Here is a 144,179-nt window from a genome sequence, read left to right as displayed (position 1 = left end):
CTACCTAACGTGATGGATATTAGAATGTTTTTTTCATCAAAGCAGGCGCCACGAACTGATGAAACGGATGATGTTTCAGGTTTGTGAATCTTATATTTGAAACTGAAAGGAAGGTGACTGCCGTTACTCTACTGGTTTGCTGCTGCTAATGTTAGCTTAACTTAGCTATGCTATCCATAACATTATGTTACAATAAAAACGAAAGATTACAATGTAATGTTACCTTCCGGTTTGACGACAGTATGTGACAGTCGCATCTGTCACAAGCTCCGCTCCAGTTTTTGTTAATTTCGCTTAAAAAGCTACTTTATACAACACTAATGTGTTTAAACCTCGACGTATAAATTAACTAACTATATCAACAGTGAAACGCAGCATGCCAGCAAAGAAAGATAACTAAAAAAGTCGTGAAGCAGATTCTCCAACGGTAGACGGTGCGGTGACACGTTCCACAGTGAAGGGAAAGGCAGACGCTATTGAGAATAAAAAGCCCGACAATCGCATGGATTCCAACATTCCTACGACCTCAGCCGAGACAGTCATGGAGAGTATTTCACCCGACTTCAAAACGCTGATGACAGCTATGATGAAGATCTTAACCGACAAGGTTAATGATATTGCTAGAGCTGTGGATAGAGCCGAGGCTAATGCTAGCGCATTTAAGATAGCCATAGAGGCTAAACTTGAAGATATCAAGACACAGGTTGTAGCACAATCCGATCGCATAACGGCGGTTGCAAATACTGGGATCGAATACTCACGGAAACAAGAATAGAAGAATAAGGAACTATTTGAAACTATCGCTGAAGTATCGAAGGAAATGCAACTGGAAAACAAACAGCTCCGGCAGATGATCCATGACAACAAGGAGGAAAACTTGATCCATCTGCTAGAAATAGAACGGCACGCCCGCAGATTTAACCTCTGTATAGTGGGTTTGGATGAATCAGTCAACTGCACAGATGACAAGTTTGCTGCAGTGCTAGTCGAAATCCTAGGTTCTGAAATCCTATCCACAGAACCGATAGTGGACAAACGCTACAGAATTGGCACCGCAAACTACAACAACAACAACAAGGAAAGAGTGTTCATTGCTAGTCTACGGGAAACTGCAACAAGAGACGCGATTATCAGGGAATCACGCAAGAAATGGGGAAAACTGATGTACAAAGGGAAAAAAGTGTGGTTCTATGAAGACATGTGCAAGGCAGCCATAACTCTGCGGGCCCACTACAAGGGTGTAGTACACCGGCTATTTGAGAAAGGTCTCCACCCCGTCTTATGGTATCCAGCTATTCTTTCCATAGTGGAGGGAGAAGGAAAGAGATTCGTGCTACGTTCGCTTGAGGCGGCAGAAGATTACATGAAGAATATAAAAAGTGGATGACAAGATTCATCTTTCATGGATAAATCTACAATTGCATGGACATCAAAAACGGCATCATACAAGCTTTTGACAACATTGAGGAATAAGTAATTTGATATAAAACGCTAAACACCATATATATATATAGATTCATGGTAATATGCAGGTCATGATTTGATACCGACCATTTTGGAACATTCTAGAATTTTCTATTCTATTTTTCTTACTTTTGAAGGCTATGAGTCATATCGGAATATTCTGGAATACACTGGATTGTTATTGTTCTATGGCACAAGGAATGTACTGGAACATTAAAACAACAATTTGCAAGTCACGAGCGGCTGATAGCACTCTGGAATACAATACCTTTTTCAATGATGGCCCCGGGAAATAACAACGATATGAGACTTGGTCATGAAATAGATGTGAAGAACAACGACCACCATAGCAGATTAATGATCACGCATGACGGGGGACGATCTGCATACAAGTATTTAAAAATTTCCTTGTCGTTTAGATGTGTAAACATGTGTGACGGATCATACTGGTCTGCGTTGTGTTTAATGTTAAATGTTAATGTCCAGAGGGGGAGTCAAACAGGGGGCTCCCGCGTCCGCGGGCGACGACACAGGCCGCTGCACTAAGAAGTGAATTCACTCCTAACTACCGTGCCTATGCGTCTGTTAACCCTGTTATGGGGAAGTGAGTTTAATTTACCAGCCCGCACTGCCACAGTCACTCGTCAACACACCTGTTTCCGTGACTGTGGACATACCCACGGGCTTCCCCGTTACACTCACCTCCCTAAACTCACGCCCCTCAGGACATCCGGGTCACTGGGCACCACTGTGACGGATCATAGTGGTCTGCGTTGTGTTTGATGTTAAATGAGAATGTTCCGAGGGGGAGTCGAACAGGGGGCTCCCGCGTCCGCGGGCGATGACACAGGCCGCTGCACTAAGAAGTGAATTCACTCCTAACTACCGTACCTATGCGTCTGTTAACCCTGTTATGGGGAAGTGAGTTTCATTTACCAGCCCGCACTGCCACAGTCACTCGTCAACACACCTGTTTCCGTGACTGTGGACATACCCACAGGCTTCCCCGTTACACATGCAAAGGTATTTAAAAAAAATAATAAAAAATTAAGTAGATATTCCCGGATTATATGGGTTTTCGATATCTAATTCTAAACATCATTATTTCTTATTCTTTATTTCTTTATTCTGAAATGTTCTAACCAATAAATGTTAGTAGAAGGTTTAAAAAAAAAAAAAAAAAATTTAAATGAGTATACTAATTAAGGTATATTTTTCATTTTGTTTAATTACATTAACGGGAGAGAGGCTTGGTCACAGGTGACATTCTATTAAATTAGAATTAAAAGTATAGATTCTATGGTATACATAGGAAAGCTTAGGATAAATTGCTGATTCTGGGCAGACCGGAGGTGCAGGAAAGGAAGAAGTTGTAAACGAAGGAGGTATCAAATAGGTACCTTGTACGACTCTGTAAGGGAGGGGGGATTAGGGGTTTATTTGTATATATGTATGTTTTTGTGCTCGGCTCTCAACGGGACCTCAACAGTGGGATGTAAATCCATTGTGAATTCGCACTCCAGAAATATTACCAACAAATACAAATCAATGTGTATAGATTATGGCTAGTTTGAATATAATGATCTGGAACACTGGGGGAATAAATAATCAACATAAACGCAAAAGCGTGCTCACATTGATGAAAAACAAACAGGTTGATGTGGCTCTCTTAAGGGGAAACGCACATTTTAGTGGGAGACAAAGCTACGTTAGCGGACAACACATACCATAACATTAGTCACTCTTCCTTTGGAACGAGAACCCGTGGAGTTGCTATAGTCGTGAAACGGAAATTGAATATTGAATTGAAGGGAGTATGGTCTGATGCAGATGGTCGGATAACCATAGCTAAGATTATACACAAGAATAGGAAAATAGCGTTGGTAGCGGTATATGCCCCAAATCTATACGAAACTAATTTCTACACTGCACTCACTAGGAAAATGATAGACCTTCCAGAATACTCATTTATAATTGGTGCGGATTTTAATGCCATTTGGGACCCTGGGTTGGATAAATCTTATCCCAACTTTTCCAACGAACAAAAAAAGTCATCTAAAGCGTTAAAGGATTGGTCAAAGAATACAGGTGTAAATGATCTATGGCGATCACTCAACCCCACGACCCGGAAGTACTCTTGTCGATCAGCAAGACATAAAACACTCTCCAGAATAGATTATGTTTTCGCAACCCAGAGACTATTTGATAACTATGAAGTGGAGATGGTACCCAATGCATTATCAGATCACTGTTATTTACTCCTAAAAGGATAATTTGGTGTACTATCATCCCGAGCCCCAAGATGGCGTTTTAACACGACACTGCTGAATAACAAGGAATTCATTACACAACTCAAAGAAGCTCTTTCAGTATTCCTACTAGAGAATGTGAAATCGGTGCCGGACCCTAGAATATTATGGATGTCGGTAAAGGGAATGATCAAGGATTTCACTGATAGCTTTTCATCTAAAATATGAATAAGAATCAATGCTCAAAACTGGCGGAACTAGAAACGCTTTACTCTACGTTATTTACTTCTTTACAATACAACGACTCTGTTCGACTGGAATCTCAAGTTAATTTACTAAAAATAGAGATTAACGCCATTTATAAACAACAATCTGAAGTACAAATACGTAGCACAAGACAACAGCATTACTCTCAAGGTTCCAAACCAAGTCACCTACTAGCTACGCGATTAAGAGTTAACGCAAAATTTGCAGATATAACTTCCATTAAAGCACAACAAGGACTTGTAACAGACACCAAAGAAATAAACGCGACATTCAAAGAATTCTACTCCAACTTGTATAAATCAGAAACGACCTTCGATCAAAACAAAATAGACACATATCTTAATCAAATTAACCTCCCCAAACTTTCAGAGGATGATGCTAAACAGTTAGAAACACCAATCACACTAGAGGAACTCAGAAAGGCCATATCCGAAATGCAAAGTGGTAGGGCTCCTGGAAGAGACGGTATCCCACCAGAAATGTACCTCTCATGTTGGGACATAATTGGACCCCTATTACTTAATATGATTTTATACTCAGTCAAGGAGGGGAACTTTCATAAGAACGACAATATTGCACTCATAACAGTCCTCCTTAAAAAAGACAAAGACCCCACCGAGTGCAGTAGTTATAGACCCTTAAGCCTCCTCGGAACCGATATCAAACTGTTCTCTAAGCAAGGTATTAGCCATCAGACTTCAAAAGCATATGACGTCTTTAGTTCATCCGGATCAAACTGGCTTCATAAGAAACCGCTTGATCACTGACAACATAAGACGATTACTATACGTACTAGATGCCGGCAAGGACGATACCACACCTAAGGCGATGCTGTCCCTGGATGCAATGAAAGCTTTTGATAGGTTGGAATGGTCGTATCTATGGGCAGTATTAGAAAGGATGGGGTTAGGAAAAGGATTCATTGATATGATTAAAGTATTATACAAAGACCCATCGGCCATGATTACAACAGGTATAATCACCTCCGAAATCTTTCCGGTATCACGCTCTTCTAGACAGGGTTGTCCTCTTAGTCCCGGACTATTTTATATATCACTAGAACCTTTAGCACAATATATAAGACAATCCCAACTCATAGAACCAATCGTAATCAAGGGCACACAACACAAAATGAGTTTATATGCGGACGACGTAATACTGTTCATGCAAAACCCTAACACCACAATGCCTCATCTTCTCAAGTTGATTGATGACTTTGGCGACCTATCGGGATTTAAGATAAACTGGCCAAAGTCGGCTTTCCTTCCACTGAACGCCCCTGCAAAAAATCCAGAAGAAATACCAATGGTTAAACACTTTAGATGTTTGGGAATTGAAGTATTCCCTACCATAAGCCAAACGGTGAAACACAATTACATAGAAATCCAAAATAAAATAAAATACGACTTTGACAGGTGGTCAAAACTTAAAAACTCAGTACAGGCACGGGTTTCAATAGTTAATATGGATGTCTTACCTAGAATCAACTTCATCAGCTCAATGCTACCGTTACCCCCTCCAGATGGTTACTGGAAAAAATTACACTCTTCCGCATACAAATTTATTTGGAATAACAAACCACCATGTATAAAAAGATCCACCGCACAGAGAAACAAAGCCGACGGAGGTATGGCATTTCCAATTTTCTTCCACTATTTTAAGGCGTACACTTTAAGACCACTGACAACCTGGTTTGAACCCCAAGCATCAGTATCCTGGAGAAATTTTGAAGTAAATATAGTAGCACCACATAGACTACAGGACATAGTATACACCAAAGTATCAATTAAGCAATGCGAACTGAAATATGGCCCCATAATTACTCATGCGATCCGGATATGGCGTGAAACACAAAAAAAATATTCTAACCCACATAAATGGCATAATCATACTCCCTTATTCAATAACAATGCACTCCTGATTGGAAAACGACCTATAAGATTCCCTAGATGGGAAAAGCAAGGCATACATACATTAGGAGATGTTTTCAACAAACAGGGTATTTGTAGTTATGATGAAATAGAAAAAAAAATGTATCTCACCAGTTCCACATATTATTTTTACGCACAATTATTGTTATGTTTGAAGGCCCACGGTGTTCCATTAAGGATACCAATTGTACACCACAGATACCACAAATTATTCTATGAAAGAGAGACATCGAGAGGTTTTGTATCAGATTTTTATCATCAATTACTAACGGCCTCGTATGAAACCCTCCACCTAGACTCTGTCTGGAGGAGGGATATACCAGACCTGGAAAAAGATTTTGATTGGCAAGAAGCCTGGGCAAATGTTCGACTTGCATCAAGGAACCCGGACCATCAACAAATCAATCTTAACTTTATTCATAGGACATACTTGACTCCTATAAGACTGAACAGAATGGGTCTTAAACAAGACTCCAAATGCTCCTTATGTACAAATGGGGACGAGGGGACATTTATGCACATGTACTGGGACTGCCCACCAGTTAAGATATTCTGGAAAGAAGTGACCCAGCAATTATCAAATCTCTTAATTCTGAATATACCTGTACACCCCTCTGTATTACTGCTGAATGATGTTTTTGAGTATGCAGTACCTATACAGTTAAAGAGATTGGTTTTATCTGGTATTACAGTGGCTAAAAAACTGATAGCATCACGATGGTTTCAACCGGAAAAAACGTGCCGAAAGGTCTGGATTCTTACATATCTCGATGTGATTTATCTAGAAATATCTACAGCAAGAATTTTGGGTCTCAATGAATCCAAATTGACAATGTGGTTAGAAGTGGTGGAGAGAATAAAAGCTAGCATATAATGCTAGTGTCTGGTTAGGAGCGAATGATAATGGATGGATTATCCATTGGGGGGCCCAGGGTGGGGGGTGCGAGCAAGAGCATATGTGTGTAGGGTATTAGATAGCAGGTATTAGGGGTATATCTTGTATAAGACATTTATCTAAACAGTGATTTAATTGGATGTGCACTGTTAACAATGCTTGTATATCTAATCGTGTGTTGTCATGTTTGTTTATGTGTTTGTTTAAAAAATTATAAAAAAATAAAATACAAAAATGTAATGTTACCTTACACGGTAAGAATCCAAACAAGCCAGACATTTGAATAATAATTGTACTACCTACTTCAGTGTATCTGTAGAGCTGCTTGTATGTATTATGGGCATGTCAGTAATTTATGAGTGAATGTTCCTTGTGTGTGTGTGTGTGTGTGTGTGTGTGTGTGTGTGTGTGTGTCAGTGTGTGTGTGTGTGTGTGTGTGTGTGTGTGTGTGCGCGTGTGTGTGACTGTGTGTGTGTGTGTATGTATGGGGGAGGATGTATGTTTCAAACGTATTCAAGTATTAACATCACTAACATGTCACAACAGCATGTAGAATGTATATTATCATCAATACTTTAGTTTAGCAATAGGTTAAAAGTGTCATTAGATAGGGGCGGCTACGTGGCGTAGTGGGCAAGGCGCTCGCCACGAATGACGGAGACGTTGGGCTTGCCTGTTCGAGCCCAGCGCTCCACATTGCTTTCAGTTTAGCTGGTCGTTCATACTAATACACATTGGCCGTATTAGGGGGTGGGAAACTGATGGGTGGGGATCGGGCGTTGTGGACAGCGACTCCTACAGGTCGGTTGGTGCGCCTGCGCAGTAGAATCAGGAAGTGTCGGGGGCAGTGTGAGCCTCCCACGCATTACTCCTCGCCACTGAGAGATCGAGCTGCGCAGGTGAAAAGATGCGACTGCTGTTACCTCAAGTACCGGAGGGGACTTGTGCTATGTATGACTTAGTCCACATTGCAGCCGGCTTGTGGGAGGCAAGAAACAGCGTTCGTGACAGGGGAGGGTTGAATTGGATGATACGAAATTGGGATGGGAGAAAATGTAGAAAATGGGAGAAAAAGTTGATAAAAAAAAAAAGTGTCATTAGATAGATTTAACTTTTCGATTTGGACAAGTTTAGTCGCGAGGGCGACCATTTTGGACATTTTTAACCATGGGAATTGTAGTCTTTTTGTGGCCATTTTGTGAAGGACATCACTAGCTGCGTTGGAATTTTTCAGAACTACACTTCCTGGAAGATTCTATAGGGGTTCAAGGTTCAGAGTTCTGTATGAATTATTTCAATAACTATTATTATTTGGAATAATAAGCCACAAAAGGTAAAGTTTTTGACAAATTTGAAAACACAGTTAGTTTCTCTTCCCTATTGTTAGCATTCAGCAACAATTAGATTAGAAAATAGTTTCAAAATGGTGCCACCCTGATAAAAAAAAAAGCTACTGTACATTACAGTAGATTTCATTATCTGTTCTCATGCACGCCTGGTGATACTAAATCCAAATTGAACTCGGCATTTGAAAGATAATTATGTATATATATATTAGAGGTGGGCATAGATAATTTTTTTTAATCTAGATTAATCTATCTGCAATCCTGGATTTAATCTAGATTAATCTAGATTAAAATGGCTAAAAAAAATAAAAAAAAACCTGCCGAAGGCATTCAAAATATGTGTGTTCTACCCAAATAATGACCAGAAGTAAGTCCTTACTTTTTCTTTCCTCCTTATGTTTCTCAGGCCAGGTGGCCCATTACACCATGAGCCCATCTCCCGTTTCCAAAATGCATTACAGACTGTTTGAAAAAGCTGTTTTGCTATGATAATTGGTAATGAAATATCAAAATAATGTTCAATAAGATGTACTTGTGTTTAATAAGTTGTTTTATTCAGAAGTTAACACAAATAAATAATATTACCAGTACAGTACAGTATCTAGCACACTCTCAGGAGCAAAACAGAAAGAATCATTTCAAACTTGAACTATGTGACATGGCTTGAATCAACTGCTCCAGTGGAGTTGCTCAGTGGTCAATGGTGTCAACTGTGGTTGTACTGCAGCTCCCAGGTGTGAATGGAACTGTGTGAATGTGAAGCAGGGCGTTCCTGAAAAAGAGCATCTGTGCTCAGCGAACCTACCCTGGGTAAATAAGAGGTAAAAAAAAAAAATGTAAATTATTATTTATTTTTTTTAGATTAATGCGTTAATTATATTATCGCGCGATACTAGTATAGCGTTAACGCAGCACGTTAACGCCGTTAACGGCCCAGCTCTAATATATATATAAATGTGCGAATTGTCTATAATAAGGTAATACGCCTCCTATTTTCTATTCTATAATAATATTTCAAATTGCATTGGTCCGGATGTGAGAATTCAGTACTGTATCTACAGAACCTTCTGTTTAATCATCTTCCCTTTATTAATTTCCTTCGATTTGTTTGTACACATGATCTCAAGAAGGTACTGAACGAGATCAGTGGCAGTTTTTAATGTTTGGTCATTATTAGCATGGTGTTATTCACTGTCAAATATGCAAAGAAAAATCATAATTCATATTCTCCTTTGTTTAATCACAATTTAAGCAAACCTAGTAATAGATACAATATTTATGACACTGTGAATACATTCCCTGAGGTCCATAGATGTCCCTAGATACCAAGAATATGCAAATGGCCCTTGTAGAAGTGGAGCAATATTCCATTTACCTTTAGGCGGATTTTCACCACGGGTGGAAGAGGTTAAATAGTGATATAGGCAAAAAGGTGAGCAGTCTGCGTTGATCTATATATATATATATATATATATATATATATATATATATATATATATATATATATATATATATATATATATATATATATATATATATATAACTAAAAGGAGAAAACCTTCAAGGGAAAGAAGGGACCGCACACTCCACAGGACTCGTTTTTGTTTATTTATTGTTTGCACAACGCGTTTCGCTGTCGCTTCCTCAGGTGCTATGCAGCAGGTGTCATCAATGATCATCATTATGTATAGCATACTCCACCCCACATCGTAATACATCAAGCCCATTGGCTACTCAATTATCACATTTAATCTGATGATTTTGCAGGATGTAATGCATATAACTCTTAGTATAAAAATGATGCATAGAGACCACATATATACATACTCATTTTTGAAAATTATATAATACAAAATGAGAGAAGTGACAAATCTTAACATATCAAGCCCATTGGCTACTCAATTATCACATTTAATTTGATCATTTTGTAGGATACATATCACTTTTATGTATAGAAATGCCTAGAGACCACATACATACACAGACTCATTTTTGAAAATTATATATAATAAAGCAATATGAGAGAAGTGACAAATACCTAGGTCATTAGACCTGATAAATAGTTTAAAACAGACTTAAAACCACACCCATATAGGTTACACAGAACGGATAGTGGTTACAAAAATGGATTCAGCTCGAGGGATTCATTTAGACCATGGGGTTCTACAGAATTCAAAGTAAAAATCCAGTACGCTTCCCTTTGTAAGAGAAGCTTTACTATATTACCGCCCCTCGGTGGTAGGGTGACTCTTTCGATTCCAATGAACCTTAGAGAGGCTGTGGAACCATGATCTCTCTCCTTATAGTGTCTCGCAATGGCATAATCCATATTGTTGTTCCTAATGGCTGCCTTGTGTTCTGCTATTCGCACCTTCAAATTTCGTTTTGTTTGTCCAACATAGACCTTACCACAGGGGCATTTCAGCATGTATATCACATGAGTGGTGTTGCAATTAATAAGGTCCCTTATTTTATATTCCTGCCCAGACTGTGGATGGTAGAAAACTTTTGTTTTCATAGTGTTTGAACAATGGGTACATCGACCACATGGATGGTTACCACACAGCTCTGTTAGCCAGTTAGAGTGACTTACTACAGGGGATTTATACATAGAATTGACTACAGCGTCCCTTATGTTTTTTCCTCTTTTAAAACAAAATCTTGGTGGTAATGAAGAAATGTTTTTTAAAAGAGGGTCACATTTGAGTATGTTCCAGTGTTTGTCAATAATGTTTTTAACAACTTGGGATGAAGTACTATATTCTGAAACGAATGTGACTCTGTTACCAGGGGTGTCGCTTTTGTCAGATTCCAAAATAGTTTCCCTCTGTACATGTTTTGTCTTATTTCTGGCTGTATGCACCACTGATGCCTTGTATCCCCTCTGTTCAAATCTGTTACTCATTTCATCTGCCTTCCTTTCTAGGTCTGTGGGATCACTACAGATACGTTTAAGGCGCAGGAATTGTCCGTATGGGATATTCTCTACCATACGTCTCGGGTGATGACTCTGTGCATGTAAAATAGTATTACGGTCTGTTGGTTTACGGAAGATAGTAGTGTTCAGGTTTCCCTCATTGTCTGCTGATATCCGTAAGTCTAGGAAATCAATATGTTCTCTGCTGTGTACCATCGTGAATTTTAAAGTGTGATGTGTACCATTGATATACTCCCTGAACTGGAATAACTCATCTTCCGAGCCAACAAACACCATGAGAATGTCATCTATGTACCTTTTCCAAAAAATTACATTTTTCAAGAGGGGCGAGGCATCTTGGTTGTGGATAAACTGGGATTCCCAGTGGCCCATAAATAGGTTGGCGTAATTAGGTGCGAATGCAGAACCCATGGCAGTACCCTGGATTTGAATGTACCATTTATCATCAAGCATGAAGTAATTAGATTTCAAAATAAAATTCGTCAAGCTGAGTAAAAAATCAGAGGAGACTTCATCATTTGTACCCAGAAAAAATGACATGGCCGCCAGGCCGTCCTCATGTGGAATATTAGTATAAAGACTCTCTACATCAAAGGATACTAGATATGCATTGCCACTGATATATATATATATCAGTGGCGGCTGCTGACCAAATTTTTTGGTGAAGCACAAATTATTATATTATATTATATATTAAATTATATTTTTAAAACATCCCCAAGGCTGCAACACCCCCATTCCTCCCAGGTGTCAGGCTCCTCATTCGCACATCACCACCACCCCTCCTGCTCCACTGCCATCACCACCTACACCACCTACCCATTCGCACATTCTCATGTTGACCACAAAGTCAACGAACCACACTTCGACCTCCCCGGGCCGAACCGACCACTTTCCCTGAAATTGGATTGAAAAACAAACTTTTCATCCAAAAAAATATTTTTATGGAAAAATAAATATATATAAAAAAAAATTATTAAAGACGTTTTTCTGACTTTTTACATTTTTCGGGACCTCCATGTTTTGGGGGTCTTCATCATCAAAATCGGATCCGGGATTCAGCTCCCAACAGTCTGGCAAGAACTGCGGGCTCAACAAGCTGGTGAGGAAGGCTAGCTCCGTGGTGGGAGTCGAGCTACCTAGACTTGAGGTGATGGTAGAGAGGGGGATGATAAGGAAGCTGGATGCCATCATGGAGAACCCCTACCACCCCCTCTACGACGAGCTAGTCAAGATGAGAAGCTCGTTCAGCCACAGACTCATCCCCCCCCGACACTCAACTAACCGCCTCGGACAGTCCTTCATACCAGCGGCCATCAGGCTCCACAACAGTGGGCAGCGACTAGCAGCCTCCAGGCCCCACAACAGGGGGCAGCGACAGCGACTGCTACCAGACATTGACCTGGGACTTATAGGAACCCAAGGGGGACAAAGTAGACTACCCTGGTACTTTGATTAATGTATACTCAGTAGATAGTAAATTATTATAACACTACCTCTTGCATACTGCACCTCATGTGACACTGTGAATAATGTGAATATTCCTCAGCTAGTCAGATAGTAAATTATATTGACCATATTGATCAAATTGTTTACACTGCCTGTGTTGTCTTTTACTACCTGTATACTGTGTTGTTTTACTACCTGTACCCCTCCCCCCCTCCCCCCCATGCTGCTATGATGCCTGAATTTCCCCAAGGGGATCAATAAAGGAATATCTTATCTTATCTTATCTTATCTTTTCAGCCTCTCTCCAGGCTCCTGGACAGAACTAGACGCGTGATTTTTTTCCATAGCCTATGTTTGCGAAGAGGCTACGGAAAAAATCACGCCGCTGTGCGTCTCTGATTGGATCTTAAGTTTGTCTGGCACGGCGTGAACGCCAATCAGTCTTGTGCGCAAAGTCTCACTAGACCGCCTACCCTACCCTATTTTGATTGGATAATTACATTCTTAAGCCCAACCCAGTGCAGTTATTTTGCACTGAGTGATTGACAGCTGGCCATTACTGCAGTTATGATCAGGCCTGATCAGAGAGCTCAGAGCTGTCACTTGGCCAGTTTTGAAGAAAACAAATATTTCACTGGCATTGTTTTTACAGAGGAAAACATTTATAATAATAATAATAATAATAATAATAATAATAATAATAATAATAATAATAATAATAATAATAATAATAATAATAATAATAATAATAATAATAATTTAAAATATATATATATATATTTTATTTATTATTATAATTTTTCTAATTTTTTTATTATGTAAATTAATAATAATATATATATATATATATATATATTTCTAGTGAAGTACTGCCTCACTAGTTGTCATGCAATAACCTCCACTGATATATATATATATATATACACACACAACATGACTAGCCTCAGCCCATCAATTATGTCGTTTTATACAAATATAAATTATGGTGAATGACGTGTGTGTGTGTGTGTGTTTACTGTCTATTTTGTAATACAGGTCAGCTGCTGCGAACCAATACAGCTGCATCAGCCTGTCCACCAACAAAAGATGTTTCAGGTTTGTGAATCTACAGGTGTAATTTTCTTTTATATTAGTATGGTAACTTATAGGTGGAGATGCAGTATGGTAACTTGTAGGTGGAGATGCAGTATGGTAACTTGTAGGTGGAGATGCAGTATGGTAACTTATAGGTGGAGATGCAGTATGGCAGGGGTGGCCAACCGGGTGGCCAACCCGCGGCTCGCGAGCCGCATGCGGCTCTTTGCCCGTCAATGTGCGGCTCTTCCATCCAATTTTTTTTTTTTTTTTTTAACTTTTTTTTTTTTTTTTTGTCACTCATTCCATAAGGACGTAGAATAAACATTTACAATTTTTTTTTAAATGGTCCATTTGCATGTTCTTGGTATCTGAATCTAGGGACATATATGGATCAGTGTCAGAAATAGTGTGTCTGTTACTAGGCTTGAGTAAATTGTAATGAACCAAAGGAGAATATCAATTCTATTTAAAAAAGATTTTATCTTTGACTGTAAATAACACCATGCTAAAATTGACCAGACCTGAAAAATCTAAGCAAATGAATAAAGGGAAGATGATTAAACAGAAGGTTTTGTAGATACAGTACTGAATTCTGCCATCTTTTTTATAATGTAAATTTCTCCACCATTTTTCATCATATTGCAACACCGTTTTTTGCAAGACGTTCACAGAAAGGTAGAGAAACTAACTGCGTTCTGTTTTATGGCAATAACATTCAGGTTTGTGGGAGATAATCCCAAAAAATAAGAGAAATTAAAAAGTAAATCCAGAAGTCAGATGATTGACAGGGGCTGGTGTGAGCTGGGTAGGGTAGTTTTTCGAAATTTGAAAGCCCTGAGTCTCTTCCTTCAAAAGACTACACTCACTTTTGGCTGTTCCACTTCCTCCTGTCAATATGCGCCGGTTTCCGACTCAATGCCCTGAGATTTCTATAATCTTATATTTCACTAATAACAGTTAAAATAATTAGTAAACAAACATAATGCTGAAAATATACACTTTTACTGTATATCTCGGGCTTAAGAGGTTAACCCTGTGAAGCCCAAATTAAAAAGAAATTAGCAACTTCAGAGGCCAGAGGGTGGGACATATAAACACATTTACTATCAAATAGCATTGTGAGGCTGAACAACAGGACCAATTGACTATACATGTGCTTAAAGGGGAACTATCTTATAAATGGCTTTTTTCAGTGTTTACCATTGTTTCTTAGCTATGTGGACTTATATTAATAGGATATACAGGTATGTCTCTAATTCTCATATTGGCGAATTCTTCCAATTCTCCTCTCACAATATTCACCCTCACTGAACTGAGTCATCTGAAAATGTGCATATCTGTGATGTCAGAGATTTCTCAGCTGCATAATAATGTGGCAGTTGATGTGGCAGTTGGCACCAGGCCACACAGTGGTTGGAGCCCAGCCTCAAAACGGCTTAAGATCTTGAGGTAGAAAAATGCGGTTTTTAGTACTTGATTAGAAATACAAAACAATGCATTTTTTTTGAAAAAAACCTAGGTGTTCCATAGACTCACAGGAATTGTGTAAAAGTGCCCAAATAGTGAAAGAAATAGTAAAATAGTTCCCCTTTAACATTTTTTAAATAAACATTATTGTTTTAAATGGCTAAAAGTGATTTTGTAATTTTGCAACCGTGGGTCTCACAGGGTACTTTTAACCCTGTGAGGCCCAAATAAAAAAGACATTGGCAACTTCAGAGGCCAGAGGGTGAGACCTATAAACACATGAAGGGCGCCGTGACTGAAAAAAAAGGTTGAGAAACGCTGGTATATGGTGTGGCTCTTTGTGGTACCACAGTCATTTTTTTGTGGCTCTTAGTCTCTGACTGGTTGGCCACCCCTGCAGTATGGTAACTTATAGGTGGAGATGCAGTATGGTAACTTATAGGTGGAGATGCAGTATGGTAACTTGTAGGTGGAGATGCAGCAGTGGAGGTTTCTCTATGACAACACGTGAAACACAAATTCACTCATAATTCATAATTATTATTAATTTACATATACCTATATATATATATATATATATATATATATATATAAAAATATATATATATATATATATATATATATTTTTTTTTAATTATTATTATTATAATTTTTTTATTATAAATGTTTTCCTCTGTAAAAAAATGCCAGTGAATTTTTTTTTTTTTTTTTTAATGGCCAAAATTGACAGCTCTGAGCAGGCCTGCACTGCAGTATTGCCTGCAGTAATTATTCGTGAAGAAAACTTCACAGGTGTGACCCATTGTTAAATAAATAATAAATAACAGCGAATCAAAATAGGCTATTAACTTCATCTAAGCACGGTCTGTGCAGTTAAACTCTTGCCATTGAATGGAGGGTTGATTGATTGACAGCCCTTGACATCCAATACACGGAGGTTGAATATGATTGGCAGCCTTGCAAATCCAATCAGAGATTGCTGCATTGCAAAGTCAAAACGGGTCCAGCTGCATGTCCGGAGGATAGGTTTAGCTCGGGCCAATCTCAAGTTTCTCAAGTTTCTTTATTAGTTGTCATACAGAAGTACAGAATACTTTTATACAAAATGTAACATAAAGAAGCATTTTGTATAAAAGTATTCTGTACTTCTGTATGACAACTAATAAAGAAACTTGAGAAACTTGAGATTGGCCCGAGCTAAACCTATCCTCCAGACATGCAGCTGGACCCGTTTTGACTATGTGAAAGTTGAGACTATGAGAAAGTTGTTGTTTAGTAGTTAGTAAGATGTACAGCTATAACAAGTCAAGTCAGGCTAAATTAAACTTTGCGCCAACATTAGGACCGAAGTATAAACCAGCAACTGAGCAACATGAAGAAGTGGACTTATGCATCTGGATCAGAAAAAACGTTGTGGATGAAAAAGTAAGTAGGCTACAGTGCTTGTATGCTAACAGTAGCTAGCCAGCTTAGCCTACATCACAATGATAATCACCAAGCTAACTTACTGTACACTCTGTAGGGCTGGGCAATTAATCGAAACAGAATCGCGATATCGATTCATAGACCTATGCAATCTCATTTCTAAGTGATGACTATTTTCTTTTATTAATCTTTTATATATATATTTTTTTTTTAACTTTTTAAATTATTTTATCTGGGTTGAACATGATTTGTGGAACTCCCTCTGGTGTTGTGGTCGTGGTATTCACTGACCTTTGGGAAGTATTTCGACATCCACATGGGTATCTTAGTGGTGTAGTGTATCTTGTAGACCAGGCCCATTGCAAGGTGCTGTACTCTGTCGTCTACTCTAAGCCATCCTAGGTTGTCAAAGTGGACAGGGGTGAGGTGGGTTTTAGGAGTAAGGTCAAGCAGTAGTCTGACCAGTTTGTTTTGTGATGTTTGTAATCTTGTTTTTAGTGCCTTTGAGGTGCTTTGGTACCATGAGGTGCAAGCATAGTCGTAGTACCCATGAATGAGTGCTCCTGTTAGAGTCTTCAAGGTATTCTTGTTTACCAGAGAGGAGATCCGGTACAGGAATCTAGTTCGTTGGTTGACTTAGTTTTATTACATTGGATCCCATTTTGTCACAGGAAAGATTTGCCTCTATAGGATGGAACCCAGGTAGGTAATTTCATCTTTCCTTTTAAGATAAGATAAGATATTCCTTTATTGATCCCCTTGGGGAAATTCAGGCATCATAGCAGCATGGGGGAGGGGGGGGGGGGGGGGGGGGGGTACAGGTAGTGAAAACAACACAAGCAGTGTAAACAAATAGGTCAATATAATTTACTATCTAACTAACTGAAATATACATTATTCATTATTCACAGTATCACAGTATCCACATAAGGTGCAGTATGCATAAGGTAGTGTTATTGTCCTACTTGGGTTCCTATTAGTTCTAGGTCGATGTCTGGCAGCAGTCGCTGCCCACTGTTGTGGAGCCTGATGGCCACTGGTATGAAGGACTGTCCGAGGCGGTTAGTTGAGTGTCGGGGGGGTATGAGTCTGTGGCTTCCTTGTCACCTTCACCTAATATGTTTTGATCTGGTCAGGTGCGCTGTCACCTAAAATGTTTTGATCTGATCAGGTGCGCTGTCAACTAATATGTTTTGATCTGGTCAGGTCAAGTCAAGTCAAGTCAAGAGTTTTAATTGTCACGGCATACAGGTATACAATGAAATGTGGGTGGTCTTGCCCGCAACGATGTGCAATACAGTGGTACAACATATAATAGAATCAAAAAATGAAAAAACAACATGTGCAGTAAACAGGTAACAGGTAACATGGAGTGACATCTCGGTATCTGTACATAGTTATTTACAGAGCATATGGGACATGCTAGTTAGCTTTGGTAGTGCAATACACTGTTCCTGTTATTCTAATTTAAAGTGTCCTTTCCTTTGGCCATAAGTGTGCGTGTGTGCGACATGAGTGTGTGCCCGCTCATGTTAAAGTGTTAAGTGGCTGCTCGTGTGTGAGCGTGCACAGCGTGCGTGTCGTGTGTGTGTTCATGTGTGTTTGTGTGTGGATAGTTCAATGTTCTGAGCACTCAATGTTCATTGTTCATGGCTCTGATGGCCTGGGGGAAGAAGCTGAGCCTAAGCCGCTCTGTCCTAGTAGCTGGGGTTCGCAGGCGTCTGCCTGACCTCAGCAGCTGAAACAGGCTGTTATTGGGGTGGTGAGGGTCTTTCATTATCCTGCAGGCTCTGGATTTGCACCTCTTGTTGTATAGAACCTGCAGGGGGGGTAGTGCAATACCCGTGGTACGCTCGGCTGAGCGCACCACTCTCTGTAGGGCCTTCTTGTCCTGTGCCGTGCTGTTTCCATACCAGGCAGTGATGTTTCCGGTCAGGATGCTCTCTACAGCTCCTGAGTAGAAGGACTGGAGTATCTTCCCCGATACTCTGAACTTCCTTAACTGTCTCAGGTGGTAGAGGCGCTGTTTCGCCTTCTTTACTACTGTGTCTATGTGTGTTGACCATGTCAGGTCCTCTGAGATGTGGACCCCCAGGTACTTAAAGCTGCTCACCCTGTCCACGGTAGCCCCGTTAATCATCAGTGGTGTGTGCGTCTCCTGCTGTCCTCTCCTATAATCCACGATCAGCTCCTTGGTTTTACCAATGTTCAGGAGCAGGCTGTTGTCCTGGCACCAGCGTTCCAGTACCTCAACCTCCTCCCGGTAGGCCTTCTCGTCGTTGTCCGAGATCAGCCCCACCACCACCGTGTCGTCTGCGAACTTCACTATGGAGTTGGAGCTGAACTTGGCCACACAGTCGTGTGTGTAGAGTGAGTACAGCAGGGGGCTCAGAACACAGCCCTGGGGGGACCCGATGCTCAGGGTGATGGTGTTGGAGGTCTGACCCCCCACCCTGACCGCCTGGGGTCTTTCGCTCAGAAAGTCCAGTACCCAGGCGCTCAGGGCGGAGCTCAGACCTAGCTCGATCAGCTTGTCCACCAGTCTGGTGGGGACTATGGTGTTGAACGCTGAGCTGTAGTCAATGAACAACAGTCTCACATAGCCCCCCTTCTGACGGTCAAGGTGCGAGAGGGTGCTGTGCAGTACCTGGGAGACCGCGTCGTCGGTGGACCTGTTTGTCCTGTATGCAAATTGCATAGGGTCCATATCACTGGGGAGGGAGGCACAAATGTGGTCCTTGACCAGCCTCTCGAAACATTTCATGACCACAGAGGTGAGTGCCACCGGTCTGTAGTCATTTGGACATGTTGGGGAGGGTTTCTTCGGTACATGGATGATGGTAGACATTTTGAAGCAGGCAGGGACCACTGACTCCGCCAGGGATTGATTAAATATGGCGGTGAACACTGGGGCCAGCTGGTTGGCACAGGACTTGAGTATGCGTCCTGTTATGCCATCTGGGCCAGCTGCCTTCCTGGTGTTCACCTGCATAAATGCTCTTTTCACACTGTGTTCCGACAACGAGAGAGCGTCCCCCCCCCCCTCCACAACAGCCGGCGCGCCAGTGACGTCACTAGCCGGAGAGCCAGCAGCGCCACTGTCTACACCAAATCGAGCGTAGAAGATGTTGAGCTTGTCCGCGAGGGAGGCGTCGTCGCTCCCCATTGAGGGGGCGCTGACTTTATAGTCAGTTATTGTCTTCAGTCCCTGCCATAATCCTCTTGTGTCGTTTTGTGCCATTTGTGTCTCCAGTTTGTCAGCATATGTCCTCTTAGCAAGTTTGACAGCCTTGCGTAGAGTATAGACTGAAGCCTTATACTCCTCCATGTTTCCTGACTCTCTACCCAGGTTGTAGGCGGTGGTACGAGAGTTCAGAGCTGCTCTAATAGTGCTATCCACCCACGGTTTCTGGTTTGGGAAAATCTGCACCGTTTTTCTGGGGACAATACCATCGGCTATTGTTGTAATGTAGCTCACCACTGTGTCTGCGAGCTCGCTGACGTCACTGGCGCTTCCTTTGAACATATCCCAATCCGTTTCTGTAAACACGTCCTGGAGCGTGGCCTCTGATTCGTCTGTCCACTTCTTTGTCTCACGTGACATGACGGCGTCACGTGATCTCTGTTGATATGCCGGAAATAGCAAGATGGAGTCGTGGTCGCTCGAGCTTGTGGACCCCGTTAATGGCGGAGCGGCTACTGCCTTGTAGCCGGCTCTGAACGGGGAATAACAGTGGTCGAGTGTGTTTTTCCCTCTGGTGGAGCAAGCGATGTGCTGAAAAAAGGACGGCATCACTTTCTTCAGGTTGGCCTGGTTGAAATCGCCGGCCACTACCATCGCTGCGTCTGGATGTTTGATCTGGTGTCTGTTGAGGTAATCGTGTAGTTCTCCCAGCGCTTTGCCCGTATTCGCGTGTGGGGGAATATATACGGCGGTCATGACGACCGCGGTGAACTCCCTCGGGAGGTGAAACGGACGACACAGGATAGAAATATGTTCCATGTCCGGGGAACACGAGTTTGAGAGAAATTGCACCCCCTCGGGATTAACCCAGGAATTGTTCGTGATGAGGCAGACTCCTCTTTCCTGAGGCAGCGGTACGATCTGCACGTAATACTGTGAAGGCATCCGAGGGAGATACGCTTTTGTCCGGAGTCGCCGACGTGAGCCATGTCTCCGTGAGACACATGATGTTGATGTCTCTCATCTCCCGTTGGAACCGGACCCTCGCCCTTAGGTCATCCATCCTACCCTCCAACGAACGGGCATTCGCCAGAAAGATGGATGGAATTGCTGGGCGGTAAGCAGCTCTTTTTAGTCTCAGTCTGATACCTCCACGTCTCCCTCTGTGTCTCCTCCTGCCGTAGCCTTTGTTCTTTTCCTTGCCGCCATTCTCCCGTCTGATTTCTGCTGGCCATTCTAGGTCAAAAGTGTCTCCAAACTCCTCTTTGAGCCCGGGGTTCAGGTCCATAAGTGTCTGACGGTCGTATGACGTACCCGCCAGTGTTGCTTTAAATAAAAAAGTAGAAAAAACAAACATAATAGCTAAAAGTGTGTACATCGTTGCGGAGCTAAAACCAGAGGCGTCTGACCGGGGTCGCGTCCTCAAGTCCTCAAGATGTGCGCTGTCACCTAATATGATTTCATCTGGTCAGGTGCGCTGTCACCTAATATGATTTCATCTGGTCAGGTGCGCTGTCACCTAATATGTTTTCATCTGGTCAGGTCCGCTGTCACCTAATGTTAATATGTTTTCATCTGTGTCCACTGACCACTGACACACAGTGGGGGATGTTTTAAAAATATTATTTAATATATAATATAATATAATAATTTGTGCTTCACCTAAAAATTTGGTCAGCAGCCTCCACTGAGATGCAGTATGGTAACTTATAGGTGGAGATGCAGTATAATCCCTCACCAGCCACACCCAGGATTTCACCCTAAATATTGATGGTACCATTGTCACCCCCTCCACTCACGTCCGTAACCTTGGCATCATCCTGGACTCCACCCTTTCTTTCCTCCCCCATGTGAACCACATAACCAAATCTGCCTTCTATCACCTCCGGAACATTGCTCGTCTTCGCCCCTCCCTATCACTCTCCGCTGCTGAAACACTGGTTCATGCATTCATATCATCAAGACTAGATTACTGCAACAGCATCCTCTACGGCTCACCAAACACTATTCTCAATAAACTCCAATATGTCCAAAACTCTGCTGCCCGCATGCTCACCTCCACCCGTCGCTCTGATCACATCACCCCTGTCCTCCACGACCTCCACTGGCTTCCAATCAAATACAGGATACATTTTAAAATACTACTCATCACATTTAAAGCCCTCAACAACCTTGCCCCTCCCTACCTGTCCGACCTCCTCCACCGTCACACGCCCACCCGTCGCCTTAGGTCTGCAGATGCCAACCTCCTAACACCTCCCACGACCAAGCTCCGGACCTGGGGCGACAGGGCCTTTGCTGCTGCTGCCCCCTCCCTCTGGAATGCCCTCCCCAGCCATATCCGTGATGCAAACACCCTGACATCTTTTAAATCAGCCCTCAAAACCCACCTTTTCAATCTTGCTTTTGACCTCTAATTCTGTCGGTTTTATTTTATTTTGTCATGTATTATTTTTGTTCTGTTTTGTTCTGTTTTTTTTTTGTTTTGCCATAGTTTGTCTCTCCTGCCCATGTGAAGCGTCTTTGAGCACCTGGAAAAGCGCTATATAAAATAGATGTATTATTATTATTATTATTATTATTATGGTAACTTATTGATGTTGAGATGCAGTATGGTAACTTATAGGTGGAGATGCAGTATGGTAACTTGTAGATGTGGAGATGCAGTATGGTAACTTATAGGTGGAGATGCAGTATGGTAACTTGTAGATGTGGAGATGCAGTATGGTAACTTATAGGTGGAGATGCATTATGGTAACTTGTAGGTGGAGATGCAGTATGGTAACTTGTAGATGTGGAGATGCAGTATGGTAACTTATTGATGTGGAGATGCAGTATGGTAACTTATTGATGTGGAGATGCAGTATGGTAACTTGTAGATGTGGAGATGCAGTATGGTAACTTATTGATGTGGAGATGCAGTATGGTAACTTGTAGATGTGGAGATGCAGTATGGTAACTTATTGATGTGGAGATGCAGTATGGTAACTTGTAGATGTGGAGATGCAGTATGGTAACTTGTAGATGTGGAGATGCAGTATGGTAACTTGTAGATGTGGAGATGCAGTATGGTAACTTGTAGGAGGAAAAGGTAACTTGCAATGAGGAAAAAAACTAGGAACAAGGAGTGAATTGTGAAGAAGAAAGGAGAACAGGAGTGGAATGGATATAATGTTGATGTTTAATTGTTTTACATGTATATAGTTATTTTAATTCATTCATTACATTTCTGAAATTTTAAGTTTGTCAATTTTCAGTGGGAGAGGGATACAAATAAATGGGAATAGAGGTGTCCTGATTAATTTATTATAAAAAGAATCGTTAGGGACAGCCCTGAAGGGGAATAAAGGAGAATGTGAAGAAAATTTAGGAGGATCAAGAAAAAATATGTGAAAACAAGACATGATAAGAAGTTATGAGAAGGAGAGAGAAGAACAATGTATGAGAAGTCAGGAGGAGCATTGGTGGACAGAAGAGAATGTCTGTATAAGAAGTGAGGAAGAGAGAACAAAGTGAGGAAAATAATGGAGAGAATTGGAAATTAGTCATAAAACTTGTGCAGAAAAGCAGAGGAAGAGAGTGACACAAGAGATGAAAACAGGGTGTAGACAAGAGCTGTAAAGATAGCACCACATAAGAGAATAAGATGCATTTCATGTTTGTTTGTTTTTTACACATGTACAGCACATCACATGTACTATAAGAGAATAAGATGCTTTTTATTTGATTGTTTTACATATTAATTATATGGTCAATCTTACCACTTTTGTTTTATATTTTCTTTTCAGTGGATGCGAGGCATGTTCCCTGGATCATCTGAAGTGACTTCAACTAGATGCTGACTTTTGTATTTGTTAAGTTATTTAAGTTTTGTATTTGAGTGAGTTAAGTTATTAGTTTGCTTCATTAATTTAAGTGTTCTCTAGTGCCTTTTGTCCGCTTTAAGGTGGTGGTTACGTTAAAGGTTGTGGTGTCAAAGCAAAAAAAATTCGTGCCCGCTAACTCGGGCACCTTTGTGGGCTAAGCCCCGGATCTCCTACAATCCTAAATCCGCCCCTGCACAGGGTGCTACAATAATCCTTTGACATTTGCTGATTGTTATTTTTCGTATAGCTTTGCGCTCTGCTCTATTGGAACTGTCCCTTTAATCATATGCTATCATGAAAACTTTCAACCACATGCACGCTCCTCACCTGCCTGGCCACGCCCACATCCGCTCACACATCAGCGGGGCCATGGCCATTTTACCAGCTCCTTCCCTACTTTCACCACGTGAAGTCCGTGTATAGCACCTCTTCAAGTTCAGTGCTTTAAAGTAGTTAGTTTAGTTATAGGAGCTGTGTTGGCATCGTCTTTTGTTTCTCCCTCTCTCACTAATTTACGGGAGAAAGAAAGGATAATGTTGTCACCATGTTGTGCCCCACCCTCCAGAACATTTACTACAAGCGTTGCAAGGGCAAGGCTAAGAGAATCATTAAAGACTCCAGTCACCCGAACAACTGCCTCTTTGAACTGCTGCGGTCAGGCAAGCGATACCGGAGTCCCAAGGCGAGCACAGAAAGACTCAGAAGAAGCTTCTATCCCCAGGCCATCAGGCTGCTAAACGAACAATGAATGAACACTACACAACAACAACAACCACCAAACGCACATAGCACACACATCCACACGCACACACCCACTTTAAACAAACACACTGTAGCACCCACTCCACACACTTTATAGCACACACCCACTTTAAACAAACACACTGTAGCACCCACTCCCCACACTTTATATTTATGGATGAAGGATTGCACTACAACTCGTACACCTTACTGTAAATTGTACCTAAAATTGTACCTCATCCCATTTCTGCTTTGCACTAGATAGTACTGTACATTAGTACACTGCATAGTATTGTGTATTGTATATTATATGGTAACTCAGAACATTGTACATATGTCTATACCGAACACTGTGACCTCATTTTCTTCTTCTAAATTCATGCTATATTATGTTATTATGTTATTTGATACTATCTTGTCTAGCACAGTCTCTGGAGCGTAACAGTAAGAAGCATTTTGTATGAAAGTATTCTGTACTTCTGTATGACAACTATTAAAGAACTTGAACTTGAACTTGGAGAGTCTAGAGGATTATTCTGACCTCCACCAGCGCTTCACATTTGGGCTTCCTCGGGCCGTAGTGGGGCTTGCCTGCTCCACTGTTGTGGCAGGCAGGTGAGCCTCAGAGGCGCCCGGGGTGGAGTGCGCGTCGCTGGGCAGTTCCCCCGCCAGCGTTGCTCTCCAGCTGTGCAGCTGGATACTATTGCCGCGAGAGGCTGGCCGACGGTCTCTCTGGGTGGGTGGTGTCTTGCGACGCGGGCTCTCCGCCTCTGTTCGATCACGTCAATTGGCGGTGAGCGGCGGGGGCGGACGGTCTAAACAGATGTGTCAGTTGTGCAGGGTCGGCTGCTCAAGCATACGGCCCCGCAGAACAGCCGGCTCCAAGCGAGGATTCCTCCGTTACCTCTCCATCACGTCCAAGATACAGGCCTGGCCGTTAGCTTGTAGCTAGCCGTTAACCGGTAACGTCCTATGGACAATTGGGATTGCGTGGATGGAACAGGGGGTTCTTGTATGACGGCCCACGAAAACAGAGGCTTTGTTTTCCTGGGAGCCCCGATTCCGAGTCTGGGTTAGAGTCCCAAGTCTCTGAGGAGGGATGCCCTCTGCCATCCGCACTGGACGTTGGCCCCCGCCTTTCAAAAAGAAAGTGGGTTGTGCTTCCCGGCGCGAGGGGTGTGAGCTTGCATGTTTTTTAGCCCGAGTTCAAGGCGGCAGCAGGCCGCATAAAATGGAGCTTCGCTGCCGACGCCACTGTATCTCTGACAACGCCGTCCTGTGAGGGAGGCGGATGTTGTCTGCCCTTTTTTTCTTTGGGCTAAAGAAGAGGCAGTCGGCTGTCTGAAGTGATCAGGCCTGCATCGCTATTCCTCACATTACACAGCTTCAGTAGTAGCCGGTAGCTAACAGTGGGCCTGTGAGAGATAGCCGTTAGCTTGCTGCTGCGTTAGCCGGTAGCTAACGGTGGGCCGGTAAGAGCTAGCCGTTAGCCGGTAGCTGGCCGTTGGTCGGTAGCTAAACGGTGGGCCTGTGAAGGCTAGCCTGGTGCTAACCGTCAGCCTGGAGTTAGCCGTTAGCTTGTTGCTAACCGTTGGCGTTAGCTGTGGGGAGGTAACGGGCCCTGAACACTCTGATTTGGCGTCATCTCTGGCAGAAGATGTCGTCAGCCTGCACCATGGTCGGCCGCAGGATGTGGGCGAAACGCCGGAGCGGGACTCCAGCCGTCACCACTTCTGGCCCCGCCAGCAAGAGGCCTCGTCAACGAGGTGGACCAGCCATTGTTGCTGCCATTCGTCCTGCGTCCGGGGGTCAGGTAGGACACATTACCGCTATGCCCCACTCTCCGGGATGTGGCCTGGGGCTGGGACCTCCTCCTCGCCCCGCTGCTACGGCCTTGCCACGGCATTGGGGCTTTGTGACCCCGACACTGCGATGTTGGGGGCTGTGACGTTTTTTTTTTGCTTCACGTCCATTCCCTGGTGGCGTCCGAGTAGTCGCGGGCCCTTCTATACGAAGGTAAGTCCCACGGTCTGCTCACCCTGTGCGTTTGAGGTACTGTTCCCTCTTCGCACAGTTCGGGTCCGGTCTCCCTCCCGCCCCTCGTTAGGGGGGGCCCGTATCCTCATGGTTGTAGGGGACCTCAGCGGGTACATCTGTCGGGCTTTCCGCTCTGATCCACTCTTGTGTTCCAATAGAGCAGAGCGCAAAGCTATACGATAAATGTCGACCCCCATACTTCCACACAGTAAGATATGTAAGGAAGTATAAGTGAGCAGTAAATGATGTGCAAGGCTTTGTAGTTTAATATATCCTTACATTTATACAATATTGCTACCGACTTAGCTATTTTTCCTTGTGTAGACACGTGAATGTGTCTGACTGTCATTCTAACTGTTGTGTAATTATTGTGACCCGTTTTGCTCTGGGACTCAGTCGTTTTGCTCTGGGACTCAGTGAGACCTGGTGGAGGACTATCGCCAGGGGGAGCTGGTGGGCGTTGGTCTGGCAACAGGTAGAGGTGACGAAGAGGCTGGGATCAAGGAGGAGCCTGACAGGCGGAGCTGTCTCTTCGCCGTTTTTCCCAGATGAGAGAGGACGTGTTGGCGGAGAGCCACCTACCTGCAGAACACGCGGAATGCCCGTTGTACATCGGAGCGAGTGAAAGTAGCGTTGTGCGCCGTGAGCTTAGTTCCCAAGTATAGTGAGTAGGGCGAAAGACGAAGAGGACGTTCGACAGACGGGCGGGGACGACGACCATCGAAGCGCTGCGTGGTAGAATGTATAGTCGGAGAGTTAGCCTGCCGCACTTTAGCTCAGCCCGTCGCCTCGCCTCGGCTGCAGCTTCCCTGGACGTCCAAGGCATCACCACCTTCTACCTACTCACCGCCAGACCAGCCCTGCCTTTGAGTCTCACAGGTGACGGTATCTCAGGACCTTTCACGGCCGAACTATCACCCGTTTCATTTTGGTAGCATGCTCGCTAAGAGTGAAGGGGCTGTCACGTTTTGAGCCACCACATTCCCGAGCCGCGACTGGGCGCTCCAACTTTTATTATTTTGGGTAATGCCGGCTTAGCTCTAGAGACTATTATTTCTAAAAGTGTGGGCCCCACTTATTTTTGGTGTTGTACGTGTACAAGTGGTGCTATTGTATAGTCAGTTTAGGGTAAAGCATGCCCGTTCATAATTACTGTATTGTCACCTGAGGGTGAAAGTCACTTGTGTTGTTGCTACTAATTGCCGCCTTGAGAGCGAAGGGTACTAGTAACATGTGCGTTATTCCCTGTGTTGTTGCTACTAATTGCCGCCTTGAGAGCGAAGGGTACTAGTAACATGTGTGTTATTCCCTGTGTTGTTGCTACTAATTGCCGCCTTGAGAGCGAAGGGTACTAGTAACATGTGTGTTATTCCCTGTGTTGTTGCTACTAATTGCCGCCTTGAGAGCGAAGGGTACTAGTAACATGTGTGTTATCCCCTGTTGTGACCTGACAGCTTTTCAGTAAAGGGAGATAATGCTAATTCGATCCACGGTGTTGTGTGTGTGTTTCAGTGAATAACCAGTGTCTTCTAACGTTAGCGGGGCGGTGCACTGATTTCAGGTCTTCACCAGGCACAAAGGTATGATACTGCTTTGGGGGAAAAACCATATTAACCACTACTTCCACTCTTTCTATTTTTACATCACATATTTTTAACTCGATATCCCCCTCTATTTCTTTTCGATTACCAAAAACCATAAGTTTATTTTTCTTAATATTGAGAGACAATTTATTAACATCAAACCAAGTTTTTAATATATCCACAGAGCTTTTATAAAAGGTGTGGAATAAAAATATTGCTTTCTCCCAAAAAAGATTATCGATTAATGAATGTATCATTTAAAACATGTGCAGGTCCAAAATGAATAATGTTGTTTACTGTACATGTTGCATGCATGTACAGCAGGGCCGTTTCTAGCTTTTTGGGGGCCCTATGCGAAATGTTGTTTGGGGGCCCCTATTTTGTGAAACTATGGTGGGGGGATTCCAAACGCTCTAACCTATTAAGCCTGAGCGGTCCGGTACCGGTACGAGATTGATATCACGCCATAAATCCATCTCTACAGAGTATGAATTAATGTTGCGTTTCTTTTTCAAAGGTAATAATAATAATAATAATAACTTAATTTTATATAGCGCCTTTCAGGAGACCCAAGGACGCTTTACATAGCCAAGAGTAAAGACCCTAACCCTGTCAAAACAGCAGTCAAAGGCCAGAGGAGCCTTTCTCCAACTGAAACCTTACTTCACACTGTGTGTTACATTATATATGGTCGGGCGGAGAATTTAGACCAAGCCAAGTGAATCGCTTCATCTGAGCACTTTGGAACGCGTTCAGCACACTTCATGCATATTTTGTGCCAGTTCATGTCAGGGACCCGATGGACATCAATACTGGAAATCTCGAACAGACAATTGGAATATTCTTTTTGGGATACCTCCTAGTAAAGGTAAGGACTATATGACATCAATCCTACTTTGATCCAACACTGATTTCACATCGATCGCAACGATCATATGTAACGTACTCAAACGTATGCCGTTGCTGATGATCAGAGCATAAAAAAATTACGAGCAACGCGAATGACTTTAGCAAAATTCACATTGCGCTCCATAACTCAGCTTTTCAGGAATTAGCCCAGATCACTCTGAAACGATACAATATTCACCACAGGATAACACGCGAACGTATACATGAAAACATTTACTATTTTTTACATGTTGGATGCACAGTGAAAATAGACAATGGAAAGCTGGCACATTGACTACAGGGGTGAGGATTAATAGCTGGCGCTGAATGAGTTAATGTAAAAAATACAATTACCCAATAATACTATGCTAGAAGAACACCACCAAGAAGCTGTCAGGAAAGTTTAGTAAACCAGAAAGACCAGTTAAGGACAAAGATGGACAACCAATCATCGGAGAGGAAAGACAAAAGGAAAGATGGGTAGAACATTTCGAGGAACTGCTAAACAGACCAGCACCACAGGACCCACCAGACATCCACCAAGCTGACAGGGATCTGCTGATAGACTGCAGCGTGCCAACAAAGGAAGAGATCCACAAAGCCATCAAGAAGGTGAGGAACGGCAAGACTGCAAGACCCGACGGTATTCCGGCAGAAGCACTGAAGTCTGATATAGAGACTATGGAAGAGATGCTCCATCCTCTCTTCAGGAAAATATGTGAAGAACACATGCCATCAGAATGGAAGGATGGCTACCTCATCAAAATACCAAAGAAAGGAGATATGAGCCAATGTGCAAACTATAGAGGGATCACACTACTCTCCATCCCAGGAAAAGTATTCAACAGGATTATACTGGACAGGATGGACGCTGTCGACCCACAGCTACGAGACCACCAGGCGGACTTCCACAAAAACAGATCCTGCACAGACCAGATTGCAACACTGCGGATAATACTGGAGCAGTCATTAGAGTGAAATTCACCCCTATTCATTCATTGCATTGACTACGAAAAGGCTTTGGACAGCATGAATAGAGAGACCCTCTGGAAGCAACTCAGACACTACGGAGTGCCAGAGAAGTACAGAAACATCATCAGGAACTCCTATGAGGGGATGACCTGCAGCTGCAGGGTGATGGCGGTCAACCCATCGACACCTTCCAGGTCAAAGCTGGGGTGGTTTGTTGTCACCATTTCTGTTCCTGCTGGCAATAGACTGGGTCATGAAGCAATCCACGGCAGATAAACGAAATGGCATACAATAGACATTATGGACGCAGTTAGAAGACCTCAACTTTGCAGATGACCTGGCCCTTCTCTCTCACATCCAGCAGCAGATGCAGGAAGACCAGTATCATCGCGGAAAACTCTACTCGGCTTGGGCTTAACATCCAGAGGGAAGAGCAAGGTCATGAAAATCAATACTGACAACACATCACCCATCATTCTGGAAGGAGAAGCGTTGGAAGAGGTAGACAACTACTACCTGGGCAGCATGGTTAACAAGCAAGGTGGAACAGATGCTGATGTGAGAGCCAGGATTGGCAAGGCCAGAGGAGCCTTTCTCCAACTAAAAAACATCTGGAGCTCAAGAGCCCTTTCTATCAGAACCAGGATCAGGATCTTTAACACCAACGTGAAGTCAGTCCTACTCTATGATGCTGAGACCTGGAGGACCACTGTCACTACAACCAATAAACTACACGTTTTCTTAAACACCTGTCTACGCCGAATCCTCCAGATTCGCTGGCCTAACACCATCAGCAACAAAGACCTGTGGCAATGAACACAACAACAGCCAGCAGAGAAAGAGATTCTCCAACAGTGTTGGAGATGGATTGGCCATACACTCCGTAAACCATCCCTGAGCATCACAAGACAATCTCTCAGGTGGAACTCCCAAGGGAAAAGAAAGAGAGGCCGACCACGAAACACCTGGCGCAGATACTTGGAAGATGATGCCAAGAAGATGGGACAGACCTGGGGCCAGCTGGAGAGGTTGGTTCAGGATCTGGATGCTTGGAGAAGCCTTGTAGACGGCCTATGCCCCAAACGGGGTAAAAGGTGCAAGTAAGTAAGTAACTATGCTAGAAGTCCTCCATTCAAAATTATAATCAAGTCAAAGTATACAAGTATTTTGATATTGTATGTATCATAGAAGTATGGGTTCTAAGGCGGCTGGGTGGCGCAGCGGACATTGCACTCGTCACCAACGCAAGAGACACCGGTATGGAATCCGGCTGTCGGCGTTGCCTCCGGCTTGGGCCGGCCGTCATACTAACTCAATTGGCAGAGTTAGCGGGTGGGAAGTCGATGGGTGGTAATCTGGACGTTGTAAACAGCGACTCCTACAGGTCAGTTGGGGCGCCTGCACAGCACACAGGAAAAATGGCGGGGGCAGTGTGAGCCTCCTACACGTTACTCCTCGCCAAATGAGAGTCCGCGTTGGCAGGTGAAAAGATGTGACTGGCTGCCTCCACATGTATCGGAGGGGACATGTGATGGGCTTCTATCCTCCCTACAACCGGCCAGTGGGGCCGGGGGGCACATGCGAGCAACGTTCAAGACAGGGGAGGGGAAAATTGTCATGGCTAAATTGGGATGGGAGAAAAATAGAAAAAGGAGAAAAAGTGGATAAAAAAAAAGAAGTATGGGTTCTACAGTATATGATATTATTGTATTTCAGTGTTTGGGAGCATTCAAAAAAAATTTGTGACCAACTTTTTATTTTATCTTTTTTTTTTTTAAACAAGTTCAGAGGAAAGAGACATTCACATCACATCAGCATTTCGTATTAATCCCCACAGTGGCATAAAAAAGTGTCTTTTCAGTATATAGATTGTCCGTCAGTATAGTCATACTGTGTAGCCTGCCTGTTTGCAGTTGTGACAGTCTTTTCCTCTGTTCTGGCGCTGTGAGACAGCCCAGGTTGCTTCTTAACCCCCGGGTTCGCATAGACATTTTAGGGGAAGGGGGAAACCATGATGCATACATATAGGATACAATTAAATACACATAAATCATAATTGTGTTTGTTAGATAACCTCTAATCCTGTTACAAAGTAATAGGGAAAAATACAATTAAAAAAAAAAGCTACAAAAAATACAACCGTAAACAGAAAAAAAAACATGCTTTTTGTTCATTCTCTGGTCCCAAGGTACACGTGTTCAACCTAGTGGAGTACTGATTTTACCTTCTGGGCCGCAGTAAGTAATATTTGGATCGATTCTGTCCTTGCACCCTGTGCTCTAGCACTGGATGCCTCTAATCTCAATACTTCGTAGAAGGACAGTTTCCAACGGTAAATATTGAGACTATGAGGTGGTTTCCATCTCATTACGAGCATTTTCTTTTGCTGCCGTTAAACCGGCCAGAAACACTCTTTTTGTGAGGTGTTAATTTTAGAGATGAATCATCGTTTAATAATAAAATGTGTGGCAAACAAGGTATGTTGATCTCCGATATATTAGTGAGAAATAATGCAACCTTGGCCCAAAAAGGTAGTACTCCTGGACATTCCCACATCATATGTATATATGTTCCTATGACTTTTTGCAGACATAAAGAACATAGGGGACTTTGTAAAATCTTTGTATCAGTTTGTAATGAGTTAATTGATTATTATAATTACGAGAGTTTTTTTTTTATCCACTTTTTCTCCCATTTTTCTATATTTTTCTCCCATCCCAATTTCGTATCATCCAATTCAACCCTCCCCTGTCACGGACGCTGTTTCTTGCCTCCCACAAGCCGGCTGCAATGTGGACTAAGTCATACATAGCACAAGTCCCCTCCGGTACTTGAGGTAACAGCAGTCGCATCTTTTCACCTGCGCAGCTCGATCTCTCAGTGGCGAGGAGTAACGCGTGGGAGGCTCACGCTGCCCCCGACACTTCCTGATTCTACTGTGCAGGCGCACCAACCGACCTGTAGGAGTCGCTGTCCACAACGCCCGATCCCCACCCATCAGTTTCCCACCCCCTAATACGGCCAATGTGTATTAGTACGGACGACCAGCTAAACTGAAAGCAAATGTGGAGCGCTGGGCTCGAACTGACGAGCCCAGCGTCTCCAGCATTTCGTGGCGAGCGCCTTGCCCACTACGCCACGTAGCCGCCCCATAATTACGAGAGGTTAACGGAATATTATCCCATACATTCTGCCAATTTATGCAGGCGTTGTAATCCTTTAAATCTATGTTCCAGACAGCGGTATTACCTGTAGTTCTGTTTAGTTTTCCTTGTATTTTATTATATAACCCAGAAACAAAACCATTTTTAACATTTATGCCACTCACTATAATCATTAAAGGATGAACTGGTAAAGGCTGATTCCATGGGACACCATAAGTGCGCATTGCAGTGCGCAACTGTAAATAAAAAAAGAAGGATGTACTAGGGACATTATAGATTTGTTTGAGCTCTTGAAAGGATCCGAGACCGTATTCACTGTATATGTCAGATTTTTTTGTGAATTTGTTTGTGAATACCTTGTCCTTGCCAATTGGGAAATGTAGCTGGTTTCCCTCCCAACAGTAAAAAATAGGGGTATCTAGGTGCCATTTTGTGTCCCACTATCCCATTTCGGCAATATATTTCCAAACGTAAATTGAATGTGCTATAATTGGGCTGAATTTAGTACGGCAAAAGCTTTGGGATAAACCAGAAAATAGGATATCTTTGAGTGTATATGGAGATACAATGTGCTTCTCCATATTCACCCATGGTATGTCAGAATCATTATTGAACCATCTTAGCAACGGCCTGAGTATAAAAGAGAAATAGTACTGTTCGAAATTAGGAACCGATAGCACTCCTGCTTTCCTACTGTTTTGGAGTGTGGAATTGCTGATTCGTGGATGTTGTTCACGCTATATAAATTTGAAGCATTCAATTATTGATGCATTGACCTTTTATGACATAACAAAAACACTCAAGAGTCGGTGGGTTTGTTTAAGGAGCAACGGTTTTATTTCAGCTGCGATGAAATACAGTCGCCTCCTCAGATTCTAAATGATCATGTTCAGGATTAAAGTGCAGAATTGTTTTCACAGCTTGTGTAACAAAACAAAAAAAAATCCTAAAATAAAATAAAGAAATTAAATAAGACAAAAGAAATTAAATAAAATATCCAAACTGACAATGGATCTCTGGAAAATATAAATATCATACAGAACAAGAGGAAAATCTCATAAAACACAGTATATCAGCAATGATATTCAATCCATTTGATTCAGGCTTTGCACTTAACTGTATATGATACAAAAAAACCAGGAGGAAAGAAAGTTCAAATGAACATGTTTTGTTCTTTTTCTCTCGAGTCGTTGGCAAGGCTAGCTTAAAACAAAGGCACAGCATTATTGATCAGAGGTAACAATCCTTTGCAAAGAAGTGCTGCGGCAACATTCTCAATCATCGATCGATCGTCGACACACGTCACATCCATACGGACGAGTCAACATGCTCAATGTGGCTCGGACACAGGAATGGAGAGACAGTAACGTACACACGCCCACCATCAGACACGTGGTTCAGGTACGGGCTTCATGGTGGGAGAGGGGTGGTTGTATCTACATTGACAGGTGGAGGTCTGCATGCTGTAGTCTTGACTGCGATAGTGGAATACTGCTTTTCTAGTGTCACAGCGTTAACTGAATTGCACAAGTAGCTCCGGAAAAAAGTACGGCCCTGAGCCAAGAAGGTAGCTATGATGATGAGGCTGAGGAGGAAGGTGCCGCAGAGACGGGCCTGTATTCTGTATTAAGTGCTCTATGTATGAAGATTAGAAGATGGCTCAACCCTTTTTAGACAACACACAGTGGAACCAAGCAGTCAGATACAACACAGAACATCATTGACAAAGGAGCGATCTGTTAGGCAGCAGGTGGGACTGAGACACACATCCTCTTGGTGGCAAAATAACCAGGTTTTGGGTCTAAAGATTATTTGGTGGAACACGATGCCTCTCATAATTCAGACAAGAACCGTTTCTTCGGATTAAAAGGGCAACTCAGTGAGATATGTGGTCGTTTGGAACGAGAGCCGCGTAGATTCAAACCGCGTTCAGTTACAGTACGTGGAACTAGCACGTGATTCACCATTCACTAAGTCCCGCCATCCTTAGTTATCGTTGCTACAAGTCCGTCAAATGTTCAGAGTCCCTGAAGAAATACAGTATAATTCTTTGGAAATGTGGATTGTTGGTTTCAAAGAGAAGCAGGCAAACATGTCTACAATTTGCATTTGAAGGCTACATACCGTCACATCGATCAGCAGCTAAATAACGTTAGAAACTAGTGAATATGAAAAACGACTTTACCTGGCAGTCGTGGTAGAAGACGCAGAAATAAAGGTGCAACATTGTTATAATCCTGTACCGTGGGGTGGGTTTTTGTTCATTCAACAATAATTTTAAAGCAAAAACAGGTATATTGTATACATTCAGTAACGACATGCTCCATTCTTCTAGCTCTACAGGCTTCTGTTAGTTGGCTAGCAGTATATCTATATCAACGGTAGTTAATGTTAGTCTACCAACAATGTTGCAAGCCGATTGTCTTCAACAAGGTTGCAAGCAGATTGTCTTCAACAATGTTGCAAGCCGATTGTCTTAGCAAACAACTTTTAACAGTGTTCACCACCGGTAACTAGGTGAATTACTACGAGGCTGAGTGCTGTCGGACGTCCAAATACGGTTTCCAAGCTATCATTGGACAATCGCAGCTCAAGGGTGGTGCTTTAACGAAGGGTGAAGTCAATGGTTGAGTTTAAACAGTCCCCGCTATTACAGACGGTTATATGACAACAGTTTAGACTCAGCCGTGAAATAACATGCTTATCGAGTCTACACAGTTCTCATTCCAAACGATCGAATATCTTACTAAGAGGCTGAGGCTTGAAAATGAAAACAGTTGCAATATATCTGTATTAAACTCTGTAATTTGTAGTCTATACAGTTTGTTATACAGTAGACTGCAAGGAGTTGTGGTGGTACTGTACAGTATTTCCACAAACTGTATTTGCCATGTTTAAAAAAACTAAAAAGTGCATTCAAACAGTCACCAAAATATCCAGTTTGCTATCAAGAGGATGAATTTCCCAGGACCCATTTATTATTAATTATTATTATATTTTACAATTGAAAGGCTCTATCCGTGACTTGCATTCATATATTCTCAACCTGAACCAATGTCATTTTAACTATTGTATCACAAGTAGCCCAAAATTAAATCATGGCTTTAACCAGCCACTGGGTATAATATAGTGCAAATTAAAGTACTCATCTGTACAAAAAGATTTAAGTGGTTCTATATAAAAAAAGATGCTGTGAATTTATTTTTTAAATGTTTCCCCTTTTAGCCTGCCTTCCTCTATTCACATGGTCTGGTCTTTCATTCATTTTCTAATTCCAAATCACATTTAAAAACAAAAAATAATATCTTTGTTTAGTAGCAGAGGTACATGACTATAGCTAGTAGACCATGCAGCTCGTTAAAATATTTTAGAGGAGTTTTAGTTGAAGAGGCCAAAAAATGAACACGAGAAGATGTGAGAGAGATTTGACAGTGAAAAGAAACTTTGATGGAGCGATAGAGGGCCTGTAATTATATGAAATGCACAAAGACAGATATATATATAAATATACAGACAGACATATATACAGATATATTTACAGCCAGCATTTATGTGTAAACAGACAGCGGGGCATTCTCCATAAGGAAGCTCCACAACAGGAGACATACAGAGACGTGATCAACACAGCAGACACCATAAGGAGGCTGCTCATCTTCCTCACTTCACACAACTCTACATTAGGAAAGACTGATGGGAATACTCAAACTCAGTAGCATCATTTTGACCTTCAGGGGCACGCTCGCTTCAGTACATACAGTTAAGCCAACAATTTATTCAGATCCATGGGTTGTCTTTTGAATAGTCATGATTACATCTAAAGTACAACCATTATCTACTCTTAAATAAATAAAAAAAAATCTTTGAAAAATTTATTTTGGTGTCTATAATCTCATGATCTGGGTGTGTTTTTCCCCCCCTCAAATATGTTTTCACTAATCAAATAATCACAGTTTCTTTTCCTTCAAAAGTCTGATACGATTTGAAAGTAATCATTTTCTATCAAACCTATATATTTTGTATGAAGTTGCATCAATGAACCTACAGTACAGTATGATGCCAAAATACAGTACAAACTCATTTTAGCTACGTTTACTTAGTTGATTCTGTGTTATGAATGATTGCATTTTGAATTGCACCTCCAAGACAGAGGTCTAATCAGATGTCGCTCGCAAACAAACACGATGGACGCAGGGGATGCGACAAAATGTAAGACATGTGCGAGAGCTTAATGAAGACAGGGAGGTAACAATGTCTATTTCGTCTCAAATACTTAAAGCCTCTTAATGCTGCCTCTGCAACAGTCAACCTGCTTGTATTCTCCTCTCTCCTTAAATTTCAACTGGTAGCCCAATAAAAATATGGCAATGTAGCATACGTATATAAAATATGTCTGTACATTTTACAATATTTAAAAACATTTACAACGTTCATCAGATATATTTACATCGGTATGAGGTTGTTGTTTTAAATCTTTTTTTTGTATGCGATTTTATTCTCAGACAGTGTGATTTTTGTTCACTCATAGGACTTGAGAGAAAATGTACCAACAAGGTTTATGAGAAAGGATGGTGTACCTCAGGAAGTAGTTCAGCGCTACACGAAGTGAAGAGGAGGGAGAGGACAGGCGGCCACGTATTCAACATACTGTGTGGCCCAATGAAGTCGCTGCATTAACGGTGGGGAGTCAAGGGGGACATACAACTGACAAGGATACAACCTGACTTTGTATTATTTACAGACATGCACTTTTCTGATTAAGCGGTTTTTTAAGCTTTTTCGAAAGCTCGGCTCAATTATATTCTACAAACCCACAGACCCTCCACCCACAGCGAGTGGATCAACTCCCCGGACAGGGAGCGAGTGGATGAGCCCCCCAGACAGAGAGCCAGTGGATCAACTCCCCGGACAGGGAGCGAGTGGATGAGCCCCCCGGACAGAGAGCCAGTGGATCAACTCCCCGGACAGGGAGCGAGTGGATGAGCCCCCCAGACAGAGAGCCAGTGGATCAACTCCCCGGACAGGGAGAGAGTGGATCAACTCCCCAGACAGAGAGCCAGTGGATCAACTCCCCAGACAGGGAGCGAGTGGATGAGCCCCCCAGACAGAGAGCCAGTGGATCAACTCCCCAGACAGGGAGCGAGTGGATCAACTCCCCAGACAGAGAGCCAGTGGATCAACTCCCCGGACAGGGAGCGAGTGGATGAGCCCCCCAGACAGAGAGCCAGTGGATCAACTCCCCGGACAGGGAGAGAGTGGATCAACTCCCCGGACAGGGAGCGAGTGGATCAACTCCCCAGACAGAGAGCCAGTGGATCAACTCCCCGGACAGGGAGCGAGTGGATCAACTCCCCAGACAGAGAGCCAGTGGATCAACTCCCCGGACAGGGAGCGAGTGGATGAGCCCCCCAGACAGAGAGCCAGTGGATCAACTCCCCAGACAGGGAGCGAGTGGATCAACTCCCCAGACAGAGAGCCAGTGGATCAACTCCCCGGACAGGGAGCGAGTGGATGAGCCCCCCAGACAGAGAGCGAGTGGATCAACTCCCCGGACAGGGAGAGAGTGGATCAACTCCCCGGACAGGGAGCGAGTGGATCAACTCCCCAGACAGAGAGCCAGTGGATCAACTCCCCAGACAGAGAGCCAGTGGATCAACTTCCCAGACAGAGAGCCAGTGGATCAACTCCCCAGACAGAGAGCCAGTGGATCAACTCCCCGGACAGGGAGCGTGTGGATCAATCCCCCGGACAGGGAGCGAGTGGATCAATCCCCCAGACAGGGAGCGAGTGGATCAACTCCCCAGACAGGGAGCGAGTGGATGAGCCCCCGGATAGGGAGTGTGTTTTTCACATTAAAATAAAATAAAAATAAGAATAAGGAATAAAAGGCCCCTTTCCTTTGCATATTAAAAGAAAGCTGCTGAGTTTCAATATCCAAACCGATAAAGAGAAAAAACCAAACTGAAGTCACACACAAATAGGAACACTTGCAACACACACATTGTACAAAGTACTCAGTGGGATGAGGTTATGAAGCATGTTTTAAGAACATTTTGTTCTCCTTGAATATCCAGTCCACCATACCCTGAAACGGTATAACGGGTGGAAACCTCTTGGTCTACAACAGACACCATTTACTTGATTGATTCATGATTTGGAGAGTTGGGTGTGATGGTTGTGGGTGATCTGCTCCTGTTAAGCTCATAGGGAACAGCAGAATCAAGCTGTGGTCGTGTAGTAGTAGAAATGTCTCTTGGTGTGACTGGTGCTCCAGGTTAGTTTTTTTTTGTTGACTTTTGTCTTTTCCTTTTGGATAACCCCCTGAGTCTAACTCGTTAAGCCCCAATGCCAGCCTGATGCCAGCCTGGGCATGCATGGAAGGGTATTTACAGCCCCCCCGCCCAGAGGTAGGCGATTAGCCGCCGTTACTACTCTCTCGAAAGACCAGCATAATGCTCTCTTCCACCCTCGCTGGGGTGGGGGGGGGGGTCCTGGAATGCAGCTTCCCTGATTCTCCCTCCCGTCCCGCCAGGCCTCTACTCGGGCTGCTCCGGGTGGGGATGCAGGCCATTCTCTGAGGGGCGCGCGGCGGCGCTGTGGTTCACCCAGAAGGCCTTGTGCAGCTGGTCCAGCTCAGACACTATGGGCAGGCCCATTTCCAGGTGCATCTTCAGGTTCTCCAGCCAACTCTCCAGCTTGGTGAAGGCGGGCCTGAGGGGGGACAGAGCAGGACAGAGCGGGCCGGGTCAGGATCTTAGGGCACTTCTAGATTAGATAGCATCTAGATAGCATCAAGCTAAACCTAATCATGAGGTCAATGCATGGATAATATGAATGTGGACACTGAACTGCATAGAACTTCAAAATGAATGTGGTTATTATTGATTTATGAACGTATTGATGTGAATTAATAAACTTGGCGTAAGATGTCGACTGTAAATGAAATTACTGCTATTACTGAATCAGTCATGTCACAGTGGTAAACAAAATGGAATATTTCATGATTGTCCCATGAGTCCAATCAACTCGTTGCTGGATTAATTGTTACATCCCCACCAATGGGGTATGATAATCATGGTATGAAACTGACTACTAAATGGACCAACATTTGATTGGTGGCTAGTACTAATTTCAAGCTCTCAGATCATAATAAATATTGTTGATTGATCCAGGATATTGACACTCGGGGGAAACAGCATACACAACTGTACTACAGACATATTTTAAATGTAAAAAATAAAATAAAATGAACTAGTGAATTGTCTCCTCACCGCTTATCGGCATCCAGGTTACAGCACAGGGCGGCCAGCGGGAAGAAGGCTTGGGGGCAGTCGCGGGGACAGTAGTGCTCCAGGAAGCCCGACACGTTGAGCCCAAAGTCTGCTGCCCTGGGCAGGTAGTCTGGGTCTGCATTCACCCTGCCGATGATCTGGAGAGAGAGAGAGAGACGGAGAGAGAGAGAGAGATAAAGAGGGAGGGAGAGAAAGAGAGGGAGGGAGGGAGAGAGAGAAAGAAAGAGGGAGGGAGATAGAGTGTGAGAGAGAGGGAGGGAGAGATATATAGAGGGAGAGAGACCGAGAGGGATGGAGGGAGAGAGAAATATAGAGGAAGAGACACAGAGAGAGAGATAAAGAAAGAAAGTGTGAGACAAGTGGAAAAGCCTTAGCTAACTGTATGTCATAATAGCATAAGCATTCTGCAACAGTGTTATCGTTTTTGAGACTGAGCTCAGTATCAAGACTGATCAAAAGTCATGTTCTTAGTCTCTTTTCTGTCTCAGACCATGTATGTGTATATGCATTAATTTTTTTTTATCCACTTTTTCTCCCATTTTTCTATATTTTCTCCCATCCCAATTTCGTATCATCCAATTCAACCCTCCCCTGTCACGAACGCTGTTTCTTGCCTCCCACAAGCCGGCTGCAATGTGGACTAAGTCATACATAGCACAAGTCCCCTCCGGTACTTGAGGTAACAGCAGTCGCATCTTTTCACCTGCGCAGCTCGATCTCTCAGTGGCGAGGAGTAACGCGTGGGAGGCTCACGCTGCCCCCGACACTTCCTGATTCTACTGCGCAGGCGCACCAACCGACCTGTAGGAGTCGCTGTCCACAACGCCCGATCCCCACCCATCAGTTTCCCACCCCCTAATACGGCCAATGTGTATTAGTATGAACGACCAGCTAAACTGAAAGCAATGTGGAGCGCTGGGATCGAACAGGCAAGCCCAGCGTCTCAGTCATTCGTGGCGAGCGCCTTGCCCACTACGCCACGTAGCCGCCCGTGTATATGCACATTCATTTTGTGTTATATATATATATATATATATATATATATATATATATATATATATTAGAGGTGGGCATAGATCATTTTTTTTTATCTAGATTAATCTATCTGCAACCCTAGATTTAATCTAGATTAATCTAGATTAAAATGGCTAAAAAAAATAAAAAATAAAAAACCTGCCGAAGGCATTCAAAATATGTGTGTTCTACCCAAATAATGACCAGAAGTAAGTCCTTACTTTTTCTTTCCTCCTTATGTTTCTCAGGCCAGGTGGCCCATTACACCATGAGCCCATCTCCCGTTTCCAAAATGCATTACAGACTGTTTGAAAAAGCTGTTTTGCTATGATAATTGGTAATGAAATATCAAAATAATGTTCAATAAGATGTACTTGTGTTTAATAAGTTGTTTTATTCAGAAGTTAACACAAATAAATAATATTACCAGTACAGTACAGTATCTAGCACACTCTCAGGAGCAAAACAGAAAGAAGCATTTCAAACGTGAACTATGTGACATGGCTTGACTCAATCAGTCCAATCTCTATTTCTCCTTCTTCCACCAGTCACTCAGGCAGACCAGCTTGTTTTATGTAGCGGTGTCTACTTATAGTGCCTATAATATTTTTCCCGTTGGGTGCTAGACAGGGCCAAACCCTGCCAATGCAAATCAACTGCTCCAGTGGAGTTGCTCAGTGGCCAATGGTGTCAACTGTGGTTGTACTGGGCAGCTCCCAGGTGTGAATGGAACTGTGTGAATGTGAAGCAGGGCGTTCCTGAAAAAGAGCATCTGTGCTCAGCGAACCTACCCTGGGTAAATAAAGGTTACAAAAAAAAATGTACTGCGTCAATTATATTATCGCGTGATACTAGTATCGCGTTAACGCATACATATATATATATATATATATATATTAGAGCTGGGCCGTTAACGTGCTGCGTTAACGCGAGACTAGTATCGCGCGATAATATAATTGACGCCGTTAATCTTTTTCTCAACGTTGGGTCTGTATTGTCCTTAAATACTTGCCGTAGTTCCCAGCTGTGGTACCCGGAAGTGATTGCACAAGTATGTACCGGAGATGTAGTCAGAATAATGTGTCAAACTAAAGTAGTGGTCCGGTAATCATTGTTATACAGGTGAGGTTAAGAAGTCCTCAGGATATAACACAATTCGGCGATGAGGACGTCTGAATCTGCGCAATGCAAGAAAGAAGAAGTCCATCGGGAGCTTTGTTTACATTATTAACGTTTGCTTAGCGAGTTAGCATGTTAGCTCACGTTGCTCGGGCGGCACTTGGAAACATCTACAAGAGGAGGAAATCCACTTTACACACTAAAGGAAGGATCGACTGGACTATCGTGAGTGTTTACAACAGAAATGGCTTGGGTTATTGGAAATATTGGACCGTTTGATGACAATGTTGAGCAATATGAAATGAAAATGGGGGACCCTGATGTAAACAAGACAAACGTCTTTCTCTGGTCTGCATCCCCTTAACAATTGTGTGTATTGAGCCGTACTGCATTGTACCCATTCTGCAATATGTTAAATAAAGTTTGCATTCATTCATTCATGGAGCTTGCACTGAATTTGTTGAGAAACCTGCTTCTGCAGCAGTCTGTGTGTGAGCAACCAGTCAGCAGCATTGTGAATTTAGAGATTCACTAAAAGACACATTGAGAGACAGGTTTGTGTGTGGATTAAGAAATGAAGGTGCACAGAAGAAACTACTGACAGAGAGTGATTTGACACTGGAGAGAGCTGTCAATATCAGTGTAACAATGTTAATGGCATCAAAGGAAGGGCACAGAAAATTACGATAAATCTGGTTTTAAAAGAAACACTGGAAATTACAAAAAGAAGAGACATGTTCACGCTGTTGAACAAGGAGATAAAACAGCTAGTGACTCCTCAGATGAAGAGGAGAGGATAAATCTCCTCCTCTGGTCATTATTTGGGTAGAACACTCATATTTTGAATGCCTTCGGCAGATTTTTTTTGAGCCATTTTAATCTAGATTAATTCCAGGATTGCAGGTAGATTAATCTAGATTAAAGAATTTAATCTATGCCCAGCTCTAATATATATATATATTGTGTGTACGTATAGCTTTGTAATACATCATTTATATATCTTGGAACTAGCTAGCTAGATTCATCGCCATTCAAGAAACAAAATAGTTCCAAGATATCCCGTCAGTCTGAGAGAATAATCAAGCATGGGAAATACACAAGGACTGTTGTTTTCTGTTGTGGATGGTTAAAACCTTTGCATGTTGTGGTGTGGATTTAAATAATTTGTGTTACCGGACCCAGTGTGCTGCCTGTCTGAAGCTGTCTGTCTGAAGCTGTCTGTCTGAAGCTGTCTGTCTGAAGCTGTCTGTCTGAAGCTGTCTGTCTGAAGCTGTCTGTCTGAAGCTGCCTGTCTGAAGCTGCCTGTCTGAAGCTGTCTGTCTGAAGCTGCCTGTCTGAAGCTGCCTGTCTGAAGCTGTCTGTCTGAAGCTGTCTGTCTGAAGCTGTCTGTCTGAAGCTGCCTGTCTGAAGCTGTCTGTCTGAAGCTGCCTGTCTGAAGCTGTCTGTCTGAAGCTGTCTGTCTGAAGCTGCCTGTCTGAAGCTGCCTGTCTGAAGCTGTCTGTCTGAAGCTGCCTGTCTGAAGCTGCCTGTCTGAAGCTGCCTGTCTGAAGCTGCCTGTCTGAAGCTGCCTGTCTGAAGCTGCCTGTCTGAAGCTGCCTGTCTGAAGCTGTCTGTCTGAAGCTGTCTGTCTGAAGCTGCCTGTCTGAAGCTGCCTGTCTGAAGCTGCCTGTCTGAAGCTGCCTGTCTGAAGCTGCCTGTCTGAAGGCGTCTGTCTGAAGCTGCCTGTCTGAAGCTGTCTGTCTCGTACAGAGTTTCTACTACAGGACTCGCTAAGTCAGCTGATGGCTCTGCATCGTTTACTCTCCTGGTAAGTATTTCATACCAATTAATGTAAAAAAAACGTTCCTAGTAGAACCGCTAGCAGCCACATGAAGCAGCGGTCCTCCACCGCAGCCCTCTAATCGCTGCCCCGCTTTGAGGAGTCTACGGGCCCTAATGGCGTCCATGTGGAGACTTTTATGTTGCAAGTGATTGAACAAAGTTGTGTTGAGCTCCCAAATCCTGCCTGAGGGCAGCTGAGGCAGAGCCCTACTGCTTTACCACCGCACGCTGAAATGAAGAGCGCTCAGATTGGGATTTCACTTGGAGTTATATATTTTTTTCTTTAATGTTTACACTATTACAGGGGTTTTGTCTTAGCTCACATTAGCTGGTGATGTCAGCAGTGTGGGAGATTTGGTGTAGGAGGTTGAAGATTCAACCACTATGAGGCTTTTGGAATCGTGCTTAGTCCTATAGGCAAATAGAAAGGCTCTGTTGAATCTCATTCAGAATGAAGAAATGCATGAAAGAGACCAAATATTGTATTCTTTGTTGATGGAATGAGGAAAGAACAAAGGCACTTATCTTATAGTTTAAAAAGTTGAATCATTGGCATGTTCTTAAATACAAAACATGGTTAAAATATTAACTCTGACGCAACTCTCAGAAGAAGGCTGACCGCTGAAACGCAAGTTCATATTTTAACCATGTTCTGTATAAAAAAAGTTTTCACTACAAGTCGAGTGCCTTGGTTTTTTCATCCCTTCAAGAAATATGCATCCCCTCTACCAAAGAGCAGCTCCTTTTGTGTTAAAACTGTTCCATGGTCTTTTAGTATTTTTAGCTTTTTCATTTAGTTGGGTCATAAAATATTGACATGTAGGTGGACCTCTTAGTTTCATAGACATGGAAACAGCTATTTTATACTGTCTGGAGCCGTCAGGCCATATACGATTTTGTCACTGAGATTATTTTCGCAAAATGAACAGATCTCAGAGCCAAAAAAAAAGACATCAAAGGTTTTAGTTTAGTTTTAACAAATCTCATTATTTTTTTCATCATATCCTACACAAGAAAACAAAAATATATATTTTCATAAAGCAATATTTGTGAGGGCTGGCCCAGTACTGCACGCTTCCAGGTACCAATTACCATCACGCACCTGAAAGGAGTTTCAAATCAGCTCGAAGGGAGCCCTTATATACACAGGGTTTCTGAACGTTCAGTGTCGGGTCGTTTTGCTCACCACCACCTGCTGCTTGTTCCTCTTGTGTTGTTTCTCCGTTGTTTTCTCCAGTACGTCCCTGGAAGTCGCTGCTGTTACCCCTCTCTGCCTCCGTGGACCCGTGCCTCGTTTTCTCCCTTTGCCCTTGGTGAGTTTTTGGAAGTATATTTTTGATGCTCTGTTTTCCTAATTTTTTTCCTGGACTCAAGACCTGCATTCTGTTTTTTGTGTGTTCCGTAAACACTGAAGAGGTGTCGCTTGTTTTAGTTACTGGACTCTGCTTGTTACTGGACTGCCTCATATTCCCTACGTTGGATTAATGACACTCTTTTTTTCTCTGTTCCGCCCCGGGTGGATATTGAATAAGCTGCAGCGCCACAGAGCCAACTCTGCTCTGGGCCGAGCTGCAGAGCCGCAGAGCCTACTCTGCTCAAGGACATTCCCCCTGAATGCTTTGTTGTTTTTTGCTCTTTTCGGTTTGTAAATAAATACGCCCATAGTTTTTGGCTAACTCTGAACTACCCGTCTGTGTCGTGCTGTTGGGGTTGTTTACAAACCATAACAATATTGTCTTTGGACTTGTAATTTTGGACACTGCTTACACATGCACCACAACAAAGACATAACATTTTGGTGTTTATTATTTCAGGGACTCCTTCCTCCTAGGCTATGTTCAGACTGCAGGTGAAAGTGGCCCAAATCTGATTTATTTGCTTATACTGTATGCGACTCATATGTTTTGTGAACACAAATCTGATATTTTCAAACATTCATATGTGGTCCTAAATCAGAAACTCACAATTCTGTGCTGGTGGGAGTCACTGTGAATACAGCCATGGAAGACAGCTGTGATGGAGGTGGTTGATCGGTGGAGGGACAGTGAGGTGTTTACCTTATACATATTTGGGGGTGATACTTCTATACAAGGAACACTTGAGGGGACATTTCATAACTGCTCTGTGTTTGAACGAAAGAAATGGCTCTTTCATCTCCGCCTCACCTCCATTAGCATATGCTCATAAATTAGCTGGCCTCCACAGCACATCAACTTGTAAATTAAACCATAAACTGTGACTTCAGTGTCCTCTATGTTTACATATCTTCGTTACTGTTCATTTGTACATGCATATCAGTTTAGGAGCGTGACAAGTTCACACTTGGAATCTGATATTGGCCACATTTAAAATAATAATGCCAAACAAACAAACACAAAAAAAAGATCTGATGTGGTGTCACTCACCTCACACAGCATGATACCAAAGGAGAAGATGTCCACTCGTTCATCATAGCTCTTTCCTGGGAAGGACAAAAGAGGACATTAGTCTAGTGCAGTGGTTCCCAAACTTTTTACAGTCCCGTACCCCCTCAGACATTCAACCTCCCGCTGAGTACCCCCTCTAGGCTTGGGCGGTATGACGGTATTACGGTATACCAGGGTATTTAGAAATCCCGACTGTATTGAAAATCAATACAGTCAAAATCACAGATGCGTTTCACACTGAAACAGAGTTTTGACAGTGGTTGGTTGTAGTGCACACGCGCCAGCAGAGGGCGAGACCAGTCCTCACTGCGTGAATACTTTCGGCAGCCAACATGCCCTTCCGCGTTGCTCTGATTGGCCGAGCGCGCGCATGAGCCGCGACAAGCTCCTCAGCCAGGCAGGAATACTAAACTCCCCTTAACGCAATTTATACAAATGGAAGTATTGATTACACCGTAACGAATCATTAAAAAAATATACCGTTAACTGGAATATGTTGTTTCTTTACACATATGTTGGATTATGTAATTGGTTTGTCATGACAAACCAATAAAAAAATCGCGAATTAACCGGTGGCTACAACAACACACAGTAACTACATGCATCATTGTTTACAATGAACGGTGGGGCTAATCTAATTGACATCCAAGGACAACGATGTTAATAAGTCATTGCGCCTTTTCGTTCCTATCCTTGACAAAAGCAAATATGTAATGATCTGTATATGTTTTGTTGTCTAAAATAAATACCATACCATACCATGCATGTAGTTACTGTGTGTTGTTGTAGCCACCGGTTAATTTGATTTTTTATTAGTATATTTATATATATATATTTAGTACTAGAAGGTACTCGCGACTACTCCGCGAGCGGCAGGAATACGAACACGAACAAGGCAGAAACGGGAACGGAGCATATAGCACACGGGACACAGAGGCTCCAACGAGCAGGGCAAAACATGGAAGACTGGAGCAGCACAACAGGACAGTGCAGTGTAGAGCTGGGCTTTGCTGAGCAGCAGTCAAGGCACGGATAAACAGGTTTACGAAAACAGGATTCAAGCAAACAGGATACGCAACAAGGAATAATGGCCGTGCCCTGGAAGACAGGGGGAGGCGGTCAGATATACAATAACGCTGATTACAAAACAAGCAACAGCTGGGGAACATGGACAGACTAGGATAACAGACTGGATCAAAATACAAATACTGAGACAACACTAGACTGATCATAAATACAAACAGACAGGGAAGGGAACACTACAGAACATGAACACAGGGAGTAACAAGGCAGAGACTAACCATGACAAATAAATAAACGATAACATGAGTAATAATGCCAACAAGAGTCCTAACGCCGACATGCCGCAAGATGGCGCCAGAGGATTGTCTATGAATGGCGAATGCACAGTTCTGTCTATGAATGGGGCACTTCGGCAGGCGGCGGGAGGGGGAATGTTCATAAGGTTAATGAGTCCAGGCTGACCATAACACTAAGGTTTCTCTCCTCCACATTGCATGTGGTGCATCTTTTCCTATTGCTAGGTTTTAGTGAGTTTTTCCTTACCTTCGCGTGGGGTATGTCTGGGAATGTTGCATTCATTTATATTTTTTTTTTGGACTTTATGGTGTTTTTGTTTTGTTCTTGATTTATTGTGATTGTAACTGAGGGGTACAATTCCCTGACTGTATTGATAAGTATGGTATCATTAAACCACTACCGCTTTATGTACTTTAACTACTGGCCACACAGTACATGATATAGATATGATGAACACTTTCCCACCATGAAACCAAGTCCACACAAATGTATAAATTGAATATTTAATATAGCAAAGGGTATATACAACGTTCACTTAATGACATTTATGATTTGAATGCACTTGTAAGGCAAATGAGTATTCGTAGGCAAATCAACATTGAATGTCCAATCTCTGGTTACGCAGGAAGCAAGTATACAACCTGGTTCTTTAGGGAACTATAGCGATGGTACTCAAATGATTATAGCGGGATACACTAAAGGGGGTCCCGCTGGTTGTAAGTCAGTAAGGGGGGGGGTTAGGAGAGCCGCTGGCGATATCCCATCTGGCCAACGATTTCTTGGGAGAATTCAGAGTGCTGAACACGGTGCCCACAGAACCTTGGTCCACAGATGAATACAGCTGGGCCCTCTTGTAGACGGTAGCTGCCGGTCCACAACGAAGAGACGTGAGGCGACCTCACTCGGGGTAGAGCGCCGTCTCACCTGGACTCCTCTCGGGGGGTAGTTCCAACACTCACCAGTGTTGGCTGTTATCCATGGCATAAATCAAAGCACCCAAAGCAAGTAGATAATCCAAGCCGTGTAGGGCTCGCCGTCGTCCGGGTAAGGTAATCCAATGTGCAGGTCCACTCGTCCTGGCCCAGAACTCCTCGGATGAAAGCACCACACGTGGTCTGCCCAGCCTGGTTAAGACTCTAGATAACGCGAGGAAACTATGGGGGTACTACTCACTGTATAACTCTAACCGAACGATGCACCATACATAATAGACTATTATTAACTTAATAGAAATACGTCCCACTCGACGGTATAGTGCCAAACTATGACAATTCAACTATTAATCCACACGATGTCTCAATGCCATTCTGAGGCCAAGTTGACCATACTGCACCACACGTGTATCGTGGGTGAGGCTTAACGTCTTGCCACTAGGTTGGAGGGTAAAGAACTAAGGGCTAAGGGACTAAAAAAGGAAGTTCTACTTTACTTGCGCCATATATATATGCGCTGTGAACAAATAGTACCATTCGTATTTCGGCAGACGTATTCCTACGCGGAACCGGGGCTAGTAACGACATGTTCGTCGGCACGATTGAACTTGAACCAAGGGGCTTGGCTGCTGGCGCCAGGTTCTTGTCCAATGAGAGAATGAAACTATTATGGGCTGTTAGTAGACTAAAGGGATATTCAGTGTATATGTACAAGGAATATACAAGGGATATCAAACGATATACAAATACTATTAAATATATATCCATAAATAAATATATATATTCGGTTTAATCTGATCCTTCACAACAGTGATGTTTCTTCTTGACTTGTTTAAAGAAGACGTGTCCGGCCCATGGGGACATTAACGTGTGTTGTCGGGCCTTACAAATAAATTTGATTTGATTATCGCTCCCAGTGTGAAACGGCTTTAAATCAGATTTTTTATCAGATTTATTTGGCGTACCCCCAATGTCATTGCGCGTACCCCTGGGGTACTGGTCTATAGCTGGTCTAGTGTATTAGTACATAGGTAATCAGCAAAATACTGGATGACTATTTTGGGTTGGAAATGGGTAACTCCTGCATGCATGTTGTGGTTTAAAACTATGTTGGTTCTGTGACCCCACTTGCTAATAGCTTTGCATCGACTATACCACTGGCAAGTATTGATACAACGTCATGTCCAAAAATCCTAACTATCCCTTTAACTGTGGGTTGGCGTATGTAAGGGATAGCTTTAATTTTACCCTCACATTAACCATAAACCTAACCCTAACCTGAAAATAGCTCCTTTACCTCATACCGCATCTTTACCAGTCAACATCTCCACAACAGCCCCAACAAATGTTTCATCATTTGTGGAGACATTTGGTTCCCACAACAGTAGGCACACACACACACACATATTGCGTCTCTGTACCGTGTATCATCTCGGGGGCCATCCAGTAAGGATTCCCCACCACCGTGTATCTCTTCCTGCGGTCGGGCTTCTTCAGACCAGTCAGCTTCCCCTGCTGCTGCTGAGACAGCTTGTCTTCCACCATGAGACGCGCCAGGCCGAAGTCTGCCACCACCACACTGTTGTTCTACACACACACACACACACACACACACACACACACACACACACACACACACACACACACACACACACACACACACACACACACACACACACACAGTGTATGGGAATGCAGTGTTTCCCCTATATGCTGCTGAATTAGGACCGCCGCTGCTATGAACTAGACTATTAAAAAATAAAAAATAAAAATAAAAAATGTATAATATATATTTTTTTTTATCATTTTATTTGGGCTGTGGGGGGTGCTTAATGTAAAAGACTGACCTGAGGAAAAGGCTGCAGGGAGAAAGCACTGCAGTCTAGTCGATTTTGTGTTTTGAGCACAAAGTTCATCATAGATCTAGCCTCTTTATTTTGCTCTCAAAGTGCACCAGATTGATGCATTTAACTTTAAAATGTAAAAAAAAATCCCCCGGATCCCCCAAGAGGCACAGCACCGCTGCTGATTTTTTTTTCAGGGGAAACACTGGAATGTATAGTCTATATATTATGCTGTATAGTGTGTGTGTGTGTGTATATATGCTTCTGTCCTGTCATATTATGCAAGTTGTTATAATATAGAACATGTATGTCCTGTCCCACAGCCATATGTCCCATGCGCTGATAACCATGTACATATTCTAGTGCCTCAACGTGCGATTTTGAAGCTGTCAATATTGAAAGTGAGAGTGGGAGTGAACTGGGAGTGAAGAGACTGGCTAGACTGGTTAGACTGGTCAGAAATAGTGGAAGGAAAGCAAGAGAGATAGAGGAAGGAAGAGAGAGATAGAGGGAGAAATAAAGAGAGGAGCAAGAAGAGAGGGAGAAATAAAGAGATACAAATTAAGGAGACCGAGAGAGAGAGAAAGTGAGAAAAAGAGCATGGGGACAAAGATGGAGAGATATTGGTAAGAGTGAGAGTGTAAAACAGAGTGAATATCGTCTTTCTGTTGACATAAGGCATAAAAACAGAGAGAGCTAGAGCGCTAGAGAGAGAGAGAGAGCGAGTGAGCGAGCTAGAGAGAGCGAGAGAAGCAAGCTAGAGATAGAGTGAGAGCCTTCCAACTGCCAACCATGTGGCTCTCTAAACACCGACTCCTTCAAGTTTCAACCCCCAAACCTGTCATTTCTCTTTGTACCAAAAAAAAAACACTGCAGATGAGAGCTCTTTAATCCACATCTTGCTTCCATAATGACATTGTATTCTCTCTCCATTTGGTAGAGGCTAGAATTTGGATGTCTACACAATGTGCACGTATGTGGACGGACGTGTTTAAATATGTCTTGTCCGGGGCGTACACACGCACGCACACAGCCATAACAAAGCTTTCTGTGTGCCCATGTGGAAGGAATCTCAGAATCGTCACATCTCTTTCATCGACGATGAGGGACACGTCTTCTCTTCTCGGGTCATGGTGTACTGTGTTAATCCTCAAAGAAAACACACACACACACACACGTGTCTGCAGGTATGTGCAGTCCTAGTAAGATCCAAATAGCAATATTCGGAACCACCACTTAATAGATGTGAAACTAACTATGTGATGGTGCAAAGATAGTTGTTTCCTATTTGTGTCAGTGTCACTGCAATATGCATGTTGCAATAATAATAACAATAATATTGATATATACCTGTATCTGTTAAAAGGCCAATATCGGACAATGATATTGGTGCACTGATATACTGTAGATGTATTGGTCTATCAATATATCTGTACACACACACACACACACACACACACACACAGCACCTACCTCTCGGACCAGGCAGTTGTGCGAGTTCAGGTCTCGGTGGATTATGTTCATGGAATGCAGATATGTCTGGATGACAGATAGAGAGAGAGGGGGGGGGGATGAAGGAAGGTAAAGAAGGAAAGAATAGAGGATTCATACCATAATCTTAAACCTGTGCCAAGTGGAACAAGCTGCCATTGTTTTATTTCCATACAGCTTTTGTTGGAACTAGCAGGCTTTGCAGAAAACGCACTAATCTGCTTCACGCGCTTCATTCAACATTGTACTTGTATCAAAAGAAAATGTTTACACTACCCCATAGTCATAATCCTGTTGAAATGTCACGCTACTGTTTGCATAGGGGGTTAATCTGTGTTACAGTGCATGGGGATGTGCGTGCTTTGTTAGTAGTTCAACTCCACTGCCACTAGAGGGAGATATGAGCAAAGCTAGTAGGAACCACTGCATTCATCACTACTGCACTGCAGTTTTCCTTTCCCAGGCTCAGTAGAAAAAAAACTAAACATTAGTTTATATGCTGCACTCGTCAAAGGATTTGACTGCAGACAAAAAGCGGTGTTTCCTTAGCTCTTTTGGAAGCATAACTGTACTGTAATGTGTTTGATTCAAGCTATAAATAAGCCTATGTGATAAATTGTCATTGCCTTTACATTATATCACTCAATCACTACTGGTATAGTTACACATGGTGTAATTATGACATATTTCCTAAGACACACATACATGTAGGCATTTCACCAGAGGGGTGAGAGAGCAGGTTCATCCATGTGCGGCACCCCCTTGGAGCAGGTCGGGGTTCGGTGTCTTGCTCAAAAGCACACCTTCGACAAGGACACAGGGATTAAACCTGTGACTGTCCTAACACCACACTATTCAACCTTTTAGCAGTGGGGGCAAAGTTACAGCAGTAACTGTAGGGGAAACACTAAAAGATCTACTGGTAAAATGGTTCTGAAAGCTACAGTCACACCAAATCATATACAACCATAAACCACAAGTTACATAGTCACCCTAGCATTCAAACTACAACATTTTGTCTGTGTTAGTTATTGGAACAGCTATAGTTATGGGAACAGACACCCAATATTCACCTCATATGCTTCGCTCACATCTGGTGTTACCTTGTGACAACAACCCTAGCTACTAGTGTGGAGATTCCCAAACAGAATAAATTATGCATCTAACAAAAGCACAACACTGTTTAGCTAGCTCCTTATCCTTAAAACAAAGATATTAGCACAGAAACAGAACAAGGGGCTTGGTGCTTTTCTTTCAAACATGGCGGACACTGAAGGCTAATAATCCCGTTCTAGATACAGTGTCACAAGCTTAGAGGGAGGTGAAAGACAACATGGGCAGGCTGGCAGCGTCCGTGCCTAGAATCATGAGGGGAATACTCGTGATTTCTGGAATGTTCTCTCCAAATTCTATCTTGGAATTGAGACATGAATTCTGAACTGTTATGATTATCTGACTGTGATACTAAACACAGCATGGACTCTGGTGCAGTGTGTTGCGACGGTTTGGACCATGTATACCATCATCATTATTACTACTTTCTGATTGAATCCTGCCACTCACTACTGTTCACGCACTATTAGCATTACTATTTTCAGTTTGTTCTTTATTATTATTATTATTATTATTATTATTATTATTATTATTATTATTATTATTATTATTATTATTATTATTATTATTATTATTATTATTATTATTATTATTACCTATCCTAGACCTTAGAAATGGTATCGTTTTTGTAAACATCAACAATGCTACTGTTGAGACCCAAACACACTAGCATGTCTTCATGCCAGTTTGCTAGTAATCAACTGTCAAACTGACACGAGTAAAGCAAGACAATATTTATCTTTGCGTTGTATCTGAACATACTGTTAGAATGCACAATTCTCAGAATTCCATGTCACATCAATCAATCAATCAATCAGATTTATTTATATAGCACATTTAACATGACACATGTCAATCAAAGTGCTGTACAGAGGGTAGATACATAGATACATATAGACAACAATCACAACTTTTGAGCCTAGATTTGAATGCATCTATCGAGGGGGCAAGCCTAATGGAGGTGGGGATGCTGTTCCACAGTTCAGGGGCTGCGACAGCAAAGGCACGGCCCCCCCTGAGCTTAAGGTTAGACCTCCGGACTGTCAGGAGCCTCTGATCGGCTGACCTGAGAGACCTGGTGTTGGAATAGGGGGATAGGAGGTCTGAGATGTAGGAGGGGGGCTGACCATTAACACTTTGAGTGCCAACGACGAGAAATCTCGTTATTAATCGTAATTTTTTTTATTAGCGATTTCCATTCATTTTTCATCAATCTAGCCTCACGTTACCACTGGGACTCTCTCTGAGCTCGAACAGGGAAAATACCGCCCCCTATCGTCTCCCGGATGGTAATGCACCCTTTGGATTGGACTGAATGAAAACGCATGGGGAAAAGAAAATCCGGAATCCACATTTTACTTGTCAGGCATGTAATCCGAGCCGATTGCAGTCTTTGTGGTCCCTCAGAACAGCGTGGAATATGTGTTTTGAGCACCCAGAGTTGTATCAATAAACGTGATCGATATTTGGAATGGCGATAAGGAATTTGAATAATCTTTTTGGAGAACATCAGATCTGAGGTAAGGAATCTATTTTACCAGTATTGAGGTAATCAGAGCTTTTTTCACAGATATATCAACGTGTCCCCTATGTGTGTATGTGTGTGCTGATCAGGAAATAAGATAATCGATTTTTCAGCCCGCTTCTCTAGCGTGCATAAGTACATAATCTATCGATAATCTAGCGTTTATTTGAAAACGATTCATAAATTAGGCAGAAAAATGACAACGTTTTTTGTGTATTCCAGTAAAGGGCGATTCCTGCAGAATAACTTTTTTTTCGGAACATTTCCAAAAACAAGCGTTTTTCAAAATGGTATAAAACGGAAATGTACTGATGAAAAAACAATCCGTTTCGACAATGTTGACTGCAAGCAAGTCATTAGGCGTATTAGACACATGATTTAAGATATAGTTCATGCGTTCGCAAATGTGCTCACCTTCTCATTGAATAGAGCGCTGGCACTCAAGCGCTAAATCGTGCGCCCCCTGCTGGCACTCAAAGTGTTAAGGGCTTTAAAAACAAATAGGAGAACCTTAAAATCTATCCTGTAGCGTACTGGAAGCTACAGCTAATGATGTCAGCTAATGATATCAGTAAACACTGCAACAGGAAATAAACATGGATTTCCTGTCTGCTATTGATACGAACAAACACTGCAGGGAAATACAAATTGTGTTTAGAATTGTTGAAACCATTTATAGATATCTGTATAGCTATTCTAGGTGTTTGCGAGCCATGCGTTGAACGCCAACGAGTAAACTCGTTATTTGGTCGTTTTTTCTTTTAGTCGATATTTTTATTCATTATTCATCCACTGACCTCGGTTGTTGCCATAGGAAAGGATTCTGAGTTTGCCAAAGTGCAATACCGGCCGCATCCTGCTAGATGGCAGTGTCGCCCACCCTTTGAAACCTTATATCTCACCCTGTGTTACACTTAAATCCCTCCGGGCGCTAAATTTAGACGGAGCCAAGTAAATCGCTTCATCTGACCACTTCGAAACGCATCTGGCACACTCTATCCATAAATTGTGCCAAATTATGTCCGGGACCAGATGGACACAAATACTGGAAATCGCGATCAGACAATTGGAATATTCTTTTTGGAATAACCCCGATCAAAGGTAAGGACTATCCGACATTAATTCCAGCTTGATCCAACAATGTTTTCATATCGATCCAGCTGATCAGCGTGTGTAGTGTTCAACACGAATGCCGTTACTGGCCATCAAAGCATAAAAAAACGACCCCCCCCCCCCCCCTCTTTCATGCATTCATGATGAAACATAATACCTATTATATACATTTGATTTGGAAATAGTAGCGTGTCCAGGCAAGAAACGCCAACGCTTATAGTAGAATACACTTAGCGCCATATAACTCAGCTTTTAAGGAATTATCCCGGATCACTCCTAAACTATACTTATATTCACCACGGGATAACGCACGAACGTATGCATGAAAAAATTATGTCTTTTTTGCATGTTCGACGGAAGAAAGTCACTGTTAAATGAACATAGTATTGTCTCCATACATAATATAAAATATAGATATAGCTCGCCAAACATCGTGGCGCACAGTGAAAATATGCTATGGAAACCTGGCACGTTAGCCACAAGGACCAGGCTAATGGCTGGCGCCCAATGTGTTAAGGAAACATCTAAAATCACATCTCCGTTTTATTCCCTCCGCTGAACCCACCATGCCTGCGGCAATGTCCCTGGCAAAGCTCACTCGCTGGTTCCAAGGATAGCTGCTGTCCTGTGGGCAGAAGATCAGGAATCAATAGGCTGGACTTCGCATAGGCAGTCAATACTGTTGAGTCATTGCTACTAACTAACATTGTAGACATGGTGGTGATGCGTCATCCTGACAGACGCCAGCTGAGACAATATGTCTGATGAAGCTGCTAAACCCCACTCACTGATGAGAGCTTCTAGGGGCAACATGGAAAACATATAAACAGTATGGTATTCAGAGGAACTTCCAGTAGATCAATATACATGTATATCATGATATCTGCTTAGGTGTAGAACATCCTGTGATCTAATTGATGTATATCATGATATTCATCATTGGTAGATCTGCTTTTGGCTTCTCTGCCCCTACCTCATGGAATACCCTGCAGGAAACTCTGAAACTAGACACTCAGTGTCTATGGGTCAGTTTAGAACCTTAATGACCAATCAGGTCGTCACCACAATATCTAATTGTTTTTAAATTGTCACATATTTATTTTGTTTTTGAAATGTGCCTTTAAATTATGTATTGTTCTGATTGTCTGATGTTTCTGTATTTATTAATGCACTATGACATTTGTGAATGTAACATCTTGACGACACTGTAAATGAGTTTAACTACTCGGTGTGTTTATCAAGTATAAATAAAGATTGAATGAATGAATGAATCACTTTGGACTGCATGGTGGTAGGAAGGGAGATCACTGTCATTTTAAATTCTCAAAACATTACAAAAATGATTTAGTGGAGGGGTCCGGGAGGGGGGGGGTTCGAGCTGGAGCATATGTGTGTAGGGTTTTAGATAATAGGTATTAGGGGTATATCCTGTATAAGACATTGGTATAATTGGTAATTTCGTTGGATATACACTGTATACGGTAAAATATTATTATATATTTCAGTTTCTGTACTTGCATGTCATTTTAACCACCTTAATTGTTAGTATCATTATGCATTGTGTGTTGAGTACTGACTTTTAATAATTTTGTTTTGCAATAATAAAAAAGAAAAAAAAAATGTATTTAGTGGTGAAATGCTTTTTAATATTAAGACGACAAAAGTGTGTCACAATTCACGCACACACACACACAATCAGTATGGTGTCCAGTCCTACTCACTCCTCTGATAAATATCAGTATGGTGTCCAGTCCTCCAGTACTGACCATTTAATAAAGAAAATTAAAAAATATTATCTTTATTAGCTTTTTCCTGGTCACGCACGACCGACAGCTTTTTCTTGGCCACGCAGGACCGACAGAGGAGAGAGGGAGAAATCGGAGGAGAAGAAGGGAAGACATGCGAACCCGGGATATGTGGTGTGCTACTGGAGCGCCCCAGTACTGACCATTTTCTTGATGATTTCCCTCAGTGTGCCTCCTTTGATGTACTCTGCAATGAAGTTGAGCCTCTTGTCCTTGTAAAGAACCCCGATGAACTTCAGCACGTTGGGGTGTTCCAGACAACGCATCACCTTCACCTGCAAGACACAAAACAACTGGAGTTGGAGGCGGAGCTCGCACCTACTGTAGACCGTTATTAAGAGGTGAATGGCTAACTGCCTAATGTGGTGTTGGACAGTCACGGCACGGTCATAATGCAGGCCACACTGTTAACACTGATGTGAACTCCACCCACCCCCTCTACGAGGAGCAGGTTCAACCATAGACTCCCCCCCCCCCCCCCCCCCCCCGCCCCCCCGACACACCACAAGTCGCCTCAGTCAGTCATTTGAGCATCAGGCTCCACAACCGTGGGCAAGGACTGCTAACAGCTTTGTATTGTGTTATTATTATTGTGATCTATCTATCTATCTATCTATCTATCTATCTATCTATCTATCTATCTATCTATCTATCTATCTATCTATCTATCTATGTATCTATCTATCTATCTGTCTATCTATCTATCTAGAAAGATGAAGGACAGAGACACTTTCCGTCCCGATCCTACGCATCTTCTCATTTGGCCGCTGTTGTGTCTGTCTGCTTGAGTGTTTGGAGTCGTGTCTCCTGGGGCGTGGCTGCGGGTCCTGGGGCGTGTGGCCTGTCATTCCTCTGTGGAGTTTGGGAGTGGGATTCGCTGGTTTTCCTCGTGGTGGTGGGCGCACCGGGACCAAGGGAGATGGGGCGGCATTCCCGTCGCCGTGTTTGTGTTTTCCTTCGGTCATGAGTCATGACGTGTTTTATCGGGGGGGGTGTCTTGGATGGGGATGTGGTAGGGATTGATGTGTGGGGTGTTTGGGGGACTGACTGTTCCGGGGGGGTTCACATGCCTTCAAGTGACATTGTACTATTGTATTTATTTTATGCCTATTCTTAAGTCTGCACGTCTACATTGCACTACTTTTATTGTCTTTTATATCTATTCTTATGTCTGCAATTTATGCATTGTTTTTTTATTCTGTCAATTGTGTGCTGATTTTATGCTTATGTTCATCTTATACTGTACTAATTGCTGTGGGGCACTCTGGACTGCGGTCCATGTGTAAAAAGTACTATATAGATAGTTATTCATATTTATTATTGTTATATTGTAGAAATGTGTGCATTGAAATGTCTGTAAAGTCTCAATGACATTGACAATGAGGGTGACCTCAATTATCTTTTTGAGAATAAATAAAGGTTTGAATGTAACAAAAGCCAGGTAGAGAATAATAAACAACCAAATGCCAAAGTATCCATTCAATAGAGGCGAGGCTAGGCTAACCACAACATGTGGTTTTGGGAGTCTGAGTGTCATGTTTACTTTACTGGCCAATCCCATGACAGCTCATAAAGGGCAGTCCCTCCTCCACACTTTGGAGAGAGACAGGTGATTATTAGTGGGGAGGCACACACCCTGCTGACCGGTCCACATTCCAACATGTGCACACGCACACGCACACGCACACACACACACAAGCACCACTACCAGCCAATTCCCCTTTAAAATAGCATTACATTTGCCTTAATTCACCCCCAAAATTTATGCTCAGTTAAAGGGATATGCCACCTTTAAAAAAAATGTATTAATTCTTTACAAGCTTTAGAGTAATTTAAAGTGGTAATCTGCAAAATCATCTACATCTACAAGTGATAAGTGATCATTGCTGTTCAAGCCATTCTATCTAGTTAAGTACTGTATTTAATAGAAGAGCTGTGAAGCGGTTTAGATATGCGCTACAGTGAGACATAACCTCATACATAATTCAGAGTTGTCTGTTGTATCTTTCCCTCAGTTTCCAGAACAGCTGAGACCTGCCAGACAAGCTCAGAGCCACACCCTCTTTCTAAGTCCACAACAATGTCATGGTAAACTCGGGCCACCCGACAACCACACAAACAAACATTTAGAATTTATAGTCGAGACACTTGTTTTTACTGCCGTTTCTATTATGGTGCACCAATTATGAAGAAAGGTCTCGTCTCTCTAGTGCAGGGGTTCCCAACGTTTTCAGGCCGCGACCCCCGAAATAACGGTGTCAGAGAGCCGCGCCCCCCACTATTATAGGAGGTAAATTATTAACGCCATATACAGACAACAATCTGAAATACAAATAGGCAGCGCAAGACAATAGCAGTACTCTCAAGGTTCCAAACCAAGTCACCTATTAGCTATGCGATTAAGAGTTAACGCAAAATTTGCAGATATAACTACCATTAAAGCACAACAAGGACTTGATACAGACCCTAAAAAAATAAACGCGACATTCAAAGAATTCTATTTCAACTTGTATAAATCAGAAAAGACCTTTGATCAAAACAAAATGGACACATATCTCAAACAAATTAACCTCCCTAAACTTTCAGAGGATGACGCTAAACAGTTAGAAACACCGATCACACTAGAGGAACTCAAGAAGGCCATATCCGAAATGCAAAGTGGTAAGGCTCCTGGAAGAGACGGTATCCCACCAGAAATGTACCTCTCTTGTTGGGACATAATTGGACCCTTATTACTAAATATGATTTTATACTCAGTCAAGGAGGGGAACTTCCATAAGAACGACAATATTGCACTCATAACAGTCCTCCTTAAAAAAGACAAAGACCCCACCGAGTGCGGTAGTTATAGACCCTTAAGCCTCCTCGGAACCGATATCAAACTGTACTCTAAGGTATTAGCCATCAGACTACAAAAGCATATGACGTCTTTAGTTCATCCGGACCAAACTGGCTTCATAAGAGGCTGCTTGATCACTGATAACATAAGACGATTACTACACGTACTAGATGCTAACAAGGACGACACCACACCTAAGGCGATGCTGTCCCTGGATGCAATGAAAGCTTTTGACAGGTTGGAATGGTCGTATCTATGGGCAGTATTAGAAAGGATGGGGTTAGGAAAAGGTTTCATTGATATGATTAAAGTATTATACAAAGACCCATCGGCCATGATTACAACAGGTATAATCACCTCTGGAATCTTTCCGGTATCACGCTCAGCTAGACAGGGTTTGCGCTCTTAGTCCCGGACTATTCGATCTATCATTAGAGCCTTTAGCACAATATACAAGACAATCCCAATCCATAGAACCAATCGTAATCAAGGGCACACAACATAAAATTTGTTTATATGCGGACGACGTAATACTGTTCATGCAAAACCCCAACACCACATTGCCTCATCTGCTCAAGTTGATTGAGGACTTTGGAGATTTATCGGGATTTAAGATAAATTGGCCGAAGTCGGCTTTCCTTCCACTTAACGCCCCTGCAAAAAAATATATAACCCTCCCAGAAGAGATACCTATGGTAAAACACTTTAGATGTTTGGGAGTTGAAATATTCCCTACCATAAGCCAAACGGTGAAGCACAATTACATAAAAATCCAAAACAAAATCAAAGACGACCTTGACAGGTGGTCAAAACTTAAAAACTCAGTACAGGCGCTGTACTGACCACTGACAACATGGTTTGATCACCAAGCATTAGTATCCTGGAGAAATTTAGAAGAAAATATAGTAGCTCCACATAGACTGAAGGACATAGCATACACCAAATTATCAATTAAGCAATGCGAACGGAAATTTGGCCCCATAATTACTCATGCGATCCGGATATGGCGTGAAACACAAAAAAAATATTCTAACCCACATAAATGGCATAATCATACTCCCTTATTCAATAACAATGCACTCTTGATTGGAAAACGACCTATAAGATTCCCTATATGGGAAAAGCAAGGCATACACTCATTAGGAGATGTTTTCAACAAACAGGGTTTTTGTAGCTATGAAGAAATACGCAAAAAAATGTATCTCACCGATTCCACATATTATTTTTACGCACAGTTATTGTTATGTTTGAAGGCTCACGGTGTTCCATTAAAGATACCAATTGAACACCACAGATACCACAAATTCTTCTATGAAAGAGAGACATCGAGAGGTTTTGTTTCAGATTTTTATCATCAATTACTAACGTCCTCGTATGAAACCCTCCACCTAGACTCTGTCTGGAGGAGGGATATACCAGACCTGGAAAAAGATTTTGATTGGCAAGAAGCCTGGGCAAATGTTCGATTTACATCAAGGAACCCGGACCATCAACAAATCAATCTTAACTATATTCACAGAACATACTTGACTCCTTTTTTTTTTGATCCACTTTTTCTCCCATTTTCTATATTTTCTCCCATCCCAATTTCGTATCATCCAATTCAACCCTCCCCTGTCACGAACGCTGTTTCTTGCCTCCCACAAGCCGGCTGCAGTGAGGACTAAGTCATACATAGCACAAGTCCCCTCCGGTACTTGAGGTAACAGCAGTCGCATCTTTTCACCTGCGCAGCTCGACCTCTCAGTGTCGAGGAGTAACGCGTGGGAGGCTCACGCTGCCCCCGACACTTCCTGATTCTACTGCGCAGGCGCACCAACCGACTTGTAGGAGTCGCTTGTTCACAACGTTCGATCCCCACCCTTCAGTTTTTCCCTCCCCGTAATACGGCCAATGTGTATTACTGCGGACGACCAGCCAAACTGAAAAACAATGTGGAGAGCTGGATTCGAACACGCGAATCCTAGCGTCTCCACACTGGTGGCGAGTGCCTTAGACCACTACACCACCTAGCCGCCCTAGAACATACTTGACTCCTATAAGACTGAACATAATGGGTCTTAAACAAGACTCCAAATGCTCCTTATGTACAAATGGGGACGAGGGGACATTTATGCACATGTACTGGGACTGCCCACCAGTTAAGATATTCTGGAAAGAAGTGACCCAGCAATTATCAAATCTCTTAACTCTGAATATACCTGTACACCCCTCTGTATTACTGCTGAATGATGTTTTTGAGTGTGCAGTACACCCACAGCTAAAGAGATTGGTTTTATCGGGTATCACAGTGGCTAAAAAACTGATAGCATCACGATGGTTTCAACCGGAAAAAATTTGCCGGAAGGTCTGGATTATTACATATCTCGATGTGATTTATCAAGAAATATCTACAGCAAGAATTTTGGGTCTCAATGAATCCAAAATGACAATGTGGTTAGAAGTGGTGGAGAGAATAAAAGCTAGCATATAATGGTAGTGTCTGGTTAGGAGCGAGGGATAATGGATGGATTATCCAATGGGGGGTCCGGGAGGGGGGGGGTACGAGCTAGAGCATATGTGTGTAGGGTAATAGATAGCAGGTATTAGGGGTATATCCTGTATAAGACATTTAACTAATTGGTGATTTCAATGGATGTGCACTGTTAATTAATGCTTGTATATCTTATCGTGTGTTGTCATGTTTGTTTATATGTTTGTTTAAAAAAAGAATAAAAAAAAAAAATACAAAAAAAGGAGTTAAATTATTATTATTATTATTTTTTATTTATAATTATTATTATTTTCTTTATAAATGGAAATGTATGATTGAAACATGCAAACGTTCAAACGCACACACACTAATAAGCATTGGAGGCTTTTAACCAGGGCCGGACTGGGGAAATCATTCAGGCCAGGAAATATAGTGCAAAATATAGCCCCAGTCAGGCCACTTTTTAAGCAGGGGGTCTGGGGGTCCCCCACCAGGAAGTTTTTTGTTACAAAGACTTAATTTCCTGCATTCTGGTGCAGGAATTCTTTTATTTGTACCATTTAAATGCCAGTGTTTGTGATGGTATCACAAATTATTGTTAAAAAACAGGCTAGCATATATGTATGATTAGCAAGTAGCAACAACACTGATTTTGATGGATTTTCAGTTTTTTTGTAATGTCAGATTGAAAAAAATACAATCTTTTATTCAACTTCAGCCCTGATCATAACACCACATATTCATTTTATAATTCTAACCCTTTAAATGCCAGGGCCCTCATTCATCAACGTGGCGTAGAAAATGTTCTATTTCCACACGTAAGCACAGAATTTAGAATCAGTGCACGCACAAAAGAAACGGGATTTATCACACGTGCGTACACAGGTTCTACGCACACCTGTCTTGATAAATATGACTTTGATCCTACGTTTGAGCTTGTGCACTGTTTTAAGTATTTGCATACCAGAACCGCCCCGATTAACCATATACGGTAATGGAATACCCCCATGAAATGTGGAAAAATGGACTAAGCCGAGGGAAGCGTGTTATGAGACAGGCTGACAGACGTGTACACGTACGGTGATGTCGGATATGATATCTATTAACCATTGCTGCCTGGGCAGCGCAAACACTAATAAAGACCGTGCTGGAATATGACTGCCTTTTCCCATTTTGTTTGATTAATACCCAGGGATTAAAGTTCTCCTCAATTTTATTCCAAATCGCGATGGATTTTCCGTCAATTTTCTACCTGCTGCATATGATTTCTAGAGGCATACTACAATCTATTTTGATGTCAGTATTGGGTAGCCTATATAAACAATAATACGAGAGCATATACAAGAACAATGAATCTCACTGCATGTATGATGTAGCCTGCCTTTCAATACATGAACTTGAATTCCATCATGTTTGTGTGCGGGACTCACAAGGCTGTTGTCACAATGGGTGGTACCGGTACAGTAATAACAGTCTACACAATATCACGATGGACCATGCCATAGCCTATGTTCTATTATGACATGATCTGTGACGACAAATGTTCTAGAATTAAGAATTAGAATTAATTGTTTGATTAAGATATCATACTCTGACAGCATGCCTATGATCAACAAAAACGCGAACTTGAATCCCATCATCATATTTACATAGTCTGTCCACTATCTGGTGTCATTGCAATGCGTTTTTTATTCTTTCTTATACAGTAAAAAGGGGGAAGAACACTATATCATGGGTGTTCATATGACTTGTATTCTGCTTACAGCTTCGAAATTCCACTTGTTTCGTTTAACGTAAAGCCTTTTAAATATAATCAAAACGTTCCCGTGTTTCTGCGGTCTGTGCGCAAAATAATAACGAGTTGAGCTACGCGGAGCGCAGTCAGTCAGTACACCCCGTATATTCCGATAACGCTATATAAACCATGCTGCATTCATTCTGAGAGAAAGATCTATTATTCCAAATGCTATTTATAGGGTTTTGACCATAATTACACTACTGTTGCTATTTCACAATGAACTATAATGAATTACGGGGGTCATACAGAACACGCGCCAGTGTCTTTATTTCCGCGTTGGAACGAATGCATGTACTGAGGAGCGCTTATGCCGTAGTAACGATATTCTACCACTGGGCGTCAGCTAAGTGTGCTCCGAGCTGTGCGTACACATAAGCACGAAGTCAAGTTCAAGTTGAAATTGATGAATCCCATTCTTTGCTTAGAAATGGTCGTACGCACAGGTTAAGCACATATCTGTGCGTAAGACACGTTGATGAATGAGGGCCCTGGTTTGTGTGATGGCATATATTTGCAATATATCAAATGCAAAGTAGATTTTTCTGGGGGGGGGGGGGGGGGTTATTACAGGCTAGCATGTGTCAATGATTAGCAACAACACTGATTTTGATGGATTTTGTGTTTTTTGTAAGGGTCCCGCCTCCACCAATCACATGCGGCTCCCTTTGTGTGTGTGTGAGCAAGAGAGAGAGAGAGATAGTTCTCCAACTTGTGTGAGTTGCAGTGATCTCCTGGTTGTTCCCCACCTAGGTTATCTAACTATTGCACTGCTGCAACTAGAAACACTGGCCTGGCCTGCTTCTAAGTTCAGTGGCCTGACTGCATAAAATATAGTTTTTTCTCGGAAATATATATATATTTTTTTAAATCATCTGGCGACCCCCCTGCGGCGGCTCACGACCCCCACTTTGGGAACCACTGCTCTAGTGAACTAGTAACAGACACAGGCACGCAAGCATGTCTGCACACACACACAAACGATTTATTTTGCTAACTTCAAGACCAAGATCTCAATTAACTCAATCAGCGCCAGAGGGATATGTGTTATGTGTGGTTAAAAGGCCAGCGTTCTAAAATATAGGAATATGTGGCGGTGTTTGCAGGGCTATAACTATATTCTATATTATAGCTATGGATACAATACTATGGCCCATTTGACATCGAGTATCTATCGTTCACGTGAAAAAGAAAAAAAATGTCATCCATACATTCCCATTTTATACCGTGGTGAATATAAGTATGGTTTTAGAGCGGTCTAGGGTAATTCCTGGGAGGCTGGTAATAGCCTGCAACGTGTATTATACTAAATGCATTGGCGTTCTGTCCCTACACATGCTTCAATTAAAAAATCAAATGCATATGATAGGTATTATGTTCCATCATGAATGCATGAAAGGGTGGGGGGGGGGGGGGGGGGGGGGGGGGGTCGTTTTTTGATGCTTTGATCGTCACCAACGGAATACGTTATGGACTAGCGATACACACATACGCTCGGATCGCAATGAAGACATTATTGGATCAACGCAAGATTGATATCATATAGCCCTTACCTTGACTAGGATGTACCCCAAAAAGAATATTCCAATTATCTGATCGCCATTCCAAGTATTGATGTCCATCGTGTCACCAACATAATCCACCACAAAACACGGATCGGGAGTACTTGATTCTTCTCAATCCGAGCGTTATAACCGCTCTGCCTGCCCCGAGAAAAATTGACGACCCGGACCCATATAATCGACGCACAGCCCAAGACACAAGGTTTTCAAAGCCTAATAAAAGAATAAAAGAAATAACGATGAAAACCCGACTTTTCTCGGGTTTGGCGCTCAAGCGTCGGTGAGTTAACCCGACTTATCTCGGGTCTGGCGTCCAATGAGTTAAGAGGTCATTAACTGGTTAGGTGAGCGTAAGACAGTAACTGTCAAATAGTTATTATTATTAGGGATGCTCGATATTGGCTTTTTTACCGATACCGATATACCGATATTGTCCAACTCTTAATTTCCGATACCGATATCAACCGATATCACATTTTAATGCCGATATCGGCCGATAATATCGGTAGGCCGATAATATCGGACATCATTTCTATAGAAATGAAAAAAATTTAAAATAAAAAAAAAAGAATTTGGAAACCGATACAGATATTTTCCGATATAACATTTTAATGCCGATATCGGCCGATAATAACGGTAGGCCGATAATATCGGACATCCCTAATTATTATAGTATTAGCATCCACTAGTGTCCACGTCAAAATGACAAAAGGGCCACGGGTGGAGCGTCATTGGAGACAGTAATTGTCACATGCTGTCACTGCCCCCCCCCCCCTCTCTCGTAAATAATTTGCCCTTTATTCGTTTGTTTAGATTTGTAGTACACTTGATCTGAAGAAGGTGCACTGGTGCAGAATGAGCTCAGTGGCAATTTTCCACGTCTGGTCAATGTTAGCATGGTGTTATTCACCGTCAAAGATAATTTGGTTCATTACAATTTACTCAAGCATAGTAACAGACAAAATATTTCTGACACTGGGAATACATTTCCTAAGGTCCATAGATGTCCCTAGATACCAAGAACATGCAAATGGCCTTGTAGAAGTGGAGCAATCTTCCATTTACTTGGGTATGTACTTTTAGGCAGATTTTCTGAAAATATGGCTAGAGCTTAAGAGGTTAAAGGGTAACAACCCCCCTGAAACGCTTCAGGAAGCGGGTAACCTCTAGGTATGAGTCACTCCTGGCTATCTGCTATCTGTCTGACTTAATGACAGGATGGGAGACAACTTAGAGCCCAGGGAGAGGAGGGAGGGAAGGAAAGAAGGGGTTGTGAGTGAAATAATAAGTCTTGGAAAATGTCTGTCCGTCAAAGGGCTGTATTCACTCATTATTTAACCACACACTCAACAAGGTTGATTAGAGTTGGGTGTGCTCCTCCTCACCCCTAGGGGTCAGTGTAACGCATGTGGCTCGGTCTGCACTACCCACCTCTTTCAGGAATGTCCTCTGTGTGTCATCATCGAAGCGAATCAGCTCCTTCATCACCATCACCTCCCCCGTCTCCCTGTGGGTCACCTGTGTAAACGACAGCACAAATCACCTGTGTAAACAACAACACGCATCATAGGAATGGATGGAATTGTAGAACCTATGTGACCTGTTCTAGTGACTGGCAAGTCCGGTTCCCCATGTTCGGAACATGGCAAATCTGCATTTTCCTTTTGATGCCCCTATAGCTCATGGAATGCGTTTAGGACCTTGATATCTGTCCATCATGTTGTTGTACCTGTTTTAGTTTATTTGTTTGTTTGTCCTCGTCCCTTCTTGACACGTTGTTGTGATTTTAAATGCTGCTATTTATGACAGTTTGTTCTGTATGTAACTCGCCGTCACTGTAAATAAATTTACTTTGTGTAAAAATTATATTAAATTAAATCGACGCATAATGAGGCTAGGACTGGTAACACTGGGCAATATGGTCAAAATTATCACATCACAATGTTCAGGGTTCTTACACCTTTTCCAAAGCAAAATTCAAGCACTTTTCAAGCTTTTTCAAGGTGCCTTTTAAAGCTTTTCCAGCATCTTATGCGGCTGTCGTAAATTAAATATTTACACAAAATGATCATTTCACTTCTTCCATCACATTAAATCAGATGTTTTTGTGCTATAAACAACCAAAATGATGTAGACATGGCATCCTATATAACCTGGCTGAGCCAATATGAAACAATCACTCAAATAATCACCAGATAAAACTTAAATTTCAATAAAATATTTACTGAAAATGTGAAAAATAAGTGAACAGTCTTTGAGGTAGGCAGTCAATCAGCTCCTTGAGCTTTAAAATGTATACAAAATCAAATCAAACTAGAATTTTTATATAACCCCCCACAGTGGTGTATTCAGTTGGTACGTCCCAGCAGGGACCAGGGACATTCCTGGATAAATAAAGGATAAATAAAAATAAAAAAAAAGTAAGCTATATGATGCCCATGTTATTGGTTGCAATACAGACGCACAGTTGACACACGCTCTAGTCTCCTCTCTTGTTATTTCACACAAACAGCTACCCCTAGTAGCTTGCTTCTTATGATGCCGACATAGACATATTTTCAGAGTGAATTTATTAACTCACCTTACGGTGTCGCTTGTCGTTGTCAACATGAACAATAAACATAGCCGTCTGTGGCAACGCTAGCTCAATAGCTAACGTTAAAAAAAATAATAATAAGCTTGCTAACGTTAGCTCACTAACGTTACTGGGATTAAAGCAAGCTTTCAGGAGGGGCGGGGGTGCCGTGGCGAGGCTCGAGAGAGGACTCCTCTTCATTTAGCGTGAAAGGCGAAAGCAATTAGGCGCTCTCCGAATTTCTTTTTTTGTATCTAAAAACCTAACTATTAAGTCAGATAGCGATTTATTATGAAAGTATACAGTGCAATTACAATACCTTTCCAGCACTTTATACACAATTCAAGCACATTTCAAACCTTGAACACACCACATTGAAATACAAGCATTTTCAAGGATTTCCAGCACCCGTACAAACCCTGAATGTTGTTCTTCTTTGTGACAGTCTGAGGATATTTGATAGTATTTGTTTTATGATGTGTAGTATGATGTGTAGGGATGCCCTCTCCTAGTCAATTACTCCATTAATCTCAGTCGACCAAGACTGCTTGTTTATCAGTCGATTTCTATGTTTTGTGTTTTTTGCAGTGAATTCCTGGTTTCTTGGTGGTCAAGGTGGCTGCATATTTGTTTTCCATTGTTGCCAAAAAACACCCCACGTTCTGTGCGGGAAGAAACCATGGTGTCTTGTTGTTCAAGGTGTCCTGCTTGTATCATGAGAAGGCTGACTTAGCGTGTCTCACAAGACCATTTGAGGCTAGAGCAGCGAAGGTGAGTGTCGTGTTGAAGCGCCGGGGGTCTCAATTTGCTCTGTAGACGCTCCAGAACTTTATTCGTCAATAGAAAAAATACACATTGTCACTTTAATAAAAAGGTAAAGTAAGGTAATTTTTTTGGATACATTTTATTTATTTATTTACGCTATGTATATTGTTGGGGGTAGTATGGTTTCATTGGGGGAAATAAAATATATCAATGCTGCCATCCTCTGGACATTCTAGGTATGACTAGATGGCTAATTTATAAACTGATCCAGTTTATATCCAGTGGGATTGACCTAAGGCTAAGCGATGTGAATACAAACACCATATGAAAACATCTATCATTCTTGATGTTACCACAGTCGTGTGCTTAATATACAGTATGGCACAACCTTGACTGTATTACCTGCCAACACTAAAACCAACAATATTTTATTATACGTTCCACGGTTCCAGACTTTTTGTGCATTCCCCCCAAAAATATCAAGACCTTCATGTTCCAGACCTACATATGAACCCTGCACTAAACCTTGCTAAGTTCCTCATATGTCTTTGTGAAACACGGCTAAGATTCAAACCCATGTGAGAAACCAAGCATCTACCAGTCTGCCAAAGGGGCACCACTGAGGGAGATATTAGGCTTACTAGGCTTCAGGCCAAGGGAGATATTAGGCTTGTTAGGCTTCAGGCCAAGGATATTAGGCTTACTAGGCTCCTGGCCAAAGGATATATTAGGCTTGTTAGGGTTCTATCCAATGGATATATTATGCTTGCTAGGCTTCAAGCCAAGATATTAGGCGTATTAGGCTTCAGGCAAAGGGAAATATTAGGCGTACTAGGCTTCAGGCTAAGGGAGATATTAGGCATACTAGTCTTAAGGCCAAGGGAGATATTAGGTGTACTAGGCTTCAGGTAAAGGGATATATTAGGCTTAGTAGGCTTCAGGTAGGATTACTAATGTCTCTGCTATATTTAGTAGCTGAATGTTATCTATAGCACCTTTAAGTTGTACTTAAGTAAACATTAAAAGTTGACTATTTCTGTAAACAAAAAGTAACCAAAAGCACATCAAAAGTACAATTTCAATTTCAACATTTAACCACAAGTACAACCTTTAACAGATTACCGGTATGTACAACTTAAGTGGTTTCAATATAACATTACTTTAGTATACATTCTGAATACACAAAAAGTATAGAAAGTGTACTTAAAAGCCGCACCTTGATGGCTTGTCCGAAGCAGCCCTTGCCTAGAACCTCTCCGTGGATCAGGTCGGAGGGCCGGAAGATGCGGTGTGTGCGGCTGGAGACGACGCGCAGTGACTCAGAGCGGTTGATGTCCTTCCTCTGGGAGAGAGGAGACGCTGCCGTGCTGGAGCATGGAGACTTGTCTATACTGTAGCTCCGCCTGGAGGGGGGGGGGGGTATGCATAGAGAAAGAGAGAGAGATAAAAACAGAGAGAGATACAGGGAGACTCAGAGTGAGAAAGAGGGAGGGGTAGAAAGAGATATAGAGGGAGAGAGAATATAGAGAAAGAGAGGTATAAAGAGAGATATAAAGAGAGAGAGAAAGAGACAGAGAGAGAGAAATATAGAGAAAAGGGGAGGGGGAGAGAAAGAGAAAGAGAGTGTGCATTGTTAAAAAAAAAAACTGTACATATTCAACTGTATTGATTTGAACTGTATGTTTATAATTGTAACTACTGTAAAATAAAGAAAATACATTACTCATCACACCTTAAAGTGTATTATATATTTGTTATTGTAAAAAAATAATTGCAACAATGGATGATTACCATTCATGCTAAATAAAGCCAAGAGGGAGGAGGACACAGAGTGGAGAGTGGAGGTAGAGATCAGTGGTTAAAACATTTCAGAAATTTGGGTTGTGACTTTTAATGTCTAAGGAAAATGGTGTGTCCTGAGGCTGGACCAGGTCCTGAGGCTAGACCAGGGCCCTCATTTATCAACAGTTCTTAGAAAGTGTTCTACTTTCGTTCGTAAGCACAGAATTTAGAATGTGTGTACGCACAAAAGAAAATCGGGATTTATCACACGTGCGCACACAGGTCGTACGCACACCTGCAAGTACTCTGTCTTGATAAATGTCACTTGATCTACGCTCCACGCTCGTGCACGATTTTAAGTATTTGCATATAGAACCGCCCGTAATTAACCATATATGGCAATGAACACCCCCATGAAATGTGGAAAAATTTACTAAACCGAGCGAAAGCGTGTTATGGGAGAAATACGTGACATGCTGACAGACATGTACACGGTGATGTCGGATATTATATCTATTAACTTCCTAAAAGACCATTGCTGCCTGGACACCGCAAAACACTAATAAAGACCGTTAACCACTGTTTGCCGTTGCCCGTTGGTGTCATTAATGCATGCTGGAATATGAATGCCTTTCTTCGTTTAGTTCTTTTAACGTTCGATTAATACCCAGGGATTAAAGTTATCCGTAAATGTTCTACCTGCATGGTTTAATATGATTCGTAGAGGCATACAATCTATTTTGATGTCGGTATTAGCCTATAAATTATTATTATAATTTTTAATATGAATAATTATTATATTACAATAAAAGACAGCTCCGTCTTTTAATACACACATATATTGTACAGTAACGTCAAATAAACACGTACCCGCTGAAATAAAGGTCCTGCACGCACGTACCAGCAGTGATCTACAGCATAAAAGATAGCCACTTATAATATTCTGAGTAGATAATTCATCTGTATCGCAACAGAGTCACGGATCTGGTCGGGGCAGGTAGCATTATGTCGAGAAAATCTTTATGAAATAAACAAATGTGAATTAAAGAATTTAAAACGAAGTTTAGCATATTAAATCGTTTTATAAGCTTATAGCTTTTTTCGTGCTGATTTGAGAAGGGTCCAGCTGCATAACCGGAGAGCAACGCCAAGGGCCAAGATAGCACTTATACTATTTTGAGAGAGACAGCAGAGAGACAGACAGATAGACACCGTTCCACAGTGTGTGTGTGTGTGACTACTAGTCTCCTAGTAGAGACTCACCCCCCCCCCCCTCTGGACCACCTCCTACAGGGTATCTGCAGGTTTAGCCCAGTCAGATTCAAGGCTTTTTAATACTTTTTAATGCCACTCAGAATGAAATTTAATACCAATTTCACAATAACAAAATGGAAAAAATCAAGCAACGACACCAATTAGTTTAAAGGAAAACTCCAACATTTTGGGAAATTAGCTTATTTAACATTTTCCCTGGAGTTAGACAAGAAGATACATACCTTTTTTGTCTCTGTGCGTGCATTCAGCTTTGGGAACAGTCGCTCCGTTAGCGTAGCTTAGCTTCATCACTGGAAGTGAGGGAGGACAGTAGCCTGACGTTCCCTACAGGTTTGTTGATATTCTCATTCCTTCAAAGGATCCGAACCGATTGAAGTTTATGGATACCATGACTTAAAATCCTCTTACCTTGACGATTAAAAGCCTCCCCAATTTAGAAAACAGTAATCCAATGGTTGGTATTGATAATATAATACTAACTGCTGCACGCTCGGAGCTAACCGGAGCTAACACAGAACAGGATGGTAAAGCAAATATAATGACTTCCTTTCTGGGGTTTTCAAAATAAAAGTGCGATGTTTATAGCAGCGGAACATTTTTATTTTGTACATTATCTAACGTTAACACGAACCTAAACTAACTTTAGGTTAGTTGTAACGTTAGTTTAGGTTCGTGTTAACGTTAGATAATGTACAAAATAAACGTTTTCCGCTGCTATAAACGTTGCACTTTTATTTTGAAAACCCCAGAAAGGAAGTCATTATATTTGCTTTACCATCCTGTTCTGTGTTAGCTCCGGTTAGCTCCGAGCGTCCAGTAGTTAGTAGTATATTATCAATACCAGCCATTGGATTACTGTTTTCTAAATTGGGGAGGCTTTTAATCGTCAAGGTAAGAGGATTTTAAGTCATGGTATCCATAAACTTCAATCGGTTCGGATACGTTGAAGGAATGAGAATATCAACAAACCTGTAGGGAACGTCAGGCTACTGTCCTCCCTCACTTCCAGTGATGAAGCTAAGCTATGCAAACGGAGCGACTGTTCCCAAAGCTAAATGCACGCACAGAGACAAAAAAGGTATGTATCTTCTTGTCTAACTCCAGGGAAGATGTTAAATAAGCTAATTTCCCAAAATGTTGGAGTTTTCCTTTAAGTTTAGGGACACATTGGTCCAAAGATGTTTATTAAAACATAAAGGAGTAACTGGATTGGATGAAACAAAGAGGTGACAAACATAAATATCTCTCCGTCTCGCCCCCTCTCTCTCGTGTCAGAAGTCACCTCGCTGCCAGATTGCCGTCCCTCTCTCTCTCTGTCTCTCTCTCATGTCAGAAGTCACCTCGCTGGCAGACTGCCGTCCCTCTCTCTCTCTGTCTCTCTCTCGTGTCAGAAGTCACCTCGCTGCCAGATTGCCGTCCCTCTCTCTCTCTGTCTCTCTCTCATGTCAGAAGTCACCTCACTGGCAGACTGCCGTCCCTCTCTCTCTCTGTCTCTCTCTTCAGGGGTTTTGCTGCCACTACCTCATTAGAACAGATTAGATTAGATTCAAATGTATTGTCATTAAAAAGCACTTAGTAGTTGTACAGTACAACGAAAAGAGGTTTGGCCTTCAACCAGAGTGCAACTGTAACAGTAAAGTGCAAAAGTAATATACAATGTACAGGTGATTAAACTGGGTATATAGCATATATTAGTATATATATATAGTACTACTATTGAGTAATAGTGCTAATCAGATGTATGTACAGAGCTGTATTATAGTAGTATTAATTAATGTGTACAGTGATACAGGTATAAAGACACTAAGACACCCACCCACCCTCTCCTAATGGACAGTCTCCTCCCCACCGTATGTATATATTTTCTCCCACCCACCCACCCCCTCCTAATGTACAGTCTCCTCCGCATCATATGTATATTATTTTCTGTTAGGATCTCTGGGTAACAGTACTGTATATTTGCATATCGTATGTCACAAATGTAACAGTACTATATATACCTGTATGTCATGTATGTCCCTATGTCATAAATGTCATGATGTCACATACAGTATGTTCAGTTGTGTATGTCATAAATGTCACTATGAATTGAAAATGGGGGACCCTGATGTAAACAAGACAAACGTCTTTCTCTGGCCTGCATCCCCTTAACAATTGTGTATTGAGCCGTACTGTATATTGTACCCTTTCTGCAATCTGTTAAATAAAGTTTTCATTCATTCAAGTCGTAAGATATATGTACAGATATAGATATAGTATTAATAGGTTGAATGAATGAATGAATGAAAACTTTATTTAACAGATTGCAGAATGGATACAATACAGTACGGCTCAATACACACAATTGTTAAGGGGATGCAGACCAGAGAAAGACGTTTGTCTCGTTTACATCAGGGTCACCCATTTTCAATTCATAGTGACATTTATGACACACACAACATACATGACAGGTTGCCGGTAGTCGTACCTGAGATGGCGCAGCTGAGGTGGAGGCAGAAATGCGAAATACTAGTTTACTTTGCAGGTGGGTTTTAGAGGTATGCTTAGAGCTCAGCATGTGCGACTCGACTGCTTTCACTCCCACCGTCCCCAGTTTAAAATCTTGTTTTGCGCGGTTTGCAGCAGGCTTCGCTGCTAACGTTACGTTAGCTATAGCCCCTTTCGTGACTGTGATGCACGCCAAAGCATATAGGCGTGCATCACAGTCACGAAAGGGGCTACGTTAGCTAGACTCCGTTGCTGAAATAGTTCCATGATGCAAACACTGGGTTGTCGAGCCAGTTCTCGTAAAATTTGCACTTTCCCATAACTAAACGCAACGTTAGTGCTTGCTAACGATAGCTATAGACTCCGTTGCTGAAATATTTCCCGGCAAACATAAGGACCTCTGTTGGTTCCGCTCCATTGCGGTCTGCGTGATGCTACTCTGTAAATAAAAAGTCCGACTTTATCTCCAGTTACCCGTTTTTCCCAGATTTCATAATGAAACATAAGATGACATGGCATTTTATCTTTCCTGTCTATGGCATTTTTTAAGACCTTTGAAAGATGGATTTAAGACATTTTAAGACAAATTAAGGCCTTAATAGTTGATAAACTAATTTAAAACTTTTTAAGGATCCGCGGATACCCTGCTCTACTAGGAGGTGGTCCAGAGGGGGGGGGGTCTCTACTAGGAGGTGGTCCAGAGGGGGGGGGGGTGGGGTGAGTCTCTACTAGGAGGTGGTCCAGAGGGGGAGGGGGGGGGAGTCTCTACTAGGAGGTGGTCCAGAGGGGGGGGGGGGGTGAGTCTCTACTAGGAGGTGGTCCAGAGGGGGGGGGGGTCTCTACTAGGAGGTGGTCCAGAGGGGGGGGGGGGGGTGAGTCTCTACTCGGAGGTGGTCCAGAGGGGGGGGGGGTGAGTCTCTACTAGGAGGTGGTCCAGAGGGGGGGGGGGGTGAGTCTCTACTAGGAGGTGGTCCAGAGGGGGGGGGGGTGAGTCTCTACTCGGAGGTGGTCCAGAGGGGGGGGGGGTGGGGTGAGTCTCTACTAGGAGGTGGTCCAGAGGGGGGGGGGGGGGGGGTGAGTCTCTACTAGGAGGTGGTCCAGAGGGGGGGGGGGTCTCTACTAGGAGGTGGTCCAGAGGGGGGGGGGTGGGGTGAGTCTCTACTAGGAGGTGGTCCAGAGGGGGGGGGGTCTCTACTAGGAGGTGGTCCAGAGGGGGGGGGGGGGGGGGGTGGGGTGAGTCTCTACTAGGAGGTGGTCCAGAGGGGGGGGTGGGGTGAGTCTCTACTAGGAGGTGGTCCAGAGGGGGGGGTGGGGTGAGTCTCTACTAGGAGGTGGTCCAGAGGGGGGGGGGGTGAGTCTTTACTAGGAGACTAGTAGTCACACACACACACTATCTGTCGGTCTGTCAGTCTCTCTGCTGTCTGTCTCTCTCAAAATAGTATAAGTGCTATCGTGGCCCTGAGAGCGCTGCTCTCCGGTTATGCAGCTGGACCCTTCTCAAATAAGCACGGAAAAGGCTATGAGCTTATAGCTCCAATTTGGGTCCCAAATTACGGTACAAATCAAGGAGGTGTCTCGGGTATAGCGGACTCTAGTTAATATTATGTTCTCTCTGCAATTAGACTGCCCCTCATTCATTCATCCCTATCTGCTATCTCTGAAAACAGTTCCCCGCGAGCGCAGTCAGTGCACCCGATAACGCTATATATAAACCATGCTGCATTAATTCGAAAAGAAAGACCTATTCCAAATGCTATATTTATAGGGTTTGACAATAATTACACTACTGTCGCTATTTTACAATGAACTATAATGAATTACGGGCCATACAGAACACGCCAGTGTTGAAACTAATGCACGGAAGCTTATTTCCGTGTTGCAATATTCATATTCTACCACCGGGCGCCAGGTACGCACGGTCGGAGCTGTGCGTAAATATACGCACAAAGTCAAGCACAAGTTCAAATTGATAAGTCCCACACTTTGCTTAGAAATGATCGTACGCACGGGTTACGCACATATCTGTGAGTACGCAACGTTGATAAATGAGGGCCCAGGTCATGAGGCTAGACCAGGGCCCTCATTTATCAACGTGGCGTACGCACAGATATGTGCGTAACCCGTGCGTACGATCATTTCTAAGCAAAGTGTGGGATTTATCAATTTGAACTTGTGCTTGACTTTGTACGTATATTTAAGCACAGGTCGGACCATGCGTAGCTGGCGCTGGTGGTAGAATATTTTTACAACGTGGAAATAAGCACCTAACCTACACTGTAGCACTCAACACTTTGATGAACATTGTTACTCAGCTGATAGAGTTGAGCCCTTCCTGATGGCTTGTCGTACAGATCTTGTAAGTCGCTTTGGATAAAAGTGTCAGCTAAATGACTAAATGTAAATGTAAATGTAAGCACTGACTGCGCTCCACGTAACTCAACTCGTTATTATTTTGCGCATATATTGCAGAAATACGGGAACGTTTTGATTATATTTAAAAGGCTTTGCCATTGTTAAACGTAATAAGTGGAACCCCGAAGCTGTAAGCAGAATACAAGTCATATGAACACCCACGATATATTGTTCTTCCCCCTTCCTATAAGAAAGAATAAAAAACGCATTGCAACAAGAACAGACTGAGGTTATTTGTTGAGTGTATGTGTATACAAAACCCTTGCAATAAATGTGTCTTAAATGAATGAAAAGCATACATGCTCTGGACACAGAGCATATATCGTGTGGGTGATATCATGACTTGTATTCTGCTTACAGAATTTCACTTATTTAGTTTTACAATGTCAAAGCCTAAATCAAAACGTTCCCGTATTTCTGCAATCTATGCGCAAAATAATAACGAGTTGAGTTCTAACAAAGAACGTATTACATGCTGGTATGCTGATAGAGTAAACTATGATAATATGATTGAATATTATATGATATAAAGGTATACTGGTCCGTCCGCGAGGATATCGAGGACTCGGATAGCCATTAAATGCAATTTGAGAATATAGGCTAAAGCGACAGCCTATACATATTATTTAATGTTTTCATAAGCGTAAAGATACAACAGCTAGATTAATGATCAAGTTAGTTTACTGTATGCAGGCTTCGCAGGGCTGTGTGTTATTATATATGCGCAAGTTACTGTTGCATAATGTAGGCTGGCTATTATATGTAATTCATATAGGCTACCTAATACCAACAACAAAATAGATTGTATCATATGCCTCTACACACATTATATTATACACATCATATTATATCTTGGTTCGGCAGCGCCTCTGTGAACAATCTCTCAGAGTTTGCTCCATCAATAAACAAATCCAGTAATATGAACGGGATTCCACTCGGTCAATGTACAGATAATCTGCGATGCGCATTTTGGCTGATAATGTGCCGGTGGCCGGAGTCTCATTCAGGCCTAATTGTATTTAATTAAATTGTAATGTTATTACTGGGGTATCTAAAACATCACTTAAATGCAGATCAGGGTTATCCACTGAAGCCATAATGACTCTGACCAGAACCACAGGCTCATGACGAGCGCACATAATAGGCATTGTAGAGCGCAGAGTTGGCGTGCTGAAATTGATTTAATTTCAGTCATTACAGTGCTTAATGTCGGGTCAGCTTGTCATTTATTTCTGTCAATGTGCTGGTTCTGTAGCAGGACTGGGTCAGTCAACATCCTTGGCTCCCGGCGCACCGAAGATAGTCTGCAGTCTGCACGCTCCCTCCTCAGCGGAGTTGTCTGTGAACTTGGCAACTTCATTGGATTTATTTATTCTCTAAAAATATCTATAATCATACGATTAAATATTGTTTAAAATAAAACGCTAAATACTATTATTATGTGTGTCATGTTTCCAAATAAGATTGTTCACAACGGGAAATGCTGTATACGTTAAATTTGTTGGTTGGACCTCTGTGATCAATCTCGCTCTCACTGAAGTCTCTCAGAGTTCGCTCGGGTTAGTCCACTTTTCCACATTTCATGGGGGTGTTCCATTACCGTATATGGTTAATCGGGGCGGTTCTGGTATGCAAATACTTAAAACAGTGCACAAGCTCCAGCTTAGGAGCAAGGTGATATTTATAAAGACAACTGTGCGTAGGACCTGTGTACGCACGTGTGATAAATCCCGTTTTTTTTGTGCGTGCACACATTCTAAATGCTGTGCTTACGAACGGAAGTAGAATACTTTCTAAGAAAATTTGATAAATGAGGGCCCAGGTCCTGAGGCTGGACCAGTTGAGAAGCACTGGTTTAATATTTGCACGATACAACAGGGGGAGACCATGTCAGCACAACTTCTACTCCTATTTCATGGATAACACTTTCAAGAATATTTCTGAAAATTGTCATCGACTTCATTGTTGAAGGGTTCCAAGGTAAATGCTTGTCAATTATTTATTAGTAGTATAGTATTATTATTATAGTAGGTTTTGTCTGCAAACGTACCTTCTTACTGTATTTTACTATTATTGTAACTGAGGGGTACAATTCCCTGACTGTATTGTTAGATATGGTATTTAATACCACTACCTCTTGTACTTTAACTTCTGGCCATCCAGTACATGATATAAGTATGATGAACACTTTCCCACCTGATGAAACGAATCCACACAAATGTACAAATCGAAGGTTTAATATAGCAAAAGGTATATACAACGTTCACTTGTTTACACTTATGATTTGAAATATGCACTTGTATGGCAAATGAGTATTCGTAGGTAAATCAACATTGAATGTCCAATCTCTGGTTACGCAGGGAGTAAGTATACAACCTGGATATTTAGGAAACTATAGCGATGGTACTTAAATGATTATAGCTGGATACACTAAGGGGGGGGGGGTCCCGCTGATTGTAAGACAGTAGGAGGGGGGGGTTAGAGAAGCCGCTGGCGGTATCCCATCTGGCCGACGGTTTCTTGGGAGAATTCAAAGTCTTGAACACGGTGCCCACAGAACCTCGGTCCGCAGACGAATACAGCTGGACCCTCTGGTGGACGGTAGCTGCCGGTCCACAACGGAGAGACGTGAGGCGACCTCACTGGTGTAGAGCGCCGTCTCACCTGGAGTCCTCTCCGGGGGGTAGTTCCAACACTCCGCAGTGTTGGCCTTTATCCATGGAATAATCAAAGCACCCAAAGCATAATCCAAGCCGTGGAAGGCTCGCCGTCGTCCGGGTAGAGTAATCCAATATACAGGTCCAGTCGCCCTGGCCCGGAGCTCCTCGGATGCAAGCACCACTAGGGGTCTGCCCAGCCTGGTTAAGCGTCCAGATAACGTCAGGAACGATGGGGGTACTGATAACTTTAGAACTCTAACCGAACGATGCACCATACATAAATAGACTATTATTAGCTTAATAGAATACGTCCAACTCGACGGTATAGTACCAAACTATGACTATTCAATTATTAATCTACACGATATCTCAATGCCTATTCTGAGGCCAAGTAGGCCTTACTGCACCACACGTGCGTCGTGGGGAGGCTTCGCGTCTGTCACTCTGTTGGAGGGTAAAGAACTGGACTAAAAAGAAAGTTCTACTTTACTTGCGCCATATATATATGCGCTATGAACAAATAGTACCATTCGTATTTCGCCCGACATATTCCTGCGCGGAACCGGGACTTGCCACGACATGTTAGGCGGCACGATTGAACTTGGACCTAGGGGTATGGCAACCTGGCGCCAGGTTCTCGTCCAATGGTAGAATGAAACTATTATGGGCTGTTTAGTAGACTAAAGGGATATTCAGTGCATATTGTACAGGGAATATACAGGGGATATCAAACGATATACAAATACAATTAAATATATATATATAAATAAATATATATATTCGGTTTAATCTGATCCTTCACAACAATTATGTACTATGCTACTATGTCTATACTACTATCTACTATGCTAATATACCTATACTACTACCTACTATGTTAATATAATACTACTACCTACTATGTTACTACAGTATAATACTACAGTACTATATACTATGCCAATAGTCCATACCACTATGCACTCAGAGTGTAGCACTCGGCACTGCTAGACGGACAACATGACTGACCCTTAGCTGGCCGGAGGTATACCCCTCCTGCTGACTTGTTGTATACAATTTTTAAGTTGCTTTGGAGAAAAGCGTCAGTTAAATTACTAAATGTAAATGTTGTATGCATGTCAAAAACATATATTTGTTCCATTTGTGAAGTTTTTAGCTCTCTGTAAATTGTTTACGAAAATGATTTGCTTCTCTTTTAAAATGGTGTCTAATTTTCTGTGTGAAGAACGTCAGTGTTTGAAAGTGGTTCCCCAGATGCTGGCTTGGCTACAGGGCTGGTTGTGCAGCGCGCTAGATTCACTAAAATGTGAAACATAGATTGGATGCAGGTTTGCGCTACACTTGCATTCTCTTTTGAAAATCTACCTGATAAGTTCTCACACAATAGTGCACAGTATCCGGTCTGTTTCCTTACGTGATGATGCGGGAGCGCAGGGTGCTGATGTCGGGGTTCGGGGGCTGGGTGATGGGCAGGATGGGGCTGGGCCCCTCCGACAGCGGGGTGGACAGTGGCCCGTCCACCTGTTCCTCGCCCTCTGACGACGCCCCCCCCAGGTCCTGGCCGTGCGGGTCGTGTTCAATGGTGAGCTGGAGGAGGCTGCTGGTCTCCCGGATCAACAGGTCGATCTGTGCGCGCGTGGGGGGTTATTCTGTCATTCTCTAGTCGACTGACTGAGCCCTTTATACAAGGACTAACACTAGACAACACTAGACAACATGCTGTCATCCTCTAGTTGACTGACTGAGCTCTTTATAAAAGGACTAACATTAGACAACATGCTGTCATTCTCTAGTTGACTGACTGAGCTCTAGATACAAGGACTAACACTAGACAACACTAGACAACATGCTGTCATCCTCTAGTTGACTGACTGAGCTCTAGATACAAGGACTAACACTAGACAACATGCTGTCATTCTCTAGTTGACTGACTGAGCTCTAGATACAAGGACTAACACTAGACAACACTAGACAACATGCTGTCATCCTCTAGTTGACTGACTGAGCTCTTTATAAAATGACTAACATTAGACAACATGCTGTCATCCTCTAGTTGACTGACTGAGCTCTTTATAAAATGACTAACATTAGACAACATGCTGTCATCCTCTAGTTGACTAACTGAGCCCTTGATACAAGGACTAACACTAGACAACATGCTGTCATCCTCTAGTTGACTAACTGAGCTCTTTATAAAATGACTAACATTAGACAACATGCTGTCATCCTCTAGTTGACTGACTGAGCTCTTTATAAAAGGACTAACATTAGACAACATGCTGTCCTCTAGTTTACTGACTGAGCTCTTTATACAAGGACTAACATTAGACAACATGCTGTCCTCTAGTTTACTGACTGAGCTCTTTATACAAGGACTAACATTAGACAACATGCTGTCCTCTAGTTTACTGACTGAGCTCTTTATACAAGGACTAACACTAGACAATACGTTATTTTCTTTAATTGCATATGTTGTATTTTGGGACTATAAAAGGTTAAACGTTTGTAAACACTGGAGTAGAAAATACCTATATTCAAAATGGGTTCCGAAAGTCCAAAAAAGCGCATTCTCTAACTCTTCAAGAATGAATACTATATAATAATAAATACTATAAGAATAAATATCACGGATTGTTCAGGTGGCTTAAACACATGTATCATTGTTTCCTGCGGGAAAGGCCTGCATACCTCGTCCAAAGGAACGTTATGGATGGGCGTTCCGTTGATCTCCAGGATCCTGTCTCCAACATGGATGGAGTTCTTCACATCCGGACTGATGCATTCCGTGTCCACCCTTTGAGAAGGAACCGGCAGAGAGTGAGTCAGACCAGTGGCATTAAAATGGGAATGAAGTTTATGTTCTGTCTTTGTTTACAACAAATCAAAAACACACTTGTGATCCTTTACAATTCTTAAAAACAAAATATATTTTAATATAAAAAAAAAAAACTTGGATACATTTGGACAATAATTTGGACAATGGGCATCGGATCGGTATCGGCCGATACCCAAACCCAGGTATCGGTATCGGTATTGAAAAAGTCGGTGCATCCCTAAATATGGCTACCAGTGATGTCATCTGATGTTACTCTCAATAACTGTCAAACTAAATGAAGGTCTCTTTCTCAGAAATCCTGACACAGTTACTGAAGATAATCCACAGACCTTGTTGTGAAGAGTTTCATGTAGGAACTACTTTTTACCAAGGTACACCCGCCATAATAGTCAAATCACAAATCAAATCACACCAGAACTAATTGGATGGACAGACAACACACACACACACACACAGCAGTAGGACTCACTGGGAGACCCTGACAGTGGGTCCGTTCTCAGGGCTGGTGTAGCCGTTAGGGCTCAGCGGCTGATCGATGGCCACGGAGAAGCCCCGCCCCCTGCCCCCGTTGCCCTCGGCAGCAGCTGGGATAGACACCAGGGTCACCGTGTGGGGCATCCGTGAGCATGGAGAGTCAGGAAGAGATACCGGAGTCACGATGGTCTGGTAGTAACAATGACCACTGGGGGGGGGAGAGGGAGGGGGGGAGAGAGAGAGAGAGAGAGAGAGAGAGAGAGAGAGAGAGAGAGAGAGAGTACATTTTAGTACAGTATAAAGTGTATTCAAAGTATATTTCTAACCATATGCACTTCGCTGGGAGTATGCTTGCAGTGTATTTTTGGTATTTCTTACAGTATGCACTTTCACATGTACTAATTCAAAGCATATTTAGTATGACCAAACTTAAGTTGTACTTTAGTAAACTTATTAAAAGTGTACTATTTTGCTAAGCAAAAGTAACCAAAAATACATTAAAAGTATAATTTAAATATATTTAATAAGCACATATTAAGTACAACTTTGAATACAATATACAATAAGTACAACTTAAGTGGTTTTAATGATAAAACTTTAGTATATTGTCTGAAGAAAAAGTATACTAAAGTATACATTCAGAAAATATACTTATCCTTTTTTTCTTTTACTTTTACTCCCTTCCCATCCCCCCACCCCCCAAAAAACACATGTACAGTAACTGATGACAGTTGCGCTTTTTAAAATAATCAGATTACTTCCATTACTCTATGTTAAAGGAGCAGCACCTTTGCTATAAGTGTGGGTTAAAACAAGTCTCTATGGGGTTGTTAAGTCGTGACATAATATGTTGTGACACAACCTTTGATTAAATCATTAAATCATTCCCGGGGCCAGCTTGCTGAGGCTCTGGTCTTTTCAACACGCCTCAGTGCTGTGTCCCTTGTTGTTTTAATAGATCTATAAATAAACTGTTTGTGGTATGGCCCCGGACATGAACATACGTCAAGTCAGACTGGGACTGCAATGATGTGAAATAAGAGGTGATTCAAAACCTAAATGCCAACGCTGCTGGTATTGACCTGATATGAATGTCTCCTATTCACTTATAGAACACAAAACAAAAAGCCTGGTTGCGCACTTCTCGCTCGCACACTCTGATGCAATATGTGTAATTCACTGAGAAGGTAACTTAATTAAAGTTATATATATGAATATGTGTGTATTTAAAGGGGAACTACACCCAATTCAAGAATGCCTATATATTACTCTGATGGTCCAAGACATTAATGGTCCAAACTAAGATATTAATGAACAACTCCATGTATGAACAACATTTTAATGCATCGTCTATGGAGCAGCTCCAGACTTTATACCTGATGACATCACAGGTTTGAGTCTTGACTCATCTGGTTTCTGGTTTCTGGTTCACAAATATTTATTGAACTTTCCTGGGCCATAGAAATAGCATCTAGAAATGTTTAATTAACACTTTAATCGCCGGGAACGCCGTAACTCGTCTTTGCTCGCCATGCTCATTCTGCCGAAGACGCCGTAACTCGTCTTTGATATCAATATTTCAAAAATCTGTGATCGAAATCATATTTCTCCTCCGGAGACATGAGATGTACTGGTGAGCTCCACTCAACTGTCTAACGGTTCAAGAGCGCCATCTGGTGGCCGATCGGCAGACGTGCCAACAGGACGTGACGCGCCAAACAGGAAGTGCTCATCCATATTTCGTCCGGGCACTCGCGATCGTTAGCCGGACTCCATCTCAACACACTGGATAATCAATCGCTCGCCCTAACTCAATAAACAACGTTATTTGGACGTATATAGTATTATACAACCTGGAAATGGTTCATCTATATCAACATCCCATAATCGAAAACTGTCTACTCCAAGCTGATCGTCCAACGGCGCGAGGAAGATATGGTAAGATCCAGCGTTATTTTGAATGAATGAATGACCTTTATTTATATAGCACCCTTCACAGCACGAATGCACAGGGTGCTTTACACTACAGGTTAATATAAAAACACAATAAAAACAAAATCAGAAATAAATGACAATAGACAAACAGCAGTTAAAAACAGTGAAACCAGATAGAAAAAGTAGAATAAAAGAATTTGGATAAAATCATGAGTCACTAATTAAAACAACACTATAGAACAGTGAGGACAAGAAAAAGGCGCCTATGTGTGATCAAAAGCCTGCCTGAACAAATGTGTTTTTAGTTTTTTAAATTTTCTAACGTGTTCCATATAAACTGCTCTGATGACCATATGACCCACACTAGACGAATGATATAACGCTGCCCACGGAATTATAAACGATCCCCCGCCCATCCGGTCAATATCAGATGATACGTAGTAACTTCTAGAAGTACCTCCAGTTGACATTTTTCATCTGGCACCGATCGCTACCAAACTGTATTTGATCATCAATATAATGCATTTGGGGCTATAAATCAAGTTCTGGAGAAAGCTGCAGAAAACGATAAAAACATACTTTAGACCATATTTTAGTGTGAATATGTGAATGAAAAAGTATAATGTTGCTACACCCTGAACAATGGATATAGGACATTGAATGGGCCATAATAATGTCAATTTAGCAATAGAATTTAAAAGGTTATAGCCCTGCAAAGAAGGGGAACTTCTCCATAGACAAATAGAGCTGGCTAGGGATGGTAAATTATGAATTTAACCATGGCGATCAAAGTGTTAAGGTGGTGTTCCCTTTAAGCTGTACAGTATTTCTACAGCATCTATGGAACACGTTTTGTGTTCAAAATTTGTCACTCATCTCTAAATCAATCAATCAATCAATCAATCAATCAATTTGTTTTTAAATCACCATCAGTCAAGAGTAATTTCCTAAAGAGCTGATTGACATTCACGGTCTCACGCTAAAATAAATCAACCTCAGAATGCCACAGATGCCCCTCGACGCACGCAGAGTGCCAGAACAATTAAGGAGTTGGTCCATCACTCATTGCGCAATTTCCATTAAGAGCTTAGAGCGGACGATGGCTGCTCTGTGTGTGTCCTTCCCTGTATCATCTCATCTTATCTTCCCAAGGTCAGTTATTCCTTGTATATAGCAGCTTTTATAGCGCTTATAAATGTATGCCTCACATTCACTCGTTCACTCACACACCGACTTCGGAGACAACCATGCAAGGTGCCAACCTGGGTCTCAGCTCCGCCATGAGCGCCTGGATCCTGGACTTTCTAAGTGACGGGCCCCAGGCGGTCAGGGTGGGGGGTCATACCTCCAGCAAAATCACCCTGAGAATCGGGTCCCCCCAGGGCTGCGTTCTGAGCCCCCTGCTGTATTCACTGTGTACACACATGACTGTGTGTGGCCAGGTTCAGCTCCAACTCCATGCATAATTATTATTATTCATAAGAGACTCTTGAACAATAATAATTATTACAGCCTCCATTTTTCGTGGATGAAAAATATACCAGACTATAGATATACATTTTCCCGAAATAACGCTACTTGCCTCGACAAAATCCGTGCATTGGTTATCACATAAATGATCATCTCAGAATAAGTGCCTTTGTACGCATTTTAGTTTATCTTTTACAGCTTACGTTTTGGGCAATCATTATTTAGAGGCTCCATTTTTCATGGAAGAAAAATACATCAGTTTAAATAAATGCATTCGAACAAGAAACCAATGTATAGCAATGGCAAAAAAATTGCCAGGCCTAACTGTATGCAAGCCAGGGAGGTCTTGGGCTTTGTAACGTGGCTTCATCTAGAAGTTTTCATCGATCCACTGAGCCGTGAGGCTCAACATGCTTGTTTGGTTGAGGTCTGAACTCGCCAAATTGCCCATAAATATAGTTTTTGTGGGTATTGTCCAGTTGTTGCTGTATATTTTGATCTGCCCAAAATTCAAGCAAGCATGAAAGCATTACAGGTTTGCTTGCACACCACGCCCCGCTCCGTCGTCGGGGACACTGGCGCACACCCGAGACCACCTATTCCAGCGGTCCCGTCTTGGACCGAATCAGCGTCCCCGGTGACTAGGGGGGGGGGGGGGGGGGCGTTCTCATCACACTCTATTTTGGTGCGATCATGCTCTGATTCGACCCCGAATGGCTAGTGTGAAAGCCCCCTGAGACGGTGATGTTTACATCAGTGTATTTGACGCATGTTCTCTTGGTTGAAACTCACCAGTAGAGCTTGGATCTCTCCACCAGGGCATAGGTGTCTCCATCGCCGATGAAGGCCTTGCAGGTCAGACAGGTGAAGCATTCTGGGTGATACTTCTGTTCCCCTGCAACCTGCCCAACACACACACATAGAAGGGTTAAAGGCCCACTCCGCCATCCAATGTAAACAAAAAGGTTTACAAAAGGGATACTGAACACAACATCTAGGATGGCATACAGTACATCTTCGTTAAGGCTATAGCTCATATGGCTTTTCCTCTTTTAATCTATTTAAGGGGAATTTCATTTAAACTGGAGTTTAAAGGGTTAAAAGAAAGAGGTCTTCCTGCTAGCAGGAAAGCCATTACTAGAAAGTGGTTAAGAACAGAAATTCCTACAGTGGATGATTGGATTGATATTATTTATGATATTTTTAAGATGGAAAGAATTACTTTTTCTTTTAGGTTGCAACAGGATAAGTTTCAGAAGAAATGGGAAAGATGGATAATGTACATTACACCGTTACGATCTTCATTTGTTTAAGGTATACAGAAATGACCATTCGGGATAATTGTTAAGTGAACCTTGTGTAAAAGGGAGTAGAGTATCAGGAAGATGCACCCCAACATATTATTTGGTTATTTGTTTGCTTTATGGTAGATGCAGATATATTGGAGATGTACCATAACATATTATTTTGTTATGTTATTTTTTGTTATTGTTTTTGTTTGTAAAAAGAAGTATAGGATGTTATTGACTGTATGGGTCCTCATGTATGTACTGGTACTTCTGCACCACAACTTTTAAGTTAAGTAAGAATTATTAACAATTGATGCAATTTGTACTGCAGAAGGCTGAGATAAAAGAAGGCGAAGTCAAGATATTGTTTGTATGGACCATGGTGAAAATCAATAAAAAGATAATAAAAAAATTAAATAAAAAAAGAAAGAGGTAATTTGAGGTTGATACTGTTGATATCCTAACATCGATGTGAAGTGAACAATATCACACTGACACAACATCATCTCTGCTTGCCAAACCAAACCGTGAGTGATATCTTTCGTGGAAGGGGGGACATTCTGGGTGAAAGCTTGTGGACGAGAGACCATCCACTGGACAAAAGGGTTCATTAAACAACAAGACTACATCAGGAGGACATTAGACACGGAAATGTCCAGCACATGTTCAACTTCTCACCAGAGCAGCATGATGACGATGGTAAACTGATTGCAGGAGTAGGCAGAGATCCGGTTCAGCGGCGAGTTACATGCAGCGAGATTGAGTTTGCTCCGATGCCAGATTCGCTTCTGCCCTCGCTAGCTTAGAGGAGCCTGTTTTGGCAACGCTGTGTGGACGGAATTGAATTAAGAGTCAAAACCAGAGGCAGGCAATGACAAGATTAAAACAAAGCTATCAGATGGGGAGGAGGATGGAGCGTATAAGGCAGCATTGTACCGGATGTCTGGGGTGGAACTCATACTGAAAGTATATTGTTAGTATATTAGTGTATTAAAAAGTATATTTCTACTCATTTGTACTTTCCTGAGAGTATATGCAATTTATGTACTAATTCATAGCACATGGTTAGCATGATAGTCATTAGCCTAATATGCTGTAAACAGTGTAGACAGACTGATGACGCACCCTGCGTTGAAAGTGAAACGTTAAAATAAAGTTTCAAATAAAGTCTCTCCCCGACACCACCATTTATATTGTCAAAAGGAAGTCCTTATATACGTTGGATAGGACAAGCCTGAATTGCTTGAATAGAAAGTGATCCAACCTAATCCTGCCTGGACTAAATGTGTTTGTCCTTGCTTAGCGTGTTCTGATCAACTTGAGAGTTGATGATCTGAAGCCACACTGCACAGCTCCAGCTGAGGTGACCTAGAGGGTGTATCCTTCCCCCTCAAGCCTCCCTCAGGTCACCAACAAGGCCACTCCTCTGCCTAACGACCTATGATCCTATTTAACAAGAGACCTATGACCCTCAGCGTGTTTAGGGTCTGTGGTTAAGGGGCTACTTATTCAGACCACCGGTATCTCAAATATACTCCCAAAGGGCTTGTTTTTGTGTGTTCTGAGTTGAGTGGGAGGCTGGGTTGGGATGGGTGGGCCGTCTTGAGCCACTCATAACAGATGCCATGATCTGCAATTCTAATTTTGCTTGTCAACTGTGAGGATGGGGACTGGAGGCGCGTAGCGGGGGTTTATGATGAATGAACAAAGAGCCATCTAGGAAACAAAAAACATGGATGGACTGATCTTTATAACTGTAGTATTAAAATATAAAAATATTTAGTTTTGGAATGGAATTTGAAAATATAGTTTAGAATTAGAATTATTGAATGCTGCGAACTTCATCCATTTTATAGATTTACATTTACATATAGTCATTTAACTATGACGCTTTTATCCAAAGCGACTTACTTAAGTGCTGTACAACAAGTCAGCAGAAAGGGTACAACTGGCAGCTAAGGGTAAGTGACATTGTTGGTCAAACAGTGTTGAACTTGGGTGCTACAGACTGATAAGAAAAAAGCAACAAAGGACAAAATGAGAACACAACACCTCTCAGCCTTGGAACTGAACCTTGTAGAAATTTAAGAGCAGCAATTTGTCTAAAGGGAAGGAAGTCTGCTTTCAAACGGTCGATGGAAGTGATAAAAACTACCAACGAGAGGGAAAAGCAATAAAGAAAAGAAAGGAAAAACGAGAAAGAATCAATCAAATCAATGTCTGTCTCCATATGTCTTCCCCGCCCTCCAGGGACTGTCGTCTCAGAAACCATAAGAAGACTAGCATAAACACAAGTAGACACACAGACACACAGACAGACACACAGACACACAGACACACACAGGTCCCCAGGCTGATTGGAAGAAGTCACGTGTACAACAAGCTAAATTAATGAATCCATCTTATAAGTAATAAATCTGAGCAGCTCCTTCCAGCTAAATATGCATCAAAATGCCTCGTCATCTGCATGTCAACAAGTTCCAGTGTTCTGTAGTGACCTGACCTACATTCACTTTAGGGTTGGGTACCTTTCACATTTGAACTAGGGATGCACCGAATGGGAAATTCTTGGCCGAAACTGATACCGAAAATAGAAAACAGTTGGCCGAAAACCGAAAGCCGAAAGGCCGAAAATGATTCATAGAATAGAATTTTTTTTTACCAATGTTGTGGAACATTATGATTATGGATAAATATATGATTATGGCTAAACTTAACTTAAATAATAAATAATCACTATTATGGGTCCATAAAACATTTATTCAGCACTTCTGAATGCATACAGTACATTAATTCCATCTTTTCTCTGGCTGCGCAGCGGACATCTGTGCTCTACTGAGCGCACCTTTCTAGTCCCCAGCTGAATGTGCTCGCTTGACTCGGCACAGTAGACGCGCGACAGACAGACAGCGTCAATGTGAGAAACACAATCCCCCCCCCCCCTCTCGCTCTGAATAATATGCATATTAGATCAGATTAACCGCGACGGGCATATAGTAAATAAGGATATAAAAGCATGTTAAAGACGCATTTATTGGACGCGTTGCGCGCAGAGTTTACATAGAAACAGCGCGACTCCCGGCAGCGCGACATCATCACAACAACACGCGAATAATATGCATATTAGATCACTCAGTGATTAACCGCAACGGGCATATAGTAAATAAGGATATAAAAGCATGTTAAAGACGCATTTATTGGACGCGTTGCGCGCAGAGTTTACATAGAAACAGCGCAACTCCCGACAGCGCGACATCATCACAACAACACGCAAGGTTGTTAGGTTGTTTCTGTTTCGGTGATATATTTTCGGTGAAAAAACTCTTTCGGCCGAAAGTCGAAAGGCAATTTTTTGCCATTTTCGGCCGAAAACTTTCGGTGCAGAAATTTCGGTGCATCCCTAATTTGAACCGGTACGTGATTCGATACCGGTACCCAACGGTACCTTTTTTCAGTACTTTAGTCTCTAAAAATGGTACAGTATCTACCTATTATTTCCCGTATGATAGCCATGCCCAATATACACGAGTAATTGCGATCACCATGGGACGACTGGGATTTATTCATTTTGAAGTACCTTCTGACTAAGGTAAGGTCTATTTTAGGTAACCTGCTGGTATTTTTTAACCTAAAACATACTTTTGTACCGATCAGTGTCGTATTTTACCGGACCTAAAACATGCTTTTGGTAACGATCGCAGTTTCGGGGTAAGACGTCATTGGACAAAAATAATTACGAAATGTGGCACCGGTGGATCTCACGTGAATCGGTACTTGGTAGTACCGACGTGATTCAGTCGGTAACCTTAAAAGTAGGGCTGGGCGATATGGCCTAAATATGATATCACGATATTTTCTGACCTTTCTGCGATACACATCACGATGTTTTTCCTTTTTTCCCCAAACAATTCATTATGAGGCTTACCAAGACAGTATTTGAGTTTGCAAGCTAACATTAAAGACAAAAGACTCATGAATTTAGCATTTTTATATTATATATTAGATTTAGATTATTGGATTCTTAGATTATATATTTAGCATTTTAGCCTTTCGTTTTTTAGATTATATATTAGATTCGATTTAGATTATATATTGTAACTATTTATTTATTTATGTATACATTTATTATTTGAACGGCTTAAGGCTATATCTGTACTTGATGTTTGTTTGTGTTGCATACTTGAAATAAACTTCAATCAAATCAAACCCCCCCACTTAAAAACTAAAACCTGTGTTTAACCTAGCCATCTATAAAACATCATGCTAAAACTGTGAAACAAATGTCCTACTCCCCTAAAGAAAGAAATACATAGCAAACATGACTCAGTTATCCAATAGTGCTGCTTCTTTTTATTTAGTTCAAATCTTTTAGTTAATAAGACTAAAAGACTACAATATGACTACAACGATTTCATGACAGCTTCCTGTCCTCGCATTCCATTTCCGGTTTACGTAAAACAGATTGCTGCTAATTAAACACTTAATGGGAACGGAGTAACGTTAACGTTATGTTGAGTTCATACGTGTAGTGTAGTATGAACTCGACATAATGGATGGTACACTCTGTTAGCTCCGTAGCTAATCCGCTCATAGACAGTACCGTTAACGTCGGAGTTTATCAATATTCCTGGGTTTCGGGGGGCATCCCTAGCACCGAGTCACCGCCTCTCTGTCTCTGGCTAGGTGTGTGTGCTTGCGTGCGTGTAGATGACGTAATTTGGGCAAGTGTGTGTGTGACTGACTTTTTTTTCTGCGAGAGGGAGAGGAAAGCATTTAGCGTTGCGCTTGTAAGTCTCATCTCAGCCGCGGCAGCCTCTAACGCGAGGGCAAAACATCACGATATCCACGATACGTTTAAAAAGTGTATCGTTAATGAACTGTACCCGATATTTATATAATATCGTCATATCGCCCAGCCCTACTTAAAAGTACCTGATTCGGTACCCATCCCTAATTCACTTCAACCCATTCAACATGGAAATGCAATTAATTCACTATAGGCCTATATATACATAGAGAGTGAGTGAGTGAGACTGTCCCGTAAGCTGGTTTGATCCCCTCAACAGCGAATGTGTCCATCCTTGTCAAAGTGTTCCTTGAGCAAGGCAGTGAACCCCTCCATATTCCAGGGGGCGCCGGAAGCATCTGACCCTGTGCTCTGAGCCCTCTGGTGAAAGGCCTACATGTATACCACATAGCCTCAGGAGGGAGACACCAAGAAAAACGTTCATAATTACACTGTGTGGAATATGGTGATTGAATGTTCAAACTAAATCATTACAGATCTGATGTATCGGACTTTAACACATTGTCCGCCATGCATTGTACCCATCCTTATGCCCAGTCTGCCAGTGCTGTAACCCTATGGAGAATTGCATTAAAATAGGCTAAAATTAAATAGCCTATGCGATGAACGAAACAATAGTTACATTTGTTTCATTGTTGCTTCACTCTGATAAAGTGCGGCTAGAATGTTTTTTTTCTTTCTTTTGTATTGAGCCTGAAACCAAGCAGGTCTAATAATGACAACGATGTGTGTTCCTAGTAGGGAGTTAGGCAACGCTCTAAAAGCTGTCTGCTGGATGAGAATTCTATTCTACACAACTGTCTTCATTAGATAAACCAATAGATACAAACATTGTGTATGACAAAATAAATATGGGCTGTTTTAAATTGTGTGAATAGTTGTTGTGAGTACTCGCACTGTTTCAATATAATCCGTTTTACCATTCATTCATTATAAACACAGACGTAAGGTGTCCACCGCGCTCAGAACGTCAAATTCTATCAACACTTTTTTTTAAGCTCCGGCCAAAATGCGTGGTGACGTGTTGACCAATTTCGGAAGGGGATCTTAATGATATATCAATAAAAACGTACCGTCAGTTCATGTCCAAGGGATATGTTCACGCGCACAGCAAGTTTCACCAGTTAATTTTAACCAGTGGAGAAAGTTAAGAGAGATTTCCCTATCGTTTTTCTTATATGAATTATTCAACCTACGTTAATAAAACATACTTGGTGATCAACTACAGTTTGCTGTGAACATTATGATATGTGTGTAGTGTTCTTCTGATACAACGATTATTGGTGAAGCGATGTCGAGATTAATTTGGGGTGTGACAGCTGCTGCAGCGCAACTTGTGGTTTGCTGATGAGAATGGCGGGGCGGGAGCTTGATGCTGGATTAGCGCATCGCTTCGTTGGGAGGCGGATTGGATTCGGCAATTCATTGGATTAGGCAAATCACGCAACGTTTAGATTTCAGTGAACCCCACATGATAATGTTGCCGTCTCAGTAGGGATGGGTACCGAATTCGGTACTTTTGAGGTACCGAACCGAAACACGTCGGTACTACCGAGTATCGAATCAAGTGAGAAACCGAAAAAAAAATCAATTTTTTTTTTTTTTTTGTCAACGTTCACACGCACAATATATGCTTACCTAGGATTTGACTTGATTCAACAACAAATCAGTCGGAGCAATGACAAGCCGAAAACTGTCGAAATTGTAGTTAATTGAAGTTTGGATTATTTTTTTACGACTGATGTAGGTAAATAAAATTTCTTGAGACTAAAGTACCGAAAAAAGGTATCGGTTCAAATGTGAAAGGTACCCATCCCTACGTCTCAGTAGTGCCAAATTTCTCAGTTCTTCGCTTGATATAATTAATACAAATGTCCAATATAACGGAATTCGTTAGCTCATAAAAATGTGATAACAGACTGCTGTTTAATGTCGGGCCGACTGCCCACAGACGGAAATTCGCCTATTGATTTCAAGTCAGCAGCAGCACACGAGTCTATCGACGGGACTTATTTTATTTGGAATATAATGTTGACGCAAAAGTAGCCTAGTTTTAAGTTAAAATATTATAAATCTACATGCCTTGAGGATGTCATTCTTTATATTGCCTGCCTATCAATTGTTTTTAAGCTCAATAAACTCTGACCGGAATTTCTCCCATTTGTCCGGGAGATTGAAATCGTTCAGGACACGGAGACCGGCACCAATATTTTCTGAGACAGAGAAGAGAGAGACATACAGAGACACAGAATAGAGAGAGAGGAAGACAGACAGAATTACAGAAAATGAAAGACAGAGAAAACAAGACAGATACAGAAGGAAAGCTGCATAAACAGAGTGAGAAAGATAGAGAACAAGTAGAGAGAGAGAGACCAAAATATAGAGGGAACGAGAAAGAGAGATAGAGAGAGGTAGATAGAACAACTGATGGTGCCGATGAGCAGAGCGGAAGCAGCTATATGACATGTTGTGTCTTCCTCCATGGCGCCACACACACACACACACACACACACACACACACACACACACACACACACACACACACACACACACACACACACACACACACACACACACACACACACACACACACACACACACACACACACACACACACACACACACACACACACACACACACACACACACACACACACACACACACACACACACACACACACACACACACACACACACACACACACACACACACGGCTGTAATCAACCCATTGTGATGATCCCAGCGTTGTGATCCCAGCTGTCTAAACAGAATACAATCAATCAATCAATCAATACATTTTCAGTGAAGTAACTTGAGCCCATTGCCTTTGGTTTGTGGCTAACTAGCCTCAGTTCGCATACGGAACTCATGTGCTGAGAAAGGATTCTACCAATATACAACATCATTGGTAAGAACTGCTGGGGTTACAGAAATCAACTAGGCTATCCCTTTAATGGTGTGTCTGTGTTGTATTTAGTGATGACATTTAATCTATATCATAGGTGCACACACACACTGATAGCGGTGTGATCCGATAACAAGATTAATGTGTAGCAGAATGAATGTGTAGCATGGTCAGAACAGAAGTGTACAATGGTCACCGGTCAGAAGTCAAAGCAAAGCAGCCTGGTTTTCTGTGTTTTACATACACAGAAGTGTGTTAGATCTCTGTAATGGAGATTCTCATATCCAACACTGGTTCACATAATATTACACAATACCTATTTGGAACGTCTAACATCGTTCCCCCCTGGCAAATTACTCTACATCTTGCCCCACTGTATTACACAAATAAATAAAATAAAAATAAATAAATAAAACATTACCAAAATTACTAAAATTTAAATTAAAACTGAAACTAAATAAAAATGAAATTTTAGAAAAAAAATTAAACTACAGTGAAACTAGCAAGCAAACACAGAAAATTAACAAATTAAACTGAATTGAAAACTAAAATAACCAAAACATATTAAAAAGTACAAATAAATAAAAGAAGAAACAACCCTGCATTGGTTCCAGCACATCCAAACGGTTTTCATAAAAAAAGGGAAAATAATAATAATAATCTCTCTATATCTGCCAATGTTTACAGTTGAATACTCAGACTCCATATTGTGGTATTGTGGATGTTTTAAGTGCTGGTTTTGCAAGTTTGTAGGCTGGGGTTTTCCCACGGTCACACACAGTACAGCCATGGAAGCTTTAAGCCACAGGAGTGTCTCAGGCCAAAAGCATCCTGTGTCAATGTGTGCCTGTTCCAATGACTTGGAGAGAAGATAGGAGAGGAGAGAGAAGAGGAGGAGAGATGAGATAGGAGAGAGGGGGAGATGAGGGGAGAAGAGAGGAGATATGAGAGGAGGAGAGGAGGGGAGAAGAGAGGAGATAGGAGAGGAGGAGATGATGGGAGAAGAGAGGAGAGGAGATGAGGGGAGAATAGAGGAGATAGGATAAAATGATAGGGGGGAGAAGAGGAGGTGAGAGGAAGAGCGGAGATGAGGAGAATGGAGGAGAGGAGAGTAGAAGAGGAGAGCGGAAAAGGGGAAAGGGGAGGAGAGGACAGCTGGATGGAGACAGAGAGACAGCATGACGCCGTCACACCCTTACACTGTGGCTACTACAATTTGGCATCCTCCTGCACACACACATCTGACAAAGGAACAGGTGCTGTTTCACACACAAACTTAAACTTCAAAGTGGGATATAGATAGATAGACAGAGAGAAAGAGAGAGTTTAGCCTTCTTACACTTCCATCACCTCTCAAATATAATGAACTGCTAAGATAAACTGAAGAAAGAGAATAAAGAGTGAGAGACTATGTGGTATAGAAGAAAGAGAGGAACAAGAGATAATATGTGGTATAGAAGAAGGAGAGGAAAGAGAGTGAGACTATGTGGTATAGAAGAAAGAGAGGAACGAGAGAGATACTATGTGGTATAGAAGGAGAGGAAAGAGTGAGACTATGTACGTAGGGCTGACCCCTATTAATCGATTAGTCGACTAATCGGTCGAAAGGGGCCGTAGTCGACTGGCCAACCTCTTAGTCGAATATAATAAAAAAAATAAAAAAATAAAAAAAATAATAGGATTCATTTTAATTAATCATTCTTTCCAAAAGAAAATAGGCCTAGAAGCGTGGCTAACGCTAATGGCACGCATACCAGAGGCTAACTGCCTATGAAAACAGGCACAGAGGCACTGAAAGAGGATTTCACCCATCTAATGAACACACTAGACTAGACAAATATCAAGATGTATCCATCAGTGGACCAATTGCATGCTTTTGCAGAGGACAAGAAGCCTTCAGTCGACTCCTTCAGACATTAAGCACCCCACAGCCCAAATGAAAAAAAAAAAATTATATATATATATTTTTTTTTTAAGTCGACCAATAGTCGACTAACGGCAAATTTTGGCCAATCCTAGTCGACCATCCAAATCCTTAGTCGGGGACAGCCCCAGTATGTAGTATAGAAGAAAGAGGAAAGAGAGATACTATGTGGTATATAAGAAAGAGAGATATAAGAAAGAGAGGAACGAGAGAGATACTATGTGGTATATAAGAAAGAGAGGAACGAGAGACATACTGTGTGGTATAGAGGAAAGAGAAAGAGAAGTAGTGGCTATGTGATTAGAACGAGGGACAGATGAGCTGAAAAAGCAGAAAATAGATCAGGGTTTCCGTTAGAAAGAATTGTTGCCGGCCTCAGTGTCCGGTAGATTTCAATCTACCGGTCAAATGAGAGAAATTCCGGTCAGAGTTTATTGAGCTTAAAAACAATTGATAGGCAAAAGAATGACAACAAAACAAAAGAATGACATCATCAAGGCATGTAGATTTATAATATTTTTACTTAAAACTAGGCTACTTTTGCGTATAAAGTCATATTCCAAATAAAATAAGTCCAGAGACTCCGTGCTGCTGCCGACTTTAAATCAAATAGGTGTCTGTGGGCAGTCGCCCGACATTAATAAACAACAGTCTGTTATAATCACATTTTTATGAGCTAACGAATTCCGTTATATTGGACATTTGTATTAATTATATCAAGCGAAGAACTGAGAAATTTGGCAGAGAGAGACGGCAACATTATCGTGGGTTTGCGTGACGACTCTCTCTCTCTCCACCTCCCAATGACTTATTTGCGAGAGTATGTCGATGCAGAGCAGCAGATTCAGCTGTTATTGGCTCTTTTCTGGGGACCGCTCAGCAGCGCCCCCCACCCAACATTGAATTGAAAATGGCTGAATTGGAGTACTGCTGGAGTACTGCATTGTGCTGCTGCTGCTCCGGCTCTGCAGCTTCACAAAAGTTTGCACACCCAGCACTAAGCTCTCGCTGACAACGTCGTTGTCATTATTAGAAGCAACGATGACACAAATGTAATGATTGTTTCGTTCATCGCATAGGCTATTTAATTTTAGCCTATTTTAATACAATTCAAATAATCAAATTGTGCTTAGACTCAGGGAATTATTTTCACCGGACATTAAGACCGGAGAGATTAAATATGTCGGACTTCAACAGATTTTGCCGGTCAAATACCGGTAATTACCGGCTAACGGAAACGCTGAAATAGATAGAGAAAAAGAGACACAGAGAGAGAGAAAGAAGGGAAGAGTTAGAAAGATAAATAATGAGATACACAGAGACAGACACGAGTTGAGAGAGACAGATAGATGGACAAAGAGACAGGGAAAAAGACAGAGAAAGAGAGATAGACAGACAGACAGAAATATAGACAGAGATGTCTATGACTAATAGATGTGTCACCTCTCCTCTATGCTGCAGTGAGTATCTAAAATAAACGGACCCTGTATTGTGGCACCAAACCACCTGAGCTCATGTGACCAGTGACCTCAGAGAAAACTGGCCTCAAAGTTGCACCAATAACCTCTGTCATTTCCTATTACACAAGAAATGGCCAATGCTTAGCTGGTATGCATGCTTCACTGCTTCCATTATTGCTCTGCTTGACCTAGAAGCGTGTGTGTGTGTCTGTCTGTCTGTCTGTCTGTTCATACATTTTGTGTGTACATGTGTTCACATGTGTGTGTGTCTATTAACTCAATCTGCGCCATCCACGTATATATACGTGTTTGCTCGATCGTTGAACGCCAATCACGTATATATACGTAATTTGGTCCGTTTTCCTTTTTTTCGATTTTAATATTCTATTCAGTGTCACGGACCTCTATGTTACCGTTAAAAGGCATATTGGGACCCCGAGAGTTCAGTACCGCCCAGATCCTGCTAGGTGGCAGTATCGCCCACCCTTTGAAACCCTGTTCCAGACTGTGTGTCACATATAATCTCCGCCGGGTGCAGAATTTTGGTCCAGGCAAGTCTAGCGGTTCACCCGATCACATTGGAACGCGTCCATGGCCCCTCGATGCATGTGTTGTGCCGGATTATGTCGGGGACCCGATGGACACCAATACTGGAAATCGCGATCAGACAATTGGAATATTCTTTTTGGAATACCCCCGATCAAAGGTAAGGACTATCTGCCGTCAATTCCACCTTGATCCTACAATGATTTCATATCGATCCAGTCGATGAATGCCGTTGATGACGATCAGAGCATCAAAAAACGAACCCCCCCCCCCCCCCCCCCTTTGATGCATTCATGATGAAACATAATACCTATTATATACCTTTGATTTGGAAACAGTAGCATGTCCAGGCGAGCAACACGAACGCATTTAGCAAAATTCACATATCGCTCCATAGTGCCGTTTTCAGGAACTAGCCAGGATTAGGGCTGGGCGATATGACGATATTATATAAATATCGGGTACAGTTCATTAACAATACACTTTTTCAACGTATCGTGGATATCGTGATGTTTTGCCCAATAGGATTGTGTCGCGTCAATCTGGTCCACACGTTACTCGTTCATATCTCAGCCTGTGTTGAGATATGCCCATTCCGCGGTCTGTTAATAAAGTTTTCAATCAGACAGATGTATGGAAAGGCTTTTATTATAACATTCGTTGAGGTAAAATCATTATGGCTCATTTAGTCATCCTGTGGTGCACTGGTCTCCTACTAGTCGGTTGCGGGGAGCTAATGTAAGTAGCTTTGTTGATGTCAGCACACCGGACATTCAGGAAGTCAAAAACTAATGGCGCTTGCCGATTGGTGCTAAGAACAGCAGGGCGGGTGCAAGCGGTGTGACGTAATTGGCAGACTCGACTGTCAATCAAAATTATTCTGTTGTCCGTCAGAATGAATGAATGAAAACTTTATTAACATATTGCAAAATGGGTACAATACAGTACAGGAGGATGAAGACCAGAAAAAGACTTTCGGCTTTTTTACATAAGGGTCCTCCATTTTCAATTCATCAAAACATTTAGAGACATACAAATATACAGTAGTTTCATAAAAATGCTAAAATGCTATTGATTGATTGATTGATTGATTTAAAACTTTATTAACATATTGCAGAATGGGTACAGTACAGCTCAATACATACAATTGTTAAGGGGATGCAGACCAGAGAAAGACTTTTGTCTTGTTTACATCAGGGTCCCCCATTTTCAATTCATCATATTTCATATCTAAATCATATAATATCTCATTGCTAAATATATGCAATATATTATAATCTAATAATCCAATAATCTAAATCTAATATATAATATAAAAATGCTAAATGCATGGGTATTTTATTTTGTCTTTAATGTTAGCTTGCAAACTCAAATACTGTCTTGGTAAGCCTCATAATGAATCGTTTGGGGTAAAAAAGAAAAACATTGTGATGTGTATCGTCGAAAGGTCAGAAAATATCGTGATATCATATTTAGGCCATATCGCCCAGCCCTAGCCAGGATCACTCTGAAACTATACAATATTCACGACGGGATAACACGCAAACGTATACATGAACATTCAAATGAATACATTCTTTTACACATGTTGAATGAGGGATAGTTACTGTCAAATGAGCCATAGTATTGTCTCCATAGCTATAATATAGAATATAGATATAGCCCTGCAAACACAGCGACGCACAGTGAAAATGCCTATATTTTTTTGCGATCCACTTTTTCTCCCATTTTCTATTTTTCTCCCATCCCAATTTCGTATCATCCAATTCAACCCTCCCCTGTCTCGAACGCTGTTTCTTGCCTCCCACAAGCCGGCTGCAATGTGGACTAAGTCATACATAGCACGAGTCCCCTCCCCTCCGATACTCGAGGTAACAGCAGTCGCATCTTTCCACCTGTGCGGCGCGATCTTTCAGCGTCAGGGGTCTGCGCTTTGGAGGGGCGCCGCCCCCATCGCTTCCTGATTCTACTGCGCAGGCGCACCAACCGACCTGTAGGAGTGAGTCGCTGTCCACAACGCCCGATCCCCACCCATCAGTTTCCCACCCCCTAATACTGCCAATGTGCATTAGTACGGTGGTGAGCGCCTTGCCCACTGCACCACGTAGCCGCCCTGAAAATGCCTATATAAAGCGTGGCGCATTTACTACAGGATAAGGATAATAGCTGGCAGAGAAAGAGTTAATGTAGTTTTGTGTATGTGATATATATATATATATTCAACATTTGTTAATGAAGAATAGGCTTCACTTTAGATTAGGGCACACAATAGCATCTGTAAATGATTTATAGATGTTTTATGAATGTCTTAACAAATCATTTGCTGAACATGAACAAATAAATGGAGGTACAGTATAGTTGTTTTTTCATATCCATTTTTCAAAGCATCTACAAATGTGTTACTACACATTAACACATTGAGTGCCACGCCCCTTCCGGGAAGTAACCCCTTCCGTGCCGCCCATTAAACCCATGTAAACGTAGTTGTAGTTTGTAGAGCTAAACCTATATTTTATAGTATAGCTATGGGTATAATAACGCCCTCGAGTCTCAGTGAGCTGCTTCTGGTCAACGTGCAAAAAACAGATACTTTTTTCATCCGTACATTTCCGTTTGATACCGTTTTGAATATGAACATAGTCCGGCCGCTTCTGAGCAATTCCAGGGAAAAGACACGAAAACAGCGTTTTTGTGTAATTAAAAAAAACAGTCATTTTTTGCCTGATTATCGGATCTTCCTGAAATCAACGATAGATCATCATTATTAGGGATGCACCGAATGGGAAATTCTTGGCTGAAACAGATACCGAAAATAGGAAACAGTTGGCCGAAAACCGAATACCGAAAATGATTAATGTAGTTAATCAGTAATTAATGTTACTGTAGTGGCTACTGTCATAATTAATGGGATTATGGAAGGACTGTTGTATTTACTACATCTCCCGTGACTCTTAGCGGGGGAAGACGTAGCTTACGAGAGACGAGTGAAAGAGGACCGGAGGCGTTGTTAGCTAGCTTAACGCTAACGTTAGTTTAAAAGGTTTTAACCGTTTTAAAGCATGTTAAAGACGCATTTATTGGATGCGTTGCTCGCGGAGTTTACATAGAAACAGCGCGACTCCCAAGAGGAGTTAGTTATCACAGGCTGCAGAACGCAGGAAGAGCTGCCAAGCTGCTCACGTTATACGTTGCGCAAAGTCTGTAGCCGCGTTTTGATTACGTCATCACAACAACACTTTAGGTTACGAACGTTACGTAACCCGTTTTTTTGACATTCTGTGATATATTTTCGGTGCTAAAACCCTTTCGGCCGAAAGCCAAAAATGCCTTTTTAACCATTTTCGGCAGATAATTTAGACCGGAGTGTTTAGGACCCGCCCCAGCTCGGTAGGGAAAATAAACTAACCCATTTCTAACGGGGTGCAATAATGCCGGAAGGCGTTAGAAGGCGGTATAAGGCATAAAAAATATATTGTTTGTTTCCTGTTGGTTGTCAGTTAAGGCATGGGTAGGTAGGGAATTTATTTTATTTATTTATTTTTTATTCTTTCCCACGGCGACTATGGATAGGGAATTTCTTTATTTAATTAAAATGTTCACAACAACATGGATGCATGTACTCTGCCAGCATGTTTAATATCCATAATACTAAAGGTCTGACTAAGATTTCTATGAAACTTTATTCTAAAAAAAAAAAGAAGAAAAAATAATCGTTTTTTTTTTTTATATATATTTTTTTTTTAAACTCATAAAATATATTCGGTCGCACCTAAATCGGCAGGGTCGGTCGGCAACCGTAAACAAACAATATTTTTTGTTATGCCTAAGACCGTCTGCCAGCTCAGACACACTCAGAACAGTATGCACAAGGTGCCCCGCTGAATTATGAATGGCAATAGCGAATAAAAGAAATACTGTGACAGAAACGTAGATCTATGTTTCCGGCACTCAACAATCGGGCGACAGAACCGTAGATCTACATTTTTGGCAATCAATGTGTTAAACAACATTATTTAATGATGAACAAATCAAGTACAAACAATGTTGATAATGAGTTATATAAATAATGTAGAACTAATTTGTAAATGTTATACAAATATAGTTATAAATGATTTAATAATAATTTACGAACGTATATAAATATTTTATTCATGATTAGTTCATTATCTACAAATACCTTATAAAGGTCTTATAACTGAGTGTTATTATAAAGTGTTACCGATACATAATGTTGAACATCTGTGTATGAGTTCAAATAGAACTGTGTCTCTGCCTGCCTGTGTATGTGATATATACATGTGTATACACGTGTATTCATGTGTGTGTATGTGATATATACATGTGTATACACGTGTATTCATGTGTGTGTATGTGATATATACATGTGTATACACGTGTATTCATGTGTGTGTATGTGATATATACATGTGTATATACACGTGTATTCATGTGTGTGTATGTGATATATACATGTGTATACACGTGTATTCATGTGTGTGTATGTGATATATACATGTGTATACACGTGTATTCATGTGTGTGTATGTGATATATACATGTGTATACACGTGTATTCATGTGTGTGTATGTGATATATACATGTGTATACACGTGTATTCATGTGTGTGTATGTGATATATACATGTGTATACACGTGTATTCATGTGTGTGTATGTGATATATACATGTGTATACACGTGTATTCATGTGTGTGTATGTGATATATACATGTATATACACGTGTATTCATGTGTGTGTGTGTGTGTGTGTGTGTGTTGGCCAGTCATGCAGGTCTGGCTAGCTCTCTTTACTGATGAAATCGTGAGCACATGTTCTTGGGGGGTGGTTTTCAGTGTGTGTGTGTGTGTGTGTGTGTGTGTGTGTGTGTGTGTGTGTGTGTGTGTGTGTGTGTGTGTGTGTGTGTGTGTGTGTGTGTGCGCGTGTAGTCAGAGGGACATGCTCCCCCCTGCCTAGGGAGGGAGAATAACAGAGAGGTTCTCATCCTAGAAGTTGGCTGTACGTTTGCCTACAGTCTAGAAGAAGCCTTTACAACCAAAATGTTGAAGTATACCATACAGATCCAGCCAGAATTAGTCATGGAACAGCTGTTTGCCGGCCGTTTTGACGCCGTTTTGCGTGGTTAATGTTAACAATGACCAGCGGGGGCGCTCTCATACAGCTGGTGACAACGTGCCGAGGTGCCTGTTCATTCAAGAAGCTCCGCCCTCGACAAAGGGAGAGAGAGGCTGAGAGAGAATGAGAGCGAATGGCCAAAATGCACAGTGTTCTGACCACATGTTTTGGCTCAAATACATAGTATTATATTGTATGCCTCGTTTTATAAAATATCCTTTGAGCGCAAGCGATTGATAACTGTCAACGTTGAAACGGCACAAGCTATTATTTATTTTTTAAGCGGGCCGATTTTATTATGAAATTCGTATTATGAAACAGGAAACACCTCGACCATTGTCTTCAACTTATCTCACTACGATTCAACCTATTGCGTGGCACAACAGAGAGACGTTGTAGTATCCGCGTCTGTGATTTGCCTAAACGTTCGGCTGAGTCTGCACCAGCCGTAGTGGGCCGAGTTAGACAGATCATTAGAATATTATTCTTTTGGTAACGTATTTCTGACTACAGTACAGTATGTATTACTATCTATTACTACCTACTATGGGCCAGCCGTGTATAGGTGTAACAGAGTTATAATAGTTCAATGGTTGTGATGGCGGAGTTACAGTAGCGACGCGTCAGGTTCCTTTGCATATCGTTTTATTTACTACTACCTACTATGCTGCTATGTCTATACTACTATCTACTACTACTTTGTATCACAAACAGTACTGTATTTGCAAAACTGATATGTCATAAATGTATAGATGTACAGTAGCAGTACTGTCTACCTGTATGTCATGTATGTCATTATGAATTGAAAATGGGGGACCCTGATGTAAACAAGACGAAAGTAAAAATAAAACGTTCAAACTGTTCCAACTTGTGTATTGTTTTCATAAAAGTTGACTAAGATTGTACTCTTGTATTTTGCACTGTACAGTATGTCACAGGTGAGCTTGCTAGCCATTTGATTGTTAACGTGATACTCTGCAGTGCAGGTGAATAAAGTAGAAGCACTTCTTATAGTGTACAATGGGGGACATAAGTATTGTTCAGTAAATGTATTTCCAATTAGCGTATTCAAGCGAAATTTGCACCAGACGTTTGTATTAACTCAAGAAATCTAAACATTAAAGTCCATATGTAAATAAAGTTATGTGTAATCAAGTGGAATGAAACAGGAAAAAAGTATTGGACACACTAAGAAAAAGCAGTACACCACGGCAAGGAAAGGCAAGGAACTAGCTGAAAACCAAAACGAATTAGGAGGCAACTCTACCTCCTATCTGTGCTAATAATGTCAACTGGGTTAGAATATATTAATGGGCTATAAAATGTTTTTTTGTTTGTTACCAAGGTGCCACACAAGAAACATCAACTGATGGGTAAAAGCAAAGGGCTCGCCTCTCAAGACCTTCACAAACAGATTGTTGCAAATCATGAAAATAGAATTGGCTAAAGACATATTTCACAACTTCAGAATCTTCCAGTAAGCACCATTGGGGGCATTATCCATAAGTGGAAGCAACATCACTCCATCATCAACCGGCCATGCACTGGTGCTCCTCGCAACATTTCTGATCAGGGAGTCAGAAGGATACTGATGGGCCAAAATCACACCTGAATACTTGATTGATTGATTGAAAAGTTTATTAACAGATTGCAGAATGGGTACAGTACAGTACAGCTCAATACATACAATTGTTAAGGGGATGCAGACCAGAGAAAGACTTTCGTCTTGTTTACATCAGGGTCCCCCATTTTCAATTAATCATAACATATATGACATACATGACATACAGATAGACAGTACTGCTACATCTATACATTTATGACATATCAGATTTGCAAATACAGTACTGTTTGTGATACAAAAGTGTCCAGAAAAAGAGTGTATATACATTTGGCGTAGAAACTGTACATTGGAGGAGGTTGGGTGGGTGGGGTGGGGTTGGGTGGGTTGGGTGAGGGCTGTACATTGGAGGTGGGGGGGGGGGGGGGGGGTGATCATACGGGTGATCATACAGAAAGCATCCTTGAAGCTGTCATTACAAACAAAGTTTTAGTTTTGAATCACTTCTCTTGTAACACAACTCCTGGTCTACAGTTCTCCTGGTACAGTGTGTAAACCCATCTTAGGTCCAGTCATCTATTAACAGTCTATACTGTAGTTGAGGGGAACCTGTGTCAGAAACAAAAACAAAATTACAAACATCTCAAAACAATCTGGTCAGACTACTGCTTGACCTTACTCCTAGAACCCACCTCACCCCTGCCCACTTTGACAACCTAGGATGGCTTAGAGTAGACACAACTTGCAATGGGCCTGGTCTACAAGATACACTACACGACCAAAGTACCCATGTACATGTCAAAATACTTCCCACTTTCAAAAACACTCTCAAAAAACACCTACCTGCAATTCTAAACTGGCCCCTGTAAATGTCCTAACACAACCCCCCCCCCAATGTACAGTAAATGACCAAGTATAATAATAATAACTTTGTTTTATATAGCGCCTTTCAGAGGACCCAAGGTTGCTTTACATAGGGGGGGGGGGGGGGGGGGGGGGGGGAGATGACAAATTAACAAACATAGTGGACAGACACAACATATACATATAAAGTGAGAAAGTTAGGGGTTGAAGGCCAAGTTGAAGAGGTGGGTTTTGAGCAGTTTTTTTAAATTAGTCCAGAGTTGGGGCGGTGCGGAGTTCTGCGGGGAGGGAGTCAATATTCCAATGTACAGTTTTGCTTGTTCAGTTGTACAGTGTCCCCCACCCACTCCTCCTACCCAACCTCCCCCCAACCTCCTCCAATGTGCAGTTTCTATGTCATAAATGTATAGATGTACAGTAGCAGTACTGTCTACCTGTATGTCATGTATGTCATTATGAATTGAAAATGGGGGACCCTGATGTAAACAAGACGAAAGTAAAAATAAAACGTTCAAACTGTTCCAACTTGTGTATCCACTGTTTCTAGGGTATTTACTTATTGTATTTTGCACAATCACAATGTTGAGTTTTTTTTTTTGTGGAGGACATCTTCAGTTTTGCAGGATTTTGAGAAAGCATGGCACTTGAGACAAAACACACTATATCCTATATAATTGTATTTCTCTTTATATACAATTCGTACAGCTTGTTATATTACATTTTATTGTATTTTCTTGTTCTTGTGGCCATCTTGGTCGACAGGTAATTTGTCAAGTAATTGGTCAAACGTTTCACACCGAAACGTCATGATATGATTTCAGGCTGCCAATAAATTTGGAAAAACCTGGAGTGCGTGCCTGGACACAACATATACATATAAAGTGAGAAAGTTAGGGGTTGAAGGCCAAGTTGAAGAGGTGGGTTTTGAGCAGTTTTTTAAATTAGTCCAGAGTTAGTCCCCCACCCACTCCTCCTACCCAACCTCCCCCCCAACCTCCTCCAACGTACAGTTTCTATGTCATAAATGTATAGATGTACAGTAGCAGTACTGTCTACCTGTATGTCATGTATGTCATTATGAATTGAAAATGGGGGGACCCTGATGTAAACAAGACGAAAGTAAAAATAAAACGTTCAAACTGTTCCAACTTGTGTATCCACTGCTTCTAGGGTATTTACTTATTGTATTTTGCACAATCACAAAGATGACAAATTAACAAACATAGTGGACAGACACAACATATACATATAAAGTGAGAAAGTTAGGGGTTGAAGGCCAAGTTGAAGAGGTGGGTTTTGAGCAGTTTTTTAAATTAGTCCAGAGTTGGGGCGGTGCGGAGTTCTGCTGGGAGGGAGTCAATATTCCAATGTACAGTTTTGCTTGTTCAGTTGTACAGTGTCCCCCACCCACTCCTCCTACCCAACCTCCCCCCAACCTCCTCCAATGTACAGTTTCTATGTCAAATGTATATACTCTCTTTTCTGGACTCTTTTCGTATCACAAACAGTACTGTATTTGCAAATCTGGTATGTCATAGATGTAGCAGTACTGTCTATCTGTATGTCATGTATGTCATATATGTTATGATGAATTGAAAATGGGGGACCCTGAAGTAAACAAGACGAAAGTCTTTCTCTGGTCTGCATCCCCTTAACAATTGTATGTATTGAGCTGTACTGTACTGTACCCATTCTGCAATCTGTTAATAAAATGTTCAATCAATCAATCAATCTCCCCGTACTGTGGTTTCTTCTCAACCTTGGGGGGAATGGAAATGCCCCAAGAATTAGCATTTCAATGGTGTGTAGTGTTTGTGTGTGTTTGTGTGTGGGGGCCGCATTCCATGTCACACCTACAGTACATACACAGTATAGTCACTCTACTACCCCCACCCCACTACCTCCACTCTACACTCTACTACCCCCCCCCCCCGATGGAGGGAGAGACGAGACAGACTGAATGAAAACTTGTTTTCAAGTTTAATGTACATTAAGTTGTAAAGCACTTTGGATAAAAGCTCTATATAAATGCTGTACTCTGTCGTCTACTCTAAGCCATCCTAGGTTGTCAAAGTGGGCAGGGGTGAGGTGGGTTCTAGGGTTTGATTGATTGAAAACTTTATTAACATATTGCAGAATGGTACAATACAGTACAGCTCAATACACACAATGTTAAGGGGATGCAGACCAGAGAAAGACTTTCGTCTTGTTTACATCAGGGTCCCCCATTTTCAATTCATCGTAACATACATGACATACAGATAGACAGTACTGCTACATCTATACATTTATGACATACCAGATTGCAAATACAGTACTGTTTGTGATACAGAAGGAGTCAAGAAAAGGGAGTATATACATTTGACGTAGAAACTGTACATTGGAGGAGGTTGGGTGGGGGGGGTTGGGTACGTTGGGATATTGACAACCATACTGGGTAATTTACATTGGAGGTGGTTGGGGGGGGGGGGGGGGGGGCACACTGTATAAACAAGCAAACTGTACATTGAGGGGGGGGGGGGGGGGGAGACACTGTACAAACAAACAAAATTGTACATTGGACTATTGACAAAACCATACTAGGTAAATGACTGTACATTGGAGGGGGTTGGGTAGGATATTTACAGGGGCCAGTGTTGAATTGCAGTCTCCCGTAGGTGTCCCTTGAGAGAGGTTTGAAAGTGGGTAGTGATCCACATTCCTTTACAGCTTTGGGTAGGGCGTTCCACATTGATGTGGCATAATTGCGAAACGTGTTTAGTCCCTTATTTGAGCCGAATCGGGTAAGGTCAAGTAGAAGTTTGACCAGTTTGTTTTGTGATGTTTGTAATCTTGTTTTTAGCACCTTTGAGGTGCTTTGGTACCATGAGGTGCAAGCATAGTCGTAGTACCCTTGAATGAGTGCTCCTGCCAGAGTCTTCAGGGTATTCTTGTTTACCAGAGAGGAGATCCGGTACAAGAATCTAGTTCATTGGTTGACTTTTTGTATTACCTTGGATGCCATTTTGTCACAGGAAAGACGACAAGCACAACACCAGCCTCTGCCACAGCGAGTTATGTTATGTAAATGAGAGATTATATTGTTGTTAATGCTGCTATTTATGCAATTTTTATTGGTGTGTTTTGTTATTGTTATTAAACACAACGTTACATACAAAAATGTCTCTTCTGTTATTCAAGTGTTCTGATGGGAATGGTGTATTGTACCACACATAAAAATAGGGAAACAATGTCCAGGCACGCACTCCAGGTTTTTCCAAATTTATTGGCAGCCTGAAATCATATCATGACGTTTCGGTGTGAAACGTTTGACCAATTACTTGACAAATGACCTGTCGACCAAGATGGCCACAAGAACAAGAAAATACAATAAAATGTAATATAACAAGCTGTACGAATTGTATATAAAGAAACAAGAGGAATTAAAATACAATTATATAGGATATAGTGTGTTTTGTCTCAAGTGCCATGCTTTCTCAAAATCCTGCAAAACTGAAGATGTCCTCCACAAAAAAACAACTCAACATTGTGATTGTGCAAAATACAATAAGTAAATACCCTAGAAGCAGTGGATACACAAGTTGGAACAGTTTGAACGTTTTATTTTTACTTTCGTCTTGTTTACATCAGGGTCCCCCATTTTCAATTCATAATGACATACATGACATACAGGTAGACAGTACTGCTACTGTACATCTATACATTTATGACATAGAAACTGTACATTGGAGGAGGTTGGGTAGGAGGAGTGGGTGGGGGACACTGTACAACTGAACAAGCATTTACAGGGGCCAGTTTAGAATTGCAGTCTCCCGTAGGTGTTTTTTGAGAGTGTTTTTGAAAGTGGGAAGTATTTTGACATGTACATGGGTACTTTGGTCGTGTAGTGTATCTTGTAGACCAGGCCCATTGCAAGTTGTGTCTACTCTAAGCCATCCTAGGTTTACACACTGTACCAGGAGAACTGTAGACCAGGAGTTGTGTTACAAGAGAAGTGATTCAAAACTAAAACTTTGTTTGTAATGACAGCTTCAAGGATGCTTTCTGTATGATCACCCGTATGATCACCCCCCCCCCCCCCCCACCTCCAATGTACAGCCCTCACCCAACCCACCCAACCCCACCCCACCCACCCAACCTCCTCCAATGTACAGTTTCTACGCCAAATGTATATACACTCTTTTTCTGGACACTTTTGTATCACAAACAGTACTGTATTTGCAAATCTGATATGTCATAAATGTATAGATGTAGCAGTACTGTCTATCTGTATGTCATGTATGTCATATATGTTATGATGAATTGAAAATGGGGGACCCTGATGTAAACAAGACGAAAGTCTTTCTCTGGTCTGCATCCCCTTAACATGAGCTGTACTGTACCCATTCTGCAATCTGTTAATAAACTTTTCAATCAATCAATCAAGTATTCAGGTGTGATTTTGGCCCATCAGTATCCTTCTGACTCCCTGATCAGAAATGTTGCGAGGAGCACCAGTGCATGGCCGGTTGATGATGGAGTGATGTTGCTTCCACTTATGGATAATGCCCCCAATGGTGCTTACTGGAAGATTCTGAAGTTGTGAAATACGTCTTTAGCCAATTCTATTTTCATGATTTGCAACAATCTGTTTGAGAGGCGAGCCCTTTGCTTTTACCCATCAGTTGATGTTTCTTGTGTGGCACCTTGGTAAAAAACAAAAACATTTTATAGCCCATTAATATATTCTAACCCAGTTGACATTATTAGCACAGATAGGAGGTAGAGTTGCCTCCTAATTCGTTTTGGTTTTCAGCTAGTTCCTTGCCTTTCCTTGCCGTGGTGTACTGCTTTTTCTTAGTGTGTCCAATACTTTTTTCCTGTTTCATTCCACTTGATTACACATAACTTTATTTACATATGGACTTTAATGTTTAGATTTCTTGAGTTAATACAAACGTCTGGTGCAAATTTCGCTTGAATACGCTAATTGGAAATACATTTACTGAACAATACTTATGTCCCCCATTGTACACTATAAGAAGTGCTTCTACTTTATTCACCTGCACTGCAGAGTATCACGTTAACAATCAAATGGCTAGCAAGCTCACCTGTGACATACTGTATAGTGCAAAATACAAGAGTACAATCTTAGTCAACTTTTATGAAAACAATACACAAGTTGGAACAGTTTGAACGTTTTATTTTTACTTTCGTCTTGTTTACATCAGGGTCCCCCATTTTCAATTCATAATGACATACAGGTAGACTACTGCTACTGTACATCTATACATTTATGACATATCAGTTTTGCAAATACAGTACTGTTTGTGATACAAAGTAGTAGTAGATAGTAGTATAGACATAGCAGCATAGTAGGTAGTAGTAAATAAAACGATATGCAAAGGAACCTGACGCGTCGCTACTGTAACTCCGCCATCACACCAATTGAACTATTATAACTCTGTTACACCTATACACGGCTGGCCCATAGTAGGTAGTAATAGATAGTAATAAATTACTATAGTAATTACTGTAGTCAGAAATACGTTACCAAAAGAATAATATTCTAATGATCCGTCTAACTCGGCCCACTACGGCTGGTGCAGACTCAGCCGAACGTTTAGGCAAATCACAGACGCGGATACTACAACGTCTCTCTGTTGTGCCACGCAATAGGTTGAATCGTAGTGAGATAAGTTGAAGACAATGGTCGAGGTGTTTCCTGTTTCATAATACGAATTTCATAATATATTATAGCTTACTTGAATGAACAATCTCCCTCCCCACTTTACCAGCATATTTTAAATTCACAATAAAGTCTCTCTGTCTCGCGCCGTCCCAACGTTGACAGTGGCTCGTGTTATTGACACAAAGGCAGTGTGTTGAATGAGGAAGTCAATAATCAATAGACCACCGCAGGGGGACTTTGCGCCTCCTGGCGGCATAAAACAGAACAGCAGCCTGTGTTCCCAATTAATTAAAACGACGTGATATAACCGTGCGCGCGTCGCGGCAAAGCGCCCATGAATACTAAAAGCTTCATCTGTATATCTATCTAGGTCGTCCTCGGACGGGCCCTCCATCGGTGCTTCCAGTCATCCCGATCCTCCATGCATCTGGCTAGCTCGCCGGTGCTTTCTGTTCCCGCATCTCTCCTGAGTACGTCCACGTAGGTTAACGTGGGACGTCCTCGTGATCGATGCCCGTGTGTTGGCTCCCACAGCACAAGTTTGCTGGTTGGCAGAGCTCATGGTGTCTCTGGCAGTGACCTGCCAGCCTCATTCTCCTGACTGCCACTTTCTCGCTCACCCTTAGCACCCCCCCATACAAGTTTGCATTAGTGACATGCTCATATCACAACTGGGCTACAACTGTAAACTTTTAGTCTTCATATTTGGAAGCCTGGGTCATGTTCATAAGTTGGGTGTTAGAGGCCTTCAGCAGGGCTCGAGACTAACGATGTCCCGTCGTCCCAGGGACGATCAAATATTGATTTGGGACGAACAGAAATCTTTTTTGGGACGCAAACGGGACGAGAGGATTTAATTTTTTTCACAGGAAATGTCAATTAGCCGACTGTCAGTGCGCGCATATATATATATGAATTATTCTACGTTAATAAAACATACCTGGTGATCAACTACAGTTTGCTGTAAACATTATGATGTGTGTAGTGTTCTGATAACGACAGCTGCAGCGGGAGTGGCTCATGCTGGATTTGCGAATAGCATGCAGCTGCAGAGCCGCAGAGCCAGGGGCGCTTTCAGGTCCGGTCACAGGCCCGCTCAACAGCGTCCCCCACACAACGGCTGAATTGCCAATGGCTGAATTGGAGTATTGCACTGTGCAATACTCCAATTCAGCCATTGGCAATTCAGCCGTTGGGTGGAATTCAGATGGCCGGTCTTCCGAAGAGAAGAGCTAAAACAGTTAGCAAGATATTGCTCAATGTCAGCTATTATTGGCAGCCGTACAATTTGGAGAAGACGCTGCTATCTGTACCCATGAGCTGTGTGTTGATTGTCAGGTGTGTGTGTAACTTTGGTTGCCATTGTCAATTTGGGCACGAATGTATCAGAATAACCCACAATGTACAAGTGCACTGATAATATTTGTGTCCTTTAAACATTGTCTATATGTGGACATAAATAAAGATTCTAAATGTGTGTGTGTGTGTGTGTGTGTGTGTGTGTGTGTGTGTGTGTGTGGGCAACAGATCTAGGAGCCAATGGAGTTGGGTCGCCATCGACAGGCATCTGGAAACAGTGCATGCACCCTTCTGTTGCCGTGGGTAACGGGGGGCCACTCGGTCACATATGAGGCTTGTCATGAGGCCAGGAGGCGTGTCACACGCCCTAATGCCTAACAAAAATAATAGTTGGTTTCAGGTTGGTTGTCAGTTTGGCCATGGGTAGGTAGGGAATTTTTTTTTTTTTTTTTTTTTTTATTCTTTCCCACGGCGACTATGGATAGGGAATTTCTTTATTTAATTAACCCTTTCACTGCCACACGACAGAAGGTTAGCCCTTTACTATCACACAACCGACGGCGATGCTCCATCATTAGCATCATTAGCTCCGCGGATGCGGAGCTAATGATGCTAATGATGGAGCATCGCCGTCGGTTGTGTGATAGTAAAGGGCTAACCTTCTGTATTGTCACAGTGAAAGGGTTAACCGGCTGTCGTGTGGCAGTGAAAGGGTTAAAATGTTCACCACAACATGGATGCATGTACTCTGCCAGCATGTTTAATATCCATAATACTAAATGTTTGACTAAGATTTCTATGAAACTTTATTCTAAAAAAAAAAAAAAAAAAAAAAGAAAAATGATTTTCTTTTTTTTTTAAACTCATAAAATATATTGGGTCGCACCTAAATCGGCAGGGTCGGTCGGCAACCTGAAACCAACCATTATTTTTGTTAGGCCTAATGTGTGTCAAGTTGGAAAGTGTGATTGCCCTGCATCATGGGATGGGGAGGCTTATCTTACTGAATAGTCAATGTGTTAATTTGTATGTTTAATTTAATTCTACATCATGCACATGTATGTAGAAGTGTGTATGTGATTGTGTGTGTGTAGTAGGGATGGGATAGAATATTCGAACATTCAAATAGTCATTCAGTTATTAACACTTTGAGTGCCAGCAGGGGGCGCACGATTTAGCGCTTAAGTGCCAACGCTCTATTCAATGAGAGGGCGAGCACATTTGCGAACGCATAAACTATATCTTAAATTATGGCTGTGTCTAATACGGCCGTCGCTTATCAATGACTTGCTTGCAGTCAACATTGTCAAAACGTTTTTTTTTTTTTCATCGGTACATTTTCATTTTATACCATTTTGAAAAACGCTCGTTTTTGGAAATTTTCAGAAAAAAGTGATTCTGCAGGAATCGCCCTTTACTGGAATACACAAAAAACAGTAATTTTTCTGCCTATTTATGAATCGTTTTCAAATAAACGCTAGATTATCGATAGTATGTGTACTTATGCACGCTAGAGAAGCGGGCTGAAAATCGATTATCTTATTTCCTGATCAGCACACACACTCACAGCCACATACACACATAGGGGACATGTTGATATATAGGTGAAAACAGCTCTGATTATCCCAATACTGGTAAAATAGATTCCTTACCTCAGATCAGATGTTATCCAAAAAGATTATTCCAATTCCTGATCGCCATTCCAAATATCGATCGTGTTTATTGATCCAACGCTGGGTGGTCAAAAGACATTCCACGCTGTTCTGATGGTGGGCAATGACTGGGATCGTCTCCGGTTACTTGCCTGACAAGTAAAATGTGGAATCTGGACTCTTTTTTCCCCATGCGTTTCATTCAATCCAATCCAATGGGGTGCAGTACCATCCGGAGAGACGATAGGGGGCGGTATTTTCCCTGTTTGAGCTCAGACAGATCCCCACTGGTAACGTGAGGCTATATTGATGAAATATGAATGGAAATCGCTAATAAAAAAAATAACGATTAAACAACGAGATTTCTCGTCGTTGGCACTGAAAGTGTTAACACTTTGACTGCCGGAAAACGCTTAAAAGCGTCATTCCCGGCCATGCTCAAGTTGCCGGAGGACGCTTTACAGCGTCCTTATATCAATATTTCAAAAATCTGCGATCGGATTAAACATATTTCCCCTCCGCTGGCCTGAGATCCACCAGGAGGACCCACTGAGCTCTCTGGCGGTTCAGGAGCGCCATCTGGTGGCCGATCGGCGCAATCGCTTAACAGGAAGTGCTATGGAGGTTGTGCTGATCGGCCGTATTACTTCCGGGCACTCGCTATAGGTTCCGGGACTCGATCTCGACACACTACATAGCGATCGATTGCCAATAACTCGATAAACAACATGATTTGGACGTATATACCATTATACAAGCTACAAGCTGGAAATGGACCGGGTAAATCTACATCCCATAATGATAACATTTCTACTCTACGATGATCGCCCAACGGCGCGCGGAGGCTGGGGTGAGTTTTAGCGTGTAAAATTACCGTCTTCGATACTAACTGCTATGATCAACATTTGACCCACATTAGATGATTGGTATAACGCTGCCCACGGAATTATAAACGCCCCCTAGCCCATCCGGTCAACATCAGATGATGTGTAGTAACTTCTAGAAGTACGTCTAGTTGGAATTTTTTATATCGCGCTGATTGCCATAAAACTGTATTGCATCATCAATATAATGCATTTGGGGCTATAGATCACGTTCTGGAGAAAGCTGCAGAAAGAGATGAAAACATACTTATACATTAGACCATACTTTACTATGAATATGTGAATGAAAAAGTTTAACGTTGCTACACAATGAACAATACATATAGGACTTTGAATGGGCCCTAATAATGGCAATGTAGCAATAGAATTTAAAAAGTTATAGCCATGCAAAGAAGGGGTACTTCTCCATAGACAAATAGAGCCGGCAACCTATGGTATATCATGAATTTAACCCATGGCAACCAAAGTGTTAAGGATGGCGCCCAATCACGTATTTATACGTGGTTGGCCAGGAATGTGTTAAAGGGGAACTCCAACATTTTGGGAAATTAGCTTATTTAACATCTTCCCTGGAGTTAGACAAGAAGATACATACCTTTTTTGTCTCTGTGCGTGCATTTTAGCTTTGGGAATAGACGCTCCGTTAACATAGCTTAGCTTCATCACTGGAAGTGAGGCAGGACAGTAGCCTTACAGTGCCTTACAGTGTATTGCAAGGTCTGACATTGACCAAATTTGATATGCATGACCTTGGTGGGCTCTAGGTCAACTCCTGAAAAGGGGGTCAATGTCAGACCTTGCAATCAAAAGTTAGGGGGCGCACTGAAATTATGGCAAGGGTTATTAGCCCCCTAACTTTTGATTGCAAAGTCTGACATTGACCCCCTTTTCAGGAGTTGACCTAGAGCCCACCAAGGCTGCGGTTACACTAATGGCCAGTTTTAGTTTCGTTTTCAGGGTCAGTTTCGCGTTTCAGAACGCAACGTAATGGCAGGCAAGTTAGACATTGTTTTTGCCTCCTGAGCACAGTGATGTATACATGTAGTACAATGCCAAAGCAGTAGGTGGCAGTAGGTGGCGATGTAGTTCAAACATGAAGGCCATTTGCAACCAATCAGAAAAGTTGAATGTGCCAATACACTTCCTGCTCAACAATCCACCATCTTTAAATGCCTCGCGTGAGCCATTTAGCCAACGTAGCATTTATTTTTCAGCAAAGAAAGTGCAATAAAAGTGCAATAAACAAAACGGATACATTCACTGTGTGTTCTGCCTCTCATTTGTTGATGAAACAAAACTAACATCAACACAATTGACCACCAAGAGCGGAGTTTAGTCTCACAAAAAGATTGTCGCCGATTTTGTTAGCTTATGTGCTAACGTGATTGGGATATGCCAGTATAACAGTATAGCATTGTGGTTAGCAGCGAAGTTTGTTAGCTTACGTGCTAACGTGATATGCCATTATAACAGTATAGCATTGTGGCTAGCAGCTTGGTAACATTAATGCTAGCAGAATGAATGGATGTAAACTTTATTTAACAGATTGCAGAATGGGTACAATACAAACAATTATAATTTTTTGTATTATCTTTTTCCCCCTCCTTCTTTTTCCGATTTTCTCCCATCCCACTGTTAGTCGTTATGCCAATTCCCAACCCACTTCCTGATCGTTGCGCACTTTCCCCTACTGTTGGTCCGAGAGGCCGGAGACTTTCACATGCTTTCCTCCGACGCATGAGCAGCCAGCCGGCAGCCAGCCTGGCCGCGCAGATTCTCACTGGGAGAGTGTAACGTGTGGGAGGCCGCACTACCTCTCACCAGATCCTACCTTCGCTGAGCAGGCGCCCCGACAGAACTGTAGGGGTCGCTGTCCACAACGCCCAGGACCCACCCACGGCTCCCCTCCCCCTAACTCAGCCAAACGAGTTAGTATAGCGATCAGCCCGAGCCAAGGCAATGCTGACTCTCCGGGAGTCGAGACCGCAGCCTCTTGCATTGGTGACGAGCACAATCTCCGCTACGCCACCTGACCGCCCCTAATACAAACAATTGTTAAGGGAATGCAGCAGGGTTCGAAATTAACGGGGGCTCGGGGCAAAATGCCCTTGAAAATGGACAAAATGCCCTCGAAAATCAGTTAAGGGGGGCAGAAAATGCCCCCGACAGTTTACTAATTATATATATAATTATATATATGATCTACAGTGCGAGCATTTCCCTTGTATTTGCCCCTAATAATATGTGTGTGTGCGCGACCCGGAAAAATCATTTACTCGAGACGAGTGACGATTACGAAACAGCTCCGCTGTTAATAGTCCCACATTACACAAGGCGCATAAACGTCCAATCACAGTAGCGCCCGAAAACAAAGTCACGGTACCGGCTTAGGCAAGTTATACATTCAGAATCAGACAACGCAAAAGAATCAGCCAGCCATGAAGCCCATTCATTTTTATTTTGAGCAAAAGAGAGACAAGGAGAAAGAGGAATCCGGCTGACATGGTTTTTTGAAGTGATATTCGCACGTGTTTTTGCGGGTCCAGTCCCCACGGTATGTTGACAGAATTCGCAAAACACCTTATCGACTGAAGCATATTATATATATATATATATATATATATATATATATATATATATATACTGTATATACAAATAAAATTGAATGCAAAATGCAAAACTAGAACAATCCTGGTGTGGGTTGTGTCAGTGTGTTTACGAGGCGTTATGTAGGAAGAGACATCCATGGTGTGCGGGAGTGTCCTCTTAGCAGTAGAATGTGAACTGCCTCTCTTGTGGCAATCAGGGGAATTTATGAGTATGTCTGAAGCTCAGGTTCCATAAACAAGGTGTTGGGGGGGAAGTCCAGGGGGAAGTCTCCACACTCACATCAACAAAACACTCACAGGTCCACAGACACCACTAGGAAACACACTCTGAGCAGCTGGCCCAGGTCCACAGACACCACTAGGAAACAAAGACACATCGACACGCTGCCCGGGAGGAGCGGGAATCAAACCGGGAACCTGCAGATGGCCCAGGGCCACGGACACTACTAGGAATCACACTCTGAGCAGTATGCAGAAATAAAACCCATTTAGTTCATTTGTACATTATCAGTGACCACATTCATCAAATAAAAAAACTTGAATTTGTAAAATACTAAGGGCTAGATCCACAAAGAATGGATTGCACGGAGCAAGTTGCACCCTTACTTACAATTCATTATGAATTGAAAATGGGGGACCCTGATGTAAACAAGATGAAAGTCTTTCTCTGGTCTGCATCCCCTTAACAATTTTTGTATTGAGCCGTACTGTATTGTACCCATTCTGCAATCTGTTAATAAAAATGTCATTCAATCAATCACCGTGCAGATTGATTGATTGAATGAAAATTGTATTAACAGATTGCATAATGGGTACAATACAGTACGGCTCAATACAAACAATTGTTAAGGGGATGCAGACCAGAGAAAGACTTTCATCTTGTTTACATTTTCCCCCATTTTCAATTCATAATGAATTGTAAGTAAGGGTGCAACTTGCTCCGTGCAATCCATTCTTTGTGGATCTAGCCCTAAGAGCGTTATCAATATTCTGAAGTGAAAATGTCTGTGTGGACAGCAGATCCATCTATAGGGCAGAGTAGTTGCATTCAACTAAGAGGTTGGCAGGTTGGATCCTTTCGATCGATTAGTCGACTATTCGACTAATCGGGGTCAGCCCTAGTGCAGAGTAGCTTAAGTTTCACTTTCACTGAGAGTAGATTTTACTTTGCGTGAAGGAGAGAAAGGATTTGGAAATATTTGGGATCAAACCCCAGAGCAGATCCACTGGAGAGGAGCTCAGAAGACAGAGGACCAGTCCAGACCAGCAACAGTATGTTTGCACGATGAGCTAAATAAGGCTGCAGCTACATTGATCAGTCAATGAACGGATAGAAAATTCACAGAAGGTATTACTGTGACCGTTGGTTTATTTCTTAAATTAGAACATAACATCAACTTTGTCTGTCCAACAAATGGATACTAGTCATTGCAAATTAATTAAAAACAGACGTAGGCGGACAGACATTGTGGATCAATGTAGCCGCATAACGTTAAAGATTAAATTAAGCGATCTACAGATATTGAGCATAATTTTGTAAAATGTCCGGTGTCAGCGGTAATACCAGTGTTTTCATGAGTTTATTAGTCATGGGAATTTGCACATCACCACAACAACCCTAAAATACAATGTAGCCTATATTCAATATCTGGGCTTACGGCTTAACTCCAAAACAAACATATAGGCCTACTGGGAAGTTACAGTAGAATTACAGAATTACTGGTGAAATTAGGGTTGTTCCTATATGGAAAACTAAACCTATCACCATTGAAACCTGTACAAAATAATAGCTATTCTTAGAAAAACAACAACTATATTAGTTATATCTTAGATATGCCTACTAGATCAAATATGGGGACATCAGTTGAATATATTTAGCCATCTACAACTGAATGAAGTGTAACCGCCATGGTACACTTAGGCCTTGGCCAGACAAAGACGGATCCGATCTTTTTGTTTTCATTTCAAAAAAGTTTTCCACAAACACGAAATCGTTTCAAGAAATATGTGCGTCCAAACAAAACCACTGAAACGCTGTATCGCTGCCACAAATGTACAAAATAAACATCTTTCCTGTTTTAGACGTCGCTCTTTTATTTTGAAACCCCCCGACCGGAAGTGTTATTGTTGGTTTCGCTAGCGGAACAACTTGTGTCATCCGGTTCTGTGCTTTTGAGCTAACGCTAGTTTCCAAAGGAGAGGAGAGAGACACCGCGGCTCACATGTGCAAATGCAGCTACAGGCAATCGATGATGAGGAGGAAGAGCTGCTGATTTTAAATCGGCAGGAGAGAGAGAGCACGTCAAAGCCGTATATAATATGGTGTGGTCGTAGGCACGACAGCGCAGCTCGAATTACCTGTTGTATTAAATTAATTGATTGATGTTTAACGTGTCCCTGTGTCCAGTCCTTTCGACTAGCCCCACCCGTTCATTGTAAACAATGAATGATGTTTGTAATTGTATTAACGTTACTGTGTGTTCAAGTGTTGTCTTCGTCTGGACATGGCCTCAATTAGGTATGAGCCTGCCCTCTTTCCCTGACAACTTCCGGAAGCCTGAGCCATGCTTAAACTTCCAGAAGGCATTGCTCAGTATTGTGGCTGTGCTGGTTATACTGAAACGCTCTCACATTAACCCTACTCACCGGTGACAGAATTCAAACAAAATGTTAATTAGAAAAAGTGACAACCTGTAACTTCAAAGAAGCAGCTACTCTATCTAGCTAACCCCATTACTGGAGATTTATAGGTAGGCCTATAAAGACAAATGCATTCTGGCATGTAGGCAGCTAGATCATGTAGGAAGGATCCAGCTGCAATAAGAATAATATGGACCATATGTGAACATGTGCGTGTGCACGTGCATATTTGTGTCTGTGTCCTGTCTGTGTCTGTTTGTGCATGCATTTCTGCATGAACGTATGTGCGTGTAGGGCTGGGCGATATGACGATATTATATAAATATCGGGTACAGTTCATTAACGATACACTTTTTAAACGTATCGTGGATATCGTGATGTTTTGCCCAAGAGGCTTGTGTCGCGTCAATCTGGTCCACACGTTGACACTTTTGAACAGCGCCGCCCCACACACACACTACTGTATCAAAAGTTACTACTTATGATAACAAAGGCATTCGTTTTGTGGCATTAACGTTATATAGTTACACTTTCAATAACATCAGCGTATTTACATAGCAACGTCCGAGGTCGACCTAGATATAGCAAGCATTAGCCGTTCATATCTCAGCCCGTGCTGACTCCGTTGTGCCCATTCTGCGGTCTGTTAATAAAGTTTTCAATCAGACAGATGTATGGAAAGGCTTTTATTATAACATCCGTTGCAGTAAAATCATTATGCCTCCAGTCGTTTAGTCATTCTGCGGAGCTAAAAGCTAAACGTCGGCCGCGGCGAGCTACCGCTGCCATTGTTGTTGTCATTGAGCTCTCCAATGGCGGAAGTAAAAAATGAATACACGCTTGCCGATTGGTGCTAAGAACAGCAGGGCGGGTGCAAGCGGTGTGACGTAATTGGCAGACGCGACTGTCAATCAAAATGATTCTGTTTGCCATCTGGATGAATGAGAACGTTATTAACAGATTGCAGCATGGGTACAATACAGTACAGCTCAATACAACAACAGTCAACAGTGGACTGGAGGATGCAGACCAGAGAAAGACTTTCGTCTTGTTTACATCAGGGTCCCCCATTTTCAATTCATCATATTTCATATCTAAATCTAGGCCTGCCGCGATAAGCAATAAATCGATTAATTGCTGCGATAATTAAAATGAATGCAATGATTTTGACGGGCGCGATTAATTGCTATTTGCGCGTTTGTTTTAATGAGGCGGAACCAGTGCCCCTCAGTCACTGTCCGTGTTGGGAGGCGGGCCGCTGACGTTACTAGAGTACAGCACGGGAGCTCCGTGGGGCAACACCACATAGACATTTCTCAATAGTGTTGCTCCTTTTAACCAAGTAGCATTATTTGTAGTGTAACGTTAGCTATTTTTTAGACCCAAGTAGTTACTCGCTACTGCCCGGAGAAACTGGACTGCTAAATAAAGATTAAAGATCTAGCGTTCGTTGATGCTCATTCAATGCTAACAACATTAGCTACAAACGAAATACAACGTATAGCATAGCTACAAGTACAACACAGAATAACGTTAATACAATTACATGCATCATTGTTTACAATTAACGGGTGGGGCTAGTCAAAGGACTGGACACGGGGACAAGTTAAACATGAATTAATTTATTATAACACTCCGGTAGTTTCGAGTCGTGCTGCAGTGCTTACGCACCACAGCTATTATATTATATACTGCTTTGACGCTTCCTCCTCATCGTTGATTGCCTGTAGTAGCTGCATCTAACGTTAGTAGCTAACGTTAAAACTAACCTAAAGTTAGTTGTTCACCAACAATTTGTTTTATCATTAGCTCAAAAACATCATATCATTAGCCCAAGTTGTCGGCTCATAGTTTCTGCTTAGGATAATCACAAGAATACTTCCGGTCCGGTCGGTGGGCTTCAAAATAAAAGTCTAAACACCGGAAAAGACGGAGCGGTGGGCTTCAAAATAAAAGTTTGGGGAAATAAATTTCAAAAAAAAAATTATCTAACCGGTCGCAATAATATCGCTTATCGCGATATTTTCGGGGGCAATTAATCGCCCAGCAAAATGTGTTATCGTGGCAGGCCTATCTAAATCATATAATATCTCATTGCTAAATATATGCAATATATAATCTAATAATCCAATAATCTAAATCTAATATATAATATAAAAATGCTAAATGCATGGTTATTTTATTTTGTCTTTAATGTTAGCTTGCAAACTCAAATACTGTCTTGGTAAGCCTCATAATGAATTGTTTGGGGGAAAAAAAGAAAAACATTGTGATGCGTATCGTGTATCGCTGAAAGGTCAGAAAATATCGTGATATCATATTTAGGCCATATCGCCCAGCCCTATGTGCGTGTATAGGGCCTTCAGGGGAGGAAACTAACTTTTTGGCTTACCAGCCAACTGACGGGTATCTGATTTTTTTTACCAGCCAAATAGATTTTTTACCAGACAAAAAAAATCACTAATTGTGATAATTACTTCTTTGTACGTCTTCGTCTAAATTGATTTTCAATCATAGTAAATTAATCACACTGTCTCTACTCTTCAAAATATTACATCATTAAATCACATATTAACATGAAAGAGGGAACTATTCTGGACTGGGTTGGGCTGAACTGGGCAGTGAAAGATGCTGGGTTGGGCTGGTCTAGGTTATACTGAATGATGAATTGAAAATGAATTGAAAATGGGGGACCCTGATGTAAACAAGACGAAAGTCTTTCTCTGGTCTGCATCCCCTTAACAATTGCATGTATTGAGCCGTACTGTACTGTACCCATTCTGCAATCTGTTAAATAAAGTTTTCATTCATCACAGCTCAACTACTAGGAATGTGTGTCTGACTCTTAAGTGCAGGAAATATTCATCAGAAAGGGGGGACATGATGGAGGGAATGGAAAGAGCAGGTTTGACAGGAGCAGGGTTGAAGGGATTGATTGATTGAAAAGTTTATTAACAGATTGCAGAATGGGTACAGTACAGTTCAATACATACAATTGTTAAGGGGATGCAGACCAGAGAAAGACTTTCGTCTTGTTTACATCAGGGTCCCCCATTTTCAATTCATCATAACATATTGGAGTGTGGAGGAAGTGGACAAGGCATTAAGCAAACAGGACTGAAATGGGGGACCCTGATGTAAACAAGACTAAAGTCCTTCTCTGGTCTGCATCCCCTTAACAATTGTGTGTATTGAGCTGTACTGTATTGTACCCATTCTGCAATCTGTTAATAAAGTTTTCAATCAATCAATCAATACTGGGTTGGGCAGTGAAAGAACCAAGCATTTCACTGTAATGTAATAGCTAAATAAAACAACTTGAACTTGACTTGTTACATTTGCACTCTGGTTGTATGCCAAATGTATTCTGGTTGTACTGTACTTGTGCTGTAAGATGACAATACATTGGAACCGAATCGACAACGCTAGGGGTTCAGCAGGTGTGTTCTGAATGCCAAGTATGACAACATCACCGTTGTGAAGGGCATATGGGCGAGTGGTGATATGCTGGGAAACCCGGTAATAATAAAATGTCACTCGGCTGCATTTAAGCAAAGCCGCTCAGTATAGTCGTCCACTATGTTGAATGCGCGTTATGGTAGCTTGTTACATGCTAGGTAGCTAGCCGGCTAATGCTGGTTGACTTGTCATTCTCATCCGACTCGAAGGAGACGCGTCGCGTGCTGTTGTTCGCCCCCATGTCAGACCGCACCGATATCCGAAAGCGACGACTCTACATGCAATTATTTTCATCCACTCATGTGTTTTTGTAAGTTTGTCTACGTTGTCAAGCCGGCTGCCGGTGGCAGGAGTTTCTAGGTCTGCGCGCAGTGGTCTGTCCACTTCCCCTAGATGGGCGGCATCTTCTAGAAAACGAGTGTTCATTGGAGGAGCTTAGAGCGCATCTGTACAACGATGATGTTCATTGGTTATGGTCTGATTATTATGTGGCGCAAATGGGAGGAATCAAGGGGGGAGTCAGAGTTCGGTTTGTGCCAGTGAGCGAATCAGCAGATTGCAGAATGATTTTTTTGTTTTGTTTTGTAATTACTAGTACTCGCCAGACTGGCGAGTGCTCTTCATGAATTACTCGCCAAACGTAAAAAATACTCGCAATTGGCGAGTAAAGTGGCCTAATTTCCTCCCCTGAGGGCCTTTAGGAGTCAGGACTCAGTGTAAACACTGCACACTGTGCGACCCCTTACATGAGCTTGCTGTAAACACCCAGGCTGGTTAACTCAGGCTAAAAGTGGACTGGTGAGCGGCTCACACCAACACCTTGGTGACTGCCATGCAAATAGCTTCCAACTGGCCTCACAGAATTATGATCAGAGAACAACAGACGTGACTTGGTCACAGTCGCCTGTTGACTAATAACATGACATAAACAGACCTATGTTTGAAAGAGGTGAATCTTTGGATTACTCTTGAGGCATTTCAAGAAAATAGTGTTTGGACTGTGAGATTGTAGACATTATCGCCATTTAACATGTCTTGACGTAATGACAGACTGGGACTGGAATGATGACAAATTACTCTTTTCATATTACGCTCTGTATCTTGGAATAAATTGTGCATTTAGACCAGTAACCTCAACTTGATGATTCTGCTTTGCTCTTCATTTGCCATTTCTAAGAGGTTTGGATATATACCTTGAAATAAATCAATCTGTACTGTTCTTAACACTTTCTGGGCCATTCACGTACATACGTTATTGGGCGCCAACTAGGGATGCCCCGATCGATCGGCCAGCGATCTGGCCGGTATTGCACCTTGTCGAATTCATAGAGTAGGGAAAATCTGCAGTGCCGCTCGGCGACCTTGAATAAGTTATTAAAATGGAATAAAAGCAATAACAACTTCCCACAGAGATCTCCGTGCCTCTGTCCACAACGCATGGATTCGAAACACGAATTTCTCCGTGCTTCGTCCCCAATGTGTTAAGACGGAGTTCAAGTAACATCAACATGCCATTGTGATTGACTATTTTATCCAAAGTGCAGTTCCAGTACCTCCAGTATAGGGTTGTACAACTCCCACACTCTACCCCCTGAGCAATGTGGGGAGTGGAACTCCTACGTCTGGCAGTGTCAGAGCCACGCTCTACCCACTGGGCAACCATCTGACTTCCATAGGGAATGGAATCTGGGAAGCATTAGGCCTAACAAAAATAATGGTTGGTTTCAGGTTGCCGACCGACCCTGCCGATTTAGGTGCGACCCAATATATTTTATGAGTTTAAAAAAAAAATTATATATTAAAAAAAAAAAAAAATCATTTTTTTTTTTTTTTTTTTTTTTTTTTAAGAATAAAGTTTCATAGAAATCTTAGTCAAACATTTAGTATTATGGATATTAAACATGCTGGCAGAGTACATGCATCCATGTTGTTGTGAACATTTTAACCCTTTCACTGCCACACGACAGCCGGTTAACCCTTTCACTGTGACAATACAGAAGGTTAGCCCTTTACTATCACACAACCGACGGCGATGCTCCATCATTAGCATCATTAGCTCCGCATCCGCGGAGCTAATGATGCTAATGATGGAGCATCGCCGTCGGTTGTGTGATAGTAAAGGGCTAACCTTCTGTCGTGTGGCAGTGAAAGGGTTAATTAAATAAAGAAATTCCCTATCCATAGTCGCCGTGGGAAAGAATTAAAAAAAAAAAAAAAAAAAAAAAAAAAAAATTCCCTACCTACCCATGGCCAAACTGACAACCAACCTGAAACCAACTATTATTTTTGTTAGGCCTTAGCTGCAAGTGTAACGGAGGTCCGTGAGTATATCCACAGTCACAATGGACTTCAAGTGTTGTGAAGTGACTGTGGCACGTAGCGGTACTGCAAGTAAACTCCTCCACCCATAAAAGGCATGCAGACACGTTACCAAAAGGTGAATTCACTTCTTGGTATAGTGGTCTGCGATGTCGCCCACGGCGCAGGAGACCCGGGTTCGAAACTCACTCGGGGCAATCCCTTAACAGGGGTCGAACTTTAACACAACGCAGAGATCGCAATACGGACCCGGCTACACAAGGCGAAATGCACCCTTAACCCCTAGCAGCGTTAGTGCCATGCTCTACCCACTGACCTACACAGGGAATGGAACCCTTAACCCTGCCATTGTAAGTGGGAATGGAACCCCTAAAGCTAGCAGTATCGGTGCCGATGCTAAACCCTACTGATCAACACTGGACCACAAAAGCAAATCATGAATGAATGAATGAATGAAAACTTTATTTAACAGATTGCAGAATGGGTACAATACAGTACGGCTCAATACATGCAATTGTTAAGGGGATGCAGACCAGAGAAAGACGTTTGTCTTGTTTCCATCAGGGTCCCCCATTTTCAATTCATATAGACATTTATGACATACACAACATACATGACATTTATGGCATAGGGACATATAGGTATTTAGTACTGATACATTTGTGACATAAGCGGTATTCAAATATACAGTACTGTTACCCCTAGATCCTGACAGAGTATATACATATGATGGGGAGGGGACTGTACATTAGGAGGGGGTGGGTGGGTGGGAGGGAAATATACATACGGCGGGGAGGGAATATATACATGCTGTGGGGAGGAGACTGTCTATTAGGAGATGGTGGGGGTTTTGGGCATTTACGGTGGCCAGTTTCGAATTGCAGCCTCCCGTAGGTGCTCTTTTTTATTTATTTTTTTAACTTTGGCCATTTCCCTGGCTCTTTTATACGTTTATCGCATTTATACTTGGTCAAGTTCGACCGACAGAAGCAGGCTGAAAGGGTTCAGATGGGGGGGAAGACACTCTGGGAAAGGCACGGCTGCAGTCCGGGATTCGAACTCGCTCAGCCCCAGATCCGTGACGAGCACGGTTGTCCACGGCGCTGAAATAGCACTCGCGGTACGTGGTGAGCTACTGGAGCTCCCCCGTAGGTGCTCTTTAAGAGCGGTTTTGAATGTGGGCAGGGATTCACATTCCTTTACAGCTTTGGGTAGGGCGTTCCACATTGTTGTGGCATAATTGCGAAACGTGTATAGTCCCTTGTTTGAGCCGAATCTGGGTTTAACATGATTTGTGGAGCTCCCTCTGGTGTTGTGATCGTGGTATTCACTGACCTTTGGGAAGTATTTTGACATGTACATGGCATGTACGACATCAACCTCAAGTCATCAAACAAAAACACAAATACTAATCTTAAACTACAAAACGTGCAACATAATACTTTTGTTCTGCCCAGGACATGGTGGGAGGGGGACTGTTTTAGAAGCCGTGCAAATATAATTAGTCTGAGAGCAGCAAGCATGGGGCAAGCAGAGCAACACACAGTAGACTGCATTCATTATTGTCGCTGGAAAGTACCCTATCTGCCACACGCACTACAGCAACAAATCCTTCATGGGAACCACTGTTAATCGATTCCCCCCTCCTCACTACTCTAACATCCTGCTGAATTGAAACTAGGCTATACTGTTTAAAGGGCGGACGACTGCACAGAATGCTGCGTGGTACACAGTACTGTGAGGCTGTAGGCTAGTTATTGGACCCGGTGTTATCCATCCATTTCCTAAAGAATTAGAACCATAAACTCCAAACCTACTTCAAATTTATTTTTATTTTTAAATAAATCTGGAACAGGCTCTTTGCTAAAAATAGCACGCACTGGTAGCATGGCTCATCACTTTTTCACGACATTAACATTTTAAAGGAAAAATATATAGAGTGAGAGAGGAGAGAGAGCTGCACACTGACCCAGTTCCATAGAACACGCTGGAAATATACACGTGTCCTCCTTAGTTTAAATTGCAATGATCACATTGATCACAAACAAGAGAGCATTTGAGAAAGTGAAGACAACATCAACAACACAACAACAGCAGTGCCCCGTGCCTACTTAACACCGGTGAACAGACCCCCCTAAAGTCTGTCCTTCCCTCTACTCTCCCGCCCCGGTGTCCAATAACCTACATTAGCGAGAGACAACTCCTTACCTTCTTGTCTCTCTTCCACAGCTTGAGACAGCAAAAGCTCCACAAAAACAAGTCCCCCACGACCATTTCGCTCTACGAGCGCATTCGGACGAGGCGGACGAACGCTGTCACAACACACACACACGGGAGACGAGCAAGCCGGCAGTTCAGAGTGAAGAGGCAGGGATGCAGGGAGGGAGAGAGAGAGAGAAAGGGGAGGGTGGAGCAGTGAGAGAGGGAGCAGCCCACGCCTTTGCGCTGAGCTCATCCTTGAAACGATGTCACTATACTCCCCTATCCCCCCTCCCTCTCACTTTAACCCAGCTCCCTCCCTCCCTCCTCTCTCTCTCTCTCTCTCTCTCTCTCTCTCTCTCTCTCTCTCTCTCTCTCTCTCTCTCTCTCTCTCTCTCTCTCTCTCTCTCTCTCTCTCTCTCTCTCTCTCTCTCTCTCTCTCTCTCTCTCTCTCTCTCTCTCTCTCTCTCTCTCTCTCTCTCTCTCTCTCTCTGTTTACTATGACCTCATCGTTTCCTGTTTGGCCCCCACCCAAGCACACACAAACACACGCCTGCCGAAGGTGTGTCTTGTGCTATCATCTTCTGAAAATACAGCCTCCCCCACCTCCTCATTTCCACTCCCTTTATTCTGAATGTTATACCCCCCCAAGCACCCACTCACCGCTAAGCACAAGTCACAGCCAGCTGACAGGCAGTCACATTGAATCCTCGGAAATGTAAAACCCCTCCAAAAAAAGCAGAAGCCCATCACGCAACCATGTCGTTTATAATGATTGTTTCCTTCTGAACAGGGGCTTTATTGTAACAGAGGGGGGTGTGGGTTTGTGTGTATGTGACACCATTTATGGAAGCAGGAGTAAAACCAGACAATCGAGGATAGTGGTTAAAATATTATATATAACTGAATTATGTTATGTTATGTATATCATTTAAAATGTAGACAGTTGTTTCCATACATAGTAAGTACATATTTTTTTATCCACTTTTTCTCCTCTTTTTCTATTTTTCTCCCATCCCAATTTTAGCCATGCCAATTCTCCCCTCCCCTGTCTTGATCGTTGCTCGCATGTGCCTCCCACTGGCCGGTTGTAGGGAAGATAGAAGCCCATCGCATGTCCCCTCCGATACATGTGGAGGCAACCAGTAGCATCTTTTCACCTGCCAGCACGGACTCTCATTTGGCGAGGAGTAACGTGTAGGAGGCTCACACTGCCCCTGCCATTTCCTGTCTCTGCTGTGCAGGCGCCCCAACCGACCTGTAGGAGTCGCTGTTTACAACGTCCAGATTACCACCCATCGACTTCCCACCCGCTAACTCTGCCAATCCGGTCCAAGCCGGAGGCAACGCAGACAGCCGGATTCGATACCGGTGTCTCTTGCGTTGGTCACGAGCGCAATGTCCGCTGCGCCACCCAGCCACTAGTAAGTACATTTCTCAAGTAGAAATCCTTCACAAATATGTGTGGTCATTTAAAAAAATATTTTACCACTGAAAACCAAGCTGAAATATGACTTAATGACAGTAATTACCTTCTGCCGGTTTTCTTATAAACATTTACAAAAAAATGTGTACATGTATTGTTGTATATGGAGGACTATTGGAAGAATAGCCTTGTTTAGGCGAAACATACATCCTAATCAACCAGCCAACAAGAGAAGCAACCCACAGTCCAAACTGGGCTGGAAAAACACTGAACTCATCAAACATGTTCACTCTGGCTGAACCACCAAGTAGCCATCAAACATGTTCACTCTGGCTGAACCACCAAGTAGCCATCAAACATGTTCACTCTGGCTGAACCACCAAGTAGCCATCAAACATTTTCACTCTGGCTGAACCACCAAGTAGCCATCAAACATGTTCACTCTGGCTGAACCACCAAGTAGCCATCAAACATGTTCACTCTGGCTGAACCACCAAGTAGCCATCAAACATGTTCACTCTGGCTGAACCACCAAGTAGCCATCAAACATGTTCACTCTGGCTGAACCACCAAGTAGCCATCAAACATGTTCACTCTGGCTGAACCACCAAGTAGCCATCAAACATGTTCACTCTGGCTGAACCACCAAGTAGCCAGTGTCTCATTTGATGTTTCATTAATTAATTCCGAACTCATTGCATCAAATGAGAGATGAAATTATAAACATTCTGTATAATGGTGTTACTGCCTTGACCACAGCTGCCATATGGCCAGTGTAAGACCAGGACAGGGTGCATGTGTGTGTGTGTGTGTGTGTGTATGTGCGCACATGCGGTCTGTGTGAGATCTTGATCAATATAGCTTCCGCCTGGCTGACTATCATCCCTGCTCTGTTTTCTTCCTCCACCCTCTCACGTTCTTTCCTTCAATACCTTCTCTCACTATCTCTCTCTCTCTATCTCTATGTCACTCTCCCATTATCCCTCTCTCCCTCCCTCTCTCTTATGTTATCTTCCTCTCACCTCTGTGTTGTTATTTCTGATCTATTCCTTTTCCATCTCTGTAATTTGTCCATGTGTAGAGTGTCTATCATCCCCCCCCCTCTCTCTCTCTCTCTATATATCCCCCCCTCTCTCTCTCTCTCTCTCTCTCTCTCTCTCTCTCTCTCTCTCTCTCTCTCTCTCTCTCTCCCTCCTTCCCTCTCTCTCTACTGGCCACGGCCTGGGGTCATCTGACAGAGCAGATATTAATAGTTGGTTTCCAGTGCTGCATGTTGGGGGCTCTCATCAGAGCAGGCTAGCTGGTCAGCAGTGACAATCAAGTGGATGTCCAGAGACAGCTGGTCTAGAGCTCCTTGAAGCTGCCTGTCTGGGTGAAGATGATCTAACACAAATCCAACTAGAAAGATGTGCTCAGTAGAGCACAATTCTCCACCAGGCGGCAGCCACCCATTTATTTTCTAGTAGCCTACATGTTAGGTGGGGCTTAAGTGTAGGGTATGGGGCAAACATAGACCAATGAAAGCTGATCTCCATTTATTATTTATTAGGGGTGTAACAATGTGACCTCACAACGATTAAATTCTATTACGATTCTTCAGGCAATGATTCAATGCATCATGAAATCTCTTCATTTGACCACGATTCGATTCGATACATTTTCTATCAGTTAATTCCCCCAAAAATTTTTAATACACAAATGTGTCTGGGGGAACTGATTCACTCAGCATGAATGGACTATAGGTCAATAAAAACAATTTAAAAAAAAATAAAAAAAAATATATATATATATAATTTTTTTTTTTTTTTTTTAACACTTTAATCGCCGATGACGTGTTTAGACGTCATTCCTCGCCATGCTCATTCTGCCGAAGACACCGTAACTCGTCTTTGATATCAATAATTCAAAAATCTGTGATCGAAATCATATTTCTCCTCCGGAGACATGAGATGTACTGGTGAGCTCCACTCAACTGTCTAACGGTTCAAGAGCGCCATCCGGTGGCAGATCGGCCAAGAGGGAGGGGCGCGCCAAACAGGAAGTGCTCATCCATATGTCGTCCGGGCACTCGCGATCGGTAGCCGGACTCCATCTCAACACACTGGATAATCAATCGCTCGCCCTAACTCAATAAACAACGTTATTTGGACGTATATAGTATTATACAACCTGGAAATGGTTCATCAGGATCAACATCCCATAATCGAAAACTGTCTACTCCACGCTGATCGTCCAACGGCGCGAGGAAGATACGGTGAGTTTCAACGTTATTTTCTAACGTATTCTATACTAACTGATCTGATGATCATATGATCCACACTAGATGAATGGTATAACGTTGCCCACAGAATTATAAACGCCCCCTCGCCCATCCGGTCAATATCAGATGATACGTAGTAACTTCTAGAAGTACCTCCAGTTGAAATTTTTCATCTGGCAACGATCGCTACCAAACTGTATTTGATCATCAATATAATGCATTTGGAGCTATAAATCAAGTTCTGGAGAAAGCTGCAGAAAACGATAAAAACATACTTATACTTTAGACCATATTTTAGTATGAATATGTGAATGAAAAAGTATATCGTTGCTACACCCTGAACAATGGATATAGGACATTGAATGGGCCATAATAATGGCAATTTAGCAATAGAATTTAAAAAGTTATAGTCCTGCAAAGAAGGGGAACTTCTCCATAGACAAATAGAGCTGGCTAGGGATGGTAAATTATGAATTTGAACCATGGCGATCAAAGTGTTAATTTAGATTATAATCGATTCTACCATTTTCAAATCGATGCAGTTGAATCGTCACATTAGAATCGATGCATCGTTACACCCCTATTATTCATAGTACATTATAACACTATGACACCACCACACTATATTATTACACTATTACACACTATTATAATATATTACACAATATTACAATTTTACACACTATTACACTATTTGCTCCACAGAGCGTACACGCACCTGGAGAAGCCGCGCAGCTCAGTGAGGATCATGTTCTTTGATTTCTCCAGCGCCTTCAACACCATCCAGCCGTCACTGCTAGCGGAGAAGCTCTCTGCGATGCAGCTGGAGCACGGCTTGGTGGCCTGGATCAAGGACTACCTCACTGAGAGGCCACAGTACGTCAGACTAAAGGACAGTCAGTCTGACGTACTGGTGAGCAACACCGGCGCCCCCCAGGGAACTGTGCTGTCACCCTTCCTCTTCACCCTCTACACCTCAGACTTCTGCCGCAACTCCAGCGGGTGCCACCTGCAGAAGTTCTCAGACGACTCCTCCATCGTAAGCTACATCACCGACGATGATGAGGAGGAGTACAGAGCCCTGGTGGAGAGCTTCGTGGGGTGGAGCGACAGCAACCACCTCCAACTCAACACCAGTAAGACCAAGGAGCTGGTGGTGGACTTCCGGAGGGGCAAGAAGAGGCCCCCCCCGATTCCCATCTCCATCCGAGGGGTGGATGTGGAGATGGTGGACTCATACAAGTTCCTTGGGGTACACCTGAACAATAAACTGGACTGGTCGGACAACACAGAGGCCCTCTACAGGAAGGGACAGAGCAGGCTGTTCTTCCTGAGGAGACTCAGGTCCTTCAATGTGTGCAACAAACTGCTGCAGTCTTTTTACCAGTCTGTTGTGGCCAGCATCCTCTTCTATGCTGTGGCATGCTGGGGAGGCTACATCAACTCAAGGGACACCAACAAGCTCAACAAGCTGGTGAGGAAGGCTAGCTCCGTGGTGGGAGTCGAGCTACCTAGACTTGAGGTGATGGTAGAGAGGGGGATGATAAGGAAGCTGGATGCCATCATGGAGAACCCCTACCACCCCCTCTACGACGAGCTAGTCAAGATGAGAAGCTCGTTCAGCCACAGACTCATCCCCCCCCGACACTCAACTAACCGCCTCGGACAGTCCTTCATACCAGCGGCCATCAGGCTCCACAACAGTGGGCAGCGACTAGCAGCCTCCAGGCCCCACAACAGGGGGCAGCGACAGCGACTGCTACCAGACATTGACCTGGGACTTATAGGAACCCAAGGGGGACAAAGTAGACTACCCTGGTACTTTGATTAATGTATACTCAGTAGATAGTAAATTATTATAACACTACCTCTTGCATACTGCACCTCATGTGACACTGTGAATAATGTGAATATTCCTCAGCTAGTCAGATAGTAAATTATATTGACCATATTGATCAAATTGTTTACACTGCCTGTGTTGTCTTTTACTACCTGTATACTGTGTTGTTTTACTACCTGTACCCCTCCCCCCCTCCCCCCATGCTGCTATGATGCCTGAATTTCCCCAAGGGGATCAATAAAGGAATATCTTATCTTATCTTATCTTATCTTATTTGGAAGGAATAAACCTTTAAAATTGTAAGTTAATTAACATCTCCCATAAGTCTCTATGACAAATGGTTCATGAAATATGAAAGGGATGGGGCTCATTTCGACGGACAATGATGGAAATTTATTCACAATTTTTTTTAATACACAAGTATATCAATGACAATAGGTTGTCACTAAACAGGTGCCATATAGCTGATTACCAGTGAACCTGTGCAGTGTTGCCCTCTTGTGTTCAAACGGTGTAATTTCATACTGAAACTGTGTTTTCAATGGACAATGATGGAAATTCATTAAAATAAAATACTTCTGGTATAGTCTTCTGGTAAAATACTACAATTGGACAAATATTCCAGAATCCAGGTCCCTGGCTTGCTGTCAGCCTATGAGCAACAGCTCATCCAAATCGGCACTGTAGTTTGTGAGGTTAGCTGTGAACCGTGGACCTGGACAGAATCACACACTCACAGACAGACACAAACATATGCAACTGATCGCATAATCTCCACCCAGGCTTCCGCCTTGTGGAGATAATAAGACAGCAGCCAAGTGAGGTCACTAAGCACTAAGTCCAGAGCTGGAAGTAGGTCTGCCCAGAAGGGATACATTAAATTACAACATTGACTACAGTAATTTCTAAAGTGGAAGAGACTCCCATTTGTTGTTTTGTTTGTTTTTTAAAGGTAATGCTGTTTCGGTTGGTTCACTCAACAAGGTATACTGATGTTGTGTAGAATCCCTAGCCAACTATTCAAAATCCCAAGCTTTAATAACAACAAAAACTACCAAGTCATTACAATGCATCCTTGTGGCTCCATAGCTAAGCACTAAGGCTCACAATGTAACTGCAACATCCTGGGTTCAAATGAGACCTGTGACCTTTGAAGCATGTCATCCTCCTTCTCAAGCTCCACGTTTCCTGTTAGTTTTCATTGTGCTACCACACCATTTAAGCAAAAACGCCCTACATAAATAAAATAAATAAATACATTTATATAAATAAATAAATATAAATACAGAATGTGGAAGAGGCTTTGTCCCAATCACAATATTCAGCAAAAATTTATTCTGCCAGCCTAGATGTAAAGCTCTGATCGAGCTCAGAAGGTGATTGCGACCTATCATTCAGCAATTTGTTGTGTCATATCTGAATGCGAGGCAACAAGTGGTGCGAGCCATCTTTATCAAACGTAATGAATATTGTGATTCAGCAGCAGCCATCGGCCAACATGATTCGAGAGCTTTTTTTTTTTTTTTTTTTTTTTTGGTCTTTTTCCCCCTCCATTTTCCTCCGATTTTCTCCCATCCCAATGTTAGTCGTATGCCAATTCCCAGTCCCTTCCTGGTCGCTGCGCTTTACCCCCCACAGTCAGATCATTTGGGAGAGTGGAGGCTACCACGTGCTTCCTCCGACACACGTCCAGCCAATCACCGCTTCTTTTCACCTGGCAGCGCGGATTCTCATTGAGAGGGCGTAGCGTGTGGGAGGACCACACTATCCCCCTCACGTCCAATCCGCGCTTAGCAGGCGCCCCGACCGAACTGTAGGAGTCGCTGTTTACAACGACCCGGACCCACCCCGCCAGCTTCTCCCACCCTCTGATACAGCCAATTGTATCAGTGCAGACGGCCAGCCAAGCTGGTGACAACCCCGGAGCTGTGAGCTGGATTCGAACAGGCGAACCAAGCTCACAGCTCCGGGGCTGGTGACGAACGCAATCTCCGCTCGACCACCTAACCGCCGATTCGAGAGCTTTGTAACTTTTGGTGCAATTCCAACCTTGCCTTTCACTTGTGAAAATCACTTTGCACTTGTAACTAACTTGTAACAAAGCGACACAATCGACTGCTCTTTTAGAGGCTGTGTCAAAGCAACAGAGCGCAATAGACAAACAGACGTTCAGAGTGTTCTCAGGTCTTTGTTCGAGAACATTGCTGCCTGTTGCTGGCACTGACTTTAACCAAGAACTGGAGAGCCTAGACTGGTCAGATGAGCTCAGTGGTACACTAGTTGAAGAAACATGGCTTGGATTCAAAACGTACGGTTATATCTATAACCATAGTTATATGAGTATAGCGGACGATCTGTGTCCTTCTGAAACACATCCTTACGCCAGTATAATACTGAATAAAATCTCCACATGTACCTTTATACACCCATTCACCTGGCCACACCCCCATCCGCTCCTCTACATAAGCAGGGGTGTGGCCATACTATCAGCTCCTTCCCAAGCCTTTCACCACCAGGGCGAAGACCACGGAGTCCTCAGTGAGTTTGACGGAAAGCGTCCGCTATACTCATATAACTATGGTTATAGATATAACCGTACGTTATAGATCGTATAGCTACCGCTCTGCGTCCTTCTGGAACACAGGAGCTGAGCAGAGCGGAAGCTCGACAAATGTACCCGCTGAAGCCCCCCACAACCATCAGAACCGGGGAGGACCCGAGCCCCCGGACCCCCCTAGTGGAGGACGGGAGGGAATCGTATCAGACTGTGCGAAGAGGGGTTTAGCAACTAAAACGCACAGGGTGAGCAGACCGTGGGACTTACCTTCCCACAGAAGAACCCACGACTACACAAACGCGCAACCCACATGCCACTAGGGAACGAACGGGAAGAAATAAAACCCCTGTTACAACCCCTAACATCACGGGGTCAAGGGCAAAAACCCAACCCTGTGGCAAGGCCGTAGCAGCGGAGCGTGAAAGAGGACCCAGCCCCAGGAAGGGACTGGACCCCCCGGAAAAGGGGGCCTGGTGAGGCCAACGCCGCCGCAGCATCAAGACCCCACCAGGCGGTCACTAGTGACACCACCCCCCACATCGCCAGCGTATTTGGACAGGGCCCATCCAAGAGCAGGCCCTTCCCCCCACAGCACGCCGCCCCGAAGCACTCAAGAGGCTACACCCACAGCGGGACCAGGCAGCGCACCGGGGAGACAACCCTCAAAGAGGGCGATCCCTCAATCCAGGCAACAGGCCACTCGACCTGAACCTGGAGCACTGCGGACTAGACAGGCGCCAAAGGGGTCAGCTGAAAACAGCCCCCCGGCTGAAGGGGCGTATGCTGGCATGCTGTGCACCGTGTCGCAGCCCCCACAAAAAAAAAACCGACCCTCTAGAGGGGCTGAGGCAGAGAAGGCTGACATGATTGGCAGACATCATGAAAGGTGTGGGGGCACACTCACAGGCAGACAGGGCCAAGCCCGGCCTACCCCGAGAGTTGACTCCGCTACCAACACACCAGGAAACCAACCACCACCTTGGTTCAAACATGAGGCGGTTGTTCCTATAACCCCCCAAGAAAAAACTCCAAAACACAACTGCGGGTATACACTGGCTATACAGCAGTACAAGTGTTTCAGTTTTCAAGAAGGGGTTAACTCAGGCCAACAGGTAGACGAAAACAAATTCGGACCTGGGCCCAGCGGACCGGGACGTACACAGGGATGCCAGAGGGGTTCTACAAGAACCACCTCGACAGCCCCCTCCCAGCCCCGCCAAGCAGGAGAAGAGAGGGGCGAAAAATAATGGAGAAGGACCAGGCTCCTTCAGCACAGTGCAAGGTACAACACAATATGGACCAAGCAACAGTGAGGGATAACACGCAGTAACATCCACGAACACCTCCATAACATCAAACCCTGCAACGCCCGGGCCGACCCGGCATTTTCCCCCCGAAAAAGCACAAGCCCCTCAGGGTACCAGAACAGCAGATCTGCGCCCCGGCGGACAACGGGTTAACTGACCTGGTCCGGTGCGACCAGAACCAGTCCCGTGCCCTAATCACGCCGCCATCCCCAGTCCCAGGAGGGGGGTAGGTACGCGTGTCAATCCAAAACATTATAGAGGGCGCCACCCAGACGGTCAGAACACAAAGCACCGCGCTCGGTGGCCCACCCCAAGGGCGTGAGACCCCTCTACCAATGCTTCGATCTATTCTGTTAACATCCCCCAGAGATGAACGAGAATTCGTCGAGACAAGCCTAGTACACTGGCGCTCGGAAGAGACAAACTCCATCCCAGTTGCCCCATAAAAAACTCTGTTTCAATGATGAGCAACCAAGGCGCGCAAGCCCATGCATGGTTCCTATCAGAAGCACCCAGGGCCAGCACTACATACACGTCGAGACCCAAAACATATCAATGGTAATTCTAACAAGAACCCAGATACCGTTCCTCCAAGCCGCCTGGGAGAACGACAAGAAGCCGTTTTTTTTACAGAAAAAAATACGGACATGGGTCTCATATGACGCGGCTGAGGGAAAACAACACCCCGTCAACCTCTCCATAATAGAGGGGACGGGGAATCCCCAGAGAGACTTCCCACGTGAGCAACAAATTGAAAAGTTTATGTAACATTGAGCCACGTGACCAAAAGCTCAAGACACATATATACAGAGTGCAGCAGAACTCTTGAGTTCCCATGCACCGTAACACCAACTTGACAACAACAGAGGTCCACATATGGAGCCTGTAAAGAACTCACGGAAGTCGGCAAGTTCGGCAACCAATAGAAACGCGCCCAGTGACGTACTCTATGACGGGGGGAATCCCATGACTCAACCGACGATTACAGGCGAGGAGTCAGGGAACTCCCTACCCCCCCCCCCCCCCCCCTCTCCCATGCCGTGCTGACCAATCAGTGCGGCAGGGAATGTAACTGAGGGGTTACAATACCCTGACTGTATTAAAGATTGTGATATATTAAACCACTACTAGTTATGTACTTTAATTACTGGCCATACAGTACATGAATATATATGATGAACACCCACACAAGAATACGGCATTGACACATAAAGTTCTGTTGGAGGGTTATTTATTATTATTAAGCAACGTTAGGTTACAGATTGAGAATTAGGCTCGCGCTTGTATGGCGAAGAACATACGTAAAGTCAGTCAAGAGCATAAGTCAATGAGAATAGTAGGAATACTATGATGGGTCTAAGCTGACGCCACCTGTGGTATAGCAATTATATGGGCCACACCGGTACCAGCTGGAGACACTGGGGGGTTCCCTCCGGGGTGTAAAGCCGGGAGGGGTAGAGGAATGGTCGGGTACAAAGTCTGGGTCAACGAGGAATAACGAGGCTCCAGATACAGGAGCCGGTGCATGTACTCCCTTGATCAGCAGACAAAGCAATAGTTGTAATCCAATATGCTCGATAGCATTGACGACAGCTAGCCAGCCCCTTCCAAGAGGCGGGCCCGAGTGATGATCCTCACGAGGTTAAATCCCAAACGACAGTGGAATCAACGGTGCTCTTCTCCGGTGGTCACGGTCCCAAAGCAATATAATCCAACCAGAAATGGTTCTGCAATCGCCGGTGTAGATTCTCCTGTGTACATATCCAACGGTTCTCGCCTAGGACTCCTCGGGTGTGGGCACTGATTTAGGCCGCACAGCCTGGATAAGTGCACTAGCTAAATACACGACGAACCGGTGGTAATGCTGGTCACTGAAGAACTGTAGCCGCACGATACACTATAAATGATCGACTATTACTTCACATTAGATTAAGTCGAACTCAACGTTACTGCGTTAAACTCTGACACTTTAACATTCTATTCGCACGCGGTTCTCAATGCTCTATTTAGATGCAAGGTTGCTCACTTCACTGCACGTTGACTCGTGGTGAAGGCATTACGGTTTTGGTAAGACTACTGCTGTTTACACCTGCGCCGTATTTATACATAAGGTGAATATCTAGTGCCAACCTCAGTTCTTGTCTCGTATTACTACGCAGACTCTGGGCATGTACCGACATGCCCGGAGTTGCCTTTGAACTTGCTGTTGGGGGCTTGGTCGTTGGCGCCTGGGGTCGCCGTCCAATAGGAGAGCGAATATTACTCTGGTTTGTACACAGGTAAAGGGATATTCCGTGTATATATACAAACAATATACAAGGTATATCAAAACAATAAATATATATATTCAGTTTAATCTGACCCTTTGCAACAGGGAACCTGAAGGATAGAAGGCCCAACCCCCTGACCAATCAGAAAAGAGGGAAGGAGGGGTTTATCAGTTCACCCCCCCATGACCCCACACCCCGGATACGACAGAAAACAAGCCATTTAGTGGTGATACCTATGTAGCCAGCATGCTAATTGAGAAGCGTATATCCTATCAGGATAAGCTAACCCTACGCATGCTAGCCACAGACGACAACTCGTCTGCGAACAGGGTTTATAAACAAGGCCGAAGGCTTATGTGTGAACACGACACCCGTGTTTCATGTTTCAAGAAAAAAACACAGAAGGTTGAGAGAGGGTCAATAAGACCTCGGTACAAGCTATACACATGAGCACTTCTTGTAGGCTAACACTCCAAAGCTGTGGACTCAATGCCATTGTTTACCAATGTAACAGAACACACACAACCCCCTCAGACAACGGTAAAAATGTACCACTATAAGAAGAAACATATTTCTTCAGGATGAGGAAAGAAAAAGCCTTTAGACCGAGTGCTAGCTACAGGCCTTGCTAAGCACATATATATGTAGCGACCAGAAGGACTAAAAGTCCTGCTCTCCTAATAACCCCACAAGTTAACTAGGCGAGGGTTCACACATCGTATCCCCAACATATACAGTGAATGTTACAAAGGATCAGATTAAACCGAATATATATATTTATTGATTGATATATATTGCATAGTATTTGTATATCGTTTGATATCCCTTGTATATTCCTTGTACATATACACGGAATATCCCTTTAGCCTAGTACGGACCATGATGTTTCGTTCTCCTATTGGACAGCGGTCCACAGGCGCCAGGGCCATGCCTCCAGAGTCAGGTTCAAGGCTACCGTCAAGACATGTCTGTACATGCCCGGCCTTGCCCAGGAATACGAGACAGAAATGAGGTTGGCACTAGATTGTTCGCCGTGCATATAAATATGGCGCAGGTGAATACAGAAGTAGAGTTACCCAATAAGTTGAAGCCTCACCCACGATACTCCGTGCGGTGAAGTATGGCCTGTTTGGCCCCAAATAGAGCATTGAGACCGCGTGCGAATTAATAACTGAATTGTCAGAGTTTGGCGCTATACCGTCGAGTGCGACATATTTCTATTAAGTCAGTAATAGTCTATTTGTGTATAGTGTATCGTGCGGCTAAAGTTCTACAGTGACCAGCATCACCAACGCTTCCTCGTACCAGCTAGAGTGCTTATCCAGGCTGGGCTGCTTTCATGGCGCTTTCACCCGAGGAGACCTAGACGAGAACCGTGTGGACATGTACACTGGATTAATCTACCCGACGACTACATAGCCCTTTGCGGCTGGATTATATTTGTTTTGGTCCTGTGATTTATGGAGCGGAGAATCGCCGACGCCTACACGTGTGGGATTTACCCTGTGAGGAGCCACGTCGAGTCTGCGCCTCAGAGAGCCTGAGGCCGGCTAGCTTTCTTCACTGTGGAGCTACAGTCTACGGAGAACAGCTGTATTCGTCTGTGGATCAAGAGACTATTGCACCGTCTCCTGTACTTGGAGTCTCCTTAGTCATCGTTGACCAGACTCTACTACCGACAGATCCTCTACCCCTGCTGGCTTACAACCGGGGGGACCCTTCCAGTATCTCCCGCTATATATTACTAGTGTACCATAGATATAATTCCCTAAGATTCAGGTTGTATAATTACCTCCTGCGTAACCAGAGAATGGACATTCATTATTGATTTGCCTACGCACATTCCTTTGCCTTATAAGCGCATCCAAAGTAAAATAGAGAAGTATATTATGTACCTTTTGCTGCAATAAATACTTAATTACCACTTTGTGTGGAACCGATTCATTGTGGGAAGTGTTCATCATATTTATATATCATGTACTGTATGGCCAGTAATTAAAGTACATAAAGCGGTAGTGGTTTAATGATACCATACTTATCAATACAGTCAGGGAATTGTACCCCTCAGTTACAGTGAATAAACACACAGTTTGTAACAAAAAATAGTCCCTCACTCAGGAGGGACCCTTTATTTAATGCGAACAAATCATATGGTTGGGGCGGGGAAGGGAACGGGGGTAACAGGGGGAAAGTCACTTAGCG

At 42.5% G+C, this 144,179-nt stretch overlaps 1 protein-coding gene across 1 annotated transcript; it reads right to left on the bottom strand.

The window, feature by feature from the left end:
• Window positions 1-38,599: 38,599 nt before the first annotated feature.
• Window positions 38,600-130,451, bottom strand: limk1a (LIM domain kinase 1a). Its single transcript, XM_084328904.1, has 14 exons — window positions 130,327-130,451; window positions 87,888-87,997; window positions 83,686-83,898; window positions 83,069-83,174; window positions 81,795-82,006; window positions 70,981-71,167; window positions 67,856-67,942; window positions 57,899-58,030; window positions 56,516-56,575; window positions 52,182-52,247; window positions 50,286-50,451; window positions 46,592-46,647; window positions 40,212-40,369; window positions 38,600-39,651 (listed from the first exon to the last, which is right to left on the bottom strand). The coding sequence occupies exons 1-14, from the start codon at window positions 130,390-130,392 to the stop codon at window positions 39,477-39,479; spliced, it is 1,794 nt and encodes a 597-aa protein (XP_084185030.1). The 5' UTR covers window positions 130,393-130,451; the 3' UTR covers window positions 38,600-39,476.
• Between the last annotated feature and the right edge of the window lie 13,728 nt (window positions 130,452-144,179).

Source organism: Notolepis coatsorum, assembly GCF_963971535.1.
Source record: "Notolepis coatsorum genome assembly, chromosome: 1".
Classification (NCBI taxonomy): Eukaryota; Metazoa; Chordata; class Actinopteri; order Aulopiformes; family Paralepididae; genus Notolepis; species Notolepis coatsorum.
The sequence above is the reverse complement of the archived record's forward strand: the minus strand, read 5'-3'. Positions and strand labels throughout refer to the sequence as shown.

Excerpts from the sequence above, each read along its gene's own strand:
- limk1a (XM_084328904.1), bottom strand. The coding sequence starts at position 130,392 with ATGGTCGTGGGGGACTTGTTTTTGTGGAGCTTTTGCTGTCTCAAGCTG. Across the intron at positions 83,175-83,685 it reads CCCACTGTCAGGGTCTCCCA|GGTGGACACGGAATGCATCA; the intron begins GTGAGTCCTACT and ends TCCTTCTCAAAG. Across the intron at positions 56,576-57,898 it reads GGGAAATCATCAAGAAAATG|GACAGCAGCTATCCTTGGAA; the intron begins GTCAGTACTGGG and ends TTCTGCCCACAG.